At 40.9% G+C, this 131,435-nt stretch overlaps 5 protein-coding genes across 10 annotated transcripts; 4 read left to right on the top strand and 1 right to left on the bottom strand.

Annotated features, from left to right (window-relative positions):
* The first annotated feature begins 5,674 nt into the window (after positions 1 to 5,674).
* Positions 5,675 to 7,664, top strand: sf3b5 (splicing factor 3b, subunit 5). The gene is made up of 2 exons (XM_070841181.1): positions 5,675 to 5,770; positions 7,030 to 7,664. Exon 2 carries the CDS (start codon positions 7,056 to 7,058, stop codon positions 7,314 to 7,316), a length of 261 nt encoding a protein of 86 aa, XP_070697282.1. The 5' UTR covers positions 5,675 to 5,770; positions 7,030 to 7,055; the 3' UTR covers positions 7,317 to 7,664.
* Positions 7,665 to 18,711: 11,047 nt separating this feature from the next.
* On the bottom strand, positions 18,712 to 56,991 carry phactr2 (phosphatase and actin regulator 2). Of its 3 annotated transcripts, none has more exons than XM_070841074.1 (12): positions 56,841 to 56,991; positions 31,727 to 31,912; positions 30,336 to 30,410; positions 30,105 to 30,245; positions 25,959 to 26,484; positions 25,483 to 25,661; positions 24,754 to 24,910; positions 24,417 to 24,472; positions 22,886 to 22,947; positions 22,290 to 22,427; positions 21,303 to 21,379; positions 18,712 to 20,399 (listed from the first exon to the last, which is right to left on the bottom strand). In XM_070841074.1, the coding sequence occupies exons 1-12, from the start codon at positions 56,974 to 56,976 to the stop codon at positions 20,384 to 20,386; spliced, it is 1,749 nt and encodes a 582-aa protein (XP_070697175.1). In that variant the 5' UTR covers positions 56,977 to 56,991; the 3' UTR covers positions 18,712 to 20,383. The 3 variants fall into 3 exon arrangements, with proteins under 3 accessions (XP_070697175.1, XP_070697174.1, XP_070697172.1); XM_070841073.1 differs by lacking the exon at positions 56,841 to 56,991 and adding an exon at positions 50,170 to 50,259; XM_070841071.1 differs by lacking the exon at positions 56,841 to 56,991 and adding an exon at positions 39,698 to 39,890.
* A 2,515-nt stretch (positions 56,992 to 59,506) lies between these two features.
* On the top strand, positions 59,507 to 75,664 carry LOC139210566 (pleckstrin homology domain-containing family A member 1-like). 4 transcript variants are annotated; one of them, XM_070840615.1, is made up of 13 exons: positions 59,507 to 59,641; positions 63,690 to 63,909; positions 64,875 to 64,931; positions 65,068 to 65,113; positions 68,011 to 68,108; positions 68,527 to 68,658; positions 68,884 to 69,024; positions 69,485 to 69,553; positions 70,230 to 70,294; positions 70,374 to 70,437; positions 70,636 to 70,725; positions 71,382 to 71,455; positions 73,537 to 73,987. In XM_070840615.1, exons 2-13 carry the CDS (start codon positions 63,769 to 63,771, stop codon positions 73,766 to 73,768), a joined length of 1,209 nt encoding a protein of 402 aa, XP_070696716.1. In that variant the 5' UTR covers positions 59,507 to 59,641; positions 63,690 to 63,768; the 3' UTR covers positions 73,769 to 73,987. The 4 variants fall into 4 exon arrangements, with proteins under 4 accessions (XP_070696716.1, XP_070696717.1, XP_070696715.1 ...); XM_070840616.1 differs by lacking the exon at positions 73,537 to 73,987 and adding an exon at positions 73,073 to 73,507; XM_070840614.1 differs by lacking the exon at positions 71,382 to 71,455 and having other exon boundaries at positions 73,537 to 75,664.
* Positions 75,665 to 78,614: 2,950 nt separating this feature from the next.
* Positions 78,615 to 101,960, top strand: LOC139210774 (serine protease HTRA1A-like). Its single transcript, XM_070840924.1, has 9 exons — positions 78,615 to 79,199; positions 85,302 to 85,401; positions 86,107 to 86,311; positions 98,243 to 98,437; positions 98,522 to 98,554; positions 98,677 to 98,791; positions 99,378 to 99,435; positions 99,618 to 99,713; positions 101,322 to 101,960. The coding sequence occupies exons 1-9, from the start codon at positions 78,737 to 78,739 to the stop codon at positions 101,488 to 101,490; spliced, it is 1,434 nt and encodes a 477-aa protein (XP_070697025.1). The 5' UTR covers positions 78,615 to 78,736; the 3' UTR covers positions 101,491 to 101,960.
* A 2,660-nt stretch (positions 101,961 to 104,620) lies between these two features.
* Positions 104,621 to 121,425, top strand: wapla (WAPL cohesin release factor a). The gene is made up of 20 exons (XM_070840904.1): positions 104,621 to 104,885; positions 105,505 to 105,906; positions 106,101 to 106,806; positions 108,092 to 108,399; positions 108,659 to 108,789; positions 109,779 to 109,874; positions 110,698 to 110,859; positions 111,559 to 111,695; positions 112,586 to 112,697; positions 113,398 to 113,628; positions 114,020 to 114,131; positions 114,307 to 114,404; positions 114,685 to 114,761; positions 115,284 to 115,459; positions 115,791 to 115,906; positions 116,033 to 116,269; positions 116,984 to 117,200; positions 118,355 to 118,443; positions 118,537 to 118,632; positions 119,401 to 121,425. Exons 2-20 carry the CDS (start codon positions 105,531 to 105,533, stop codon positions 119,464 to 119,466), a joined length of 3,543 nt encoding a protein of 1,180 aa, XP_070697005.1. The 5' UTR covers positions 104,621 to 104,885; positions 105,505 to 105,530; the 3' UTR covers positions 119,467 to 121,425.
* Positions 121,426 to 131,435: the final 10,010 nt, after the last annotated feature.

The following is a 131,435-nucleotide window of genomic DNA, read 5'->3' as shown; positions in this document are numbered from 1 at the left end:
GGTTTTCTCCCAAAGTCATCAAGGTCTGTTATTGTGTGCACAAGATGCTCACGGTGTCTAAAAAGGGTTAGCTACTAGCTAACACAAATAACTGACCGTTTCCTGACCACCTCGAAAAAGAATAGTTGTCCGATCACAGCTTAGGAAATGTAACCGATTGGTAATTCCAAGGGCAAGAAATAGATTTGATTGAATTTGGGAAGGTTCCTACCTACCTTTTCCTGCAAACAGCTAATTAGCCCTGTAACAATACTTTTTCTTTATTTCTATGTCCTCCGTGCATTATTAACAAGTGAAGATGCTGAATTTCTGCCTTGGAGACCAGCAGCATTAGCCTAAGGCTTTTAGCACAGTATCATGTATTGCCTGGAAGACCCCATTTACAGTTTACAATTCTCCTTTTAAAAGGAGTTAGCTAGATGTTTTCCACCATCTCATTGAGCTATTTTATTTAGCTGGCTAGCTACGGCAGCTAAAAATCTACCAGCCACTGTGTCATTACAGCTCACAATATCAACGGTTGCTGCTAAGACGCTGCTTTTGTCTCCGTCTTATTAAATGAAGGGGCTGTTGTTTGGAAAATAAACAGAAATTTGTGACACAAAACAAGTTTGAGCTTGACAGGTGTAGTGGTTGAGGTGGGGGTGGGACTTCGCAAACCGACAGTCAAGGTAATGATATTTATTCATCATGGGATGAAGAAAATACACATAACATAACCTAAAATGTCTGGGGCAATAATGTGATATTTGGCATTAGTGTAATATGTACCATTAAGACACATTTTGCAGCAGGCAGCACTTGATGCAGCAGACACAATATAGCTGTGAATAATGTCAGTGACCTATTCACATGGCGCCGTCAGACTTGTCTCTTTTTTTCCGCTTGTTTACATGACTTATGACTCTCATGACTTAACTTGTATTCTTGTCTTGAAATAGCATTTATTGTAATCTAATGTAGAGATGATAATTTCTACTTTATGGACACAATATATATAATTTTACTGTTAATCAGTGCATTGTCAGTGGAATAAAATGTAACTCGAAATCTCACTGAATGCCTTTTTTTTTCTTGCATCTGAATAAAATTTGATCTGCATTGTGGTTTGGTCTTTTTTCCAATTATTCAATGTCCTCCAGTCTCACCCTGAAACCCGGCACAGCTTTTCTTCTCTGTACAGGACAAATAACAAACAATAAAAATGAATTATTATTATCGTTCCACAATGGCTGGGGAAGACATAAATCAAATCCAGCATCCGTCAGTATGAGGCAGGAGCTTTTTGCCCACCAATTACTTGTCACCTCCTAAAAGTACAATTCATTACTAAATGAAAACTGTAATGTAAAAACAACACATGATTCTACATTGCATTGAAAGCACAGGTATAGCTAATAACATTAATGATGGCTCTGTTCCAATTTAAAATTTACAGTCTAAATATGCCATATGCCATGTGTTGTTTTTTTCATCAGTGCTTTTCCTGAAATGGAAATCTCTTGAAAACTATTGAAAACTCGAATGGACTTGGAGATTGGCAAGTGGAGGGCTGAGGGAGTGTGGGAGCAATCATGTCAACTCAGAAAGTACATGTGTCTTGGAATATGAAGTATTATATTAAATCATTTTAAGCAATTCTGAATTTCATCCTGTGTTTAATGTTTAAGGAGTTTTATATGAAAATCTGCCATCCTTCAGTCTGTCCTACTCTGAGTATTTTAAATCAAGTATTATTCTCAATTATTAGACCTTATTAAGAAGTAGGTGTGTTTCATTTTCAGTCCTCTGCTCCTCTGTGACCCTGCCCCCTCACTCAGCAAGTGGCCACTCACTTGACATATGGTGCTATGTATTTACAGTGTCGAGTGGAAGTGAAAGAGGAACGGACTGAAACCTGTTCTTGATTTACAAAGGTTATTTCCAAACACTGAGGAATTTCTTTCACCTAAAATACAAACGTCACGTGTGAATATTATCAGCCCAGACGATCTGTGGGGTCACAAAATGTGCATGCATGGGTAACGACACTGGTGTCTGTATGAGAAACCATCATCAACATGGTCTCAGAAATGCGAGGGTGCATACGTACATACCTTCATTTCTATCTTGTTGTGAGGCAATCAAGGAACCAGGCATTAAGTTATTGGAGCTGGCAGCATGATTAACCTTGTCATACCGATTATTATCAAGTGGTGCTGAATGTCCCCTCTCCTTACAGACACGCCAGTCTCATTCAGACATGATATCGTCGAGCTGCCCTCGTCTGTCTGGAAAGCTAATCAACCAAACCAGAGTTTAATGACCTTTTGTCTTCTTGAGTAGAAAAAGTAGGGTCTGCATGTGATTACTGAAGAACATTTTGGTCCTACAGAAATGTCATACTGCGGCCCATTTCTTCCCATTCCAGAGCCGTAACAGTGGCCATTATTAACAGGCCTTTTTTTTAAGTGTCAGTGGACAGTGGCTCATTAATGCAAAACAGGTAATGTGGAATGTTTGTTCATGGATGACATCACAGCTACTTTTACGCAAAGTACTCAAGTGTGTAACTGTTCCAAGATCTGTGAAAGATACTGTGATTGAAAAGGATATACATTTATGAAGTGCATTGAAGCGTCACTCAACCAGATGTGTGTTTGTGTGTGTGTGTGTGTGGGTGGGTGGGTGTATACACTCAAATAAATTAAAAGAACTGACTCAAAAGAACAGATATAGTGTACATTCCTTTCCTCTAGATTTTTTTTTGCACTCTGCCAACAACCAGATAGATGTAGCTTTATCTCACTTTTGCAGAACATACACCTATGGTAAAATAATAGTCGCAGGGGCATGGTAATTAAACTTTGATTGTCAATATTTTAGTGAGTAGACTGGGGAACTGCAAAGCAAAGCACTAGCAGGAGGATACTGTAATGAAATCAGGTGGATGGATGGGTATATTGCCTGACTCTATGGCTCCTGTGCCTCACAGTCCTGCTGAGTGATAGAAGAAAAAATTGAGTCAGCGGTATTTCCAGTGATTTAAACCAGCTGCTTAAAATGTCCATTCCCAACCACGAGGCATCAGAGGAGGATAGAGAGAAGTAGTAAAAACACACTTCACCCTGTAGGGTTGTAACGGCAATGGCTGGCTGGTCAAAGGACAAACTTAGCCAGCTCATTGGTCAGCTGTCAAGCTGATGGCTTTGGCTGGATGGCTGGTTTATTGGCGGAAGAAAAGGCAGTAAGGTGGATGGCAGCTTTACAGGACTCAGTAGTCTTTCTCTAATCATTTATGTACTGATACATTAGCTTGACCAACTGGCTGGTTTGTTTTTCTGGCTTACTTCCCATCCGTTTTCTCAGCACTTGACTGACCATGACTTTAATTTTCAGACCTCACCTGGGATTCTCTCTCTGGCTTTTTCCTCTCACCCTCCTGATGTGCTTTGAACCACACCAGCAAAATGCAATGTTCCTCTCAGGTCAGATGATGAGAGACGGTAAGCCATTCATCAAGGTGTGAAATAGCCTGAGGAAACCACCTCTCTATGACAGTGCTGAGCTGCTGGAGTAGCAAAGCCAGGAGGAATTAAATTGGATTTAGAACGACTCTGAACCTACAATTTCACTCCTTCTTGCACCTGCTGTTTGAGGTTTATGTTTATTTGCTCCTAAAAACTCATTATTTTCTCCATTGATCATCTGCTATGGTCAGTCATGAGCCAATTTACTCAAGGCTTTGGTTATGACCTGAGCAAGGCCGCTTGTCGCAGTGGCAAAAATAAAACAAGACTTTGGCCTCTGGCTTTTTCTCTGGAGCCTTCAGAGCAGAACAGCAATGTGAGACAATACAAAACAGATAACCACAAGATCAGAAGCACTGCATGTTATCTCAAATCACATTCCCTGTAAGTACAGATACAGCGCTGAATCTCATTATTTAGGCCATGCCTGTTGCAGATATTCTACAGACTATATGACAGTCAAACCCTTTAAAAACATGATTCCAGGATGTACAACACATGCAAGTTTAATCAATCATCCTAATCAAATGAGTTCAATTTAGAGAAAACATTAACAGAATGTGAACATTTGCAAAAGTAATTGATCTTAAAACAACAAATTAAATGCATACATGGAGATACTATAATAGAAAGTAGTTGCATGATGTAACAGGCTGTTTTAACTGCATCCCCTTTTCTATCGTATTTCTAGTCCTTCAAGCGGATGTCAGAAAGCTAATGACATGCATATAATTGTATCTTTACTCTCATTCTGATGCAAATCCCACATCTTTTCAACTGTCTGCTGCCCCCATTGTGCATTCAGCTTCTGTCGTGACAACGGGCTGGAGATAAACAGATTTTATCCCTCAAACTACAAAGAACCCCTTATTTTTCCTATTTTACCTTGAAAAACTGGATTTGTTGCACAATAATAAAAGCATAAAAGCATGGAAACTACTTAAGGCTCTAATTGTTCCCCTTTATATAAGGACAATATCCCATCTTAACCACTCAACCACCATTTCTCACTGTTTTGACCTCACTTCAAGTAGTTTCTACAAGGACGCCTAATCAGAAATTAAATCTCTATCCCTGTACATCTCCATGGTGCAGAGTGATAAATGGACCTTCCTCTCTTATCTCTGTTATCCTTCATACCATATTAATCTCATCAGGTATGTGATTTAGTGATCTTGAAGTAGTCTGAGTAACGTCACATTACCCTCCCAATAATCTTGGACAAGCTCCAAAAGTGCACGAAGAGAGCACAAATTGAGTCAAATGATCACAGCTTTCAAAATCAAATGACATCCAACCAGTACTAAATGTAAGCTGTGAGCAGCAAGCTAATGTTAGTTAGCAGTGATAGCAGTGCCGAGCTATTTTGCAAAAGCACCTGACGTTACCACCATGGCTAATGCAGCCAACTACAACAGTGACTGTAATTCAAGATGAGTAGTCTGACTGTTGGTCAAAGGATCAAATTATTTAAAAAAGTATTTAAATGCTGAATTCTTTCTATTGGCCAACAAGGGGTGACTGCAATGGTTGCAAAAGAAATCAGATTGTATGGAAGTCTATGAGAAAATGACCCTCCTTCTCATTTGATTTATTACCTCAGATATTATTTACTTAATGACTTTATGGTCTCAATCACTAGTTCGAGTGTGCCCAACAGCCCAAAAAATCAGTAAGCATCCATTTAAAAGTCTGGCAAAACAGTTGATGTAAAACCATCAGTTTAGCTGCAACATGATGTTCAACTGAATACAATTGCTGGTGGCAAAATGAGTGGGTCAGTGTGCAGCGTCAGCACAGCACTCACACAACCGAGACTGGTGGGCACAGACAAACCTGTTAACCCACAGAGAATGGACTGTTGGAAAATAAGTGAATAAACACAAAAAAAACAGCATTCGTGGTGTGTCAGCGCCTGAGGGAAAACCAGCCGAAAAACTATGACTGAAACTACTGTGTTCCTTTGAAATCTGATTCCTTTTTTTATTTTGACAAAACCTTTCCCCTCTATTTTTATATATTTGTTCTCACCATTACCAGTACTCTGCCTCTCCTTATTATATACATCTCGATATCATATTATTCATTATTCAAGCGTGTAAAACCAGGTTAGGCCACAACGATAAAACCTTTGTTTCTGCACGGTTCATTTTTTGGGGGGAACCTACCGGAAGTCGTCCGCGTTGCTTTTCAACGAAGTGTCTACTTTTACACCATTAGCATCTTCTGCTTCGGCTCTTGAACTCTTTGCATTTCACCGAGTAAGTATCTTTTGCATTTGAACGGTATATAACCACCAAGAAGCCGGTATTTAGGCCGAAAGAGCAGCTTAAGCTACACTTTAAGACGGCTTTTGTTGGGCTAACATTAGTTTGCTAACGTTAACATGCTAACAGCTTCTTTGTAAAAGCGCTAGAAAGCCATTCGAAGCGAATGAGCTTATTACTTTTATTTTACTGTTATAATGAGCAGTGAACTCAAGCAAAGATCATCTATCGTCTTATAATCTGTAATTCGTTTATTTATTCATTATTCCACCGTGTATTAGGAAGAGGGTCTGCAATTCGTTATTTCGCTTGAAACAAAACGGTGAAACAAAGTCATGTGGTCTTTTTGTTTCTAAAGGAACAAGGAGAAAATCAATTGAACAGTTCCTTTTAGTTTGGGTCCGTAGAACAGTGGACAGGCAGAAGTGAAGTGAAAAAGAATCCTAGAGGATAGAAAGACCATTCTACAAAAGTGTAAAGTTTTATGGTAACACGGGGTCTGTTCTCTAGATAGACAGGTAGATGCATACATATAAATAAAGATCTTTCTTGCTTTGTGACATATGTTACATGTGTATCATACAGTATATATACATTGTGCTGGTTCTGTACATACATACTATACCTTGCTTAAACAGTTAAATCAAAAATTGAATGACAACCTTTATAAAGGGAGGAAGTATTACAGGGCTGTAGTATTAGATTAGCTACTTGTAGTGTGTAAGTACAAATAAGATCTTTATTTATGAAGCCTAGGTTTGCATTTATTTAGGCTTTTTTACACTTCAGCCCCCTGTCTGTCCACTGTTCTACTGTCCGAAATGAGAGATGACAAAAGGAGTTTTTCGATTGGAAACTAATAATGAATAGACCGCTTTATTTTGTTTTTCTATTTTTGGTTTTAAATTAAAAGACAAACAAACTGAAAGGAAAATGTGCAACTTTTGTTTTCAAGTGAGTACACAGGTTATAATGATAAAAGGAACTACCAAAAACAGGTTTTGAGTGTTTTTTTTGTTTTGTTTTTTGATTCTGACACCGCAAATGTTTTGGTTTTGAATCAAATAACAGACTTATGTGTTCATCTTTGAAATTACAAATGCATCACAGACTATCCAGTGAGACCCAGTCCAGCGAGAAAGCTGTAATTTTGCATTGACTAAGCCAGTCATCTGTCTGCCTTTTCTGAATTCTGCACAAACTTATATATTTATATAGCATTCTGACTTTCCCCCCCCCCCTTCTCTGAGCAGAGCCTCTGACACTCATCTCAGCAAGAATGACAGACAGATACAACATCCACAGCCAACTGGAGCATCTTCAGTCCAAGTACATCGGCACAGGACACGCTGACACCAGCAAGTGGGAATGGTTGGTCAACCAGCACCGAGACTCTTACTGCTCCTACATGGGACATTTTGACCTTCTCAACTACTTCTCCATCGCTGAGAACGAGAGCAAGGCGCGAGTCCGCTTCAACCTGATGGAGAAGATGCTTCAGCCATGTGGACCACCGGCAGACAAACCCGATGACGCCTAGACTGCACTGGACTTAACAGAACATTTTTTTGTAGGATTTTTTTTTTTTCTTTTTTTCTGGACATTCAGCCTGATTTTCGGCCAAACATATTGAGTTTTCCTCTGAAATCTAAATGAGAACTGCTGCTCCAGTCTTGTATGACCTTGCCAACACTGCAAAGGTTGCTACAAAGGTGAAAGATGAGAGAGCAGGAAGGGCCTCAAGATCGAAACATTAACCAGAGACGATAATAAGAAGTTTGTAGAAAGTGGTGTTCCACCATCTGTCATGTATTTTTATCAACTAATGGAGCTGTGTGAGCTTGATTGAAATTTTTGTTTTGATTTGATTAAAATTTCTCTTCGTCAATGTTTGTATGTTCATAAGACTGATCCTTGTTTCAGATTCTCCAAGTCTCAGTAATGTTAAAGATGATCATCAGTCTTCCAAACGATATCCCTTGTGGTGTTTTTATGATGGTATGTAGATCGCTGTCCATGCCGGTCCTTAAACTGCCGCAGGTGTGCAAAGGCCATAACATGATGATTCACATTTTCATACTCAATTAGTTATTCAGTGACCTTCCATGTCTTTTGATGTGGAAGCATTTGCATATTGTGTAAATCTGGCATCTGTCTGAAGATTTCATCAGTGCTGATAAGAAAACAACTGAGGTAAATCCGGTTGTATGCAGACACAGTATAGGAAATAAAATCAATATATATATTACAAACCCAATGTACAGAGTCATCAAAATAAACTCAATAAGGCATAAAAGTGTCAGGCTCGGACTGTATGTAACAGTTTCTCAACCTAAGTGGGTCCTCAGTACTTTTATTGAAGCTCAAGAGCAATGCCAATTTGCATTTATAAAACAAATGTGCTTTTAAATGAAGTTAATTTTTTTACACATTGCAATAAACCTCAAAACATGCAAGTCTTTGAAGCACACTGTAAGTACACAGCCACATGTATATGCTGCACAGTGACATGTTTCAGCAGTAAATGCGATTTGTTTGGCCTTGCACAATTCAACAAACCGTTGTCCACCCACACAGTCTCACACATGCACCATATTCAGACGTGCACACTCATCCACCCACACATAGAAGTGCACACATATCAGCTTTGCATTACTTTAACACAAAGCCTGACAAGCTGTCTCATTTTGGCTGAATGTTGAGTTAATTATTATTACTGCGCGTTTAAGATGTATTGTCTGACAACAGCACGTCACTCAAGTTATGGAAAAAAATGAAAGAACATCATTTGAACCGGTGACTATTTCTCATATATGATGTTCATGCAGCGATGGAGCTAAAAATGGCTCCTCAGATACATATAAGCTCAGGGTGGACACGAAGATAATTATTCCAGTGCCGAATGTGAAGCAGTGCTTTTGATCAGGACTGTCAGTGTAATATGTTACTAGAGATGAGAAAATGCTTTTATAATGCAAATTGCCTCAGGGAGGTGAAAGCTGAACCGACATTAGAAGCTACAGTCAGTTCCAGGTTCTTGTTTGGCTTGAAGTGGGCAGCAGAGCTCAGTGAGACGCATCACTAGAAAAGAGCAGCGGGCGCTGTGGTGTGACTTGCTGACTTCAGGTGATTTATCAAAGCATGCTCCCAGCCAAATTCATTGGTGGGAGAGCATTGCTATGAGTGACTCATTGTTGGATTGAGAGACAAATCAGTGGGTGCCAAGGAAGTTCTTGCGTTGCGCATCACGACTGGGTGTTTGTGTGTGTGTGTGTTGGAGGGCTACTTAGTGGGGTAAGTCCTTGCCATCTGTCCTCACTGTGAGAGTCATGGAGATGGCGCTGCCAAGTCAGACGTGAGAGCAGCATGAGGTCTGTCACACACACACACACACACACACACACATATTAAACATTCACATAAACTGCTTGACTTGTTTTCTCTGAGACACGAGCACATAAATAGACGTCTGCTCTCTTTTAACCGCAATAAGACCTGCAGGTGGGCGCGCTTTGATCAGAGACTATGGCACCCACTTCACAAGCGAAGGACTCTTGAGAGAATTCTCTTATAATGAAAGAAAATGGAAATGTTTATTGTTTATATTATAATATTATTGATAGATCAGCAATTAGGAGAAACCTGCAATTTCTATCTTGAGGAAGATCTGATCATCCCAAGGTTGTTCTTCTACTGTGGTGAGAATCTTGTTCCTACAATACAAGTGAGATGATTTTCAGAGAGTAAAGGGAAAAGCAGTGTAACTGAAACAGCTTGTTGTTATGCTATGTTGTTGAATCCCTCTAGAGTCCTTTACAGTGACTATAAATTCTGTGTCCTGTCTGCAAATACACACATAAAGATCACAATACACATCCCTTAGAAGTAGTAAAAACGTGTTTCAGTAAGTTGTGGAAATTAACGATCATGTACAAAATGAGGCGAATAAAGATATTAAATACCCACGAGGGCCCGTAGCTGACAGACGGACCCTAACATTTCTGGAATACAATGCCTTTAGTTTTCTCCACTGTATATTTATTTTATACTTCAATTTCACACCTTTAGGGGTTTTAAGGCGTTTATCCATATCTCTGAAAACAAAAAAGTATTGCACAGCAGCTGTTGTGTGTTTCTGAGACTGGAACAAGTAGAGACACAATTTGGCTCAACACACATAAAATAAGTTATTTATTGTATATTTTGACCAGATGGTCCAACTTAGTGTTTTTAGGATAGTGACAACAACAACAACTACAGAATAAGGTTTGATAATCTATCCCATTCTGCATAATACAACCCATTACCCTTCTGTGCCACCATCAGGTTTATATCTCTATATAAACTCTCTGTTCACGGTGATGCTGCATCACTGTGATACTCAGGTCAGTCAGAACAGGCCTGCCCAACACCCACTACATCTCACATCGCAGCTCATCATCACTTTGCCTCTGTGACCATATAGGACCCTTCTGTGATCTGTTAGCAGAGACAATTCATTCCATTCCCTCATGTGATCCAACTGCATCTGCGTCGGTGTGTGTTTGTATACTTAAACGGTGCCTGACACAGTAATTGGCATCTTTTAATCTCACCACGGTCTCTTCCTGTGTCCATGCTGATGCAAGAGACTCATTTGGTCGATAGCACACATCTGTTCTCTCCTGTGATTACGCAGGAGCTCAGCCAAATGGTGAAAAGGTCCAGGAAGTACATTCACCCTCGTCAAACAGGAACACTCCCACAGTCAACTCATCTTTGCCCTGCCGCCCATTGTTCTCCTCCACTAAGCCCTTCACTCTCATCTTCTTTAGTGCCTGCACCCCCTCCTACAAACCTCATAGCTTTTTTTCTCCCACTTTCTGTCCTTTGTTCTCTTCTCTGTCTCTACTGCTCAGATAGGCTTGCCGGTGGAGTGGAAACATCCAAGATAAAGCACACAAGTAATGTCTCTTCAGCAGGGACAAACACATAGATATTTTCTTGGTCTTCTGGCATCATTTTACTCTACACAAATGTGGACAGAAATCCTGGGGAATAAGGTGCTCAGAGGAGGAAAATGAATTAATCCTGTACCTTTATGACAAAATACTTAGTAAGTGTTTGGTGTGAAAGCTTAACTTAAAACCACCTTTGCTTAACAAGTCTGCTGCAGTCTTTCTCAAATAAAGGTCATCACCTGTACCTCTTACACAGCAATTACCTTTTCATAAAAGTTCTAAGTACAGAAAATGAACAGCCAACTAATCCTGGCTATTGAGTTTTTGTTCTTTCCTACATTTTTAATATTTCATAACCTTTCACTCATTTTTGCAAAGAGTGCAAGTAACTGGAGAAGGGGAATGACTGTAATATGGACAGTATGAAGGGATGGAATAAACCCTCTCATTATGAGACTTTTTGTGACCCTGCGGGAGATTAGACCAATGATTAATATCCACCCTTTTCCAATTGAGTAGTAGACCTGCATTACAGCTGAAACCTCCAGGCAGTGTGCCAGGAACAAAACTGCCTTCCCATCCTGCCTGGGAAACTTCATTAGCGTGCAGTGTGTGTGTGTGTGTGTGTGTGTGTGTTTGTGTGTGTGTGTGTGTGTGTGTGTGTGTGTGTGCTTTACAACTGGTATGACTTTTGGGGCTAAAAAGTGGAAACTTTTTGGGGAAGATGGGTTGTTAAACACTTGAAGGTTTACAGTTCAGGTTGGAAAATTATGGTCATGGTCAATTTTGGAGTAAAGTTTAAGATAAAGGTAAAGATTTAGGGGGTGAGTGAGGCCCTCACTGGTGAAAGAGGTGTGTGTGTGTGTGTGTGTGTGTGTGTGAGAGAGAGAGAGAGAGAGAGCAGGAGGTTTATGATCACTGCGATCCAGAGGGGCCAGATATAAGCACCAGTTGTTATGTTCCTGTCAGAATTAAATATATACACATTGAACAAGGGAGCAGCAAAGCAGCACCCAACATGTGGGTGTAAATCAGGAGCTAATCAAAAGCTTCAATTTACAACTTTCCTGTCATCAATCCCAAAGTCAGCAGATATCAAAGACAGACTTTAAAGCTGGATATCAGCTTCTACATGATTTACATCTTGGACCAACTCATTTCCTACCATCCCCCGTCTTTGCAATCTCACCGTGCCTCATTCATTCTCTAGTTCTCATTTCATTGTCCTCCTCTCACGAACCAGCTCCAATTCTCCAATCCTGACCTTATTATACGGGAATATTATTGCCACTCAGTCCATGCCCAGCAATATGAGCACAGATGTTATTTCCCTGTTACCAAAATCAGGCAAAGCTGTTAATAATGATTAGACCGTGTTGATTCGTGCAATGCGTCTTCATTTATTCATTTACATCACATGAGTTTCATTGCTTGACGCCATGCTGCTCATAATATGAAAAGACTTTGTCTTCGATTGAAGCAGGATATAGTGATCTCATCTATTTCACATCCTGCCAAAGTTTGCTTTTTACTATAACCACTGCATGTGTCAAAACTAATGGTTTAATATCTCCCCTTTTCCAGCTTGTCAGATCCACCAGACAGGGCTGCCTCACCAGTTGTCTTTACATTAGCACTTGAGCCCCTTGCCTGTGCTAGAACATAACCGGTATCACACATTTCAGTCACAGCTTTAAAGCTAACCTTTAAGCTGATGGTATCTTACTGACAAGGTCAGTAAGATTTGAAAAGAAGGAAAAATTCACTGTTATCACTGTAGGAGAGCGCATACGTTTTTAAAATGAATGTACTAGAAAACTATTTTCGGTGCTCCGATTTAAAGATTAAAAGCTTACAATCAGCATATAAATGAGATGTTCCATGGACCAAAACTGAGTTAGGGATGCCAGATGTGAATTTATATTACTTACAATGGTGTTTCCAATATCTGGTGCTTACAAGACCAATCATGTGGGTGCAGGTAACTGAAGAAGCTTGAACATAAGATTGTTTGTCCAGCTTCCTTCTGGTAGCACCCAGAGTATGACAAGCTCATCAAAAACTCATGAATTATTTCATATTGTCATATTATCAGTGGTTTATCCTTGCCTTCTTGTCCCATATGAAAGAAGTGATCATTTACAGCATCTCTAACGTCATACGATGACACACCAACACTAAAGAATGGAGATGTAATACATTTACATGAACTTGAGATACATGTTGATTTCCAGTATTTGCAGGGAAAATCTGCTCAGCACAACCACATACTTAAAAACATCACTCTTGGTAATAATGAAAGTATTGATATTCGATTAGCCACAGAGGAGCCGTCTAGGAACTGTATAGTTTATCAGGCCATACCTTTTTTGACTGTAATGTCCATTAAAGTACAATGGGAGAAAGATCTGGGTGAACTTGTTACAACAGATCAGTGGGAGGCTATACTGAGATCAAACTATCGTTCGTGCCCACAGGTTTGAAGATTTTGGGTAAACGTGAAAGATTTATCAGGTATAAATTCCCAATGATGTCCATCAGTGACAGTAGAAGACAGTAGACGAAGTAACCTCAAAAGAAATACAACTCTTGGTTGGATTAGCCTTTCTCTCAATTGTTTAATAGGTTCATGATGTCACACAGGCACACAGATGTCACTCTGGAGAGGTAATCATTGAGACGCAAGGATCTTGATGGTTTCCTTCCCAGCCAGCAAGATAGGATTTTTATTTTTAATGTAAATATGCTTTTAAATGCTTGTAATATGGGTGCTTAGAGCCTGCATCACTAAAGCAGGCCATTACTTTTGTATATTTGGGCTGTCAGTGTTTCTGTATAGTGTTTTTGTTGTATTCTAAATCTGAAACATAAAGTATTCTGAAAAAAAGAGCCAAGTCCATTACGCCCACACCCTCTTTAAAAGCTGGCTGGCTCGTACTGTGGATGAGGCTGGATAGATGGGCCTGGAATTTGATACTTTAATGGTCATTTGCAAAGAAATCTTCTGTATAAAGCAAAATACACGCTCACTTAAAGATTCAGAGATGTTTGCACAGACCATAAATTTCCTATATGCACACAAGCATGAGATGAAAACAGTACAAATAAACAATATTGACAGATCCTGCATTCATCTGGAATATTTATCAGAAAACTATTTGGTAAAATTCAGTTTTAATGGCCCGGCAGATTAATGTGCTTCATCTCTCAGTCCAGTGTTTGTCACATTGCGTTTGGATGTTACAGACTGAAAACACATTTGAATATCGACTCCCCACTAGGGAAGCAGCTAGAATTACTGGAATCGTCTTATTTTGCATGTGTCTGAGTTAACTGATGTATTACGACATGCAAAGGTTTGATTAGACACAGTTGCTTGCTCTCAGTTTTATTTGTCGGCTACTGAGCCACAAGAGAGCAAAGACAGGGGAGGAGAAACATTGGCGGATTACCAAATTAGTCCATGTTGATTTTCCTATTTAACGTTGGTATATATTATACTTTACTTTTGTCACGCCAGTTTGGACTCAAAATAACAGACATGATTTAACAGAATGACAGCTCCTCCGTGCGACTGCACTTGAGTGCTTTGAGCTACGTACATACAATGAACAGCTGTACTAAATTTCACTGCAATCTATCTAATAATTAATATATTAGTCTGTCGTCTCACTTTTTTTTTGCAGAATCGTTTATCAGTTTGTAACCCAAACAGAAACTCAACGAGAGCCACAAGCCACAGCAAGGTTCAATGCAGATTTCACAGGGTAATTATGCTGTCACCCTCGACAATGTGTCAAACTCAGGGCACATGGAGGGTGATGAGTTAAATGCTTTCTTCACTTTTTTCTAATATCCCAGAAAGGCTTAATTTGCACTAATTGCTACACTTTTCGGGTTTTCAGCCGTAAATTTCTCTCACAGCCGTCCTTGTAACCTCAGTGGAAATAAAAAATTGGCACAGTTTTTAATTACTTAAGGAAATCTGCGAGGAATGATGTCAAATAAAATCCTACTGAGACTAAACCTCTTTCCATTTCATGTCTCAGAATAGTGAATTAAGAAATGTAGCCTTCAACGACCCTGAGATTTCCCTCCTTAAACCGAGTGCAGCAGGCAACAAAACAATGACAGAAAAGAGAGGCAGGATCGATGAAATTTCACTTTTTCTTACATGCTAGTTGGGCATCTGCTGTAGTCTTATCAGGATCTATACCAGAGGAAGCTGTGAAGCCTCCACACACATCTAACTGTTAGTGTGCCAGCACCTTTTTTCCATGTTATAATATTCCTGTATTGAAGAAGACTTACGTTTTATAATTTTCTGCATTTTAAGCAGTACGTATCACATGACAAGAAAAAACATTATGACAAAATAGATGTTTTCCATGATTCTTTATATACAAAAACAATATACACAATTTGGACATAATAGTAGCTGTTTTGTAGATATATGACATTATCCTATGAGATCAATCTTATCTTATCTTATAAGTAAAGGTGTTTAGAGTCCATGTGAAACATCCAGTCCTGTGTCTTTAATGCTTTGACTATCTTGCTGTCATTGTGTGACAAAAGCCTAACCTCACTGTGAATTTCACAAGAAAAGTCTATTTTGATCAATAACAGCAGCAGTGTGATTATGGCTCTTGTCCAAAATTGGAGATTTGATTTGGGGAAGTGGTAAAGGAGGTCGCAAGCACCATTACAACAGCAGACATCCTCAACTGTAAACATTTTCATGAACTGGTGAAAGACTCCGCTACTGCAAATTGACAGTAAGAGCTGGGAAAGCGTGTGGCCGTGAATATTTTAAAACCAACTCAACTGGAATTTGAAGAAATACTTTTCATTTGATTTTAATGGCAGGGATTTTATGTTTGATATTTTCGTTTGACGTGTTTTGCATTTTAACATTTAAAGCCAATTTGGATTGCACCATCGACAGGGTTTATTATGTTTATTTTACAGGTCTGTACAAGGTGAGATGAAACAGACTGCAGCCATAAAGGTTTTTACAGGACTTGCTGCTAGTGATTAATACTGGCTGGTTATGACTAAACACCATATGTCTCTTCCTCACTCTTAGCTGCTTAGTCTAGATGCTATACATATAAGTAAATCTGGACTAAAATATGGAATTACGCATCAGTGTTGCAAAAGAAAAAAAACAAACTTGAGTGTAGATGTGGTGACAGTCCAGACCAGGAGTCCCCTGTAAGTAGTTTCAGTATTAGAAAGTCACCCATGTTTTAAAAGAGGTGACACCAAACTCTTGCCTAAATTTACGCAAGTAAGATTTCTAAACCTTTTAATCAGGCAACATTTCATTCTAACCTCTATATTGAGCATTTATAAGCAATATATAAGCACTAATAACTGGATTATAACATGTCACCAATTATAACTGCTGAATAAGCTGCATGAAACTGGTGTATAAACAGCTGAAGAATGATTGACAGCACAGTATAAAGACAACTGTTATCACAACTAATCCTTAATGTTACAAAGTATGTTGTTAGCTACTCATACACATAAACAAATCATTCTCAGACCGTCGTTCACGAATATGTTATTAAAAATGTAAAACTGCAATAACTGATTTTTTTGGCCACGTGGGGGCAGCAAAAACATGTTGTGACATGTTATCACCCTATAAATTGATAAAGCAGAGTGTAGCATTTACACATGCAGCAGTAACAGTTAAATAATCATTCTTCTAGACTTGTGTCTTTAGACAAATGACTAATTGTGGAAATATCTGGCTTACTCTGTCTGTCTCCTCTTGGATGCTGAGCTGGTGGGTTTTTAAAGCTTTTTCAGTGAAAACAGCTGCCTGCTGCAGCCAAAAGCGGCGCTTGGAGAGCCATGAGAGTGAACCCAAACAATGAGCTGAAACCTCGGGGGAGCTGCAGATTCTGGTGACAATTCTCTGTAGTCTGTCTTAATCACGACAAGTGACACAATCATCTCCACATTGTTTCCACATTGTCACTTGATGTATTACTATTATGAAAACTTCAGATATAGCCACTTTAAGTGTCTTTATACGTGCTTTCAAATACATAACCATTTACTCATTGATTATATACTGCTTATAAATGCTAAATAGGCTGGGTTGAAACAAATATTGCCAGGTACAGTGTACTTCATCTGGATTAGAGATCCAGACAGCATATTCATGTTTACTTAACAGGATCAAAGTTGTACCACAAGGTAAGACCTTTAATTTGTGTATGTGTTTGTTGTTGGTGTGCACCATGTTCACCTTTAAAAAAGCTAATTTCACACCACATGCATCTGATTAGATATTTACTTTTAAAATGCAGATAGATTATATACTGTGCGTCAACCAATGTAGTTCAAATGTGAATGTTTAGACCCATTTCATGATTATGTAAGTTTCAAGATGCGCCCTGTTTGGTAGTTGCTAGTTTGTTAGTTTGGGTAAACTCTGGTCATCTGAAGAAATGAATCAAAAGTGAGGTTCAGAAAGGATTATAAATTGCTTTTTCACTGAGTTGCCACAAATGAAATGCCTGCTGCGTTGCACCTGCTGACTTCAGTTTAAGTGAAAATGGAACAGAAAATGAAATAACCAGAGAAAGATTTATCACTACCTGTATAATGTCTTAACCATGGTCCGCTTAACAAAGGTAGGTAACACATAAACTGCATGTGTGCTGAACTGTTCACTTCAATATCATTGTCTAGGGGTGATAAAAAGACAAGACAACTAAAATCAGAGCTTAAAACATTCACATCATTGCTCTATTGTATCATATTGGTAGTAAAATTGATTTCAATGTATGCACATGCTCGATATACATTCTGTACAAAAGAAACAATATATAACAACATAGACAATGACATCATGGAATACTGTTGGGTCTTTTCCATCACTGTACATCATTTCATGTGACAACCTCCGCACATCCAGAAGCAAAAAGAATAAGTCTGTCCTTTTCAGTTACTATTTGTAAGAATGACGAGCTTTGTGGAGGTTCAACACAAGCCTTTAGATGTCAGCAAGCTCAACCTGTCAATCACTTCTTATCCACCGTCTCCTTCATTGTCCAAGTATGCTGGGAGGAAAAAAATATTGAGGTTTATGTTTGAACTTCTACAGAAATGAGTAAGGGGCGAGGTTTTGTTTTTTTTCCCGCTCCAGCCTCTTATATTTTTCCAAGAATATTTTGAGAGCAAGTTAAAGGCTCAGGCTTTCTTTCCTTCTACGTTTCACTTTTCTGATGTTTCTTTTCCTGACAGAGCAGCCAAACATTCTGGCATTCACAGAAAAACAGATCAATACTAATTGATCCCCTTTACATTTTGCATGAACATAAATCTTTAGTATTTGGATTTAATCTCAAGTGGATAGTCACAACAAACCATACATGTACACATACCCTACATTTCTGTGTACCTGCACATTTAAACAAAGGCAAATCCTCTCGAGTGTAGTTAAGTTGTTATGAAGTCAGCTGTCTAAAGTACTTGTATTTAAATCAATTCAGACTTGTGTCCAATTGCGCACAGAATACAAATCTAATTCCAAAGAGCAGTGGGATATAAAATGGAATGATAAATACCACATGCTGCTTCATCATCTCCCCTTGTGCCTGTTCAGATTATGATAAAACATCAGTCCTTTAGCTTTACCTTAAATGTGATTTTAGAGGAATAGTTTGACATTTAGCATACCAATCATGTCTGTGCGCTAAATATGAAGCTACAACTAGCAGTCAAAAAGCCTAGCTTAGCATTAAGGTGGGAAAAAGGGGGAGACAATAAACATCTAATTTCTGTATGTGTACAAACAATGAAATTTAAAGAGCCAGGCTAGTCCCCCCGCTGCCCCCTGTGTTTATGCTAAGCTAAGCTAATCGCCTGCTGAGATTGGTACTGATCTATTTATCTGACACTCAGCAAGAAAGTGAATTTTAGAGCTGAAACTGCCATTTATTTTGGGTGTTTTGAGTATTTTGGGTCCAGTAATCTGTTATTTATTTTCTCAATTAATTGATAATCGTTTCATCTAGAAAAAGCCAGAAAAAAGTGGGAAATGCCCTTTATAATTTCCTACGTCTTCAAATTCAATTCAAATGGCTTGTTCTATCTGATCAGCAGTCAAAAAACGCAACTGCATTTAGTTTAACATTAATTATGCCATAAATAGCATCAAATCACCACCTGTGCAGTGAATTCTGGGCGTTTTGGCTTAAAGATTATTGAAATGATTGATCAGTTATGACAATGGTTTCAGATGAACTTTCTGTTGACAGACTAGTTGTTTCAGCTCTAGTGTATTTCCTAAAAAGTTGAACATTCCTTTAAAATCTGAGATTCAAGGTAAATTCTACTATTTGGGAGCCAAAAGAGAAACCAAACCCTGTATTGGTAAAAACAGATCTTACCGCTAGATTCAAGGTGCATGTTAGAGCGAGGCATAAAAGAGCCGTAAAAGAATCACTCCTGAAGTATCTGTAACAGGCTGACAGATGTAACTGCAAAAGCATGTTTGAGGAAATGGGAAATAAAGTATTTCTCCACTTCTTCAAGATGACAGCTGATTGCTTCAGCAGTGAGGCTCTCAGTGCTTGTACTCTGTTCATAAGACCTTTATATGAAATCTGCCCAACAAAATCAGACTTCAAATAAGACCAGCGCACACTCGCTTTTTCTTTGGCACCAAGTCACTCACACCAGGTAGGAGCCAAAAGCCTAAAATGAAAATCTGAAGTTAAAGCCTGAAAAGTAGATCCTCTAAAACTGCACAGTTGAGCACTTTGTGATCGGAGGTTTGCGCTAAATAACTCTAAACTGGATATATGATGATACAGGATCATCGTGTGTGATCAGGAAGAGTGCTGAGGGCAAGAATTGGAGTGATTTTCATTGCACTTCACTATTAGAGCCTCAGGTGTCCACTGAACCCTCAGCCTCAGCAGTTATAATTATAACACTTGGTTATACCTCATGTTCATACTCGTCTTCGTCCTTACAGTCTGTAACTCCTGTGATATAATGCCCTCTAGTGGCAATATACTTTAAATATGTCTAAAAATTAACTGCAGTATTTCAGTTTCAACTCCAAGAGGCACATCGGAGCAGAACAAACTGCCACTCCTCCCCTCTGATCTATGACATAGGCACTGACATCAGCACACAACCATCCAATCGCTCCCATATCCTGTTCTAGGAGGATGCCCAAATATGGCCATTTGGCAGTTTATGACAAGGCATACCGTGGCAAGTTCACAAACCGTTAAGTACAATTGCACCACATTCACCACTACAAAGGCAATTCTGCCTATTTTTCCTCCCTCGATCTTCTCACTGGAAGGCCTGAAGTACAAATAAACAGCGTATACCAGCAGGTTCTGGCCATCTACAATAAATAAAAGGTTTTCTATCAGAGTGCTATACACACCACTGTTCTGGCTATAGATATGTGCAAATGTTTCACCGGTGTCCATGAATGGCCAAGGCCTTTAGACACACCTGTAGCTGTCACTACAGGCAGAAATACATGTCATCAGGTGCGAGAGGACCCCAAAGCGAAGTGGGCTGAGCTGTGTACAGAGGGTCTGGAGGGCTGGGAGACTGCTGGGAGCTGTGGACCGCAGATCTTGTGGCGCTGACGTCCAGCTGGCAGTGAGAGCGCTTAGGGCCGGTGGAATCTGAAAAACACAAACACGCAGGCTTCACAGTTCAAGAAAACATAATACACACGCTCTCAATATAACGGGAAATCTACAAATCAATTAATACAATTTACCTCTTTCAGATCTTAAGAAAACTTTTTATTTTTTAAAGCCGCGGTCACAGTAGTTCTATATCAACAAGACCACTGTAGGACAATAAAGTAATGTGAAGAAGTATTTTAGACTTGACAGCATCGATTCCAAAATTGCGGCAGGGTTGTTTGCTGACTTTTTTAAATGATATTGCAGAAATATAATGCTTTCACTCGAGAGAGGCAGAGAAAAAAAAAGAATTTATGGTTATTATGAGCTGCAGCCAGTGCCTTTAGAGAACGAAAACGGTGTTGGTGTAATGATACTTGTGTAGTGATTTTGCTGAAGATTTATGACCGATTTAAATGCTGCAGCGATAGATAAAGGTGCCATGAGATTTGTAAGTTATTATGGGATACAGATCAAATTCCACTTTTATGCATAAATGCTTTAACTGTTTAACAGATATTAGATATTTAACAGATATTAGTTGTCTCAGAGACATTCTGGATTACAAGGTATATTAGTGTTTACTTATTTGATTTATTGATTTAATCTCTCTGTGCTCTGTACAGAGAAACAATCTAAAAATATGTCACACAGATCTGGGAGAATGAACTTGAACTGTACTGGTAATCAATGCCTGAGGCTAATGAACTGGAGTTAACCCAGCTGTATATCATGACTTCCTGTGGTTAGAGGAAATGGCTTTGTTGGACCAGAATATTAGAAGTATTGATCAACGCGAGCTAATAAAGAGCAGGATTTACAGTGATAAATTATTAATGAAGCGTAAGTTATAGTCACAGCTGGCTAAATGGTGGAGGTCATCGACCGCTGGAGTACCTGGTGAACTGTTTGCTGTCTTCATGAACCTCCATCTCTCGGCTCTTAAACTCATTCAGCTCCTTACGGATAGCAGCCTGGGAGGGGGGCAGAGACACATATATAACATAGTAAAAATGCGCCTGACAGGACAAGGCTGTCTGTTTCCACCCTACAATGGACATAAGGACTATAGTCTGTGGTTACTGTGTGCTGTGTAGTTCTAAATAACAACAGCAGAGGGCAGGCTGGATGCATGCACTTCCATTCTTTCTGTGTTAACACATGTCATCTGATTACATGTAAGCTACATGAATTTCATGTACAAAACATCAAGTGCAACTTACACTTAATGGTCAAAAGTATACAGTGTGTGCTTTTGGATGGGGGCCGTTTTTCATGGTCTACTTTAGGTTAAAGCACCGCTCTAATGAAGAGAAACCCTAATGCTAGAGCATACAATGACAACTTTGTGGCACCAGTCTGCTCCTGGAACCAAAATGAGGTCCATAAAAATAGGGTTTTCCGATGTGGAGGAACTGGACCAGCCTGCACAGAGCCCCAACATCAACTTCATCCAGCACCTTTGTGTTGAACTGGAGCACCCACTGCGAGCCAGACCTTATTGCCCAACATCAGCGCCAGACCTCGCTAATGCTCTTGTGACTGAATGAGAACAAATTCCTGTAGCCAATAGTTTGTGGCAAGTCTCCACAGAAGAGTGGAGGCTGTTATAGCATTAGATTTATGTCCAAGGTTTGGGAATGATCACATATGGGTGTAAAGCTTTGGCATGTTACTTTTGGCCATGTAGTGTACTTTGACATCCTTTAACGACCCGTAGTTCACTTGAATTTTCAGGCTGATATAAAGCATAATGTTACAAATGTATAAGAGTGTGAAACACTGAGCTGGAACAGGTTGATATGGTCATAGTGATACGATGGAGAAAAAGTAGTCAACTGATCAAACATTCATACTAAAAATCAAGTGTATTGACTGCAGCACCTTGTCAGCGGGAGTAAGCCTTGTCCAGGGTTTGTCTGCCCGCCGGTCATAATCCTTGGCGTCGGTTACCTCCACATACTCGTTAAAACGCAGGATCCTGCGAGCAACAAGCTCTGCCACTGTAGGCCTCACACTCAACTACAGACACACACACAGAAAGAGGGAGATGAAGTGGACTATAAACATCAAAATTCAGAATGGCGTTTTTCCCTTTTAGTTTTATGAAAGTCTAACACTGTTTATAAGTCTATGTGCTAATGTTTTTATTTCATCATCGTACCCTGTATTGATTAGTTTTTAAAAAATCCAGACAGCCAATGTTATTGTTATTCACAAGAGCTACTGCAGAGACAGGAAAAGCCCAACTTCTCAGCTGAAAGACAAGTTTCAGTTCCATCTGCGTCCACTAGATGACACAGAATCTCTCCACACAAAGCATCTTTTCTGCCCCCTAACATGACTCATAAGGTGGAGCAAAACATATTAGTGGCTAAATATAGACTCACTGTGGCCTTTCTCTTCTCTTTTGAGTGAGTGTGTGTGTGTGTGTGTGTGTGTTTGTGTGTGTGTGTGTGTGAGGTTGGTGTTTACTGTACCTTTCTGGAGAGTCGTCTTTTAATCTCTTGCTTGGCTTCTTGTTCCTCTGCTTCATTCTTTTCTGCATGCAGAGAACCAAGAGAGTCATTTCACACCTTATGTCTCTGCAACAAGCTTCTGCTTTTATTTATAACAGCAAGATCGTCATATTAAACGGTGTCCATGCTGCCATGTGAGAGCTTTAAAATAAATACGAGACAGATTGAGTAATTTGAGATGACTCTGTAATGTATGGACAACTGTGTACTACATGTCAGGCGTCTTGAGGTTGCCGTTATTTGACCTGCATTATGACCAAACTGTGACTGTGCGACAAGACGCAGTTCTTCTTGTCAGTAGGTCACCAGTAAGTTGGGACAGTCGAGGTTCATTCTAGTTTAGTTTAACAGCTGTTGTATATTTAATGTGTTTAGTTACAGCCTCCAGGATGTACCCCACCTCTCACCCAATGTCAGCTGGGATTGGCTCTAGCCCCCCCATGACCCTTAAGGATAAGCGGTATAGACCATGGATGGATGGATGGATGGATAGTTACAGCCTCAAAGTGTCCACTCTTGGAGTAACTGTAGTCACAAAGGGTTGAACTGGACCAGAAACAATGTTCAGATAAGTACTAAGATGAGTTATGTAGTTGTCATGTTATATGTCATACCGCTGTTGTAATAGGGTTCTGTAACAATTCATCTTGACCTGTGCCAGAGTTATTGTGTATATACCACCTGTGTATTGGATGATACCTGAGTTTAATTTCAGTTTCCTGTGTTGTATGTGTTTAGCATAAAGCAACATATATTTCATAACTGCTCGGTCTTTAATTGGAGAAAAAGCTTTAAATTGGTTCAGCTTGGTCAAGAGCAAAACAACTTTTAAATTATAATATTCAAAACTTAAGTGCTTCTGTTAAGACTCTGAAATGCAAAGTTGGCACAACTAGCAAACCCCTAGTGGAATGATTTAAGTCTTGCTTGGTAGAATTACATATAAAATGCATTATCATTATATAATTACTCTTTGACAGAGTCTACGTAATATCTATCAGGGCTAGTGTATAATGTGAGTATTGTGCACAATGCAGCCCAACTAATTGACCTGAACTAACTTAATTTAATTTTTATTAATGTGGTGACCGAAGTGCGTAGAAATAAAAATCGGCATGTGTCTTTCAAGCCAATTTTGAGTCTGTATGATAATACAGACCTTTGTGTGACTAACCACAGCCATTAAATCAGACCTCGTCGATCTGATTAATGAGATAATATGACAACGTCATATCTAGCAATCTTTTACTGCCGCTAACTGAATTTGAACAGCTGGAGTGAACAATGCTACCAGTTTTATTTACTATAAAACTTCCTTCTTAAAAACATGTAGTAGAAACTGCAACAACAAAAGCACTTTTTGGAGCATATCCTATCAGGTTGTTACTCACTAATTTCAAACCACGGCTGAATATTGAAGTGTTTACATTTTTTAAGCATCCTTTACATTTAAAGTCACCCCTCAGTTTAATAGTGTATTTCAGAAACTTACGCTTGAGGATGTTTCTTTGCTCCAGCTCCTCCGTGGTGGGTCTTTGACTGAGGCGCCTGAGCAGATGAGAAATGATCTGAAGATTACACTGACTTCCATCACAGTTCTATCACAGTAACATTTGTGAAAAACGTTTCTTTTTAACGTCCACCTTTTTCGTTGTTAATGCAAAGGCTGTTTGTCACTTTGTGTATCATTTGTACCAGCACATCGCCCACAACTACACAAAATACAATCTCTGTTATTAGCCCACAGCTCAGCCAAATCTATGATGGAAATTCACACCTTGTTACATTTTCACAGCATGCTGAGTGAGTGTGTGTGTGTGAGTGTGTACCTGACTAGTTTGCAGCCTATCTGCTGGCGTAGCTCATTTCTCTCTGTCACCGAGCTCCGTGGCAGAATGTTTTTCTCCTCCAGCTCTTTCTTGCTGGGTCGGTTCCGCAGCTTGATGTTCAGGGTGTCTCGTCTGCGAATCTTACTGGCCAGAGAGCCTGGAACGGACACGCAACAGGGAGGTTAAACTACCTGAGCGAGATGGATATCAGCTGCAGATAATAACGAGGCATCAACTGCTGCATCCATTCAGTGATGATACACGTCTTGTGGCATGATGCATTTGTACGCTGGAAGATGAAGATAAATGTAGAGATGATGGTCAGATATGAGTTTATTTAATAAATGCAATTTGCCTCTTTTGCTTAATTCTTGCCATTTTCCTTTGAACTCTTTGTTGACAAAACTTGTGGATCAGAGTTGGCTGTCACTGGTGTTACTTCACAGAATTTCATGTACACATTTTTAGACATCTAGATGACAAAACGTGGTGTTTCAGCAGCATTTCGATGATGTAACAGTCTCTCCTGTACACACTTACCGTCTAGGCAAAGTGAAATCCATTGTCACTGCACATTGTTTATGTTCAGTGATAATCTGGGGGGTCCTAGAGTTAAAGATGTCAGCGGTTTGGGGGACTCTAGAGGTCCTGAATAATGTTTACATATTGATTGTTTCCCCTCCATGGATCTCCAGTATTATGTGGTGCGTTACAAAACTAATGTCATACTGTTTGTGTATTCGTCGTCCTCTTCCTCTTCTTCCTCCTCATCGCGGTACAGGATGGGTCCATCGGAGTCAGAATCACTAGTTTGGCTGTCTCTCGGCCTGTCGGGGATTATCGTCACCTCGGCCTGCTCCGTGTTCACGCTGAGGGCCTGTGGCTTTTCAGCTTGGTGCTCTGCTGATCTGCAGGAAACAACGACGAGACTGTAAGAGCACATACGTTTGTTGAAATAGAACAAATCCTGAGATCTGTAAAGGTGTATCCACCAAATGTTAATATTTTACATTATTGCACATAGTTAATCAAAGTGAAAGATTAAATGTCAATCAATTCACAGCTTAAATGAATCATTTTACTAGTCTGATTCTAGTAAGACTGATGCGTACATATGTAATGCAGTCTATACTCAATAAGCCTCATATGCACAGAACACGAACATAAGAGATGTTTCACCAACTTGCATATCCTAACATTTTTACCGTGGGCTGTTCTCTGCAGCAGATTCCCCTTTCTTCTTTTCTTCTTCTCCCTCCCCTTCAGTTCTCCCCTTTTTTACTCCCTGTGGGCTGCTGTCAGTCTCTCCCTCTATGAAGGAAGTTTCCTCTGTAGCAGCATTGATATGGGGGGACTGGACTGTGGGTTCAGGAGCCATACCTTTGTGGGTCACCTCACCATCAGTGGAGACACTGGGAACAGATTTAGCCTCGAGAGCCGGTTGAGAAGCAGCCTGATTTCCCTCTGTCTCATTGCCTGGGGCTTTAAATGAGGTGTCTGAGGAAAGGGGCGAGGGTTTTAACTCCTTGGGCTGTTTGGGAGTCTCTGCAGGCGTTTTTTGAGGTACAGTGGACGAGGTGGGAGTGTCTGATTTCCGGTTGGTCCTTGAATCTGTCCCACCAGTCTGTGCTGCGGCGCCCGCATCCTTAGACGCACGAGAACGAGCAGTGGAGGTGGATGCTGGGGTGGTTTTTGTTGTGCATCCTGTCTTCCTTGGATGGGAGGATTTGGCTGAGGGGCAGCAGGAGCAAAAAAAAGAAAAAAAGAGAAAAGCAAAAGCAATATCTTTAGACTTTTTCTTTCCTCCAGTTGCTCCTGAAGGTTACATAAAGAAAAACTCTCATTGTCTGTAGATGTGAATGCAGTTAGATCTATACAAAGTAGTCTTACAAAACTATATACTACAAGTCCAACTAGAATCACATTCAGTTACCTCTTCTTGCAGTCAAAAATACTGTCTATATGTTTTTCACATATTTACTGAGAATGCATGACAAGTGATTTACAGAGCAAATGTGTAAGGCTGTAGCAGAAAAAAAAGCACATGATTTTCATTCAACTGGACTGGAAGAGAATGTACAGAGGGGCTGCAACTAATGAATTAATTTGGAATGACTTAATCTATTAATCCATCTATTCCATTTGAGCCCCATATTATTGTCACTGACAATATTTAATTGACTAGATTAATAGCCATAGTCTACAGTATATGTGCATTCAACAGTTTATGTGGTTTGAAGCAGTAAGAAACTGCTCTATGAGAACATGCTGGCCATAACATTCTAGTATTAGCAGAGCTATTTCTGATCACATCTTTAAAACTGCAACAAATATTGAATGCCTAAGGTAACACTAACTGAAATGGTCCTTTAAATGTCTGTGAAGTGTCTTTGTGTGCTGGTAAAAGCAGCCCGAGGTAAGCGATGAACTTAAAACGTTATTAAAACAACGTTTGTCCCACCTCCTCAATTACTCAACATAAAATAATAAAACGCCCTCAGAAAAGACTGCATGAACATCACATGCAATATTGTGGCATCTGTGCTGCTTAGTTTCTCCATGCTCAGAGACACACACACACACACACACACACACACACACACACACACACACACACACACACACACACACACACACACACACACACACACACACACACACACACACACACACACACACACACACACACACACACACACTCACACACACACAATGAAGGGTTATCATGTCCTTGCATCATGCCATCAATAAAACCACATGAGCTTGTCAGAGCTCATTTTATGAGCCCCCCCCCCCAATAAACACTTCTCATAAACATCTAGTGAGGAAAGGACACTATGAAGAGGGAGAAACAGGGAAATACTAATCAATACAGGAGGGAGTGTACATGAGGCCACGGTAAATAGATGCAGACGACCTTGGTGTGAGTCTTCTTTCCTCCAAACAGTGATACAAATACATTTTCCATGCAGGGAGGCAAGCAGGCAAGAGCATCAACAAGCAAACTGGCTTCAGTCCAAACAAGCTGAACTTACCAATCCCACGACTAGTGGTGTTAGTGCTCCGCGGGTTTGTTTTAGCTTGAGTGGATGAGCTTGTCTTGCCTGTGGTTTTAGCTGTCTTTTTAGTCCCAGAGGCACCTTCTCTGTGCCTGGCAGTGGCTGCAGCGCCACCCACGGGTTTAGAAGAGGCGGGCAGAGTGGCACTTTGCTGTTTTTTAGCTTGAACATCTCGAGGTCGCACCTGGTTTGCCCGGGCAAGGGGCTTAGTATCAGACCTCTCTGAGCAGACCAGGGGAAGCCGTGAGGGAAAGTATGGTATTTAGAGGTTAAGATAGAGATTGAAAGCAAGATAAAAGATGCACATCTGGGCAAACAGATGCACAAATGGACATGCAGACAAGCAAAGAGAGCTATCATGAAAGGTAAGAGCGAGTTGGATATGAGAATGGTGAGAGGTGATGTTTGATCCGTTAGGTTTTTTTTGGTTGCATCGATGTATAAGGCTTGGGATATGTTGTACCCATTAACCTCCTCCATCCACAACTGTAAAGGCATGTGTGCTCTGTTACTATATTTGCAGTGTTTGTTGCCTGGGCTGTACTGACTATTGACAAATGAACAAACAAATGGCTCAGAGTTCAATGCTAACAGGGTTGAGATGAGAAGAGCATAACACTTAAGCAGCATCAGACAGAAGAACAGTGGCCTGTCTCCCAAGGGAGAGGGAGGCATTAGGAGATAGCTACTGCTGTGTTCAGACTGCGAACGCCTGCTCCAGGCTGATATAATGGGAATATCTATTCAAATGCATTAGATCTGGTCAGAGAGCCCACTGAGGATTCAATGCCAGAAAACTGCTGCCGATACTAATGCACTCCACGACTGAGAGGAAAAAGACTTCAAAGCAACCAAGATCTAAAAAAAGCTACAAAATTTTGTTCTGGTATATAAAAATTGAGTTGCTAAAGGGCTGTAAAAGTCACACATTCCCTAGGTGACACAACATGTTCCAACACCCTCTGTTTGGAAGACTGACGCCATAATAACCACCAATAACATTTACTTTTGTTCAACCAAATTGATTTAGTCATTATCTTTGTTGCCAGTACTGCTGCAGATTCAGCATCTCTCCATGTTCCAGAACAATCAATCTATAAAGTTGGAGCACAAACATTTATATGCTTGAAGCGTGAAATATTATAAGAGACAAAGGCCTTTTCATAACAAAGTAATTTCTGTGGACAAAGACGTATCTTATCTTATTTTTTGCTTCTCTGTGTAGATATGACAGTTTCTTCATTCCACAAACATTGTGCCAATATCTCTGTGGTTCTTTAACTTGCCTACAGGATTCCTGCACTGTATGAAAAAGTATGGAATTTCATTTTAGTAATTTCCAGGTCTGGCTATACATGGAAACATTGGTCCAGTAGATCACCTCAGCCAACAGCCACTAAACGGGCTGCAATGTAAGCCTTTAGGGATAACTGTGCCACGCTCACTAAAAGTACCTGTTTTTGCCACTGACAGGCTCCGATTCTTATTTTCGGTGCCTGACAACATCATAGAAAGGATCCTTGCAGAAATAGACCTGGAAGATCCTTTTTGTGTAACCAGAACCAGTAGCACAAGTTTGGATCCAACACAAATATTGTGTTGGATCCAAACTAACCCAAAGTCACACAATTAAATTATTTGATTTTTTATTTATTTATTTATTTCTTATTTATGAAAGAGCCTTAAAGAATATGGGGGGAACAATAATATCACATTATGTATTTAACATGTTAAAGGAAAATAATAATATAATATTAATAATTATAGAGTATTGGTAGCACTACTTAGCTTAGCACTTCCTCTTTGAAAACGTGCATTTACCGGCATTGTCTGATGTCAAGTTGGGCGTCTCTGCCCAAAGTGTGACTTGACATTTCCCAATACGACAGTTTATAAAGGCCTGGCTAAAGATACCAAATGGGAAAAGATGCAAACTTTGTGTACAATTGCTCAACATCTCCAACATCGGGGAGGTGACAATTGTAAGCCATATGCGATGGAAAAAGCACAGAATCCTCTGCACCCAGAGTCACAACTTTTTAGGCCCAACTTAACATGTAATAATTGTGCCAGTATTCAAATAGACACAACAATGAAAGTTTATTGCATTCAAGAGCAACACAAACCCCTAAATAAAGTTAATTCTTGCTGAAATATACTGTAAGATCATCCCAAGTCTAAAGCCTCAACTAGTACAGAGACACAAAAGTAAAGGTCTCTGATTAATCCTAGATCACAGGTCCCAGTATGACAAACGCTCATATTAGACACAGTAACTGATCCAGAAGATACCTGTTTTGTCCTCAGTGCTAACTGGCCCAGTGGCCTGATCCTCCAGTGACGTTTCTGGAGACTCGATGTCAACTTTGACCTCCTCTGATGTCACACTGGATGTGGCATGGCCATTCAGATTTTCACTGTTGATTGTTTCATCTAGAGGTGAAAAAACAGTAAATCTGTAGCTGAAATTCTGGAAATAAATAAATGAATGAACAAGTATGCGCATGAATGATCCAAACAAACCTTGGTCAAGGATGAGAACTCCTTTCTTGATGAGCTCCTCCCTCGTTTGTCTGGTGGAGATTTTTCTTTCTAGAACTGAAAGTAATAAATAAAGGTCAGTGGATGATTCAACTGGGGGCTTTCTTTATCTAGTGTTTTAGCTAGTACAAATAACAGAAATTTACAAACCATTGCACAATATCCTTCTCTTATTGCAAAAAACTCCCCACCCTGCACTGCATGAGACAGCACCACATAGAGTCAGCAATGAGGAACCAAGCTAATTCTGTCAGCCTGTTGCAACCTAAATGGTTTTTCTCTGAAACCTCTTCAGAATGGGATCATGAGGAATCAAGCTGTCTCATTCACAATGAGACCTGCACACAGCTGGGTCACCAGATGAACATGCTCAGAGGTGATTAGAGCTGAAAAGGGATTTGTTGATTTTCTTGGTCATATTTGATAGCAAACTGTGATATGTTCATATTTTGGATAGATGGTCGGATAAAACAAGGAATTTGAAGGCACTGCTTTTTCACCATTTTCTTACATTTGCTAGATTGTCAGAAAATAACAATTACACGCAGCTTGGCATGCTATGGTACAGTCCATAATAAGAACAGACAGAACAATAACTGGGTTCAAAATGAAGATGACATTTTTTTTGTAAAATTGCACTATGAGGTTATGCCACCAACCATGGTCACCATTAGGCAAAGTAACAAGTAGTTGTAAATAGTTGCCCCAGGCGTCTGACATCCAACAACAGAACTTGTGGTTGCAGCTATGGAGGTCATTGGTTGGTGCCACCCTTTGATGGACACAGTTTCTGCCCTTGGAGGCTGATATTGCCATGGAAGTCAAGTGTGTGGAAGAAAGTGTGACAATGGGAATGGTCTTCAACAAAAAAGTGCATACGTTCTAAACAGACTCACATAACGTGGCCTAACTTTGTAGAAAGATGCACGCAAGTGCACACAGTTATCCTGAAACCAACTAGAAAGACGTGGAGAGATAAAATCTACATACAGATATGCAGTATGTTGGAAAAAGGATCAGATATCAACTGGCAGCTGTAAAGAGTCTCTGCTTTTTGTATTTACTTTTGTCTCTTCTGTTCTAACACCTCAAGAATAAATCAGTGAGAGCTACAAACAAAATGTTCACTCTCTTCCTTTTAAAGCTCTCCCGGGAGCGACGCTGATCCTGTTCACACTTAATGTTCAGCACAAATCCAAAGATGCAAGCCATGATGTTGCATGTGTATATATAATCAAAAACCACTCATCCCTTGTTCATACAACGGCATTAAAATACACGCACAAATGCAAACACACACGCACGTACGCACACATACACACACACGCACACACACACATAAACACACACACAAACACACACACAAGTCCTACCTTTGGAAAGATCCTGGAACTTGTCGCTGGTCTTCTTCTTCCTCCACTTCCAGGGTTTGAACAGTTTTCCTAGTGATGACAGCTTGCCTCGCTGCTGCCGTGATGCAGGGGCATTCTGGGTATTGGCAGCGCTGTCCACCACCACGTCACAGCTGGCCAGTGATGATGATTTCTCCAACCCATCAACTAGAGGACGCAAACACAGGAGTATGAAAATATAAAATCAAAAATCAGACCAGATGATAATAAACAAACACAAGCATGCACTATAGTTTACTGTACGTACCAGTGAAGGTTTATGTTTTGTCACACACAGAGACAATAACCTGTTACTTTATTGATAGATCATATTATAAATAGATAACATAATGTATTCTGGTAACTGCTACTGCAGGATTTTAATGTGTTCGGAAATACTAGGTCCAGATATTAAAGCCATCTTTTCACTCATGCATACTGAAAACACTGACAAATTGTATTATTATCCCCGTCATTACAGGAAACACTGGATATGAATGCATACCCACTGGGTAACTCCAGTATCTGGATATCTATAAACATGTCACATGACCACATTACAATTTAGGTCTTAATGTGTCTCTAAACGTATTGTACACCAGTTACACCCGAGATTATCCCCACAGGATTCAAGATATTTAACAAGACAGGATGCATTAAGAAAGAAAAACACAAAATATAATCCTGTTACTTCTGCTGTAATAATTGACGCTTTCTCCTTGTAAAATATGGGAGAGACTGATCTCTTTATTTAGCTAAAAATTACTAAGCACCACTTGGTTGAACTGCTCAACGCTCACCAGCACATGTACACAATATAAGTGTTGTTTTAAATGATTAAGTGAAGCAAAAGATACAAAAAGCTGGGGAAGTATTGTCATGGACTATATCGCTGTATATTGCTGCATTAGTCACTTGTTTCACTCAGCAGGCAAGCAGGAATATTATTTTTAACTCTGTCTCTGTACAGTATTGGCAGTGTGTGTGCTTGTGTGTGCTTGTGTGTGTGTGTGTGTGTGTGTGTGTGTGTGTGTGTGTCTTGGCTAGATCGCTGTCCTTCCACAACTCCTCCTCTTCCTGTTGAAAGATTAGAAGTGCTGTGAACTCTCTGGAATACTGGAGACAGTGTGTAGATGGTGTGTGTGTGTGTGTGTGTGTGTGTGTGTGTGTGTGTGATGCCAGAACCTTTAGGAGGAAAGAGAGGTGGTGTGTGACTCCTCAGACTCAAGCAGAGGATGGTTTTTGTTTTTTTTAGCTACACACCAGCTACTGCTGAATCACTCAAGCCTCCTGACTGAAGGGAGCCCAACAGGGATCAAAAGTTTAATGTTGTTCCTGAACTATTTGTGCCATTTAGTAACTAAATTCTTTCCCTAAAAGTAATGTCAAGTCATTGTAGCAGCTAGGACCTAAAGTTAGTTGATGTGGTCAGTCTGGACAGTTAGGGAGAAGCACCCGGAGTATCAACAGCAGGTGAGCAGCTGGGTTTTAGTGTACATGACAGAATTTCTTCCCTTAAATGAATACTGTTAAAAGCACGCTCCACCTATTCGGAATTCCACTCGTATATCATTGTTGAACTCTTGATGGACAGCATTCCTGGTTTACTCTTTACAGATATGTTGTCATGTAATGAAGTGCTCGTAATGAACTGCCATCAGGTGAAGTAATGGACAATCTATTAAGGGAACTTGAGTTTAATACCTCTTTATTTTTATCATGCATCAACCTTGTGTGTGTTTTATGGTGTTTCTTGTAACTACTGATATACACGCATAAAATGATTTCCTTCTACCAAATATTTTACTCCTGATACCTGCAGGGGCCCCTACAGTGCTGGTGACAGAGACTAAGATTTTCAAACTCTACTATGTGTTTATTTTCATGCGTGAAAAGTTATTTCACCGTATCAGCAATCAGCAAGCCTACAAATGTAGGATTTGAAAACAGGATGTCCCATCTTGAACCATTTTTAATGGCATTTTTTGATGTTTCAATCATGTGATTACATTTATGAAAATGTCTGCAGTGACTGGCTTTTAATGGATTATTATAGTATGTGTTAATGTTCAACATTTCATTTGGCAGTTTTAACAAGTACAGTACATTCAATAAGCGTACATTTAGTTCTACACCTGTTAGAATAATAACTCCCTCACTATCATGAGGATGTGGTGTGTGCGTAATTATCTTTGTGTATGTAGACATGCTGACCTGCCCTAATCTTTTATACACACACACACACACATTTTAGTCCTCCAGGAAAACGTTAAAAGGGAGATGAATAGCGGGACTTAATTCATTCTTCCTTTACAAAAAAAAAGATGTGAGCCCATACACACAAACAGTTATGACTGAATCAGAGGTTTGCTGTGGCTGCTGATGGGTAAAGATGTGATGACAAATATCAATAAAACATCAAACAGACCAACTGTTCTCAGCTCACGTCCTTCTCAATAACTACTGACAGAAACATAATAAAAGCTGGTTGACAAGCAAACAGTGCAGTGTTTTCTTCATTCTTTTTAAGACGAAAACACACTCTGCAACGTTGGCTGGAAGACGTTCAGCACATTTGACAGGCATTGTTATTTAGATAGCCCAATAGCACCAAAACTATTGAAAAGAATAGGCATATCTAATGGAGCAAATCCATATCCTGACCTTCTGTTCAATTGAAACCAATCAATACCCAGTTGATTGGTTGGCTCTCAACAGCGCTAACAGATGGTTGATGCCAATACTAGATGTTGGTGGCATCTGGTGCTCAATACACTGATGGAGATGAGCTGAAACTGATGAGCATTAACTGCCTCTGACCTACTGATGATGGCAGATGAATGTTTTGTTTCAGTGAGAGCATACTGTGTTATATCAAATGTAAAGATAAGGTTTAAAACATCGGGTGGTCCACGGCAGAACTAAACCAACAAAAAGATGTCTCATCAGCCTAAATTATAAAGTGGAGCTCCAATAATGACAAACAATAGAATAAGTGGATTCAGTTACTGTAGCATTTTCCTTTTTCTCACCTCATAAGGCAGACTGTTAAAGTATTTAGTGAAAAAAACATCTACATACACAGCATAGCAATTAAGACAACACAAAAACCAAGAATGAAGACATGGAAAAGTGCAGTGCTGAGCCCAGTACATGCTCTCCCCAGACACCAATTTAGTTCACGCTCTCACACACACACACATACTGTACATCTACACACACACACACACACACACACACACACACACACACACACACACACACACTCATTTCCTGTTCCTGTGTTGATATCAAATCACAACAATAGGTGCATTTCAGCAGCTGCTTTGTGCTGCTAATGATGGGAAAAATCAGTAACAACAATTATCATCAACATTAGCCCAACTATTAAACCTCTAGTGGGAACCAAATAGGGACAATGGGACTTATTACTCACAGAGCAAATGGGCACAGAAAGAGACAAAAAAGAACTGAAAGAGAAACTGAAATAAAAGATTATTGTTAACTGTAGAGAACAGAGAAAAGAAAACAGGAATAGAGAGAGAGAGAGAGAGAGAGAGTGAACAGACAAGATCATAACATCAGAATCACCATACATGTACACTAATGTTACTTTTGAAGAAAATGGAGGAAACTCATAAATCAAGTAATTAATCAATTGTTCAAAAGCTTGATATCTATTTGTGAATCTGCACTGCAGCAGAGCCTTAATCAGCTGATTCTCTTTTTCCAACAACTGAGACTGTATTGATTCCCTTAATTTTGATGTAATGGAGGGATGTTGTGGAAAAATCTTTAGGAGACAACCCTTCAAAAATGAGACTTTTGACCCACAGAGGACGGACAGCATCAGTCGTTTCGGAAAGAGCCCCAGAATGACGTGTTTATGTTCAAGTGACAGAGTGATCATGACAGGAGGAAAGGGAGGAAGTCAGGTGACAATGTTATGGAACGACAAAGTGCATGTAAGGGTGAGGGGGTCAGGCAGGATGGATGGGTCAATGGGAGGTCTTTTTTTTTTTTTTTAAAGTATGACCACAATCATTCCCTAACCTTAACCACATTAATTATTACAAAAATGATGACAAAGCTCTTTTATGTATGATATGCATGACATGATGAAGTAAACCAGGACTTTTCCTAACCACAGTGTTGTCACATTATTTTTCATATACTCAGATAAATTAAATATAGTGTAAACTGTGAGCCCTCATCAGTGGGGCTACAAGAAAAGCTGATGAATACAACAGGAAGTATAATGAACTGCAATAATTTGCAGTTTTACAGCAATCTTGTATTCAAGCCAAGATAGATCTGTCCAAGAAAAGCAATGGATTCCTACCAAAACAATACTGACTTCAGCTTTTTAATTACAACAATGTGGCTCCAATCCACCACAGGTTAACTCAGGGATGTTGTTCCACTTTACAAACGCTGACTCGGCTCCTCGATTCCACACTGGATTTCACACTGAGGCGTTTTATTTTGAAATAGATGACTTGCAGTGTTATGCTAGAGGAGTGAGTCAGGTTTTGGAGATACAGCAGCTGTGGACATGAGTGGGATAATCAGAAACACAACTTGAGACTCAACAGGCATCTCGATGAAGTAATCACACATAGAATTTATTCAGTGGACTGTAATAACTCTTCCGAGGCACACGGGGCAACTACACTAAACTTATATTAAGTTAAACTGGTTTAACTGCTGTTTTTCTGCACACGCTCTCGGGTTCGGTATGGAACATATTGCAGGATTAATGTGGCGATGTATTGTGACCAAGCCAGCATGGTTTTTTTCAGACGTTACAGCAGGAACATGTGTTGAGGAGAAGGGGAAAGGGAGAGGCTTCCTTCCTTCACTGCAAGTCACCGGGGAGGGAAGAACCAGACATCACGAACAGAGGAAGATGAAGGGGGATGAAGGGGCAAAGAGAGACAAAAGAGACGAAAAGACTGAGAAAGAACGGGAGAGGTGGAAACTGAGGTGGGGCAAGTGGGAAAGAGGAGGGCAGAAACGGGGGGAGGAAAGAAGAAGAAAACAAGGCAACATGAGGTGTTGGATGAGAGCGGAGGGAGGGGCGACACCGGGCATTAGCTGCAGTTTCAACACTTTGGTCATTTCTTCCAAGTCTTTCTCCAATGTGGGCCAGAGAGGCACAGCACTTCTTAACTCATGACACTCACAGGACCTAGCAGCGTGAATTAAGTCAGGAGTAACAGCCCAAAAGGAAATCCCACAGGAAAGTGCTTCCTTACTGTGTTTTAATGCACAGTCATAACTCATTGAGCCTCGGAGAATATCAGCTTTACGTTAATGATCTTTCAATAAGACCCTGACAGAGTCACGTCCCTCTCCTGCTCTTAGTACTGTAGATTCAGCACACAGCATCATTATGAAATCCATAATGCAGCCTTGCAGAGCACACAGATCATTATTATAGCCTCAGGTTCCTATGCGTCTTGGCTGAAGTGTGTTGTAAAACAATTTGGTTTTACATAAAATGCTGACAGCATCATAAAAACTATCTAGTTTTGTTTTCATTGTGAGTCCTTCGTCACTGCCTTAAAACGGCCCCATAAAAAATGCGAACAAATGTGGACCATAGACGGCAAGGAAACACTGAACTGTGGAGGTGCAGCTCACTCTCACACACTCCTAGAACTTCGTGTATTTTAGCCTCATATATTTTTTAAGTTGCTCTGTGTTGCTTCACTGAGTGAAAAAAGATTATAGATTTGTTATTTTAGTCGCTAGTACCTTCTGTTACAGGCTGTACTACTGTGATCCAAACAGGTTGTGTTAAAATGTGCCTGAACCTCTGCTGTCTTTGACTATACACACCTGAACAGAATCTGTCTGTACGATGAGTCTAAGTGATGAAATTAAAGGAGAAGTGTAAGTAAATTTTTCTTCACTACTTGTGTTAGTAAGATAAACGAGTTTCACACAAACAACTCATCAGTATTTCATTTTGTCCTGACTAACAGAGCAGCGGTCCAACAACTTTACGTAAATGAAACAGAAATCAAAAGGTCAATCTTAATCTCAGAAACATCAGCTGACAAGTAAACGCTCACCACAAGGTCCACTCAGTAGATGCTCAAGAGCTTCTGATTGAATCATATGATCTCATATCATATCATATGAAGATTGCGTGGTACTATTCATAGACTATATAAAAGATGTGGACACGGCTTCCGGGGGATGTGAAGCCAGTGTCAGCTGGGCAAAAATTATGATTTAAAATAGGCAGATATCTGATCAAAGAAGAAGTAGACTTAAACAAGAATAAGCATTCAGTGCAACGTCTTTTTTGGAGAACTGCCTCTGGGTGCAGCAGGCACATTTACTGCAGGATGCAACAGGTGTTAGCACTGAGGTTCAATATCAAACACAGGACACGAGGAGTCACTGAATGGTTTCTCAATCTATCTAAACCCATTTGGGAGATTTTGGACGGACATGTTAAGACAGCAGACGTGGAGGATCTATGCCAAGGAGTACTGAGGCTGACACTTCATGTTGGTTTTTTGTTTTATTTTGTCACCAAGGTTATTTTTTTGGAGTGCACAAAATACCCAAATAGGAATTCACACAACTGTGACAACTTGACCTGAAATGACGATTCAAGAGCTGGAAAACGATCAGGAGCTCGGCCTTCTTTGATAATCAGATAATGATGTCGATCATTTTTCAAGCAAAACTGACAAAAATGTGATGGCTCAAGTGGTGATTTGCCGCTTTTCTTTCTCTCATGTGACAACCAATTGAATATCTTTAAGTTTGGGCCTTTTTGTCGGACATTTCATTTCAAACAAATAAGTGATTAATTGAAAAAAAATAATCTGCAGAATATTCGGAACCCCAGATTAGTCGATCAACACAAACATAATCTGAAACTATTTTGATAATCTTTTAAGAACTTTTCTGGGCAAAAACACCACACACAAATCTCCAGTTTTAGCCCTTTGATTTGGAGCATTTCCTGCTTTTCTTTATTTCACATCATCGTCAACTGATTATTTCTTGGTTTTGTAGGACATAATAGAGTATTTTCAGCAACACCATCTTGAGCTCTGGGAAATGTGTCAGGCCAAACAGTCAATCGATCAGTCGCTGCAGACTTTGGGGAAACTCCAGCTCTGACAAAACCAACATCTTGAGCTTTGTAACTCTCAGAGCTCAAGACAAAGATAAAAAAAACAGCCCCACATGCTGAATTTGACACAATGCTGTCTTGGTTATCAGGTTCCTGACTGCAAAATTGAATGTAAATCCACTTTGATCGCAAATGAGCTAGACGGGCTTCAGATAGTCCTCTGCTCAATCTCTGGTCTCTTTTAGGAAAACAAACTAAGCTGCTCTCCTTCCGTTCATCTGGACCCATGTCAAACCGGCTGCTAAATACATAAACTCACATCAAACAGTGCACTTCATTAGCCAGCAGCAACAATGCAGCCTTATAAACAACTCTTTTGGTTACACAACACATCCTCTCTCTCTCTCTCTCTCTCTCTCTCTCTCTCTCTCTCTCTCTCTCTCTCTCTCACACACACACACACACACACACACACACACACTGCAGCCTGCTCAGACTCTCGGCTCTGTCACTCCAACCCTCACACGAGCAGAAAGACATTTAGAAAGACGGACAGTGACTTAATGATGCAACAGCGTTTGAATCACTTTAACACACATCTAGTGAGCTCACTTCCTATTAGCGTGGAGCCACTGGGCGCTTTGTTTGAGCTCAACTGTGCGCAAGTTTCCACAAATTAGACGACAAAAAGCGAAAAAAGGAGCAGACATCCTCAGTAAAGATAGCGGAATGTGTGTGTGTGTGTGTGTGAGAGAGAGAGAGAGAGAGAGAGAGAGAGAGAGAGAGAGAGAGAGAGAGGGAGGGAGCGCGCGCGGGCACACACACACACACACACACACACACACACTCACCGCTCGCAGTCTGGGACACGGCAGACACGGCAGTCTGACCCATATTCAGCTTCTCCGGAGCACCGGGCCGGACCGAGCCGCCCTCCCCCCCAAAAACAAACCCCACTATCACGGCCTCGTATCTCGCCCGCAGCCGCCGAGTGAGTTCATTTCAAAATGCAAACACGGTGTCAGTCCGTGATGGCTGAGTCGCTGGAAACTTGGTTCACTGACTGACTGAGTCGCTGCTACGTCGTAACTTCCCCTCCCACCGCTTCCTCCTCCTGTGAGCAGCTGAAGAATGTCTCTCATTCCTCCGGACAGATTAGAGGCGCTGCTGGGGTCAAAGGGTGGCGGGGTCCGACACCTCCACACACCGATTTACTCAGGAAATCATCAGAAAAAACACACCACTGTGCGCAAAACAGCACTTTTAAGGGACTTGTACTTTGCATGAGTGGTTCATTCTATGCAGCTCTAAGCTTCTCTACCAGGACTGTATTTTGAGGCTGGAATTGTACTTTAAACTCCCACATTTACTTCACAACATGACTTTTCTGATTGTTAATGCAAAATACAGATAGTCTAAACTATGATGTATTATTTTGGAGTAAGCTCACCTATAAAGTGGTTGCTGCTCTCATAGTTTGCTAGTGATGCTGCTCAGTCCTTCACATTAAGACATTAATAAGCCATATTATTTTGAAATGAGCCACTCTGCCTAAAGGGTAGTTTTAGTATGCATGCCTTAAGGACATTTTCATGGTAATACTTGTGTACTTTTACTTGTGTAAGGTTTTGAATGCAGCACAGAGCACTATTTCTACACTGTGGTGTCCCAATATTTCCTCCACCACTGCAATGATGTTGGGTTTGATAGCTGAATTAACAGTGGCGTAAAGTAATGAAGTGACACTTTGAGGTACTTATATTCATTTTGTTGCTTTATACTTATAGGAAATATTGGACTTTTTTATTAATTACTTTTTAGATTAAGATTTCAAATGAACTCGTGATGAGTTTATAAAATAAAGCAAATATGATTAAACCACTGATCTCACCTATTTAGGTCATGACCTCTTGGGGAAAAAAGCACTTTATCACAAACAAACTTCTCAGATGGTTTCATTTAATTCAAAGTTTGAGGCCAAAAGACGTCAAATTATCCATTGTTTTAAAAAGTAGTAGTAGTAGTAGTAGTTTTTTCTTCTTTTCTCTCACATGAATCATCCCACAACCCCTCAGGTTTATTTTATGACCTCCAGGAGGAGCCCAACTCACACTGGACAAAACTACCAAACTGTGCATATACAGTAAAGTAGCTCCACATCAGCCAACTGTGACAGTAAAATACTGCTTTATATATATATATATATATAGGGTAATGATATATAAGTTGTATAAGTGCAGATCAAGTACTTTTACTTTTGCTCCTTTAGTACATTTTGCTGATAATACTTATGTGCTTTTACTTCATTAGGATTTAAATGCAGGACCTCTAATGGAGTGTTTTTATATTGCATTTCATTTTTTATTTACGTAAAGAACTTCAGTACTCCTTCCATGTCTTTAAAGTAGGGTCTAATAGCTTTTAAAGATGTGCAAACCCTGGACTATAGGCATTCTGTGGTGCACATGTTAGATATCAGAGATCCACAAATAGACTTCCTTATCCCCTGAAGCAGGGAGAGATAAGGAGGGATGGCGACATGATGGCTGTTAGGGTAAAAGGTATGGCATGATGTATTTCAAGTCAATAAGACCTGCAACTAAAAGGTATTTCCATTATCTGCAGGTAATTTTCTTGATTTGTTGAAAAGTGTGCATCAAAATGTAAAGCCTCAGATGTCCAAAAACCAAAGGTATTTAGTTATTATCATATAAGACCAATAAAAAACGCTAATCCTCCACGTTGAGGCTTAAATTAACTGTAATTAAAAATGTTTGACATTTTAACTTGATACAGACAGCGATCGCTTGCTTCATTTTCAGCCAGTCAACTAATCATTTCAGCTTTTAGTCAATTAATTAGTCTCCTGATTCATCTCCTTAATTCACTTTTTTGATATTTTTTGTTTTATTTCTCTTTTAAAGCCCTAAATGTGACTTTTAATATTTCCTTTATATCTTGTCCTAAATCCTTTCCATGCCTTATTAAAAGCATTTAGAGTTATTTGTTATTGAGAGGTGGTATAGTACAAGTTTTAATGAATGACTTGTGTCAGGCTTGTACAGCTGCTTAAATGTGAGGGTTCCCTTCTTTTCTCTGTTTTATATCATTACAATTAGTGTATTTTGGAGTTTTGGCACATTTAGCTGGACAGTGGAGTCACCTTTGGCTCTGAGAACTTGTGATTGGCATTTTTTACTATTTTTTATTCTGGTTAAATGCAGCACTAATATGATTGATATTGATGGTATGATATCATATTGTATGGTATAGCACAAGGTTTAATAGATACTATCTATTTATACTAATATACTAATACTAATCTCTACCATGGCACATACTTAAAGCTCCTTCCCGACCACATTGTCACTCTGTAAAAACACATATTTTTGAAATGTAAGCCTTAATTTATGTTTTTGTGAATAAATCTTGATTTCTATTTCTAAAGTCTAACTTTAGCTTAGTTTCCTGTAATAACGAATAGGCAGGAGAATCAACTGCCGTAAAGAACTAAAAATAAAGAAATAAATAAAGAGGAACTGTATTAGTTTTGGTTTCATTGTCACTGTGTCTAACTGTTGGTTTAAAGATATTCCACAGAGACAATCTTACAGCAACAAATAAAAAAAAAATTAAGCATGTAAAGATATCTGTGGGCTCAGGAATTGACAAACCCCAGCGTGGCAAGATATATGAAGCTTACAGTCCACGGTGAATAAATGAGCCTATGGTCTGGACAACGTCTGGGGAGAGTCAGTGCAGTAATTTTTTATTCCAGAGGCGATTTATTCGAAAAAAGGAGATGACAGTGAACCCTGAATCCAGCTTTGAGTGGGTCAAAAGGGAGCAAAGGCAGAAATCTGTCAAGGTCTGTCACAGCAAGGCCTTTAAATCCTTTGATAGGAGGACAGAAACATAATATCTGTTTAATATTAGACATGCGAGCTCAGGCCACCTCTCACTGATGGCTGTGGAAAACCAAGCCAGACACTTCTCCCCCTTAATGAGGGGGGGGGGTCAACTAGAGTGTAATGTCCCGTATTCTGTGTGTGTGTGTGTGTGTGTGTGTGTGTGTGAGAGAGAGAGAGATAGAGAGAGATTTGTCTGTCATCACTGTCAACAAAAAATTGAGCGGTCAGACAGCAATCAGTGCACAAACTCACACAACCTTGTACTTCTATGCTTGCGAGGACCTTCATTCACATAATGCATTCCCCAGCCCCTTACCCTCAACTTAACCATCTGAACTCAATCTTTAACCCTAACCCTTACATTAACCTTAAACTAAATCTAATTTTAACCCTCAAAATTTGTGAGGACTGGCCAAATTGCCCTCACTTCCCAAAAATGTCCTCACTCACAAGGTCTAACTCAAATTAGTCCTCACAATGATAGCTGTACAAGTAAACACACACACACACACTCATACACACATATAGGGTGATATTTCTAAATCAAACTTGCCTGATCAGTAGGTGAAATGAATCTCCATTAAGGCCAAGACTGCCATCTAGTGTTACCTATTTAACTTAAATAAGTGATGATTTGTCATTAAGTTCTTCTTGTTCAATTTGATTGTAAAACTTTTATTTCTGCTTTTCCACGTCACCATTGTACACTCTTTTGTTTTCCCCCCTGAGTCACTGGAGCGTAAAAAATAGTTTCGGCATGTATGCGTAGTCACATAAGAGAACACACTTCTGCTATGAATCGCTGCGACAGGAAAAAATAAAGCCAGCAGCAAACAGCAATACAAATTTTGCACTTTCACACAGGAAAATTTCCACCATTGAATACAGTCAAGTGACTCATGTGCAATCAGTCAATAATATGACATGATTGGCTGCATTTTCTTTACATGTGCACTTTGACTGATTTGTATTTTCTCTCACGATCATAAAAAAATGAATGAATATGTTGAGTGTGCTGAATTTGAATTGAAGCACTATATTTAACAGTTTGAGAGCCTTAGAATATATTCCAAATCCAGGTGTTTGTACTGCAAACAATAATGCGAGGGACTGTCGTTAGTGAATAAGATGGAAGTGGATAATTGAGACAGGATGGGAGGTGGGAGGATAAAGACAGGGCAGGAGGATGGAACTACTTAGTAAAGTTAACAGAAGAGAGTGACTGTGTTAGCAGTGACAGGGAGGTAATAACATTAACTTGTTGTAAAGTGCACTGAATTTGACCCAGGAGTACGACCCAAATGCACCCAGACAGAAAAAAATTGAGGGCTTGAGATCCAGCTCACCAAAGGTCAGCTCTGACACTGTGAGGATTTTGTCTTCACTGACATCAAATTGTTCAAATGATGATCAGTTGTGTATAAAATACCGGTGAGTGATGATGGTGATGTTGCTTTTCACATTGATGATTGAGATGGATGTATTCAGCATGTCTTCAACTATTAATGTTTATAGTTTTATTACAGCTTGTGTGGTGGGTTTAAGAACATATTTTACAGATCTTTCTTATATTATTTGTATTCTCTTGTCATTTCTGTTCAAGTCTGTATGTGTTTATAATTAAATTGTCCCTTGCTCATTACAGTTGACACTCCATCTGCTGAAAAGGAAACTATAATTATGCCTCGCGGTTATATGCCTACGCCAACCAGTCAAGCTGCAGTCAACAGATCCATCTCTATCCAGACCCAAGATTAGCGTCACCTATTCAGTTATTCAATTGAATAACCTGAGTAATGTTGTTGAATGATGGCCAGAAAAGTTTTTCCTGTATCAATGTTATGATTTCATAATGAAGTTGACCTTTGACCTTCTGGGTATAAAGTGTCATCATGTTATCACCCTATTAGCATATGAATTCTTGAGCCAGGTCACAGTGACCTTTGACCTTTGATTCATCCTTGAGTCCAAATGGATGTTTGTTCCAGGTGTTCCTGAGATATCACGTTCACCAGGATGGGATGTACGGATGGATATAAAATGTCATCACCTCATCATTTTGTCCTATTATTAGACATTTCTGTGAAATTCTGTCACAATTATCATATGGATTTGTGAGATATGGCAAACAAAAACACACCACAATCTAATTAGGAGTCATTTTTTTAAGCTCTGACAAAAAGCAGCGGACTTTCAACATGCTCATCATGTTTATCTGCATTAATTCCAATATGATATTACTTTTTTCATTTTGTTTCTTTAATTGATGTGAAACATGTATTGTCCCCAGTTTTACTGTATACACTTTAAGACATTGGCCTTATGACAAAAGGTCAATGTGTGTGGGCATGAGGCAGGCAGAAAGGGAGAGGCCATGTTTGATCATCTATTCTTTGGAAGCTTCTGGTCAAAAACTCATTATTGACCCTTTTGGCCACTGCTGCTTCAAACTCCTCATTCTTCTGTGGAAATGGGGGGAAACTCCCTCTGGATTTAGCTTAAATCAATCTGATGCTTTTACTGTAAATGTACAAGAATACAGCAACCAAAATGGGGATCTTTGGGAATATAAACAAAGTCAAAAGGACATTCTGTTGATTATGGGAATTTGTATGTCAAGGAACTGGGTCCAGTTTGTCCTGACACTAAATAACAGAGATCAGCTGAGGGAGCCTGACCTTTACGTTGACCGGAACAGCAAAAGGAAAGACAGGAGAGGAGGAGGAGGAGGAGGAGGAGAGGGGCCAGACAAAAGGAAAGGAGTCATCAAATATTAAGTAGTAGCCTCAGCGGAACAAGGGTAATAATTGTTTAAGTGCTACCTTTCAGAGCCTCTCTGCCGGCTCCTTGATTTATTCATTAAACTCTTTCTGACAGGGTACGGTCTCATAATATTGTCATAGCCAAATGACAGGGAACCTACGTGCATGTGTGTGTCATTCAGGGTAATTTGCAAAAAATGATTTTGTTCATTCATGACTGTTCAGTAAAAAGCATGGGGCACTTTCTTACAGTTATACATAGTTGCAAACAGCCCCTTCATGCATAATTACAAAGTGGTTTAAGTGTGTGAAGTTCCAACCATGGCTTTTCCCACTTCTGGAGCAGCTAACCCGTTCTACAGTCAGAGACTGGTCATCTCTGTACCACAACAGTCTGCACCAAACTGTCATAACAGTCAAGTGTGACTCAGAAAGGAACAGGCTCAGTTATACAAGCAAGCCAAGCTGAGTGGAGAGAAACTGTTCTTAAATGGTCACACTACACAACCACAGAAATCTCATCATTCATTGTGCAATTGTTCAAATCTGTCTGTCAAATACACACGATTAGCAAAATTTGTCAAAATGCCATCGTTGGGATTGTTAATGACCAGAAAATTCTGGGTTAGCTGGTGTCGAAGCGTATGCGTGAGGGTACCCTGTCATTACTAAAAACTTATATTCTCAACCAGCTACTTACTGCTGTCAAGTTCCCATCCAAATTCACCTCAAGATTTTCACTGAATTTCTAGAAAATCTGCAAATCAAATGCTAACGAGTGCACATTTTCATTTATTACTGTTGTGCGAATATAAGGAGGTGGAGCTGGCGGTGCTAATTCTCCTTTAAACCATTGCAGAGGAAGATGGCGCAACAAGGGAATGTAATTAAAAGAATACATCCATCACAAAAAAAATGGTAATGTGGAATTTTGGTCTGTTTCATGTAGCTCTATTAATTTGAGGAAGATTACAATCTCCTCATCACTTCACACAGATCTGCTGTTTTCATCAGGCTTCATCTGCCATTTGTCGTCTCTTGTGTGGAATGAAAGCTTCACTAGACGTCTAAGTCACATACTTCATGTACGTCCTGATTTATTTTTGCTTTTATCAATACACCAACTTTTCCACTCATATTGAGGCCGTTGGAAGAGAGACCAATGAGTTGAGCACATGCAACACATATGAAAATATAGTGTTAGCTGCAGTAGCGTCCGTAGGATCCGAGTTGTACGTGATAAAAACTGCAATTTCTGACAATATAAGTCAAAGCATTGCAGGCGATGAGGGCTGAAATTCATGCCGTCCTCCTGAGCTCCATCAGAGATGTCTAAAACATTTATTTCAGGAGCTAAAACTTTAATTCTGTCTCCTCTGCAAAGTCCTGCCAAGCTTACAACTACAGTTTATTGTTGTACTGCTTAAAAGTCCCACATCTTTTACTGCAGTGGCATAACTGCGCGCAAGGAGACACTTTAAGGGTGAAAGCAGCTTCTTTAAGTAAACTGTTACAGTATATATATATATATATATATATATATATATATATATATATATATATATATAGCCAACCTGACTGTCGTGGGCAATCAAATGTTCTGTGTACCTCTCCAAATTGGATGGACCGCAAATCTTCTTCCAGTCTCGGTGTGCGCAGTTGTCACGGGAAAAATTTGCATGTGGGTTTTTCAATTTTCCATGCAGCATTTTCACATCACACTTGAGAGAAAAGGCTTATGACTTATGCTTATATTTACAGGTGGGTTGAGATAACATCAGAGCTGATCCGTGTATCACTACTGCACATACACGTACGCACATACGTCATATATGCTCCATATATTAGCTGCATGGTCTTTTATTGCAACAGTACAGTAGTGTTTACTGTCATTTCACTTCCTCTTCTCATATGCCAGCCAGAGAGTCTGAAACCTGATCTCCTGTTTGTTGTATTCTGTTTGGCACAACCCATAAGACGCCATCATTGCTAAAATGCAGCCTGTATAAATCAATAGTTGACATCCTGCCAGACAGACAGCCAGAGAGCTTGAGAGAAAGCGAGCTCGAAAGAGAGTGAGAGAGGCAGACAGAGAAAGAGACGGGCACAGAAAGAGATGGAGGACAGATTGATGCTGTAGAGTGGGGTCTTTCATAAGAACCACATGATGAAGGCATCAGATTAGAGACATGATGTTTCATAAAGAAAATATAAACCATGACTGTGCTTTAGATGCCGATATGAGGCCATAAGACGACAGTGACTGGGGAGAAACAAACAACACACAGCTTTATTTCTACAGCTTCATGTTCTAACTATATATGGCCATATCTGTACAGATTTACTTGGAGAGCTGCTGGAAATTGCAAAAACAGCTGTCCTATGCACGTCAGTCATGTTTGCTCAGTTGTGTCGTGAGGCTGTTGGTCAGGGCATTATTACTCCTATGGAGCCTCAACATGGTTTGTTTTAAAGTAGACCTCCACGGGCTGATGATGGCTGCTTTGGCCAACGTCCAGCTAGCTTTTACTGACACACTGAGCTCTGTTACCAGAGTGTGACTCAAGAGGTCTGTGGCAGCACCGCGTACTAACCTTTCTCAGCTTTGACACATTTATCCCATGTTTACAGCAAATGTAAATAAGTAAAGATTCCTGAAGCTATCAACCAATGAAAGAGATGGTTACTAAGGTAGATACATTTACAGATTTAGCAGCCAGGATAGGCAAAGGCAACATTTTCATGACTAAGATGAAAATTTCTTATCATTAGGTAATTCATTGAATCATTACAGTGACATGAGGATATTTCTCTTTAAAAAAACAGATGTACCTGCCAAACAAGTAGATCCATCTGCCAAGCTGGAAGTATGTTGCCAGGGCAAGTATGATATCCATTTAAATGGGTGTGTGACAGAGACAAATAGACATATCTTACAGAGACAGTTGCAAACTGCAGAAGCTGATAATGCATTTGTCACTTCAGAATAAATGAAGTTAGCAACCTTCGTAGTTTCAGTCGTCCTGGCTGCAGAGGTGGGTGTGCAGCAAACAGGATGTAAACACAGAGCTTCAACTGTACTCATGACAAATTTGTCCATATTGTAAAGACCATAGTGGTAAAGTACTTTAGTCAAATGGACAGATGCAAATATACACATTCAGTCTCACCTTACAGTATCTACTGTACACAGTCACAGAATATGACACGTATAAAGTCAACAATGAGCAGAGAAAATAGAGAGAAGAGTGTTATCACCCATTCGTACTCACTGCAGACACACACGCATCACATAACATGCATATGCAGGTGTGCACACACCACACAGATGCTGCTTTGCCTTGCAAAATGCTGTTTCACAAATCTACAACAGTGATCATTTGTTGTGCACCCATTCAATACTCAGCCTACATCTCCATTAGCACAGGCAAACACGCAAACACACACACACACACACAAAGAATTAAAGTGGATTTATTGGATTGGATTTATTAAACTTACCTAAAACAACAACAAAGAAGAAAACAACTGGAGTCTTGACATCATCTCTGCCATAAATTTATGGCTTTCTTTATAAACACTTGACAGCAGGGGCTTTTTGCCTATTAAACACTCTGATATGTTATGACAGCCACTGCAAACAGTAATTAAACTATATTAGATAACGTGGGCCCAATATAGCCTGCCTGCCTCCTCTAGCTGAGTGTGACACCAACCATTGCACCGTTGTATTTGTGATTTAGTCTAATACACTAAAGATGGCTGCCAGCCAAGCCCACCTGTAATTATTAGTAAGTTTTCTTTCCTCTATAGAAATACTGACAATAAAGTTACATTAGAGGTGGTTTCATCTGAGTCATATGAGAAACTCTAATGCCACAATGCAACTGTGGGAAGACTTATTAAACTATAAATGCTTTTAAAGTTAAGACCAGAGTCATCACTTCTCCATAGGCACTGCCTAAATGGGCCAGCGAACCAGAAGCCTGGTTAAGTGAAGATACAGCCAACCTTAATGTTATTAAGTGTTCTACTTGCAGCATTAGCATCCTATCAATATTGCATACAGTGTAGTTGTTTGCGTCTTTAAAGAAATGTTCCTCTCCTTTAATGCATGACTGTGTGTTGATGTCATTGCTCTATGCCGCATATTTACTTCAGATTATGAAATGAGGCAAAGGAGAAGGAGAGAGCACCCGCTCCAGCGTGTCAGCCACCCAGCCAAATGATCTCTGACAGCAGTGGTCAGATGCTCATACAAATTGACTCATGTCACCAGTCAAAGCCGCCAATACTGACTCGTGCATGCTCAAATGCACTATGACTCACCTTTTAATTTCTTTAACAAAGCTACCTTCAAATTAAACTGAAACGCTGCCAGCAGGCTGGTTCATAAATAAAAGAATATAGGCTGAGAATTTACAGCCTGTGTCTCCGTCGCTGGCTAACAGGTGACAAACTAAGCCTCATGTGAGGACAGAATGGGAGGAAAAGAAGAACAAGTGGTGGAACGGATCTGTGTGTGTGTATCTAACCTGCCCTCTGTTACATTAACACAGACACAGAAGGTCACTGAGACACTGGACAGCACATGCACAGAGACAGAGATACAGAAGGAAGCTCAGCTTATTATATCAGAAGAAAGCTTACCGTCATTTTCCATGACTTGACCCAGGGAATATTATCAGCAGTGTGAGTTGATCCTTGGCTCTTCCCGACACGCCACCTCTCTGCCTCCCTCCCTCCCCCCACTGACTCCCCCTCCACCCTTTCTCACAGTCTTCCCTCTTCTCCTGTTCTCTCTCCCCTCCCTCTCTCTCTCTCTCTCTCGCTGTCTACTTCCCTCCTTCATTGCTGTGCCCTCCCTCCCTTGGTCTCTCTCCACTGTCTGCAACTCACTCGCCCCTCCCCTCCGCTACAACGAAGAGCATTAAAACTTAATGTTTGTTTCCATCTCAGTTCCTCATTCTCCCTCCCAATCTGTGTCTCCCCCTGCATTTATCTCCATCTCCCTGCCTGTCAAGTTTTTCCTCAATCCACCAGCTACAGAGTCTGGCTTCAGTCTCGCAATTTATTTTTTCTTACTCTCCATCCTGTGTTGAGGTCCCACAGTGACGTAGGATGTAAGAGGAGAGGAGAGGAGAGGAGAGGAGAGGAGAGGGGACGCATCAAAAAGCAGGAGGTGAGCTGTATATTTAGCTCGTTTACTTTTCCTTGTCACAATCTCCTTTATCTACATTTTTATTGCAGCCATCTTCGGCAAATATGAACAGGCCCCACTGTCACATTATCAGCATGACAGTAAAAGTGGACAGCAGATGTGTTGGGTATATGAAAGTCTAAAGTGCAGATCCAGTAGCAGTGATGTGTCACTTACCGTGATTACTGCCTCACTGCCAAGGTGATAAGCAACATCATCACCATATGGATATACTATGAAAGCTATGTTTGCATCACCAGTTTTTTGGGTTGTTTGAACCGGATTTTATGCAGTCAATGTATATTTTATGTGTTGATGTATATTTTTGTTTGTTTATTCGATATAAATGTCACACAGAATGCCCATCACAGCCTCACAGAATCCAAGATGAATTCTTTGTGTTGCATTTTCATCCACTCAAAGGTCCAATGATGTAAAACCACAAAAAAGCAACAACCTAACCTATCTGAGATGCTGGAACCGGGAGATGTTTGGCATTTTGCTATAAAAAAATGATTAATAAAAATGTTTGCCGATGTTTCTGACTAATTGATTCAGCCTTAATTCTAATTTATTCTTTGCTTATTGAAATATAAATATGGGGGTTTTACAAATATTTTGAAATCAGAAATGAAAACTTGCATCTCAGTCTTTAGAGAGTGAGAGAGGCAGACAGAGAAAGAGACGGGCACAGAAAGAGATGGAGGACAGATTGATGCTGTAGAGTGAGGTCTTTCATAAGAACCACATGATGAAGGCATCAGATTAGAGACATGATGTTTCATAAAGAAAATATAAACCATGACTGTGCTTTAGATGCCGATATGAGGCCATAAGATGACAGTGACTGGGGAGAAACAAACAGCACACAGCTTTATTTCTACAGCTTCATGTTCTAACTATATATGGCCATATCTGTACAGATTTACTTGGAGAGCTGCTGGAAATTGCAAAAACAGCTGTCCTATGCACGTCAGTCATGTTTGCTCAGTTGTGTCGTGAGGCTGTTGGTCAGGGCATTATTACTCCTATGGAGCCTCAACATGGTTTGTTTTAAAGTAGACCTCCACGGGCTGATGATGGCTGCTTTGGCCAACGTCCAGCTAGCTTTTACTGACACACTGAGCTCTGTTACCAGAGTGTGACTCAAGAGGTCTGTGGCAGCACCGCGTACTAACCTTTCTCAGCTTTGACACATTTATCCCATGTTTACAGCAAATGTAAATAAGTAAAGATTCCTGAAGCTATCAACCAATGAAAGAGATGGTTACTAAGGTAGATACATTTACAGATTTAGGATAGAAAAAGGCAACATTTTCATGATTTTCAAGAAAAGAAAACGTGCATCTCAGTCTTTATATTAATACATATTAATACATTAAAACAGTCTTTCACTACTTTCATTAAAGGCCCTGAAAACAATCTAAAAATGTTTGCTTTTTCTGACTTTAATTGACGAAATCTTACAAACAAACAAAATGATCAATTTTCTGCCAAAGTTTGAAATAAATGGTCGTTTCACATCAGAGATTTCTGCATTTCTTTTTCCTTCCTCTGCAGCAAGAAGGATTAAGAGGCAGATACGTGGTCTTTCTGTTTTTTCTGTCCTGCACACACACACTTGAGATCCCTCAGGTGTTGTGAAAAGCCATTTAACACTGTAAATCTGTCACACATGTGCCGGTGACAGTTTGATGGTGGATGTTGCAGCTTGCTGTAAAGCACCTGACAAAAGATTATTTGTGTTGCAAGCCCCTTTTAAACACACACACACACACACACACACACACACACACAAACACACAGACACACACACACACACACAAACACACACACACACAAACACAAACACACACAGACTGCTATATTTCTATATTTGTGCCTGTGTGTTCATCAAGCACAGTTGATCTTTAATTTCCTGATCTTTATACATCTCTTTTGCTATTAACTTCCACCTGTGAAAAAGATAAGTGGAAATGCAGTGATGGACTGAGAGTGAGAGACAAGTATCTGTGTGTGTGTGTGTGTGTGTATGTATGTGTGTGTGTTTAAGCCAGTGCAAACACAAGTAAATGTCCACACAACCATTATTGACTACATAAGAGCAGCTACTATAATACCATATGGGATAGTGTTCCTTTCCTCTCTTGTCAGTCTATTTTATTGTCCTGCGGTGCAGTTTTCCTGTTTTATTCCTTTTCCTCCTATTTTGTATTGAGTGTATGTAATTTTAGAATCATATATGTGTTGTTTTTGTCACTTATCTTTCTCTTCTACTTGCTTTTCTTAATTAACCTAATAATTCAAAATACTGATTACATTTCCATTACTCACACACATACAGTTGCTGTATGTACACAGCTTTATTAGAGGCTGTGCAGTGCAGTGTTAACATCCTGTTCATTTGCCGTTCAGCCGTTTTGACCAGTATTAATAGAGTTAAAGGCTTAGTAAGTAACCGCACAGAGTTACTGATAGACAGATGGAAGTGGAGAGAAGGAGAAAGTGAGACTTTGACTTTTGATGCAGTCCAATGAAACGACTCACAACAAGTGCGAAGAAAAACAACTGGCTCATCAACTCCAGCAACACCCACCCACACACACATGATCGCACACAAAAGAAAAGAAGTAGATGAAAAACATGAAAGTACCAGTACCTCATGAGGTCAATCTAATCCTGTTTTCTCACCATTAAATGTGAGAACGACACACACAATCCACCCAAGAATCACATTCGACACAGAGAGTACGATTGTAAGAGAAAAGAAAGAAGAGAAAGTCAGTTTTCAAAAGCATTGAAATGCATCTCTGTTCAGGAAGACTGAAGGTAATCAATCAACATTTTATTTTGGGTTAAATTTACTGTGTGGTTAAGGTTGGGGGACGTTTGATGACAATAATAACCATGTAGTTAAGGTCAGGGAACAACTTAAATGAAACCAACATTAACTGCCAGTTGGAAACAGGAAACTAACACTGTTGTTTTGCTGACCTATTGATCCACCCCCAGAAGTACTGTTGTTTTTAGCCACAGTGGCTCCAACACTTTGGTTCAGACTGAATTATCTCAAAAGCCACTAGATGGATTGGCACAAACATTTGTACAGACATTCAAGGACAATGAAAGTCTACTCGCTTTGGTGAGTTCCTGATGTTTCCTGTAGGTCTCACATGACGTACGCACGTAAGAACCTAAACCTTTTGGGTATGTCAGTGGCGGCTACAGCTGCTACAACAGTGGCTGAGGACAAACGGTGTGTGGGCAGTGAAGGGGGAAGGGCTGCTCTCTGCATTACAGCACATTTTAACAAGTAGTTATTGCTGACTTAAAGGGTCTGTAATCAATGTTATTTAGAGGAGAGTACCCACAAGGAGCAGAATGTACCAGCATGCTGGCGCTCCTCTGTTTTCTTCAGCCTTTCCATCTGTTCTCTCCTCCTCCCTAATCATCCTGCCCTTCTCCTCTCTTTGCTGTTTTTATCATTTTCCCTCACCCTCTATACTTTCCACTCTCTTCGGCTCCTATTGTTCCCTCTTGTCTCAATATGGGTCTTGTTGGCCTTCCTTTCCATTGTTCTCCTCTGTTTCTCACCCTCTTCTGCCATTTTGTCTCATCTTCCCTTTCATCCACCTCTTCTCCTCTTTCTTCTTTCCTCTGTCTGTGTAATTACAAAGCAATGTAGTGCGTATTCGGAGGACAGCATGCTATTTGCCATGGAGTCCATCTCAGCCTGCACATTATTCCAAACTTTAAAAAAAAAAATGCACCATATGCAGACAGATATGCAGAAAATATGGCATTTTCTTGTTGACATTAGAATAGTGATAGAAAATTGCATTACAAATGATATTTCTATCTTTACTTACTTTTTTTTGGTTTGGGTGCTTAAGAACTTTTAAATGATTTGATTTGAAGGAAAATGCCATTTGTTATGAAATATGATGTAATATTTACTATCAATCATCCAGTAAAATGGCTGGACTAAGTTTGAACATTTTAGATAAGTAAAAACTGCTTTTAAAACCAATCAAAGAACTAATAATTCCCCATACAGCTACAGGCGGAGAGATGATTGCTTCTACAAGTCGGCTTATTAGCTTTAGCAAATGCAACATTTTTAAAAATTTCAAAGTTTGATCTGTGAAAGTCCTTCATAAGCTTGAATAGAATAAGGTAAAAATGGCCTACTTTATATTTTGTTCATGTTTGTCATGTTTGAGTTTGTTAAAGAAAATAAACACACACACACACACACACACACACACACACACACACAGACACACATGCAATAGAAAAGACATCCCTCCCTTCTGCTATTATTCCTGGTAATATTTCCCACAGGAGCATTTTGCCTTGGGTGACAGATATTTCTCATCAGCAGGGTCAACGTCACCCCTCTAAGTTTAAGAGAGAGTGCTGTAATTCATATGATATCTGTGATTTGCAGTCTAGATCTTCGTGTCAGATCTCATCTATATTTCAGACAGGGAGCAAAACGAACGCTCTACATGCTCTCCCTCAGTGCAAACGCTTGGCTACGATTGAAGCTTTTTCCTGTGGGATGGATGTGAAAAGTGTCATTTCATATGCGAGGTGCCATTTTACTGCACTCAGTTTTCAGGATCTCTGTAAAAAGGTGGATTAGCTCCCCCTGTTGCTTGATTTAAAAACACTGAACATCACTTCTTTACTGTGATGTGGAAGTGATTTTGTTTGTATTTAGTTTTATTGTGAAATCTAAAATCGTGGTCTCAATCCATTAAAAACTATTATAAAACAAAAAATCTGAAAAAAAAATGCACATGCGAGGAATGCATTTGAACATTGATATGAAGTATCGATAACTAACAATTCTGGTGCTTGATTCTGATGTCAGGCTAAGCTCCTGTCCAACGGTTCATCCCATGAAGCTCAAAGTTCAAACCAGCAAGAGACATAAACAACTTTAGACATCTAATTTCCTAACTGCTCCCCTCAATGATGGTTTCCTGTAATTACAACTGAACCACAAACACAGAACACTTCCTGAAGACAAGCAAAATAACCACGAATTATGTTAGATTGAATTAATTAGACTGCAAAACAAGACAGCCTTCATGCAAAAGCAGTGTATTACTTCATGCTTGCAGTGTCAGAGTAGGTGTAGGCATGTGAATCGAGCATCTGAGCGAGAAGACGACTGATAGGAAGTGGTTCCAACCACCGAAACAACATACGAGCCTGCCAGGGCTCAACAGCCAAAGGCTTCAGGCAGCAAAACTGTGTGCGTGACATTTAAGTGAGGTGCTGAGGACACACAGTTGGTTGACATTGTAATGGAGGTCTCAGAATGCCGGTGAAAAGGTTTCGTCCTCCAACTTCCTGATGTTTAATCGACACAAAAAAAACCCTAAAACTAACTTAGAAACATTGATGTGAACTGGGTACAAATGTAACACACTGAATTATTGATCACATGCCAGTTATTGATACAAGTTAGTGTTATTAGAAGCAACCTTTTCCTTTTGTTTTCACATTTTGCCAGGATATTCACAACCCAGTAGCTGGATATTTCATTTACTTTCATCTAAACCAAAATCACTCGTCATACCTTAATTACCTTTCAATCTATTATGAGATTTTTAAAAATAGCTGGATGCTCCAGTGATGATTCAGATAGGTGTGTCATAGTAAATGGGATTATTTTTTATTATCAATCTTTCCTTGTGATTCAGTGTATCAAAAGAGTTGATACTTTACAGGCACTGTAGATACGACAGCTTGTGAGTTTTCTTATCAGAGGTATCCAGAGCAAAAAGTAAGAGGAAGAGAGGGGGAAAGTTCTGCTGAATAGAAGAGGCAGGAAGTCATATGGAGATGCTGTCTAGCCAGGCTCAACTAGAACAACCTGCAAAACCAAAAGAAAAGGCATTGGAAGACAGAGGCACCTTCTTATTGATGTCTCTGGATTTTAAAAAACACTAGACTAAGTTCTGTAGGAATTTAAATGAATAAAACGGCATCATTGTTACATTTTGTTTGATTTTTTAACACAACCTCAAGATCATATGGCTGGATCCTCATTACCAGTTCAATAATTTAGTGTAGTTGTACCGTTTTTCTGTAAAATGGATCCTACCTGAGCGGGCTCCCCGGAGCCTGTACAGCACCCTGGAGCGAAATCCAGACGTGTCACTCTTCGAGCGGAGCCTGGGAAGAGCCCAGAGCAAAGGAAAATGCTTCATCTCCGGGTAAGTGTCCCCCTCCTCTTCCATGGTGGCCTCTTCTGACAGGAGAGGGATCTCAGATTCACAGTGAAATGAAGACAAGAAGCCTCAACATCAGGAGCAGCAGCAGCAACAGCAACAACAGCAGCAACAGCAGCCCAGCCACCACTCTCAGACTCAAACTTTTCCTCTTGCAGCAGACAGTCTGTGCGTGTATGTGTGTGTGTGTGTGTGTGTGTGTGTGTGTGGGAGTTCCACTGTTTAACGCCCATTGCCACTGAAAGACAGGTTAGAGTGACTGTTTGTAATCTGATCTGACTACTAAGTGAGTACAGGTAATAGTAGCTACTTCCCCATTACTTACTGCTGAACCTGTTCTATTAACAGTCTAAGTTTGAGTGGAGGCTAAATGTCACATTGTTTAATGCACCGTTGGACACTTGCATGCAAATAGGCTGCATATGGCCAATTTATTAAAAGCCTAGTGCTGTATGTATAAGTATATATGGCTTTTCACCACATTGCCTTTATTTGAGTTCTGCTTGCATGAAAACTGATCGCCTTATTCAATGCAATTCAATTCAATTTTTTTTTCAATTCAATTTATTTGTATAGCCCAATATCACAACAGAGTGTCTCACAGTGCTTTACAAAGTTCACTGAAATAAACAAGTGTAAGCGAACAAACAATCTAATAAAGAGTCCAGCTGTCGATGAGGCCAATGGATCATATTCCTTTGGTGGGGGTGTTTTAATGAATGTCAAGGCATTATCTTCATGAAATTCATCAATTGTTCACCAACAAAAACAGAACATTTATTGAAACATTTATTGATGGTCTTTATTTTCTGTTGGAATCAAAGTCCTTGAAACGAAAAAGTGCATAGGTTACTTGTTATGTTGATGGAAAAAGAAGGTGTGTTTGGTGGGTTTGGTTGAAGGAAGAGTTCCTTTGGCAAGTGGATTACAAAATAAATGTTACACAATGACAAATTGTCACTGACATCATGACGTTAGATGTCGCCAAATCTCCACTCTGATGGTGAGACTGCTCTGCTTATAGAGAGGAGATGAAAATACAGAGCTCTCACTCTGATCTGCTTTTCCTGGAGTCAAAACTTGAAATTATTTGGCATACAACTTTATTTAAAAAAAAAAAAAAGTTTCATGTTTAAATGGAGCAGATTACAATCAATATGAGGCAGATGTTATTTCATTTTATTATTATTATTATTATATAGAGAAACATGCAAGTAAAAAGGGGGAAAGAATCTAAGACATAAAGCAGTGTAGTAGTTAAAATACAGGAATGAAATATAAAAAATAGAATAAAATAATATACTATGGCAGGAATATAATAAATACTTTGCTGTTCTCTGAGCTGTCACTTTACATAATAATATGGCTCAGCCTGTAGCTCAGTTGCTGCTTGATTGAATTGATCTGCAGTATTGACTGAGCTGGATGGTAGTTTTAGCTGCTGGTTGCTGCTGAACTATGTGGTCATTTTCATGTGAAAATAGCATCAAAGGCCAGAAACACTTCAGCAGCATCCAATATGTTCCACACAGTCATGTTCTCAGCTGCATGAAATATTGTGCTTTTTTTTTTTTTTGTAATTTAGTGTACTTTATTGTACAAATATTCAGCCTGCACATACATGTGTGCATCGCACTGATTCAAGCTGCAGATTTTGTTTTGTTTACACTAAGCCTATTACAAATGAATGATATACTGAGTGGTGTTCCTGCATATTATCTGTGATAAAGTCATCAGTGTAGCTTTGTCCTTTTATGTATCTGCCACTCACAGTGTGAACTTTGTATCCATATGTTTTCATATGATGGTGGACTGTGCTACATAAGTGGGTGGATGAGTTTCCTTTTCTGTTTGAATACCTTTATTTATATATTTACTTTTTTTTTCTGAACAACTTGGAATATATTCTACCTGAATTCAAGTTGGTGTTCTCTGCGAGGGGGTATAAACTATTTCTAACTACCAAGATTACTATGAACTAAACTAAAAACTATAACTAGGTGTGAAAAACATTGTAGCTAACTGGAATAAATATAAAAACTAGATTTTAGAAAAAATATACCAAACTAAAACAACATTGCACATTTCAAATACTAACTACAATTAAAAAAAAACACACATGCAACAAATGTCTGTCATTTCAGCTTACCTAATTTGGTCAAATTTGTCAACACAACAAGCTTAAGCTTATATGTTTAATGAGACTGGGACAGTGGCCCTCACAAATTTCTGTATTTCTATTGTAATAAAATTCAGAATTTCTCAAATCTGCCCTAACATAATCAGAATAATAAGAATAAACTAAAACCAATACTGGAACTAATATTAACTAAACTGAAACGACAAAAACCCAGTATGGATACTAACAGAAGTTAAAACAAAAATTAAAAACTAATTCAAAGAAATTGCAAAAACTCAAACCTACAAATACAGCCACTAGCAGCCACCTTTTTGTTTTGTTTTGTTTTTGTACTACAGAGTGATCATCTTTATTATAAACTATCTGTGCTCTCCACCAACACCTCCTCCAGCAGCAGCAGCAGCAGCAGCAGCAGCGGTGTCGGGGCTTCAGTCCTGGGCCAGTGGAGATGGGCTGAGACGGAGACCACCGACCCAACGAAACAGAGACCCACTGCCGCTGAGTGTTACAGCGTTTATACACGGAAAGACTCGGGTAAGCTGTCCCGGGACACTGAATGAACGTATTCAACACTATTTTATGCAGCTTTGTTGTTTGGCACAGCTAAAGTTGCTAGTTTTGGGAGACTGGCTAAGTCGCTAATGCTAGCTAGGCTATATCCAGTGTGAGGAAACTTATTTGAGCGGCAGATAAAATTAGCTAGTAAAGCGCTCTTGTTTGTAGCAGGTCCAACAATTCAGGAGTTTATATGTGGTGAATCGATATATTGTTAAATGCGTTGTTTATTCGTAAGTTTGTGGAGTGAAGTAGTTGCTAATAGCAGGCTAACCTGAGCCGTGTCTCCCAGTGAACTTCAGGCCGGTGAGCCAGAGTCGCTGATGCTGCTAACACAAATGTTGTCACTGTGTTATGTGTTAACCTGAGCTGCCTAATGTTAGCTTACTTTATCTGTTTGTGGTTGTAACATTTAAAGTGTTTTTTTACGTGGAATTCGGAAGCTCGTCGGCTAGTTAAGGTGTCAGTAACTCAAAACATAGTCAGTGTTAGTAGTTAAAGCAAACACCACCTAGTGAGTATTCTCATTTTGTTTTGCTGTGGAAATACAAACCCCTGTGTAGCACATTGCTGTGGTTAACAGGACCCTGTCTGGCAGAGTAATTGTGAAGGCCAAAGCCTGTCAAACCTGCTGGGCTTGTGTTGTGCTCCCAGAGCCAGACTCTGACCAGAAATGAACCGCAATAACTTGTCCCACCTTTGGTCTGCAGTGAGCCAAAAGCTCCCAGCCCTTTTCCTAGATTGCCTCTGGTCCATCAGTATTTGTACCTTTTTTTTTTTTTTTTTTTTGGCATTGGTGTTTCTGAAACAATAGATAAACAATAAAATGACAGTGATTTGCTGCGTAGTTCATATGTGGTCAGCGAGGGTAGGTGTGCATTAAAGTCAGGGGCTGCATCTTATTTAAGAAGCAATTTTTGTTAGATTGGTTGAAATTCTCCTAACAGCCCGACAGCAATCAATAAATGAATTAGTTTGGCTGAAAAGGAACAAAAATGGGTGTCTGTGGCTGTCACAGGACTGTAATAAACTTGTCCAATCATTTAATTCAGACTGAATTAAATGTCTGAACAGTTGACCTGCCTGTCTAGCTACATCCCTGCTTACCCACGCACACGCTGTAAGTGCATCCATTGCGCATGATTACAGTTTTCCACAAGACTAAAGTTGGCGAGCTAATCACACATGAATGATAGAAAGTGAGTCTGAAACTTAAATCACGGCTGAGCGCCAGACTGTTGTGAGTTGCCAGCAGGAAGCTCACACCCACTGAGCAGAAGAACGAGACAGAGCCACCGCTAAACACCACAAACTGTCCTTTAGTGAGCTACACAGCACAAGCAGAGCGAGCGAAGAGGTAATGTTGTTTGTGACGGCTCTTTATATGATTGTGCCATTTAACAGGGTTTGTTATTAGGTAGACTGAAAAACTAAGAGGCTGTCAGTCAGTGGTTGGTTACAGAATGAATTGAATGAGGGATCCAGTGGCAGTGGCTGCTCTTCTCATCACTGTCGTGGACTCGTTCTCCAGCAGCAACGTTAGTCAGGCAGTGCGTTCATGTGTTGTGGAGGAAAGGCTGAAGAGAGGGTGTGGGATATTTGTGGTTGGATACTTTAAAAATCTAGCTACTCTTGCTAGTTTCTCCAGCGTTGCAGACTCTACCTTTAAGACTACCCAAGCTTTCTGCTCCGCAGATACTATTTCCAGCTGTTGTGTGACTTTCAGTGGTACTGCAGATCATGAAAGGAAAATATTGACCCTCTACTGGGATATCCAGCTGGTCCTTACTGTTGTTTTACGACTTGTCCTGTGTGACCAGTTGGCTGTCATGTGATGAGGACAAAACCTTCCCGCAAATATAAAGAGTGAGTCCACCAGGGAAATGCTTGACCTGGAAAAAAGTCAACTAATGTCACGCAGCCTCATCTGAAATTCTTTAAGACCATTAAACTAACTCGTCCATGCTGTCCTCTAGTTCTGTCTTTGTATATTTCCATTAATTTTGTTAGTGTATCCCTTTTACTTTCTCACATCCTGGCTTCAGAAACCCACATATGGCGCCTGGAGTACTCAAATAGAAGCTGTGATCGTCCTCACACGGAGACATTAATACCCGGTTTGTTGTTATCCACATTTGCATCATATCATAAAAACTGGGATGCTGCTGTGCATGTCAACATACTCTTATGTTGCTGCATCCAGCAATTACATTCATTGAGAATCATATTCACATACTGGCCACCTGTTGAATGTAAGCCCAACATTCACTGTCTTTTTGCTTTGTTTTTGGTTTTCCAAGGGAAACAGTTGGCTCTTTAGCTGCTAAATGCTACACAATGTTCAGCAGCTTGCTGCCAACTGTCTGTCTGCTGTTTGGTGCTGAACAGTTTGTGTACAGAGAGTTTTTAAAGCTTAATTGCCGAAAACAGCTGCCTGCTGCAGCCAAAAACAACGGTATGAGAGCAGTGAGAGTGAACCAAAACAGTTGGTGGTGGGACAGTGAGCTGAAACTCACTATAAAACTCTTCACTTCCAGTGACCCTTTTCAAATTGTCATATTGTTTTGGTATTTGCATTGTTACTATAAAAACATAATTATAGCCACTTAATTTGACTCACTCAGTATATAGTTTGGTCACAGTTATTAAAAGAAAATAGTGTTGATGTAAAAAAAAAATGAATAGTAGCCTATAGGTTGCCATCAGATTCTTAAAACTCTCACACCTCAATATTGCCTCGTCTTAGCATCGTATTTTCCCACAAGAACTTTAAAGACTAGTCCACCAATTTACCTTTACCTCACTGAATAAAATTCAATTTGTTGTGTACATGATGGCCTGTTCAACCACGTTAGGATTTTGCCTTGAACTATCTCAAACATCTGTTGTGCATCACTGAAATGCATGAGCGTGCATGCAGATGAACTTGTGCACAGCACCTCATTTACAGGATCACTTTAACTCTACAGAGACGTCTCTCACTCTCACATGACAGTCACTGTTTGTGTAGTGCTGGGATAGTCGCCTCTGACAGAATTGCTCCTTTCGCAGGCCTGTATGTCTAATGGGATGACTCGGGTAGATGCTGGGGCTAACTGAGATGCTCTCAGCTCAGAGTCCATGCACAACAACTGGGCCTTTTGTCCCTGCTTTGCCCCCATCCACCCACACAGTGCTCATGATGTCTTGGAGAAAGAGAGTCTTTATCTCTGCTTTCCAACGACTCATCTCAATCACATATTTTAGGCTCTGTCCTAAAAGACAGCAGCTTAAACAGGCTGGTACGACAATATGGCTACAGTAATGCTGCGCCCACCCACACAGGGTTTGACATTGACTTGCGAGCAATCCTTACTCTATGTACTCTAATCGTTTACTTTGTACACTTCCAGTGAGCTGTAGGTTTCAGGGATGTGTCAGACCTCAGCAGGTTAAATATTGCACATTCTCTCCTGCGTAGCTCCTGAGGGCGTTTGTGTTGCTTCTTTGTGTCAAACATGGCTGAGCTCAGGGGTGTTTTTTTTTTTTTTTTGACCACACTCAAGTGGGTGCTCAGCTGTGGAGAGAGAGAGAGGGAGGGAGGAAGGGAGGGCATAGAAGGGGCTGGCCAGAGGCTTGCCAAATCGGATGAGAGAGCATTTGGGAGGAGGTAGAACAGAAAGTGAGAGAGGAGAGGACGGCGAGAGAAGAGGGAGAAGGAAAGGGAAAGCGAGCCTGGGTGGGTGGAGGAGGTAGAAGAGAGAGTGACAGTGTGTTACAGGAGGGAAAAAAAGAGGGAGAGAGAGTGGGTGAGGCTGATATAAAAGGATAAAGGCGGGGTTGTGGTTTGTGTCACATGATCCCCTGGCAGGCTGTAGCCTAGTGAGCTCCAGGTGGCAGAGACCAGAGATACTGTAGATACAGAGAGAAAGAAAAAGAGGGAGCGGGACACGCTAGCGAGGCTCACCACAAAGACAAACCAAATTCCACATTTACCCCCTCCCTCCTCACACATCTTTCTTTCCACTGTTTTCTCTCTGTCGTTCAGGAATTTGTCCCGGTCCTGCTTGCCCCCCGCTCCTCTCCAGTCCCGGCCTCAGCAGGCCAGGGAATGTCCCGGCAGCGCGATGCCTTACGTGGACCGACAGAACCGCATCTGTGGCTTCCTGGACATCGAGGAGAACGAGAGCAGTGGCAAGTTCCTGCGTCGTTACTTCATACTGGACACACAGCAGGGAAGCCTGGTGTGGTTCATGGACAACCCACAGGTAACCGCACAGGGCTATGTTAGCTTAGCTCTTAGCTTTCTCTCCGGGAACGAATCCTCCAGGTTACTGCACAGGCTCATGTTTAATTTGTTGCTGCAAGCCAGCTAATGTTAGATAGTTAAGATGCATGTATGGTGGATGATCAGCTCTCATGCAGCTGCAGGCTAACAGCAGGCCACATCTAGCTAAACTGTCTTCATTCATTATGAACGCAAAGCTAAATTCAGGCTAAATGTTTCCATCGCCAGGCAGCCGTAGAGGGATGGGAGAACTTGTTTTATGTAATTCTAGTTGACAGCAATAAGGAAGGACATATTACAGGCAAAGCAGAAGGTCAGGGCTAATGGTGTGTCTGTGTTTTAGCTATTGGCAGACATTCATGTAAATCAGCTAGTGTGAGAATATAATGAACTCATAGTGTAACTCTAAACCTGGGTTAAGTTTTTGTCTTGTAGTTGTCTGGGTGAGTGCATATACAGTGTAGAGCGCTGATATTTGCATGGAGCTCAGTGATCATTATTTGCTGCTCTGTGACCTTCGGCATCACATTTATTATGGGTATGTACATCATGCTGGTTTAGAGATGTTGTATTTGTAAGTGCACTGTTACATCAAGTATTCATAAATCATGTAGTGCAGGAGAAATTTTTAATAATTCAGCAAGTCTCTTTCTTTTTATAGAATGAAAAAGCTTAAATTTTAATGATGTTAAATTTGGATCCCCTAGATTCAGGAGCAGAAAGAAACTGAATTTAACTATCATGTGCATTTAGAGTATACTGTGCTGTAATACTGACTACTCTCCTACCACGATTATTTTTATATATATTTATTTATTTATTTTATATATATATATCTATATAGTCGTTAATCCACAGCTAAGGGTCCTGCCTTAATAAAATGGTGAATGGTTTCCTTTAGTTATCATTTTTGCACATATTGTTCTTTTTATCATTTTGCCACAGAACCTACCCATCGGTGCAGACTGTGTTGGCTCCCTCAAGCTCACCTACATCTCTAAGGTAAGAATTACCACTTACACAATTACCACTGAGACCAATCAGACACTAGCATGAAAACAGTATGTATAAATAGAATCCATTTACAGTATGTGGTTGAACTGAGAAGCTAACAGTTGTGAGCTTTGTTCTCCTCTAGGTCAGCGATGCCACTAAGCTGAGGCCAAAGGCAGAATTCTGCTTTGGTAAGAAAACACTGATCATCACAATCTTGCTATTTGTTATTGATTTCTCAGCATTAGAAATACTACTTTTAGAGTTTGCTGGGGTAAGGCCATAGAAGAATATAGACCTACAAAGACAGAATTCACTGATTTCTCTAACCTTTTATACTGGCATGCTGTAGTGAACGGGTCCCAACTCGTCAGAGGAACTTACATTTTGTGAAAATGTGGAACTTAAACAATCCCTGCAGTGCTTTGCAACCATCAGCAGTGATGTTGTGATTAATCACATGTTGACTAAGCTGGGTACGCTTAATGTAACCTAAGGGAGGAACGTTTGCTGTCCTTCTCTGCCCTCTAAACCTGGTCAAGCACTGCTCTCCACATACTTTCTTCACCATTAACCAGGCAGTCTTGTTCAACATTGTCTGTTTAGCCAACACGCAAAGATGCAGGAGGCCACAGCAGTATGTGTTGGTCAGATTGAACTCTTCTACGGTTGTTTGATTACATAACCATGATCAATGAGATGGTTGTGTACTGATAAGTTCTCTGGGATCATATTTTTATTTTAAGTTTTCTAAATTCAGAAGACTGAGCAATTTCACATTTCTCCTAATAGTCCTGTTTTTTATAGTTATCTTCCATATTATACTGCAGAGAAGCAGTGGTTCTCACCTCATTTGTCTTTCTTATTAATTAATCTTGTTTCTATGTAATTAATCTTTTTATTATTTCTTATTAATTAAGTTTGTAGACTTCTTCAGTTATGTTGTTGCATTAATAGCTTTAAAGGCACATCTCTGCCAACTAACGTTGATGTACATACGGTCTGCAGGCAGGAGAAATGTGTGTCACCTCACTTCTTTGCTCATTCTGGTAAACCGCGATGTAGACATAACGAAGGGAGTTGCTCATCAACACATCACTACACAGCCTAACAGTGGTCACACAACCTATTAGAAGGGAGAGGACTTTAAGGCCTTCTGAATGTTAGAAATGTCTTATTAATTGTTCGTTGATTGAGTGTCCAGTTTGCAGTCCACCCTTTAGTAAATGCAGGAACACAGACTATGCTGAGGAAGAGACAACAAATGAAACATCCCAAATTATTTGAAAGAGATCAGTGGTTAACGTGCAGTAATTTCTCATTGAAATTGGACTGTCCTTCAACACAACTTGTTTATGGGTTCAAAATACTGACCCTAGTGAACAGATTATGCTAGAAAATATACAAGACCTGAACGAACGACATCTGGCCCTTTGCAAAAGTTATGTTTTGCTAGAGGGGAAACACATAAAAAAAGCACATACAGTGGTTAAAACAAAGTTGCATTTGTTTGATACTATTGCTAATGCTTGATATTTGCCCTTGTCCTCTCACCTTGTGAAGTCAGGGGGGGGGAATGAAAAATGTTGCATAAATATGAACCATCATCAGTTTATTTAGGAGTAAACGTCCATTCCCTGTTGTTTACTAGCCACTCTCCTACTCTTCCATCCGCTTCAATAGCAGGAAATACTAGTGTGTTGACTACCGTATCTGTACGTGTGTGTCTGGCTGTGTGTGTGTACACCAGTTGCCTTGTTGAGGTTTCAACTGGATGCCCACAACCTAATCAGAACCAGATTCAGAGATGTATGAAGATATTTTTAAACTACTGTTGGTGTGCCACATTTTGCTGATATCTACGAATCCTGCTGCAGCCCCCCTTCCAGCATCTACCCACTTAAGACGCAACATAGGATGAAATATTTAGAAAAGTTCAGTAATGGCTGTCACACAGATGTTTTTCCTGGAAGAATAGACTTGATTGCAGTCTGTGATTGATGATGGATATGTGTCTCTGCCTTGTGTGTGGTGGTGAATTCAAAAATAGTAAAAGTGTGTGAACTCTACTGCTTGGCTCTGTTTCTCAGCAGCACACATTGTTTTATGATGTGTAACTATGAGTCAGATCTGACACCCCTCCTCCCAGATTTGTTTTGCCAGTGTCCAAGAGACCACTACACTTCCAATGCTGCGAAGTGGTTTACCTCTCCCAAATACAGTTTGGAGGTTAATACTGTTAACTCATGCTGTTCATCTGAATGAGACCAAACTGAACGATTTATTTACAGGGAAGTTGAAAAAAAGGGAGAACGAGGTCTTGCATGTGTCTAAGAGCTGGACCATACACACAGACAAGGGAAGAATGGTCCTCATTGTGCCACCGAGTTTGAGCTCTCAGTGCCTTTTACAGCTCATCCCCACCAGATTTGCCAGTCCTGCTTTAAAGTAATTTATTCTCATGGTGGCGAAAGGAAATGGAGGAGACACAGGGACGGTTTGAGAAGCAGAATTGAAGGATTTATGGTAGAGAGAGGGGGAGAATGAGAGACTTGAGTTCTTTTAGCTCTTAAATCCTGATCCATAGCTAATCAGCATTTGACCCAAAAATTTCTTTGTGATTGAAAATAGGGTTTTCTCATGTTCGCATGGGTGTGAAAATGTATGAGAATATTTGTTGGTTGGAAGCTATGGGCTTTTTTTTTTTCTCTGTCATGGTTGAAGTGGGTAGGTGGTGGCAGACTGAGACAGCTGACTCTAGCTGGGTCATCATCCACATGGAGAGAGTGCCACTGGTAGTGTGTGGGAGAGTCCCTTGGCACAGTTGTTTCTCACTCCCAGAGAAATCTGAGGCAGTAAATCTGCTCTCCTGACACTCCATCATATTTTCTGTTGAAGAAAGGCCAAAAGTCACCACCCACTTCATAGTATGTCTTCGTGCTTGTTGTGCTTATTTGCATGTGATTCATACGAAACTATAGAGTGATTCAGATGATGTAGAGTAGATAATGTAGTCTGACTGTGACTGAAGAGGTCTTAATATATGTTCACTCTTTCTTTTGTTCCCACTTTTTTTGTGATCTCTTAGTCATCAATGCCGGGATGAGAAAATTCTTCCTGCAGGCCAATGACCAGCAAGACCTTGTGGACTGGGTCAACGCTCTCAATAAAGCCACCAAGATCACTGTGAGACAAACACACACACTCAGTGTACACAGACAAACACAAGACTTACAGTTCATTCCTGATTCAGCCAATTTCTTCTTTCTGGCTCATGTTTTACCACTTGGAGAAACTTTTATTTCTTCCTGTTCTGTAGAAAAGAATGAGTGGACTGTCAAGAAACTAGATAGGAGTGAGTCAGAGCATGACTAACAGGATGCTCTATTGTTGTATTGAGTGCTGGGATAAAAGACTTTTTTCCATTGTTCTCTGTGAAGCCTTAACCAACTTCTGCATGCATAGAAGTTACATATTCTATTTTTCATCCTACGGCTGTGTTCCACAAAATGATTATTTCTGTTAAGTATTTCTCCTTTTTTTTTTCCAAAAATGTTTTGTCCCTAAACGTTTCTAGTCTGATGTGTGTGTCTGTTTTCCTCAGGTGCCAAAGTTGTCTGACGGGCAGCAGAATGCAGAGAACCAGAAGACTTTGCCTGATGTCGTAGGGCCCAAGAAACAAGTCTCCTATAAGACTGAGATCATTGGAGGAGTCCCCATCGTCACCCAGACACAGGTAAACTGCACTGCACCATATACTGTATTTACATAGCACACTGCACACTGTTATCTTTTTGAGTTACATATCAGATTCACAGATTTTGTTCCCAGATTGTCAAATATGGGAATTTACTGCTTTTCTCTATTTTTATTTAAATTGCATATCATTGGGTTATGGACTGTTGGTCAGACAAATCAAGCAATTTGAATACCAATATTTCTGGTGCCTTTCACCTTCAAGCATGACGGAGGCGATGGTGCAGACAGAGCGGAGCGTGAGGCCATGCATCGTTCGCACAGCCAGCTGCCGTACTTCCTGGGCAGGCCGACTCAGGAGCACACCGTCATCAAGTCAGGCTACTGCGTCAAGCAGGGAGCTGTGGTAGGTACCTGCTGTTCTCTTGGTCCTCTGTCGGGTTGGGTTGGTTTCACTTGACCTGCTGATGCCATTCACAGAAGTTCTTCAACACAATCTAAATTGGAACAACTTTCAAATGAGATATGTGGTGGTGACAGCCGTCACATAAAGAACACCTTCATGTGGCAGTGAAGTCTCATGACTTGTTCAATGGGAAATGATGAGATTTCAGCTTGATTAATGACAAGAATTTGGTGGCCTAAGGAAATGCAACTTTGCTAGTGTGCACAATTCTGTTCTTCATAAATGTTCAAGGATAACGGACTTCCCCATCTTTATATAGACATTGTAAAATGTGTAGGAACTCGTTTTTATCTTGAATTTAAAGTGTGCTTCCATTATTGTTGCACTTCGGTAAATGTGACGGATCTTTTTCCTGGAAACTATACAAAAGGTCTTAACATCTTTTCCCCTTTTTCCCCAGATGAGGAATTGGAAACGACGATATTTCCTCCTGGAAGAAAACTCAATGAGTTACTTCAAGTCAGATTTGGTAATTAACTTTTGATGAAGTTAAGTGAAGCCTTAAGGAATGTTTTTAGTGATGATGCGTGTGGATTGGACCCACAGTCTGAAGCAGAAAAACAGCAAACACAGTCTCGAGTTCTAACATGTTTTATCCGCAGTCTCTGGAATTCACTTCACTTCACATGTCCTATCATGCCCTGTTCCTTCCCAGGTCTTTCTTATACACACATACACACATACACACACACACACACACACACACACACACACACACACACACACACACACACACACACACACACACACACACACACACACACACACACACACACACACACACACACAGTCTCATCTCAGGATAATACTGCATGTCCCATACCCTGTCCTTGTCCGGGTCTGCCCTTATTTGACAGCTTTATCTCTCTATTTGACTATCAACAGGCCTCAAGGACACAGACTCTGTGTCTGCTGTATCAAATGGCCGGGTCAAGAAAGTTACAACCATCAGGGTTTTTAGTTTGCAGCATGCTACTTCTAGGAAGTTTACCATCTTTTGTTCCTTTGAAAAAGAAATACTCAGCCTCTTTTTGTAACCAACATTTTAGAAATATACATGCAAATAGTAATCTTTATCCTGTGTGTCTTATTTGTTAGGTTTTGGCGTCTTTTAGTGTTATGAACAGTTATTCTCTCGCTTTCAGGAGAAAGAGCCTCTGAGAATGATCCCACTGAAGGAAGTTCACAAAGTGCAGGAGTGCAAACAGAGGTATTGTGTCCCAGCATTTTTTAGATTAAGATAAAGATGAGATAAATACGATCTTACTTGTTTTCCACTTTTCTTGCAGTGACATAATGATGAGAGATAATCTGTTTGAGGTCGTCACCACATCGAGGACGTTTTACATACAGGTAGGTTTGTTTTCTGTGGTAACAGGAATGTACAGTCAATTGTCATCCACACGCTCAGACCTTACCTTTCCATCATGTTCATTAACACTGATTGCTTGCTTGTCTCCATGTTTGTTTGCATTCCCATCATCTTGCCACATAATGATTCTGAATCCATACTGTCTCACTCACTGTCGTTCTCTGTTGTGTTTCCACTAGGCGGACAGCCCAGAGGAGATGCACAGCTGGATCAAGGCTGTCTCAGGGGCCATTGTGGCCCAGCGGGGGCCTGGAAGGTCTGCTGCCACAGTACGTATATTGCACTACAGCACAGTGTCACCCTAGTGTGGATTCAAGTAGACTAAGATCTGACTGGAGTGGCAGCTGTAAAGACCAACGTACCTGTGGAAAAGGGAAATTACGTCAGACTTGACTTATTCTTGCATGTGCAGAACTTGACTTACTTACTGAGTGACATCTGGTGGACTATTCACAAGACTTATTTCTCTTGTTTCACTCATGTCATTTATTGGTTGTTGTTTTCAGTTCCTTGTTCTCACAAGTGCTTATTCAAACGCAAGCTACTGAGATGCAGTGACAATCCTTTTTGGCTTCATCTCAGACGCAGAGTGACAGAAACAGTAGTTTGGCTGTATGTTTTACATGAAACCGAGAGAAGTAAGCCAGTTCCATAGTCCTGACTGCAGAGGAGAGAGTGTCCTCTGTCACAGTTGGTCCCTCCCGGTTAGACTGGAATCAGTCTGAACACCTCTGCGTCTGTTCCTCTACAGTTCCCTCTTTCGTGCCTCCTGTGTCTTTCTTTCTCTCCTGCTTGTTTTTTTTTTCTCACCACCTTTTCTATCCTCTTTTTCCCTTTCTGTCTTTCTTGTCACATTCTCTCCCTCCTCTCCCAACGGGCAGAAAGCCCATCTGCTCTAATACTGCTTTGCACTGTGTTGTTGCAGATGCGGCAGGCCAGACGGCTGTCGAACCCCTGTATACAGAGGTATACGTCTCGAATCGGGGAGTGCAGCAGCACGTATGTCAGCTCGTCTAAATCCCCCCTTTAAACTATTAAGTTCATCTTTTTAATGCTGTTTTCCACTCACTGGCTGGCCCTTTGTGGTTGTAGACATTATGAGAGCAGATCAGATCTGACGGCACATCTGATGCTCCTGTTTTTTTTTTTTCCAAGTAGCAAACCACATCCTAAGTATGGCTGTGATAACCCAACAAGCGCTCCTCCCTTCACGCCCTCGTCCTCGCTGCTTCTCTCATCCACTTCTCCTTTTCTTTTGCTCTTCTTTTGCCACGCTGTCACTTTAAGCTCAGCTCAAAGTTTGAGCCCACTTCACTCAGTGCGCTTCGGTTCTTCTAAGATCTTCAAGATCTCATTTTGGGAATTTGGAGACTTGAGGAGTGCTTGATTTAGCTGGTCTTGCATTAGTGACTGTCGCCACAAGCATGGTAACTGAAATCAAGCACACCTCAAGTTGCTCAAATGCTAGGAAGTGATATTTTTGCCCCGGTACAGAATGACTTTAAACAGCTGGAATATGACCATCTAACCATTGGAGAAACCTGCAGTCACTCCCTCCCTCCCTCATAGCTTCACCTGCACAGCTTTCACCTGCCCTCACCATTATGATGAAGCTTCACTGTAAAAAAGAAAATAATAAAAAAAATACACATTATTATTGCATAAACATACACTCACTGCATGACCTACCTGACCAGCCTAGCCATGAATACCTTAAGCCTGTTTCTATCTCTGTCTTTATTACTGGGTACATGTATCTTTCACACCTTCTGTTTCTCTTCCCCTCATGCTCTGTTATCTCTGCAGTCTGCTGCAGCTGTGTACCTGTCTTAGATGTGTGACATCCTGCTTGTCTCTCCTCCTCCCTCCTGTGCGCTGCCTGTATGTTTTTTTCCTCTTTTCTCATGCACACTATAATAAGATACTTGTTTCCATGTTGACTTAATGTACCTTTGTGTGCGAAATGTAGAACCGTTTTAACAGCTTTGAAATGGGGACTCGCCGATGCTGAATCCAAATGTCCAGTCACAAACTATTCGTTTTCATACTGGTATGTTCATCTACATACAAATATTTGGATTTGTAAGAGCTATTAAGCTGTAGAAGCGGCTAATGGGACATGTCTGTGTTATGTGATAATATCAGTTAATCAGTAGTGCAGTGAACTGTGGCAGTTTTCCATGTCTTCACTGTGGTGGATTATCTGACCATCTGTCTAACGCCCCCTACAATTCTGCATGAGCTTGATTTGGGAACTTTGGATTCAGCATAAAAGCATCTTTTAATACATGTGTGGCTCTCCCTAGGATTTTTAGACACGCCAGGGAACTGTCTCTGAATTTCTTGTGATGCTTAAGTGGATTAACTCATCAGAAGTTTCACAAGTCTGCAAAATGGCACTGTGCTGCTGTAGCACCGTGTGGGAGAAACTGTGTGTCAAAAGACAGGATCAGAGTTGACACTGATATTGTTCCGAGTCTTTTGATGCTTTATAGCTGGGATGTTTCTCTAACCAGCATTTCACCAACTGCTCAGTGGTCACTTTTTTTTTTTTTTTACTTTTACTACCACTGCTGTGTTTTTTCCTTATTCCCATTCTTCTGTTTTGTGTTTCAGAGATTGAAATCTGACAATGAAAAGCTGTGAAATAACAAGCAACAACCAACCACTGCTTCCTAAGGCGCTCTGCTCCTCTACTGCAACCTGTTGAGACTATCAAAACTAAAACCTGCTGACACTACTACCACTACTCCTGTTACTGCTACCACAACTACTCCTGCTACTACCACTACCACTACTACTACTACTACTCCTGCTGCTGATACTTCTGCTACTACTACTACCACCACCATCTCCACTCTTTAGCAATGCTACACTCTACAGCACCTTCAACCTTCAGTACCAACTCTGCTAAAGCTTCATCAGGCCCACATACTGGTGCTGACTCCGAGTCTGTAACTCACTTTGGCGCTTCTCAAATAAACTACAGATATCAGTATTTCACTTTGCTTGCCAACAGCCACTTGTCTCGTTTCCCTCATTCTTGCTTTCTCTGTGTCCTCTTGCTGTTTCTGCTGCAGGAACACGGCAGCCGTTCCACTTTCTACCGCAGCCCCACGGGTCCCCCCGTCCCTCGCTCGCCCATATCTGCCATGCCACCATGCTACCCAGAGTGGGGGGCTGCTGTCACGTGCGGCACACGTTCACAGCCTGGCGTGGGACAGCGAGCACTTCATGAGCCTGCTGCCACGGCCCAGTCACAGCCACATGCCAGCACGCCTGTCCCTGCAGGAGACACGCCTGGCAAAGTGACCTGCAAACCACCTGCGACCACCATCAACGACTCTGAAGAGTCACCATGGCGACGGCGGAGCAGCTTTGAGCCCCACATGCCTGAACCACCCCTGGACCTGGATGACGCCGACCTGCCAGTGAGCGAGGTCTGAGCCATTAAACTGGACACTGAAACTTGCTTATTTGGATGGATATTGACAGAGATTCCTTTCATAAAGAGGAAACTGTGCGACAGGTGTTTAAAAAGGGCAGCGGCTGGTTTTCAATCCAGAGCTGTTGAGAAAACGATGTCTAACATCACAAACTCCTCTTTTGAGCTCCTTTCATCAGTGCCATCAGTGTGCTAGAGAAACAAGCTGGGTCGCCACTGAACTGCCCTCGTGTGCCAAAGACGACCCAGTCTTCACCCACACCCGTCGGCTTGCCTGCTGTTGCAGTTACAATCGTGTATTTATTTACTAAGAGTTGATGTTGTGGAACAAAACTACCAATTTTAGTTTACTTGTGCTGATTAGAATTCAATGACAGAGCTTTAGTTCAACCTGTACAGGCACAATGATGTGTTCGGTGGTATTTGTGGGTTGAGGATGTTTGTAAACCACTTTGTGCCAAGAAAATAAGGGAGCTTTCTAGTGGAAGCGGTTTCCTCTCATCTGAAAAGAGTGTTCAAACTGAGGCCTGGCGTTTAGTCACCTCTCTAATCTACTAATTTTTAACTGTGTGGTACATTCACACACTCACTATTGTAACCCTGGATTTGTCTACTGTTGGCCAGTGTTGGGGATATGGGTCAAATCCTCACTCTAATGCAAATTGTAATTCAAAGACTCTGGGTCGGTCTAGGACTAGATGCAGAAAGATGAAAATATTTCTCTGTGACCCAGTGTGGATAAAAGCGCAAGACCAAATGTACTGCAGCCACATTTAGCCTGTTTTTTTTTTTTTTTTTTGCCAAGTTGCCAAGCCTTTCACCTTCCTTTTTATTTTTAAGTATATCAGAGTGACGTTGCTTGATCATATAATGTTGTCCTCACTTTTATTGATCACAAGCTCAAGTATCTTACATGTAAATCTGAATTGTTTTAGCCGTTAATCCATGTCTGATAGTGAAGTGAGTACTGTGCAGAAGCACAAAAGAAAAATGAAACTTTTCAAAGCTATCGCAGTACTTTCATCGCTCCATATACTAAATCTGCCTCTTTGCAAAAGGACATTTCTGCTCTCCAGACTTTGTGGACTTTATAAACGTTTGTGATACTAGATGGCGTGGGAAAGGAACAACAGCATTGACGGTACACAAGAAGTACAAGTAGTACGCTTGTATACATTTTGTAATTCATAGTTATAAAAACTTCAACAATAGGGCTCAGTATATTCTAGATAAGCTTCATGTCCTGACTGAATATTAACAGACTCACATGAGTTAACCTGTAGCTGATTGTTTGAACATGATTAAATCTATGAACACCATGCAAACATTTTGGATCATGGTTTAACAAAAAAAGAAAAAAAAACATACAAGCTCAGACACATAAGTTGCATGATAATATTTTAATGATTCTTCAGATCGTCTTTCTGTTTTTAGCTTTTTGTCCATCTACGTCTGTTCTGTGTGTTGTGTGTTTGCAGAATAGGGCTGTGTGCAGCAAATTTATTTTTTTATATGCTTTTAGATGTCCTGATCAGATTCCTTGTATCTGTGTTGCCAACCCAGCAGTAGGCAGCTGCCTCATGGTCTTATTTAAAAATTTCTCACTGTAGTCCAGCTAAATAATGCACACTAATTTTTTTTTAATAGTGCCTGCTTCATTTCAGGCCAACAAAGTTCAAGCTATTTCACCCCTTTTCAGTCTGGTTTGATTTGTCTCTATTTATTATGTGGATGACTTGAAAGAAATAAACACTGAAAATGTTCACAGGTTCCTGCAGTATATTCCATAATGTGCGCATTAGTCTGTGATGGAGAGCTTTAGTAAGTGAGAAGAAAGAAACTCAGTTGTTTGAATTAATAGCCTGAATATTTGGTCCAACTGCTCACCAAGACTCCTTCTGCCCTCTTGTGGTAAGAGAAAAAAACTTCACTCTGGTTCGGTCCCATTGACGTGCTCTGGACTGAATGAAATCATTCCTATACAAGTCATCAGTGATGGGATGATTTAGTCTTTGGATTGGAAATCAAGTGAATACAAGAAAGCAATAGCACACAGTATGTTGTAGATATTTTATGGCAAATGTAAAACAGAATCACATCAATGTTTAATGCACTGAACTGTTTCAGGTTTGACACTTCAAATTAGTTTGATTTTCATTGCAATTTGGTTGAAATTATTTTTTTAAACTAAGAAATATAATATGCTGCTAATAATAATAAATCCAAGACATTTTTAGATCGTTTTACTTAAGTAAAAGCAGCAATAACACACTGGAAAAATGTCCTGCACTGAAAATATTACTTCAAGTACAATTTTGGGGACAAAAAGTAACCTGTGTGATATTATTGGATTATTATTACAAGTACCTACTAACCCCATTTTATTGTTAGAATTTAGTAGTTTCAGAGTCAAAAGTTCAATATTTCCTTCTGAATTGTGGAATGAAAATAGAAAGTAAATGTTCTTAGTTATATCTCATCACTGCAACTCCTCTTCAGCACTGATGATTTATTTATCTATGTTCGAGTATCCTTCATCATCGCTCTTAACATATACAGCCTCCGGCTTTATAAGGCTAGTGCAGATAGATTTACAGAGTGAAGTCACTGAATATGTAAAGCCTCTAATCAGTCATATAACAACACATATGGCATATTCTGGGCTCCAGACGCCGAATGTACATAATATTCCAGCACCGGGGAGTTGATAAGCATGGTGTCGAGTGGTTCACAGACTCAGGAAGCAATGAGTACAGCCTGCTGGTGTCTGGAGGAGGGAGCTTGGACGTACAGCTCTTATATATCCTGCATACTGTAAGGTCTCTTTGCTCCATCGTCACATTGTCCATCGCAGCTCCATTCTGGAGGATGCAAGGCTTTGATGTGGCTTCAGGCGAGTCCCATTTGGACTCGGAAGGGCCTCACTCACTCACGGCCCAGACATCATTGCACGCTGCTGTGGAGAGATCACACAGACCTCAGTGGCGTCCATCCTGGGTTACGCTCATTGGCCTCGGTTGAACAGTGGGTGTTCCTCATAGATGAGGTTGTTTTCATCTGCGCATTTTCCCACCATTTCTCGCCTACGTCCTCGTGCTCCATGGGTTTTGCCGCATAATGTGTCTGGTGAGGCTGGATGGTCTGGTCTTACTACTGCTGTGTGAGTTTTCAATCATTTTTAGATCAGTCAGCAGTGTGATGTCAGTCAAATGACATGGAGCTCAGGTTTCTAAACCCAGAAACAAACTTACTCTCTAATTTAACTCAAAATGATTAACCTACCTTGAATTCTACATCACTCACTCTTATTGTTTCCCGTGGTGTACAGGGCAGTCCAGTCTTTGGGAGCATGTGACCGCCCTCCTTCCCTTTGTGCCCCTCTAATTGCCTTTTGGATACAGAGGCTTGTGTTACCCCGACCTCCGGCACACCACAGGGGGGGTCGTCCCTCAAGTTCCTCCTTTCCCAAGCAGCAGCTCTGAGAAGGGTTCCCCAGCGTCCAGCCACGCCATTTAAACCAGGAGCTGTGAACGCTAATAATATATCATATTGTATTGGGGTGTTTTATGTTACTGATTCATTGCTTCAGTGTTTATAGGATTGTTTTACAGCTCACCACAGACATCTAAACCTAATAGACATTTTCTATTCGCCAAGACTAAAAGTTGGTCCCTTAATACTGGAAATATGTGTCATTTCAACTATCACTTTATTTTATGGTATTTCCAGAGAGAGAATGTTTTCCACTAAGTCTGTGGCACAAATGGTTACCGAAAGAAATGTTTAGATTACTCTTTGAATGATTTACACTTTAACTTTTGAGGCGATGATCCTTGTTGTTTGGATGTCCCCATTAGATGTTGTTTATTTCCCCGCTAGCTGCATGATTATAACCCATAGAGACGGGAAAAGATCATTATAAATGGATAAATGATGCTCTCAATGCTGTAATTGTCCAATTAAAACAAATTTGGCTGTTTATAAGCGCTATGTGAAAGCGCTGCATTAACTACACAAATCCACCCAGATTTTTTCCACCACTGATTTTCCTAAATAGCCATAAGGCCTAGTGGCTGCCAGGAGTGACTAATTTATAAAGGGAGTAGTTAAAAACAACAGGCAGGAAGTAGGCCTGCAGGATGTGTGGAGGGCTGTGCAGCATATAAAACATCTGGGGCTGCACGGCTCCTTCCACTGCCAGGTATTAATTTTCTATTTTTATTTGTTTGTAAATCATTCAGGGTCCATGCCAACATCAGCAAACACCGGCACGGCTGACATGTCTTTGAGCTTTTCTACTGAGTGTCTACAAGCCCCAGGGGTGCTGTTAGTGACCTTGAACTTCTCCAACCCTTTGGAGGGAAGCACCAGAAAGGAGAGTTTTCACACACCTTGGTTACTTTTGCAATGGTTGTTGAAAATGTTAAATTTTGTGTCACAGTAGATTTTGTGTCAATCCCCATTTTCCCATTTTTTCTGCTCTTTCCTCTGTTGCTTATCTTAAATTCAGCTTTTAGATTAACATCCATAACGCAGCTCTTCCGTTCAGTGGCCTGCGTCACATAAACGCACCAATCACCAGGCTTGTTGTGATTATCCAGAGAGTGAATCGCTCCAAGGATGCGGTGCCAGCAAAATAAAAAAAAAACTTTAAGTCGCGTAATTGGCTGCGCACTGGAGTTTCTGTTAAATGCCTCTCTAGCTGAAGTGACCTCCCCCCTTCAGCACTACTGAGCTCTCTCATCCCATAACACTGCAAGCAGAGAGCGCACTTTTGGAGCCCTTTTAAACTTTCTATTTAACTTTTTACAGACGTTTTTTGTGTAGTTTGAATCATGTTTTGGTCGCTCTTGTCGTGCGTAATCGTAGCCTTTGCGTCCGTGCCGGCAGATGCGCAAGTCTCCAGCCGGTTTGTTATCGGATGTCCTGCTCGCTGTGACAAGTCGATGTGTCCCCGGCTGCCAGCGGACTGCCAGGCGGGACAGACCCTCGACGCTTGCCACTGCTGCCCGGTGTGCGCGTCCGGCGAGGGCGAAGCCTGCGGCGGCACCGGGAAGCTCGGGGACCCGATGTGCGGAGAGGGGCTGGAGTGCTCTGTCTCTGGCGGGGTGGCATACACTGTCACGGTGAGGAGGAGAAGCAAGACCGGGACTTGCGTGTGCAAAGCCACCGATCCGGTGTGTGGAAGCGACGGGGTGTCCTACCGGAATATCTGCGAGCTGAAGAGGGTGAGCCGCCGGGCGCAGAAGCTGCAGCAGCCACCTGTTCTTTTCATTCAGCGGGGAGCCTGCGGGAAAGGTAACGTTTTAACCAGGACCCCAGGGTCAGCTAGATCCCCAAAACTAACCGAGATGCTGATGAGATTTGGTAGAAAGTTTGATGATCCTGATTGTCTTGTTATGAACAGTGTTTATTCTGGAGCTACAATACTTTCTGCTGCAGTGTTTTCTACTATCTACAATACTTTTCATACTTGTGAAACAAAGATTTCACTTCAACATCCCCTGGGCTGCAACTGTCCTTTTAAAACAGAAATCTTTGTTGTGTATCATTTCACCTTCACTTTTCCTCCTCTTGAACATGAGCCCTTAAATCCTCCCTGTACGTCTGCGGTTTGAACCTCACACAGATGTTATAGCTTAAAGCTGCATTCAGTGGCACACAATCCCCATGTGTCTAGGATAACAAGAGCCACCATTCAATTGTGTTTCCTTCTAGTCCCTGCATCACAATTAGACTGATCTCAGAGCTGTTTTTACTTTTGTCCGGTCGAATGAAGTCATGAGCTCTCCCCTGATGTAAAGCTTGATGCGAGCCTTTGGACTTTCTCTGGCACATCACCAGCAGTCACATGGCTTTAATCCGCTGGATTGTTTTATACAATGCAGTACACAGGGCCGTCTGCATTAGCTGAACACAAAGGAATTTTCAAAGCTTGTTAAGTATGATAATATGACGAGTATGATATAGACTGTTATTTAACAGTACACGTATAATACTTATATATATAGTATATGTGAGTGCCACAGTGTGGATCCATCCTGCTGCACAGAGTTTCATTCAGTTCACCCCAATCAGTGGAGCTCAATAATAAACAGACATCGCTCTTCACCTCTGCTTTTCTATGAAACAGCGCAGCCCAAACGAGAGTGCACGTTCTGGACAAATGAATCAGTGAGTCTTTTGTCATCGTTAGTGCAAGGAGTGTGTGACATGTCTTGAAACAGCATGCAAACTATCCAGGGATGAAAAATTGTGGGATTCAAGCACTTGCACATGTGAGGCTACAGGTGGTTAAAGCATTTTATCATTCTCCAGTTGTTGGTTCATGCGCTTAACATATGTCCATCTGAAGTGTGCACCACGTGTGCAAGTGAAAACTCCTGAATGGAGAACTTCAACACCTGTTGCCACAAAGACCTATAACTTGCCTCAAAGCTTGGAAACTCACTGCATCCCTCCCTCTCAACTCCCTTTCCTCTCTCTTCCCCTTTCTCCCTCGGCGTCTCTCTCTCTCTCCCTCTCAGTGTTTCTGTTGTCACTCATAAATCACACTTAACAGTCACATGAAGGAATGCCTGGCACTGATTCAAAGCCATAATTCCTCGTCTGTTGAAGACAGTTTTAAACAGGCAGGAGACACAGAGGAAAACGCAAAATTAGCAACCCATATTTTTGGGAAAGATTCACATGTACATCAAAAACCTTGTAGGGGGGCGCGGTGGTAGGGCAGACTGTATCGCCACATTTGTTTGTCAGTCATGTAAGCAACTAAAATGGTTAAGTCATTCCCAGGCAGGCAGCTAACCATGTCTGAAACACAGCAAGACTGTGGCGAGTGCTATTGATTTTCCAAGGCACAGAGTGAAAATTTCCACAGCTGCAATAAAACGGGTCGCATTTCATTAGTTAAATCACATGTGCCTCCGTCCAAGCCGTCGGTGAATGGTGCTGTCTGTGGTGGCGTCCGTCCATTTGTTAGATTAACTCCAGCTTAAGATGTGACCAAGGCTGTGGACGTACAACTGCAGGAGTTGAAGCTGAAAAGAAACTCAACCCCCCCCTCCTCCTCTGAGCGCCTTCGCCTACTGCCCCACAACTTGGCCCCATGTTAAGAAAACATATGCACGTACGCTTTGCATGATGTCATTTCGTGTCTCAACGGTAAAGATGTTGATTATGCAAGTTGTTCGTTTTGGCAGCGAAAATTAGGTCAAATATTGCTGTGACCTCGGGGTCGTATTTGTTTAAAATGACCTACTTTTTTTTTTTTAAACACTGTGTTTTTGGCATGGGCATGCCTTTACTGGTAGTGATGATGGAGAGACTGACAGGAAAAAGGTCCATGGATGGAGAGGGGTGACTTGCACAGGGCATGCATCAGCTGGATGCCAGGACGTTCCAAATTACTAATTTTTGACATAAAACTGTATATTGGGGATGCTGGCAAAAACTAATATGATTTGTCAAGAGGCAGATCAGGGTAAATAAAGGTGCATCTAGATGATGTTTTCAGTCTCAACATTCTGTGTAGTGTTTGACCCAACTGAAAACCTAATGCAATTTGTTGCTGCTGAGTGGTTGCACTGATCTTCATGGCGTTGCTAGCTGATGTTGCAGAATGCACCCAGTGACTCCGACCAGTGACACGTGCTGAATGCGCACATTCTTCCCCGACTTGTCTCAGCCACTCATAATATTAAAAGATCATCTCTGCGCATGTGTCTTTTTGCTTCTTCACGCTGTTTAGTCAGTCCGTCTCTTCTCCCGTTTCTCCCGTGTCTGTCTGTCTGTTTTCCTCATCTGTTTTGCTTCCTGTTCACGATGCCTGCTATTCTCTGGCTCGTTATTTCTTTATTTCTTCTTTCTCAAGCTCTTGTGTATCTAATCTAATTATGGAATACCTTACCATACCTCTTGTCTGCTCTCCGGGCTCGTTTCTGCCAGCATAGCCATAAATCTTATTAAATGTTGCATTGAGTGTTGTGGAATGGCACCAAAATCCTCAAGCTTCAGAATCTTTATACTGAAATATAAACAATTATTAAGTTATCGAATGAATATCGTCCTCTAAACTTCAAGGCTTGGAATGCAGTCTGGGCACTTATAGTTTGTTTTCTAACAACAAAATAGTTTGGACTTTGCTGTTATATGCTGCTAAAGCTGTGTGTGTGCTTAGATGTGTGTGTGCGTGTGTGTCTGGTTGGACTGTGTGCTGCTGTCCTTCAGTGTCCTCGATGGAAAAATAAAGTTCTTTGAGTTGAATCGATTTAAATTGGGACAAATTAAAACATGATTTGAAATGGAAAACTCAGGTTAGTTGGAGTTACTCACACAGTATCACACAATGTATCGCTGTAATATCATAAACAGAGGCAAAGCTCGACTGTATATCTTCTCGGCTGATGAAAAGCAGAGCCCCATCAAAAGCGAATGAGTCATGATCTTACACTTTAGCGCCCTAACATTCACATCTGTTGAGTCATTAAATATGTGTATTGAGCCAAAATCAATGTATTACTGGAAACGGTTTCATAATAGCACACACATTCAGCTACGTGATCCTCAAAGCTTCGTTTCCACTGTAAAGCCAGTTAAGACCAAAGAAGAGACAAAGGAAACACATTTTACCCACATTAAAATGACAATGACCCTTGAAAATAAACCTGGCTGTGGCAGGCCTCAGCTTGAGAACCAGTGTGTGTGAGTGAGAGCGTCAGTGGCTGAAGCAGAGGAGCCAACCTTACTGTATTCACATCTAGTTTGTCTAGTCTAGGGGATAAGAAAAATCTGCTTCAGCCTGCAAGCGCCAGTAAAACAGCGGGTACGATGTATGGGAAAATTGAGAGAGAAAAGCTGAGATCTTGAACGGAGACCCTTGTGGTGAAGGTCAATGTTTAGATAGGGGAGCGGGAAATGAGTATGTGGGGTGATGAAGATAGGGGGGCTTTGTGTGTGTGTGTGTGTGTGTGAGTGAGAGGCTAAGATGGCGATCAAAAGAGCATGACCTTCCTTTTTCAAAATGTTTCTCCGCATTGAATGCTTTGACACTGCAAATATTTTTTTGACATCTGCTTATAATTAAATGATGCTTAACTTTATGGGGATCTTTTATTAGGGGTCATTTTCCCATGAGGCATATAAACGTGTGTGTGTGTGTGTGTGTGTGCGGGTGAATGAGAGAGAAGCTGTGAAGCCTTTTGAATAAAAGTGCCATATAAATGCAACCGTTTACCATTTTCTCTGTTGGTGTTCTGACTCTGATTGGCCAAACAAAAGCAACACATCATTAAAGACAAGTCAAAGCAAGAGGACAAAAGACGCTGGCAGACAATAAAAGAACTAAAAGACAATAAAAACAATAAGAAACAAAAAAATTAAAAAAGAAAAAGAATACAATCTAATAATTAGACAACATCACATAAAAACAAGTCTGTAAAAATGGTTTTAAGAGGTGATTTAAAAGAAGCCACTAATTCACCCTTAGATTTAACCTTGACTTAGAGGGGTGCCACCTGAGGATCTGAGGCTGCAAACCGGCTCATATGGAATTAACATTTCTGCTATATAACTCGGGGGCCAGACCCTTTAAAAGTGATCAGTAAAACCTTAAAATCAATTCAAAATGGACTAAGGAGCCAATGGAGAGAAGCCAGGATTGGGATGATGTGATGTCATCTGCTAAAACCAGTGAGAAGTCTATGATGGTGCCTCAAGGAGTTGCCCCTGGCGACAATTCAATTGAGGCTGAGAAGTTACAAAAGCAGCAATATGCGGATTAAACACTAATCAGAAAGCTTTACGTCCCGACTTTCTCTCCACACTTCAGTGACATTCAGGACTTCAAAGATAAGGATGAATTAGTCATTTTTTGGCATTTAAGGAGACAGCTCCTTTTCAGTTTGGCTCGCATGTCAACTTAATTCTGCAACAGTAAATCCTCTCTAAGCTCAGTTCAGCAGTGAAATAATCTGTCACAGTATATAAATCAGGCAACAATAGCTTGGCTGGGCTCTCTAATGTAACTGAGCTGTGCACGTCTGATTCACTATTTCCCATTTGTAACAAATCGTCACCGCTGGGCCTATAAGCCTACTATCATCACATAGCATTGCAATGCATCCCTGGATGTAAATGTCTGCATGTGTGTGAGGAGGAAGCACGCATCATAACATCGTGAAGTGGAAGAGATGGAGAGCCAGTATGGACGCTCCAGGAACAACACAGGTTCTGGACACTGGGCCGAGTCCAATCAGAGCAGACCACTAACCCCCCCCGAGTGTGAAGCTAGCACGGGGAGAATGACTTCAACCTTTCCATTACCTCTCTGTCTGGCTGTGGTGAGAAACGTGTATGACATTTATCAGATTTAATGTTTGATTTGTGGCGTTAAAGGTCAACAAGGAAAATGGATGTGGAGGTCTGGAGAAAACTGGCTCCATTTGTTAAAGACCAACTTCTCTTCAGATAGATGGATGGATGGATGGACACATAGGGATCCAGACAATTTTCCCCCAGCAGGTTTACAAATGTTTTCACACTGTATAATTTAATGGCGTACAGTACGGCATGATGGAGCTCATTCCATTGCTTGTGTTAGTTTAACTGCACTTAAAGCGGAAAGACTCTTTTTCTTTCCTAAACCCTTCACTGCAATCGGTGATATCCGAGGGCTTACGGGCGCCTTTGACTTTCTGTCCTTAAGGAGAATGTAATGACTGAAAATTGTCTGTGTGAGACAAAGTAGCTCAACGTACGTGGCAAAATAAGGGTTTACGTATGGAAGGATGAAAAGCTCAGAGGGAAAGGTCTGGGGAGTTTTGATTCATAGTTTTGGTTAAAATGTCTTCTGGGTAGGACTTAATTACCAGGTAAATCAGTCAACATTTCCTGACTTGCCCAGCACTGCATAGATGGCGGGATGGATGATTCAGTGAATCTGGCAGTCCTCATACATACAGTGTCAGACAGTGTGTATGTGAGAGGGTGGTATTATGGTTTTGAGGACCAGTTTGGTCTTGACAAAAGGCTGGTCGATGGTTAAGAATTTACAGTGTATACAGTGGAGTAAGAAGAGGGTAAAGGTGAAGAATAAGTATTTATTTGTCAGATTTATGACCACAACTAAATGTTTGTAAATTAGTCTGTGTGTGTGTGTGTGTGTGTGTCAGACCTGACCCAGACAGTCTCAGCCGCAGATGAACTGTCATCTTTTCTTTTCCTCGCTGTGTTATGACAAAGGCAAGTTTTATGTGTCGGTTTTCTATTCTCGCACAGTTCTTGCGTCAGACAGTTTTTCTGTGCATCTTTTGCTTGTTTTTACTCATCTAAAATCCTGTTTGTGTGTGTGTGCGTGTGTGTGTGTGTGTGTGTGTGTGTGTGTGTGTGTTGTATTTCCAGCTCAGGACAACCCCGACAGCCCAAGACACAAATACAACTTCATCGCTGACGTGGTGGAGAGAATTGCTCCGTCTGTGGTTCATATTGAACTTTACCGCAAGTAAGAGCCGCACACCTGTGCATGCGCGCGTGTGTGTGTGTGTGTATGTGTGTGTAAGAGACACACTCGAATTTACAGCCCACCTGTGTACTTAACCAGACCACACCAGTTGGTACAGCACATTACTCTCCACTTCAGTCTTTCAGCGTCTTCTCTTTGCAACGTCTCACCAGCTTTTATGCTCTTTTATCTCTGCTTCTCATCCCCCTTCGACGCCTCAATTCTTCGTCTGTGTCGTCTCCCGGCGACTTGTAAAGTGGTTCTTTGAATGCCTGCAGCTCTCTGATATCCACGTCTCTGTCTCACCCCCTTCCATCTTTCCCTCCCTCACCTGTCTTCTCTTTTCACTCTTGCTGCCTCACATTGACTTAAAAGCAGCATCTCAAAGAGGCTGTGCTGTATATCAATGCTGCAGTGTCTGTTTGTTTCCCCTTCTTGCTGTTTTGATGTATACCTAATCTCTCTGGCTCACCATTGAATATTTACCTGCCTGCTGTTATTAACCTCCTGTTCTAAAAAACCCATGCTGACTATCACAGCTTTTAAACTTTGTTTGCATTCGACTGTCAAGTCTTACATTGCTGTTGCATCATGTCTTCTCAGCTTGTTTTTATAGAGGAACACACCTTTAAAGATTGAAGTGAATAGCAATACTCTAAATCTCTCCTCCTCCCTTCCACTGTCCATTCCTCCCCCTCCCCGCAGGATGACCTATTCCAAGAGGGAGGTGGCAGTAGCCAGCGGTTCTGGCTTTGTTGTGTCAGAGGACGGCCAGATTGTGACCAATGCCCACGTTGTGGCCAATAAACACCGGGTGAAAGTGGAGCTAAAGAGCGGCGGTTCCTATGATGCCAAAATCAAAGACGTGGATGAGAAATCGGACATTGCCCTCATCAAGATCGATGCACCGGTCAGTACAAGTGGTAGACGGTCAAGGGGACAGCGAAGTGATAAAACTAATACAGTAGGAGTTAGACGTCTCCTGACATCTAGAAAGTCAAATGTTGATGAAACAAAGTGCTCAATAAACAACATGTTTCACTTAATAAAGTAGTAGTTTGGCATTTAAAGTAATAGTTTGACATTTCATTTTTTTGAGAAATGATTCTTCTCTGTCTTACTGAGAGTGAGACGAATAGATCAAAAACATTCGCATGTCTGTTTGCTAAATGTTTAGTTTAGCTTAGCGTACAGACTTGCCAGCAGGGAGTCCAGGAAGTCACTGCCACTCGGCCATTGGTTGCCAAGAAATAGTTGGAGCATGTAACTCCTCTTAAAAACACAACTTGTCATTTTGGACAAACGAGGCAGAGCCCGCTGCTAAGCTAAGCTTATTGCCTCCTGGCTCTAGCGCCATAGTTAACATTCAGACATGAGAATGGCATCAATGCTTTCACCCAACTCTTGTCACATAAGGATATTTCCCAAAATGTCAAACTATTCCTTTAAAAACAATATACTTCATCCTGTGGACATGTGATTGTTTTATTAAAGGTCAGAGGTCATTTTCTCCTCTTTCCCACTAAATGTTTTCTTTTTTCCCCATTTCTCCCTCTGTTGGCTTCCATTTCTTCTTATCAAAGATTGACATTTACATGTGTCTAGTCACAACCACCATTATAGGTTAACACAGAATTATACCATTAGTTAGTTTTTCATGAAAAAGCAGCAATAATTTCTCACATATCAGTATTGAAGAAATAACATTGTCAAGTTCCAAAAGCTAACAACCCTCCAAATGTGCTTTATTGACTGAACTGCCCGGCCTCCAGGATGAGAGCAATAGATGTGGACCAATATTGGTTTCATAAAGCTTTAATGTGTGGTTTTATGAGCAAATTTATGAGTTAATTGAATTGGGAAAACTTGCAAAGGTACTCTTAATAATGTTCCCTGCACTCCTAGCCAGTGCAACAAGATCAAGACATTAACTCACTGTCCTCTAATTCTCCAATTAAACTGAAATTTGATAGCTGGGGGACTGAAATCTGGCATGAAAGTGTTCTAAATCTAGGAGATTATTCAGAGTGCAAGTGAAATAAAGTGAGAATGCAGGTGCAGCCAAATGGATCTTTAAAAGACAGCTGGCTGGCAGTCAGTCCAGGTCCTGTTGGTGTTCAGACACCATCAGACTGCAAAAACAAGTGACATATTTCACAATACTTCTCTTGCAGAGACAATTGCTTATGTCACGTTCAAAGTCAGTGTTGATATTTGAAGGAAAAGTGGTAAATATCTGTCTACACTTTGCTGCACAGGACATATGCTTGCTATATTTTCTCTCTTGTTCTCTCCGCACCCCTGTCTGTCTGTGTTTATTTCTCTGTCTACCGGACTAGAGGGATCCACATTACATGTTAATCACAGCCAGCAGTCATGTGAAGGAATGTGTGGCAGACGTCCAGGGCCTATTGACTGGGAGTCACAGCAGAGCAGAGTGCATTATGGAGCTCACTCTCATGGCTGGGTGACACAGCTGAATAGATGTTCATGACAGCAACACAAGGTGTATTACAAAGACCTCCAATTCTGAAAGGAGGTTGAAACATTCAGGTTTTGTTCGTTCGACAATGTGAGCGAAGAGTGTGGAAAAGAGCAGTGGCAGACGCTTTGTTTTTGTTCATCCTATAATAAAAGCTTTTCCGTCTCTTGATGACAGGCTGATGTTCATTCGGGGGGCTTTCCCGTGTTTGTTGGCATAACATACTCAGTTTGCACAGCTTTGCACAGCCGTGTACAGTTCCTTGTTGCCGATTCAAGAATGACTGTTGTAGGACCATGAAAACTATTTTATTGTCCTGGTCAACAGTGGTGTTTGCTTCATCACTGCAGAAATCTGTCTTATTGTATAAATGGTATTGTAGCATTCCTCTGCATGACTTAGCTGCTTGCAAAACAACAGGTGATTGTAATAAAGCAGGCTAATTGTAATCAAATGACAGCCAGATGTATCCAGGGTGTCAGACTGATAGAAAACATATTTAACATCATGAGTATACATGAGTGTATGTCATTGTGTGAAATCAGAGCAGGTCATCCAGGCCATGAGTCGCCCCCAGATGACCTTGTGGTCATTTTGGAAAGGCCACATGATTTAGATGGAACTGGTATTTCTGCTAATGAGGGAAAGTTGATGTGTGTGTGTGTGTGTGTGTGTGTGTGTGTGTGTGTGTGTGTGTGTGTGTGTGTGTGAGTGCCCTTGTGTTACACACTTAATGGGGCCAGAGAACTAGAAGAACACCCACAGAATGGGGTGATGAACAGTGTTTTCTGGTGCCAATTGGATGGATCCCACTGGGAGAACGTTTTTCTGAACTATGTTGTTGTTATTGACAAAACTAAAAGTATCAAAATATTAGTTTGGTGATGGTTAAGGTGAGGTCAGGGATAGGTTAGTGTTGTTTAGTTACAGTATACATTTTGTCTATGGGAAGTCCCCACAAAGATGTAGCGAAACCTACTTGTGTGGTGTGTGTGTGTGTGTGTGTGTGTGTGTGTGTATTACAGATGTTGTGAGGACATAAATCTGTTTACTTAGTCACATTGTGGGGACTTTCACTTTGTCCTCTAAAGGACGTCGAGTCCCCACAATGTCCAAGTCCTCATAACGTAAATCATCACATTTTAGGGTGAAGCCTTGGTTTATGGTTGGGGTTAGCTTAAGTTTAGGATTAGAGTTGGGTTTAGGCAAGTTGTGGTTATGGTTAGGGTTAGGGTAAGTCTCCAGGAAATGAATGTAAGTCAGTGTAATGTCCTCTGAAATGATGCAAACATGAGTTTGTGTGTGTGGTTGTGTGTGTGTGAGTGATGTTTGGAACTAGTGAGAGTTAATACAGGGGGAAATTAGAGGATGCGTAAATTGTAATGAGAGGAGAGGAGGACAAGCAAAGTTGTCATTTTGGATTACATTCAAAAGGGAAAATACAGTTATCTAAACCTATAGCTACGTGGCATTTCATTTCAGTACCTAAGGAGTCATAAGTATACGTTTCAGCCCTGAAATATTCTTCCTTTATTCAAGGGCAGTTCACTGAAGGTATAATTAATGGAGTGCTGTCATAACAAGTTTCAAATGAAATCTTCTTGACGCATTCTTGACCTCAGACACAGCAGATGACAAAGCAACCATCACTTAAGGTCCATTTACTTAGACTGAAAGCAGACAGTACTATCAGCTCTTTACACTCGTACACATTTCCAACTTCAGAGGCAGTGAAATCCGTGGAATGGGCGGATTGGAAGGTCTGGACCCAGCAAGCAACTTACTTACTCGATCTTGAGCTTAAGCCATTGAACGAGAAGTCCTAACAGTGCTCAAAATTATTAGAAGGTGAAAAGAATATCTACAGTTATATCTATAGTTAATGACAACTGAGCATCTGCTAGTGAAGACTGTGTGATCTGGTGAAAACCTAAAGAATATGCTAGTAAATTGGACTTTGAAGCTGTACATAGCTGAGCTTAGAGCTGCAATGATTAGTCCATTACGTGAATATTTGTTTGACAGAGAATTCATTGTAAACCATTCTGAGAACTGATCAGTCCATTTTTTAAAGTAAGAAATCCAGAGGCTCTCTTCTCTAAGATTCTCAGAAGCTAAATTTGCTGTTTTTCCTCATTTTAATACTTTAGTACTTTGAGTATTTTTGGAATCTGGATTGGTGGTCTGACAAAACAGGACATTTGGTGACATTTCCTTTTAATGCCTATGTATTATATGTACAGTAATTACATAAGCTGGGTCCTCAATAAGCCAAGTAAGTCCAAGTCAAAACTCAGGTCTTTATTTTTGTGGCTTAAATCTGACTTAAGTCCCTGTGTCAAGTCTCGATTCTACACCACCAATAACTGCTAAACCTACAGTAACTGAATGCAACAGAGTGAAAAAATGAGAAAGGTGCTTTTTACATCAGAGAAAAGTTTGTGATAGTAAATGTACAGTACCTGTAAAGTGCCTTTCCAGTCATTTCAGACACTGAGAGTGCTTTTACTCTACATTCCCCCATGCTGACTCTAAGTAGGAGGAGACCATTTTTTCACATACATACGCCATGCTTTGAGCAAATAGGGGTTCAGTGTCTTGCCCAAGCACACTTTGATATGCAGACTGTATGAGCCGAGGATCGAATCACCGATCTTCCGATTGATGGATGACCTACTCTACCTCTTAGCCATAGCCACCCTTTCACTGAAGTCTTGATGTCCATGTCCCATATGGAATTGGGTTATCTAAATATATGTAGCAGATTCAATTGTTCATTCGCTCATTCATTGCTGTCTTTACTCTTCATAGTATTCTCACTATTAAATAAAAGCTGATTGCTGTCAGCGTCAGCGCTCCGGAGGCAGTCGCAGATAATCATTAAACAATTGTACCAGTTTATGGGTGAGAAAGTTTAAAGTTAAGTTTTCCCTGAGTGAAATGGCTTGCCTCTCTCCTCTTTGTCTCCCATTTTCTATGTGAAATTGGAGTTTATTGGTAGCAAGGCCCAGTCTGTTCCTGGGGCTGTGGTCTACCCCTCTGCTCTGGGGAATACATTAGTCTGTCTGCAGCAGCTGGAACTTCAGAGGGGAAGGGAAGGGGGAAAAAGTGCTGTGCTCACTTGTTCCTGTGTAGAGAGTATGGGGGGAAAAGAGAATGCAAGAGGGACAGAGAAAGAGGGAGCGATGTGGTCAAGGCCTGGAAAATGGATCCGTGTGTCTGGAGTCCTGTGTGAGCTAATAGGCTAATGAGTGCACTGTGTGATGTGGCAACAGCACAATAAAGATCGAACTCATCATAAGTCAGGTTTTGAAAGTCTTCTCATTAACCTCATTCTCTCACTCAGAACTTGGACAAGGTCACAATAAATTGGAAGCATTCAGATATACCTGGAAAGACTTACTCTGACTTGAAAGCTTGGAAGGATATTTATTTAATCATATTGACTTATTCTGACCCCCACAGACTTGGAAGCAACCATAATGTCTTGGAATGGCTTCAAAATACTCAAATGTACTGTGTTGGGAATTCTCCACATCATTCCAGATCATTTTACTACATACCCTGTGCAGTCATTAACCTTGGGTTTGAGGGCCTTATGCTGCACATGCAGAATGCAGTGAACACATGGATCCTTGGCTTTGTTCACACTGCAGCCAAAAACATATCAGCATAGGAGTTTAAGGTATATATTAATATATATCTATCCTCTCAGCTGTAAGCTGCAAAATTCTATTCTTCCTCTGTGTTTCTCGTCCAAGTATGTTTTTCTCTAGTAACAATACAGAGTTATGTTAGAACAATATAACAGTGCGTTGCTCATTTATAATGTACATAATACTTATAATACTTTGCCAGTAACAGAGTTAACTTCATGCCTCAATGCCAGAACAAGCTGCTCTTTTGTTTCCATGCTGACTTTTTCCCTGGGACATGTCGAATAGCCTCAGTCTTTCACATGTATGTATGTGTGAGGACAGTTGGATAAAATTATTTCATCATGCAGCTCCTATAGACTTTCCACATACTATTGGACCAAATGGATCAAAGTCTATGGAGAAAAAAGTATTTTTTGGGACAAAGGGCATCACGTTGCAGATGTCATTGTTGTAATTACACATTTTGGCCATTGTGGCAAATTTGCTTCAAAGACTTGAAAAAATAATTATTTACTATTATTAGTTTTCATTTCAACTAAAAATGAGAATTTACTTTTTTCTACTTCTGTCTGATATCAGGGACTCATTGTTTCAAGAATTATTGCAAATGTTGAGTCGTTAATCTGCCACTGCTAAAATCAGCTTTACAAGTGTTTCAGGGAGGCAGAGAAAACTGGCCTCTGGTTTCCCATATGGTTCTTTAAAACAATTGCACTGTTTATATGTCGCATCACCTAGTATTAAGAGTCTCAAACCATTTTCTCTGGGAAATTTGCCTGGTGCTGGTTTGGACTGGGCTATTATTGGAATGTGTGTGTGTGTGTGTGTGTGTGTGTGTGTGTGTGTGTGTGTGTGTGTGTGTGTGTGTGTGTGTCTCTGTGTTTATGTGCAGAAAAGAAAGAGAAGGGAGGGATGTGCCTCCATGTAGCCATGTGTTCCTGCACTTATCTGTCTGTTTATCAGAAACATTCGGTAAATGTTTCCCCAGGAAGTGAGAGATGTCTCCATTTCCCTAGATGAACTATACTGACAGACAAAAACAAATTTCCAATCAATTATTCAAATTGGTATTTATGTGTGTGTGTGCACATGGACAGGTTTGAGATGGCTCACTGCAGGGACGTGGAGGACACACTCCATTGCCAGTGGAAAGACACTGCATGTCATCCTTCAGAGACAGGCAGAGGGGAAATGAATCACATCCTCCTCTCTTCCTGACCCAACCTCTCTCCTTCATCTCTTGTCCCTCTAACCAAAATGGTTCCCATGCTAAAGGATCCAGTTGGGTGGGGAAAGAGCCAAGACAAATACACACACACACACACACACACACACACACACTTTTGCCCTGTTGGGTCTTGATGCACTTTGTCTTGGCCTACTTTTTGGCTGTGTCATTGTTTTCCAAGCCCGCTGGACAGGCCGTAGCCTTGCCCAAAACTGTTTTGGTTTAACGGTCAGTGACGTCACTTCAGATGCGTATGAGGCATGATAGACAAGTTAACCATTTCTGGAGTCTGTTGTTTGATCATCGGCAGTGTTTTTGAGACATCCACTGACTATCTGTTTTATTGGCTACAATGCATCTTTGACTATGCAATTCTGCAACATTTTCAAACTTCCCTTTAGTGGCTTATGGCCATACAGATAGATTTTGCTCTATTGGCCCAGGTTTTGTGATCTTCTCCAACTCCATTCACATTCGAATGGTGAATGGAGTTTTGTTTGTGGCCCAGTTTATTCTGCATAATTCACACATCTTAATTAGAATAATTTTCAGTAGAATTACTTGATCCTGAAAAAATAATCTCTATGAAAACTGTTGACAGTGTGTTATTGTGTCTCCTGATTATCCATAGTAAACCTAACAATGTTTGTGTTTGTGTTATCAGAGACAAATATTTCTAAACCTTAACAAATTGAACCCAAACTTTCTGCTTAGCTTAATACCACTAAAGGTAAGCGAGAGAATGTGTTTTTTTTTGTCATTTTGGAAATGTTCACTGGCATTTACTATTTAGCCAGTTGTGCATTTATTATCTACCAACTTATTTATTACAACTGTCACACACCACAATTTGGGTGTAGGCTTCAGGAAAGTGCAACACATACAGGAAGGGCTATAACCTGTTCTTAAACTGGGATCCAGGGACCCTCTGAGTTTCTTCAGGAGATTCCATTGTGCTCTTCCAGCCATATAAAGAGTAGTCTAGACTACAATATAACCACCCTAGACATATAAAACCTATAGGAATTAGTATTACCTCCATAGGTTTCACTTTTACCACTATCATCTCTGCATGCATAGTGTCAGCAGTGAAATATTCATACATTTTCTATTCCACTCAAGTCCGTGTCCCAGCATGCACTGGGCAAGATGTGGGGTAGATCCTGTAAAGGTTTCCAGCTATCACAGAGCACGGTGAAACGATTCAGTAGTATGACCTCATACTTGAGGTAAAAGAAGGGTTTAGTTCATATACTTCTAAATACTATGAGCAGTCTTCCTCTAGCAAATGAACACATAAGATCTCATCTCCTCCAATCATTGTGACTGGAGCAGTTCAAAGTTTTGTGGTGTCCAGCCAAAGCCGAGACGCCCTCAAGTCCTGTGAGCTCTCATGCAAAACTACACAGAGTGGAGCATAGACACGGAACTCACGGACATATGTTTGCTCTTACACAGACTAAAAACCTTCCCAACAACATATGGAAACCATAGTGGTTTCCGTAGTGGTGTCAGCAAGGATATGGTTTAGACTGTGTGATTTGAACATGATGATGCTACCAACAGTGTGAAGAATTGTTCTGTGGAGCAAAAACAACTGTGTGCGGATGTGTTGATTGTGTTTATCTTTGTGTGTCTGTCATAGTTACAACATTATCCTACATATCTATTTTGTTTTCAGTCTAGCAAACATGCTCAAACAGGCATTAGGGCACACACAAATGAGTCACTTACACACTATACAAGCACCCAGACTGGCAGACACACACACACACACACACACACACACACACACAGTGGGTGCCCTCTCTCTCCAACCCCTCAGCCTGATCGTCTGATCCTCTGACTTGATGTTATGTATGAACATGCTGAATCCTGCCCCTTTTTATCTACATTTGCAAAACCCTGAGGGCACAAGTTCAGGCGTCAGCGGGAAATCCCTATACATATATTGTACTTACGGATTTTGCAAGGTAGAACTTACGAAAGTATGTCCCTGACTTTGAAGTCACCTGTATGAGAGAAACAGGAGAGGTTAACTGACTGCAGTTGAGCTTATATACAGTTGGGGTCATGCACTGACCCAACCAAAACAGCTTCTGTGTCTGAATGTGTGTATTTGGAAGTGGTCTGGCTGTATATCTGAGCAGTGCCAGGTGGGTGGGTTTTAATTTACAGACTTACAGAGTCTGTGAAGGTTCGTGCCCAGGCAACCTCCTCCTGCTCTCTGTGTGTTCGAATGCATGTCTGTTAGTGTGTATATAGGTACACATGTGTCTCAGAAACTATTAAGTCCATCCCAGCTTGACTGGGAGTTAAAGTTTGCACTTGGCCCTCTGGTCATAAAATGGTAGTTAGTGTAATGGCTTTTAAATGAGCCTCCAAACGACCAAAGCTGTAACATTAAAACAATGACACATCTCCATAGCAACTGTGCTGCTATTTTCAAAGTGTTATATTTGCTTATCTGCCAGCTTATCCGCTATGGTGTCCTCTATGACCTAACTGTGACAAAATCTCTCTGTGTGCAGGAGGCTGGATCAAAACTCAGCTGAGTGATAAAATAATGTGAAAAAAAGTCAGGAATTTTTCACATCACGTGCCTCCTGCAAATACCTCCTCGGTCAAAGCAAACAAAGCTGTTTAGTCCTCCCTCCTTTAATCTGATGCCCCACTTCTCTTTCTTATCTAAAACACCCAAAAACACCCAAGAACACCCCTGGGGCACTTCGCAGGGAGAAATCTGTGGCATCATACTGAAGTATAACATGAGGGAATGAGGCGGCCTCGTCTTACCGAACAAAATGAGAAGCTTTCATTTTCAGAAAGTGGAGCCTATCCTTGTAGAACAATTTATGGTTTATTTATCCTCAAACTGATGCTCTTTTGGGTCTTTAACAAAAATAGTTTTTGGTCATGAACTGGCTTCAGCCAACGCGTGCTCCATGAATCGACGTAATATCACACACTACTGGGTTTGACTCATTCGTCCCACATTCTCAGACTGTCTTCCTGTGGTTTGTGGTGTTGTTCCCCTCTTTCACCTTGCTTCCTTATTCCTTTAAGTGCGTCTATACCATCTTTGGGTCAAGCGCCAGTGGATCGTAACCTTCATCTGAAATAGCAGGGTGAGTCACTTGGGTGGTCAGGAGAGGCAGACTCACATGGCAGGATGATTTTCCACAAGTCATTCCAGGTTGCTGACTAGTCACGATCAGTGGGTGATATGTAAGCTACGCGTCTTTCAAAAAGTCGGGCGGCCTGCATGTTCAGTGTTTGTTCTGCCTTCTCACCCAGGCGCTGTTTGGCTGTCAGCAGACTGATGCTTTTTGCGCTCTTTGTACCCGATTTTTCTGAATGCATTGTGATTTTGTGTGGGTGTGTGAGCCCGTGATGGGTAGCGACTAACTCTGCACTTCTTGCATTTAAGCAAGAAGTGGAAGACAAGGCTGTTACACATAGTTGACATTTTGGAGGTACAAGGTTTTCACCTGATAGCAACAGTCGCCATGACACCACCAGTATCACTAACTGTTATCATAATCACGGTGACTGGCAGTGGCAGAGTCCTGAATGTCTTGGCAGTGACTCACATCCACCTGACGTCCTCTCTCTCTCTCTCAGCTGTGTGGGTTTCTCTTGCTTCCTCTCTCCATCTGGTTATACTCTTATCTCATATGGAGTGTGAAGGGAGAAGGGGCGCGGGGGTGATTATACAGACTGCTACTACTGTTTCAGGTGTCTGTTTGTGTGTGTTTGCACATGCCAAATGCATGTTTCCTGGTTTATGGAAACACCTCTGAAGCCTGTGTGTGCGTGTCTGAATATGCGTGTGCCCACCATATTCAATTTAAACATCCCCGCAATGTTCAAAAAGGCCCGTGTCTCTGGACATTTGTGTTATTTGTCAATGTGTTTGTATATGTGTGTCCGTGTGCGTGTGGGTATGTGCAGTAAGGTGGAAAGTAGGGTTGAAAGGTTCTGTTCCTCAGTTGCTGGCTATCACTATCTTTGTCATCTTCTAATAATAACTTCACCGCAAAGTTCAAGATCGCTTACAGCAAACACGCCTGACGACTGACTCAAAAGTTTGACTTAAATGTTTTCCCACAATTCAATTTTCCAATTTACAAAACTAGTTTACGAATCAGGTGTCTGTTGTTATTTTGTCTCTATAGGCAGACATTCGTAAACACAGAGCAAAATGCATGCATGCACTGGCAGCGGGGTGTCATGCTTTCCGCCTAAGAATGATATGATTTGTGATTTGCCTGCTGGGTTTGAGTGGTCGACTGTGTACGCATATTTCTCATAGATCCCTTTGTCTCAGTGTACCAGCTTGTGTTGCTGTCTCAGTTACCTTGCAGCCTCCTCTGGCCCCTATTTATAACCCCGGGTAAACAAAACGGATACACAGGAGGAGCACTCAGGACAGCAGGTCCTTTTTTTTCCCTTAAGGTAGTGCTCTCTCTCTGTTAGGGCGTTGGGTACTGTTTCTGCACAGACTCAACGTGATGTGGCGGTGCGTGGGCTTTGGCTGTGGGCAGCCCAGCAAAGATGATTTCATTCAGAGAAGGAAACTGTCAGTGCGGATGGATAAATATATCCTTTCTGTGTCTGTCTGCTGAGGCAAGCTTTCAGCAGCCTGGTTTCCACTGCCCAGTGTAACAGGGCTAACCAGAGTTTAAGGCAGTCATTATTTACCGTATATCAGTCAGTTTTCCAGCATCTGTGGTCAGTTGGCACACACTCGCCATTAGGAATAATTTGTAAGCTGGGCTTCACTTTCAGTCCAACAAATAAGCTTCTGATCTTTTTGATTATTAGCATCTTGCATTGAGTTGTTTGGCATAAATGTCACTTCTTCCTGCGGTGACGAGGGAATAATTGTTTTTGTGTGGGAGCATTGCCATGCGGCAGTGAGTGGGTTATGTTTAGAAGACTTGTGGTTTTGCTGTGATTATTTTCCTACTATCCACTCATAAAACACATGATTATGAGAAGTCCTTACAGCTCAGATGAGTAATTGCAGTTAAGGCAAGTTTGTGATTTTGTACTCGGCAGAAAAGTTGAAAATACATTGTCTGTTGTCACCAAATTAATACTCTATGAATTTCCTGTGAAAAAGATGAACAATGTCACAGAACCCTTTTTTTTATATGCAGAATACAGCCAAATACAGTCAACTTGTTCCCCATCTGATTCTGTATATGTGATTCTGTATATATGTGTGTGTGTGTGTATGTGTGTGTGTGCGTGTGTGTGCGTGCGCACCCCATTTCTCTGAAACAGCCTCCCAGTATTGATCAAGGACTCAGAGAAAGCCTTTGAAAGCCAACCAATATATGCCAGTTTTATTTCCTTTTCATTAGTTTTATATTGCAAAAGCCTCATGCGTCATGTTTTTTTCTCAGTAATTTACTACCTCCAGTAGTATCAACATGCTTGTCTCTCTCTGTTTCTCGCTGGCAGACTAAGCTTCCTGTACTGTTGCTGGGCCGTTCATCAGACTTGAGACCAGGGGAGTTTGTGGTTGCCATCGGCAGCCCATTTTCCCTCCAGAATACGGTTACTACAGGAATCGTCAGCACCACTCAGCGAGGGGGCAGAGAGCTGGGCCTTCGAAACTCTGACATGGACTACATTCAGACTGACGCTATCATCAATGTAAATGAATAATGATATGTTATCATTAAGCAAACACTTTGCTTTTCTCCCAAATAATGAGTGATGTATCTTTTTGGTTCACAGTACGGCAACTCTGGGGGGCCTCTGATAAATCTGGTGAGCCATTTCTTATTTAAGTAGCAGACAGAGAGCACTTCTGCATCCCCATGACATGTTAAAGTCCATAGTAATTTGCAGTTGTTTGTTACCAGACACTAACTTTTGGTTTGCTGTTTCAGGATGGCGAGGTGATTGGGATTAACACACTGAAAGTGACGGCTGGCATATCCTTTGCCATACCCTCAGACAAAATCCGACAGTTCCTGGCAGAGTCCTACGACAGGCAGTCCAGAGGTATGAGCTCTCACTGACACAGCTTATTTTTTCATTTTATTGCTTCTCTTGAATCATCAAGACAAACTGGAGGAGGCAAATTTTGAACGCTGGCTGCTAGAGTTGGACCGAGATCCCTTGTGCACATACAACAAAGGAACATATAATTCAGCACACCATTTCTGTGGCTGTTATTTATATTTCTCATCTCTGTGCGCTCTCCTGAGATATACTGACTACGTTTCAAGCTTTATATATCCTTTACCAGCATTACCTAACACGATTATGACATTGCAAATAAACTACACAGAAGGATATCCCAGTATATGTCAGTTGGTTCTTTTATTTGTACTGCTTTTCAGCCTTTACCTTGCACAGCATTTAATCAAATTTATGATGATACACAGAAGATGGAGTATGTTGACGGGCATATGTGCACACTGGCCAGCAAGACTCGTGAGACAATCTGTGATCCAATAGAAGAAATATCTCTATCAGTCAAAAAAAACCTCCTTGGAGGACTTTTAACAAACACCCTCATAAAACTAAGAACCCAGACTGTCGAGAAGATGAATGATTGTATTTGTACTGTGTTGTCCATCTCCAGGGACCACGGCTGCTAAGAAGAAGTACATTGGTGTGAGGATGATGACTCTCACTCCAGCGTAAGTTGCACACTTTTATATTCATTGCTGATGGGATAGCATTAGTACACCTCAAGAAGTGTTTTAAAGGATTCCCTTCATTATACTTAAACAACAGAATTGAAACATTTGCATTTTGTGTTTTGTGCTAGGTAAATATGGTGATTGACAACTAAATTCTCTGCTCCCTTTTCTACCTCTAGGCTGGCCAAAGAGCTGAAGACTCGACACCGTGACTTCCCTGACATCACCTCTGGAGCTTACGTTATGGAGGTCATCGCAAAGACACCAGCTGCAATGTGAGGATGATATTTTGCCCCTCATTTCAAACTAACTTAGTTGCAACATCATGGTTTTCAGTGAAGTGCAAATGCAAATGTCTCGGAACCTTTCTCGGCTGTAGCATATCGTCTATGGCACTCAGCGCTAAACATGTGCCTTTGATTCCCGCAAATGAACTCTCCACGCAGCTCCTGCTCCCATCTCGCAATGCAAATAGACGGCATATTTCATTTCCTTCCTTTATTTCTCTCCTCTAGCTGTCAAGTGTGCACGTAGACACTCAAACTGCTACACCCATAAAGCCTCCTACACAACTGCCTTGGTAGAACGTAAATTCATGGCTCACTTCAGCGTGCCTGGCATGCCTGGCCCTCTAAAATATCCCCCTCCTCCCACAATCACAGCCCACTCCAATCAGCCACCACCACAGCTCCAGCAGAGTGGGGCTCGGGAGACGCTGAGGTCAGCTATTTCCTTCAAACCTCATGCAGGGAAGTTACTAGCTGCACTGTGGTTTTCCTGCTCCTGCTCACACGGCCCACTCCAGTGTGGTGTCCCGTACAAGGCCTCGTCAGAGTTTACTCATTGCTGAAATCACTCTTTTTTTTTTTGCATAATAACATCTCTGTGGTTCCTTTTATTTTCTGTGTTATTTTCAAGGCTACACTCTTATGCTTTTGATGTCACTCTGTTTTGTGTTGGTTGTAACCTTTTGAAATCTTGATCCTGCTGTCGAGAACCTTCCATTTGCTCTGTTGGAGGTGTCAGAGCAGCTGCGTGTAATAGCAAGCTGCCGTTGCTTTAATGGAGAAGAGTGAAGGTGTGGTGGTCTGTGTTTACATGTGGCTGTCATTAAGCAGCTGTGCTCAGAGTTAGCTTTTGATATCACTGCTGGTTACTGCCTCAGTCTGTGTGTGATTTCAGGTTTACTACTTTCTTTTTTTATTATGGGTGTATGTTTCGCCAGCAAGCTTTTATTTCCTTTGAGCTCGAACGTCCCTAACCCATCCCATTATGATCGTTCCAACATTAAAATTTTTACAGCACATGTTACCTTGATTGAGATTGTGCTCACAGACCTATAAATAAACTTGACAAGTTGAATATGTTTGTTTAAAGACTTAGAAAAACTCAAGACTGACTTGATTTTCACTTGTTTTATTGTATGAGTGATGAGCCAATACATCTGTACACTACACATAATGTAAAGTGAGGGGGAAAAATGTCATAAAACCAACAGTTTTTATCATTAAAGGATAAGGCTGGTGATGTTATATAGTATACAGCCTGTCTCTCAGTTAGTTCCCTCTGAAAATGCAAATCTTTAAAAATGGATCCTAAACAATAAATAATAAGCTAAGTAATGTCCTAAAACAGCTGGGCACTGTAGTTTTTAGCATTTAGCGTAACATTACACAGTGAGGAGTAAATGCTGCATTTGATGGGGACTATTTTTAGTGGTGAATCACATGATCCCAGCATCATGAACCTCAAACTCAACAGGATGCCCTCACCACTGGCCAGTGTTACATTCCAGTCCCATACTGGAAAACAAAAATGCCATAACATGAGCTTACCATTTACGAAGCCCTCGATCAGTCATCTCTTTTCCTTCTCTCCTCCAGCGGTGGACTCAAAGAGCACGACGTCATCATCTCGATCAACGGCCAGAGAATCTCATCAGCCACTGACGTCAGCGGCGCCATCAAGAAGGCCGACACCTTGAGAGTAGTTGTGCGCCGTGGAAATGAGGACGCTATCCTCACGGTTGTTCCCATGGAGATCGACCCTTGACCCTCCACAAGTCACACCGCATGTGCTGGAGCTAGGTTATACTCATCACCAGTGGACTTCATATTGGAGGGGGCCTTCTACTGACACACCCTCCCCCTGAGGCCAAAGGCCAGTGGCGCCCCACCTCCAGGAATAATTCTGGCTTTGCCTTGAAAGGAACGACTGTACAGATGCTCTAACAGCAGTGCTGTACTTTGTTTTCCATGTGTACTTTCACTTTTAGTCTTTAATGCTTTAATCGATGCTACTGTTTGGTCACAAACATAAGAAGTTGGTTATCGGCATATTGTTTCTATCTGCTTTCTCTTGTATTGTGTCTTTTTTAATATGGACTTTTGCTCAGTCAGGCCTTCCACTGCAATTCTAAACAATTTAGAGACTCGCTGGGCAAATCAGATGTGTACAATTGTTGTTTTCTAAATTCCTTTTTTAAAGTACTGTAGAGTGTTTGTGTTGATTATGTGATGTATACTGAGAAGAAAATAAAGAGTTTACCTACTTTTGTTTTGACACTCGTTGCGTTGGCTTTTTCATTATCTTTCTCTGTCACTCAGTTTCATACTCACATAAACACACACATTACATACACATTAGAGAGGCTACACCCAGGCTGACATTACAATATTTTCTTTGTGTGTGTGCAGAGTTTGCTTAACCAATGCTCGTCCACATGCACTCACACAAAGGGGACATAAACCGATAGGGATCTGGTTTAAATTTGATTTTATTGCCTTCATATGGGCTTGATAGAGGTCTGGTGTGATTGTTGGGCCAGGGGCTCTGCAGGCTGACCTCAGAGACAGGAGTGCGAGCCAACCAGAGATCCGACCCACGATGCAGCGGCCGCAGATGTGAAACTCACATGAATACACTTAATGCTTTGGTAAAGATTTTTGTTTACCACACACATTTTGGATGAAGATGATTACAAACAGTTTTACAAGATTTACAAGAAGATCTCTGACTGAAAGCTCTTTTACTAAATGTGAAATCTGCTGTAGAAAAGGAACATAGTTTGTCATACAATAGTAAAGCTAACCGGTTTTTACATTTGAATTTCAGACCATGCCTGTGGATGTTTATCCTTTACGCCCCTTTTTTCCATTCCCATACACCACACAGAGGCTACATTACAGAAAAATGCTTTCCCGTGCTGCCAAGCAGCCCACAGGCATTTATCATTATTACACATTATTTTAAGGATCTACTGGACATAAAAAAAATATTTTGACATGTGTTGGCGAAATATTACCATATACTGCGCATCCAAATGATAGATGTATACATTCAGGTCAAAGCTGCAATTTAAAAAAAAGAAGAAAAAACAAAACCGTGAGACAGAAGTGTGACAGGAAGTGTTGCTGCCATCTCATGGTTCTGTATCAGTGCTGCAGTCTCTCATCTTAATTAACCCATCTGACTCCAGGTCCAAATATTCCAGGCAGGAGTGGCACACAAAGTTGAAATTTTATGTTTTTACTTCACTTGGCAGTGGTGCAGAATTCTGACTCATTTATTCCACGACTGCGAAACATTCAGAGAGATTACAGAGTATGTAGTATAGGACTGTAGGACTGTAAAGTTTGCCTTTTGATGAGGTAATTACTGCCAGACTGCCAAGACCTGAGCTCCAAACCATCAGTCATCCAGGACATGTCCATATTGCCTCACCGCGTCTGAGCCTAATTGTGGAGCGACAAATACATGCACATACCAGAGATTTGTATGTTTAGCACTGACTGTATATGGTCTGTGCTTTTCATACTCTTATCTTTGTCCAAATGTTGCACAGTGATGATAGAAATGGAATGACTGAGAGGACAACAGTGGGTTAATAGTGATCTAAGCCAGGCTTCTAAGAAATGTGTTAGTGGATTTGACGCTTTGGTGTTGATGTAATGGCATTACAGTTGTGTAAAGAACAGCTGTGTGTAACCTGTTTCAACTGTGACCCCATGACATGATATAAAAATAGAAGGCAATTCAGAGGGAGTCATTTTATTTTCTGGTAGAAAGATTCTGAAAAGTAATAATTAAAAAAACCCTTAAAAAACAGATTCACATGGGGAGTAGCATCCGTATCCTTTGTTAGGTTTTCCATGCGTTGAAGGAGATGTTGTGATGTTTGTCCAAGCTAGAGTAATGGTCAGTTAAGTGTCGATACAGTTGGGACCACTTTGGCCTGCAGACCCGGGCTGTTTATAACACACTACTCATTCATTTGACACCATCTGTGCCCCAGACCAGTGCCAGCGTTGGTGATCTATATTTCTATCTATTTCTGTTTCCAGCAGTGTTTGAACATTCAGTCCAGTGATCACACAACAATCAAACTTGGCTGTATAGAAGTATATTTCTATTGACTGAATAAAATATACTTCAGGCTGACACCACAAATAAGGATTATATTAAAGTGCTACACTTTAATTAAAAATAATAATTCTAATAATGTTCTATTGTGTTTTTGAAAGGGCAGTGAAGATAGTAATAGTGTGATAATAATTAATAATATAATTAAAGTGACTTATGAATGATGTAGCCGAAGCCTCATTTTGGCAAGTTCTGATTTTATTTGCCCATGGTTTAATAAATGAATAAATAAATAATTTACTGTAGCCCCAATGAACACTGTTGACAGCATCTTTGTCATTTGAGTGAGCAGGCCCCTTTAAAACTGACTGTGTTATCAAAAAAAAAAAAAAAGAGTAGATACTAAAGAAACACGATAAATTATTCATTTTTGATCCGTATATAGTCTTGCAGTAAATTAGAGACTTCTACATTTGTTTTAGCTTAAAGGGATAGTTGATATGTTGTGTGGAAGTTTCTAAACTGAAGTATTTCATTGTTAAAGTTGCCTTAGAGCCAATAGAATAGAGTGAGAAAATGTGCGATGGCCGGTAACTGCAGATGACACCGTCACTTTCTGTTAGGCACGTCTTCAAGTTTATATCAGCTAATGTGGTCCTCCAGCGCCGCCTATCGTTTATTATGGTCTCAGTTCTTAACCAATCAGAGTCACGTTTACTGACTGACAGGAAAACCTCCCTGCCGCTGATTGGCTACTTTCCTTCTTGCAACGCACTACATGGGGGTCTTTCCAGGGAGCGAGGAGGGAGGGGATGTTTTAATGGCCGTCAGTAGCACTACTGAATGCAAAAAGTCCGGATTATCCTCTATATTTAGACTGTACTAGCTACGGGTGCGTTTTGGTCGCTTTTCCTTGATAACGAGCGATGCTCTGGGGATATATTAGGGTTGGAGATGTATTTCTAGCGTTGTTTCTGCTGAACTAAAGCTACTTTACCCGCTTGATTTGTGCGCGAGTGGGACATCAGGCCTAGCCGGCTGGCTAAAAAACAAGCGGACGTTTAGCTAGTCGCTGGAGTTCAAAGGTAATATGTTGCTCTCTTGTAGTTTTTAAACCTTAATGTCTAAATTCAAACTTATATGTTAAATTACTTCATCATATTTAAAACGTAAAAGATCCCACAGTTGATGCACTCGGGCGTGAAATGTGAGGAGGGGACTAACGTTAGCATAGTTTAGCAATGTTGAAGCTAACGGCTAATGGCTAACTTTACAGTAACTTTACAAGGCCTAGCTTGGGTTAACAAACGCAAGGAAGTTAACAGTCCTGTCAGTGTTGCATTTGTGATATAATTAAGTCCAACTTTGACTAAAGTTCGTCTAAATTGCACTCACTTTCCATCGTAGTGCTTATGTTCCGACCGATAATGTTATTTGAAACATTTGCTGCCTGAGCTAGCGAGTTAGCCGTGCTAACTTGGTTTGCTATCAACCAATAGTTGATACATGACTTATGAGCTAACGCCAAGGTAATTAACCCAGCCTTGCTTAAGTGATTTTTTTTGTTGCTTGATCTTAAACGTGGAACAATGCTGCGTTATATTTTAACGTTAGCCTCAGAGGTACATTGTCTGACGTTTGTACAGTTTACTTTAAGCTAAAGCGGTTTGTTAAATATTGAATATCCTCTTTCTATATTCACAGGGAATATGTAACATAAAGCAGCCATCATGACATCCAGATTTGGTAAAACCTACAACCGCAAGGGAGGGGAGGCTAATTCAAAATTTGAAGAGGTCTTCTCCAATAAAAAGCCCACACTGACCACCAAATGGGGGGAGACCACCTACAAGGCTCAGCTGGGGGCCAAAAGGCCTCTGTTAAAACCTGATGTTTCTGAGCTTCCCAAGAGGCCCAGGCTAGAGGACAGTGACAGTGAAGAGGACCCATTCGGGTTTGATAGTGATGATGAGTCCAAGACTGTAACCTCTCACAGCCTGTCCCAGTCGAAAGATGTGGCAAAGACGACCGCAGTGCAGGCCGACGCGACAGCCACTGTTGTGACTTCTGCGCAGGGCTCTGCAAGCTCAACGGCCACGCTCACAAGTAAGTAATCAATACGTAATTTAGACTAACCTATCAGTGCCTTTATTTATGTCCATACATTTACTAACTGTAGCCTTCCTGTCATTTCATTATCCATCCCTAGCTGTTTATTTAATTGGCAGTGTCTGCTTGCCCTTTTGTCGCAATGTCAGCTATGTTGTGTGACCATTTGTATTTTTTTCCTCTATTTACAGGCAAGCGGACATCTGAACTGAACGTTGTTCAAAATAACCAGCCCTGGTTCAAAAGTGCATCAGATAGCAACCAAAAACCTTCATGCGTGGCCTCTGTGTCAAACAAATTCACCTCTAATGCTCAGAAGTTCTCAGCACCCCAGGCGCCCATCTCTTCTTCTTCTTCTGATAGAGACACCTCTGTTAAACCATCCACTGATGCACCAGGTGGTAGCAGAGACCTCCAAACTTCTTCCTCTTATGATGGGCTGCAATCAGAAGAGATGAAAAGTACAGAGCTGGAGCCTCCACCAGAAGTAGTGGACAACATTCCCCCATCCCCATTTACCTTAAGGGCCTCAAATTGCAAGAAATATCAGCGGCCAAACAGGCTCGATAAAATGTCCTCTGAGCCTGCTGAGAACAACAGCAACAAGTCCACTGAAGCAGCGAGTGCCCAAGATAAACCCAACAGTGTCCTTTCTGCTAGTGCAAGTAGTACTGCTGCCAGTGCTAAAACAGCAGCCAAGCCTGCAGGCAGGGGCGGTGGGAGGGTACGGGACTACACCATTTTGCACCCTTCCTGTCTGTCGGTGTGCAACGTCACCATCCAGGATTCAATAGAGCGAAGCATTGATGAACTGATTACCCCAGCTGCACCTGCTGACCTTGGAGAGGCTGGCCAGATGAAGAAGAAGTCAGATGCCCCCCAAACCAAACCTACCAGGTAAAACGATTTCTCTAGCCCTTTTAACACAGAAATCATGCAATATCACCTCAAAGAAGACTCGCTCTCCCACTATGTGATTTTTAGATTAACGTGCTGGCTTTCTGGGAGCTAAAAAAGGCAGGGCGTGTAACACAACAGTGCTGGTGTCTAGAAGCGTCCTGTCGGCTCACACTTTTTAGTTAGTCTCGATGTGTCTCTCTTACTACCTCCGCTGCTGCTCACAGGCAGAACAAAGACAACCCCCCGTTCTGTAAGTATGTTTTACACTGACAGCGAGGCAGAATAATAATGTAATATTCCCACACTGAAAAAGCTGTGTAAAGGGGCTTATTTGTCTTAAAAGCATGTGTTGAGAACATCACTAAAAAGCTATGACAAAATAATCTAAAAAGATTGACAAATATTATCCCAACATTTTCTTAGTTTCATGAAATTGACATCAGTGATATTAAGGAGCTTTAACAACTTTTGTGTTTTGTGTGAGTCATTCAGGAGTTTTCATGTGTGGGTTATTCAAATTTCCATGTATACACAATAAAATGAGCCAGCCACAAATAATGAACATCACTTTTGTATTGTACTTCATTGTGTGCTTATTCATACACTTATATAATTCTGGCTATGAAATCTCTGTCTTCCATCACTGAACCGTATTAAATAAAAGTTATTCAGTTGCTTAAAAGTACACTGTTACTGTCAAACTGGAAGTGGTCTTCAAGTAATGTAATTACTTGAGGTGCTGCAAGGGTTTTAATATTCAGGCATTTACTGTATGCACTATGTAAGTTTGAGATCGGTGCAGTTCTATTTATTGTGTTTTGTCAGGTGAATGAGTTTGAAATGAAACAGGAAAGACATAGGCTTATTTACAGATTGGATAAGGCAAAGGATAACACCAAGGCACGCTCTACATCTAAATGGGTATGTTAATATCAATTTCACTGTCTAGAACAGCCCTTTGGAGACACAGCCATTGGTGTATATAGTATTTGTGGTCCATTAAAGGTCTCTTATGTTTCGTATTAATGTTTTCTAAACAGTGACATCCCTGCTGGGGCTCAGTAGAGGTTTTATGTTGTCTTCTCTGGTAATAGTTTTCTGGTCATTGACTTGTTTGAACATTGGTACACCTACTTCAGAATCCTGTTTTCTTTTATTTGTTTTGCTCAAATGGATGGTTTTTGCTTTGCTTGTCCAGCTCCAGTTTCTCCCTCTTCCACACCACTTGTGTAAAAAAACAATACAAACAAACAAAACAAATCCCCTCTCTGTATGTTCCCAGGTTCAGACCAACCCAGACAAAGACCAAGAAGACCAAGACTGAGACTAAGTTAGAGTTTTTTGGCTTTGAGGACAAAGAGGACCCCATGAGTGAGGAGGGTCCAGAAGGAGGCATGACGGGCATGAGTAGCTACAAGATTAAGTACTTTGGCTTCGACGACCTGAGCGAGAGTGACAGTGATGACGAGAGCTCTCAGGCCAAAGAGAAGAAGGCCAAGAAGGCGGCAGCATCCTTAGCTTCTCTGAGCTCCAGTGTGGACAGCCCTCATACCAGTGACTCTCAGGACAGCCAGGCCAGCAGCAATACAGGTGAGCTGATCCTTAACTTATAGGCACATGGACTCTTGAATAAGAGTTAACCGCTGTGCTGATTGGTGATATTGACAGCAAGACTTGTAGCCTGATTCCAGTTTACCCCAGAAGCTTCTAAAACATTCACATTATTCAGAGCTTGGGAGAGGTCGGATTTACTTATGTACAGTGACTGAATGAAGACGAGACCATATCAGTTCAGTCTATTCACATATTGATGCTCGTTTCTCACAATCAGCAATGGTTTCTCCATCAGATGCTTTTGACTTCTCTGATGACTCCAGTCCTGGAGGCACTGACGGACAGAAAGGACGCTCAGGGAAGCCAAGTGACAAATCCAAGGACCTTGGCACTGGATTCAAAAAGATCTTCAGTGGACCGAAAAAGGTAACTGAGCATACTACAAACTGTTTTCCTCTCTCCGCTTTCACTCAAAAGTAATTTTGCCTTTATGACCTTCTTCCCATCCAATGCTGACTTTGGGTCGGACACTGCTTGGCTTTGAACATGCATTTCTTCTAATGTTCTTGATGTGTAAATGACATTTTTATAATTGAATATCATGCGTGTCTAAAAATTGACTGAAATAATGGGAGAGAGGCAGCATCAGAGATAAAAGGGGAGGGAAAGAACCTAAACTAACCCTAGATTTATTCAATGTTAATTCTATTGTGTTTGTATTGTGTTATTTGTAGACTCTGAATGGCGATCCTCAGGGATTAACTTGTGACAGCAGTCTCACACGAATGGGCTAAATTTGTGATAAAGAGCACGCACTTTGCATGGTCTCCCAGTGTGAAGAGGGTTTGAATATTGCCTCTTGGTCAGGCTCATATTTATTTGAATAACTCTGCTTTTATTAGTGGTATTTTGTGTAATGCCCACATTTGTTCTGCTTTTCTGGATCATGTTTTGCTGTGGCTTTAGGTTATTTGTGGTGTGTCTTTTCAGTTCTGTGTGTTTACTGTTCCTCCATCATCGACACAACTCTGCAGTGTCTTTGCAATATATAATTGAGTCGCACAATGTGTAATTTTCAGGAAATGTTTTGCGCTGCTTGGGGACTGTTATGTTCCACACTGCGGCCGTGGTTGTCTTACTGTATCATCATGACTTGCAGCATAAAGTATTTACGTGTTCAGTCACTAATTCACAACAATAACTTAAGCTTTGTGCTAAAATGGTTTATGGAGATTAACATGCAAGTGTTTCTGTACAGTCTTCGTTCATGCAGCAGTGACAAAGCTTTTGGTGCTTTGAGCTTTGTGTGTGGTTTTTGCAATGCTGGCAGTTATCAGTAAATGAATGGATTTACATGAAACACTAATGTCACATCAGTTGTTATGCTGCTAATTAACATATTCCTATTCTTCCAGTCCCCTGCTAAAGCTGTGTACAACGCTCGCCACTGGAACCAACCTGAGCCCGAAGAGATTCCTGTGCCTCCACTTTCTCGATCTCAGACTGCGCCGGTAAGTTATTGACGCCTTAGTTGTTATTACTATTGTTTTGCCTTTTATTAAACCTTGTATGGTGTTCGGGTCTGTGGGACCCTTTTTCATTTTTTTATCAAGAGCAAAATGATGAAGATTAATTATTTTTTCAAACTCAAAGTCATTGGCCTTGGCTCATATTGATGAGTCTGAGTTTGAATAAAAAGATTAATCGTATAATTTTTCTTTTGATAAAGAACATAAAAACGGATGAAATCGGGTCCACAAACCCGAACACCATACAAGGGTTAAAATTAAAATAAAAGGGAGATTGGGTAAAAAAAATTGTTTTGTAATGTTGAATGTTCTCCTTTGAAAGTATTGCATTTGTTCTGCACACAAAACGACCAAACAATATTACACGGTATTATGTAAAGTGAATGGTGATAACTAGTATAATTTGTTTGCTGAATTCCCCCTTTCCATGCTGTCCACAACCCAGGATATTGTTTACTGGTCTTTTAGTAGTCAACAGTTTTGTTTAATTGCCCTAATTAGTCTCTTTCTGTGCACATGTATTTAATTTTCCCAGACAAGTGAACCTGGGTTTACTTGTGTATTGTTGAATTCCCCCCATGGATGTGAATGTTCGTTCAGAGAGATCCTAATCAGAATCTGGCAACTTGGATCTAGAAGTTGTTTTTAACTTTGCAGTATCTCAGCTGACTTCTGTTAACAACATGTATTAAAGACTTGTGTGCTTAACAGACTATTAAGCTGTGATAAATCTTGCAGACATGTCATTAAACAGATTTTGTTACTTTGGTATGAGCTGCATTTCTCCGCCTTTTTCCATCTTCAGGCCATTTTATCGAGCAGCAGCAAGGACAGCAACTCCCATAAAGATGATGGCTTGTTCAAAGCCCCTCCACCGCCGCCCAAAGTCATAAAGTCTGAGACCATCCCCACGCGACTCAACCAGGATATTGTCACAGCACTCAAATGCAGGAAGGAGCACAAGGAGGTGAGTCTGGAGCATGCCGAGATGTTTTTAGACGGCTGAGGAACAGGGGAAATGAGGAACTGTCTTTTGCAGCTAAATGCTTATTTGTTTTTCTTTTTATCAATGTATTTATTTTCATACTACTATGAAGTAATCTCTCTTTTTAATACCCAGCCTAGCTGCGTTTACCCATTTTATGCAGATTATATAGTAAAGGGATAGCATTCACTTGATGCCTGCCAAGCTCACTATTGTTTTTTTAAACACCAGTGTGGGTTGGAGGCAGCAATGAGGAATATTGCTGTTAATTTAAACTCCCCTACAGCTTGTGCCATTTACAGATGGGGTTTCTGGCCCCAGATCAGCCTGTTAGCCACAGATCCCCCGAGGTAAAATGGCTTTAGCTAAGCTGTCACTACACACTGGTGTTATCTTAAACCCAGGTCCTCCCTCCTGTGTCATACTGAGTGTACACACAGCATGACTGTTGATACTGGTAAACATACAGAGTCTACTGCTGATCAGGCCCCAACTCCACATGCTGAGCTTTTATTGATGAGGGGTATTAGCACAGTCAGCTAATGCCGGTAATGGAACCAATATAGAGGAATTTAGAAATGAGAGCAATTCTCTCACTGTGTTTGTTTGAGCTGATTGTGTCTCTGGACAGATGCACCGCTTCCCAATTAGCTCTCATTAACCCCATTCCCCTTCCACCAGCTGTACACAGTGGTGCAGCATGTGAAGCACTTCAATGACGTGGTGGAGTTCGGCGAGAATCAAGAGTTCACAGATGATTTTGAGTACCTGGAGACAGGGCTAAAGAGCAGCCAGCCACTCAACACAAGATGCCTTAGGTAAGTGGAGTAAAACACTTAGTGCTTCCCTTTTTGTGGCATTCTATGGAGAAGCACTTGGATGCTTTAAATGTGCTCTGACATAGATTTCTATTGGCATGTTGATGGTACTGGTTTATATGAGTATCAAGTACCTCACTAAATTGATTGAGTGGTACAGGCACCTGTCACCTGACATCTGTTCATGTCATAATGTTAGCTGCTCCTCCATTGGCCTTACAAGTAGGCTGTTTTTGATTTGAAATCATTGCACTAATTCTGAATTAAACATAACAAATCAATAATTATTATTCCAGCAGCAGAAAGTAGACCACAGAATCCCAAATGTCTTCACATGCAATAATCCAACACTAACACTAACAGGTTTTGCACTGGTATTCTTGTGGATTTCATTTGTTAAAAACAAATTTGTTTTTTTTTTTTTTTTTGAATTGACACAGAAATAATTAGCCCTATAGAGGCAGTTCATGCACTGATATTTTGCTCTGCTCTCTGTCCTTTACCGGTTACGCGTCTCACTTTTGTTTCCACCGTCTGCTGGCTTAATATGACGAGATAAAGCCAGTTTTTCTGTAGTCCAATAAAGCATATAACCACTGTTGTGAAAATGGAATCCACCCAGGAGAGACAACCTTGGCTTCAGAAAAAGCTGCAGGGGAGTCCAGCCTCCTTTTTTAGAATGCTTTTCAGTCCTTACACGTGCAGAGAGAAGAGAGTGAAAAGGCAGAGTAGAAATACAAAACAGAACATGTTGTAGGTGGAAGTCGCATATGGTGATGCTGGAAGTAGGCTGTGTCACATTCTGTCTCAGTCATCTTAGTATTAGACTGATAAATATTCAACCCAATATTTCTCTAATCTGTCTTTCTCTTGCTCTCCCACTTGTCCAGTATAATCAGCCTGGCCACACGGTGTGCCATGCCCAGTTTCAGGATGCACCTGCGGGCCAGAGGGAAAGTTGCGCAGGTCTTCAAACTGCTCAGTGATGTTTCACAGCACCCGGTCAGTAAAATGCTTCTCTGTCAATTTCATGTTGTCATCACCCTAAAAAAAAAAAGAAATTGATTGATTCGACAAGTACCAATACAGTTCTATACAATTTCACTCATACATCGTTTCAAATATACACTTTAATTCACGTTAATACACTAAGACCTGATTTTGTTTACACACCTGCATTAGTCTGCAGTGCCAATTTTGTTGCTTAATTGTCACTATTTCTAACTGACTTTAAGTCACCAGCAATTGCAGTGTTATCTGCAGGCCACAGAATGCTGCATTTAATCTGAAGAGGGGGATTGTTTTAATGTCTTGAGCAGCACGTCCGCAATATTTGTGAATGAAAAGGGTGCTTAATTTCTACATGCTTGCAGTCATTTAAAAGTCATCTTTTGTTTTATTATTGCATTCGTGTCAGTGCCCTTAGGTGTTAAACACAGCATCAGTCTTACTTTGAAGTGTAACCTTTCCGTAGTGTGCAGTATTGCTAGTGAGTGTTTTCCTTGGTTGCACAGACACTTAACTGTTTGTTACCCTCCTAGCTAAATGTCCTAGCTTAGAAAATGTTATGATCATGGACAGGTATTCAGTTTGAGTTTCCCCACTGGCAGGGAGTTCAACCAGTTGACCACCTTGTCTCACCTCTGTATGCTCAGCACCACCTCCACCACTTTGTAAAAGCCATTCTCTATCGTTCTATCAGAACCTTGCTCTGTGCACGGCTGCACTGATGTACATTCTGAGTCGGGATCGTCTTAACATGGATCTGGACAGGGCCTGCCTGGAGCTTATGATCAAGCTGCTAGAGCTGGACCAGGACTACTCTGCACACCAGGATCAGCTCACCGCAAAGGAAGTGGAAAAAGTCAAGGAGAAGATAAGGAAGCTGTGTGAGACTGTGCACAACAAGCACCTTGACTTGGAGAACATCACGGTGGGTTGGTTTTATAGTTTTCTTTTGAAGTGATTCTTTCTTAAACGGGTAAAACTTCATAAATACTTAAGTAGCTTAATTGGAAATGTTTTAGTAATTGCCTAAGCTGTCAAACTGAGCACAAAATGTCAGTCTAATTTAGTTTTAATGCGCCTCTCTCTCTTTGACTCTTCTCTTGTTCCAAAGCCAAACATGTATTGTTATCTTTTAAAGTATGATTGCATGTAGATGTGTTTATGCTAGTGATTGGGATCCTTGAAAATCAGTTTTTTTATGTGGAAGTTGATGTAAATAAGGTTCCCATTAAGATTATTCTGTTGAACTGTACTGATGTTTTAGGAGGATACTGGAGAGCTATTGCAGATTTTACTTGGTCTTTTTCCTGTTGTAGACGGGGCACCTTGCCATGGAGACATTGCTCTCTCTAACCTCCAAGAGAGCCGGAGATTGGTTCAAAGAAGAACTACGGCTACTGGGAGGTTTGGACCATATTGTAGACAAAGGTACGTATGTGGGATTCAAAGTACACAGGTGGTCATAGGTGGGCGGTTTGCAAGTTTGTATTTGTGTGTATGTGCAAAGATCTGATCTCAGAGGTTAAGTGTCAAAGCTTTCATGTAGCTCTCAGGATTTGTAACAGTCATGCGCTGTGTGTGTGTGTGTGTTGTTTTTCTGCAGTCAAAGAGTGTGTGCAAAACCTGAGCCAAGAAGATGACAAGGAGAGCCTCGTAGCGTCTTTATGGGGGGCTGAGAGGTGTCTGAGAGTGCTTGAAAGTGTAAGTAATGTTCAATCAAGTTGGGTCATACAAGAGTGACACTCAAGGACAAGAGCAGTTCAGTACTGAGAGCTGTGGATGGGATGGTATCTGTTATTGTTACCTGATGACAGGCTTTGTTTAAAGCACTGAATGCCTCTTATCAACGATCTCACTTAAAATGTCACTAATCAAAAGTCTCAAGTGTCTACCCTTGTTTTCTGTTCCTTGAGTACTTTTTGAGCCTTTCAGTGTGCTTTCCCCTATACTGATGTTATTTCTTGTTCATGTCTGACTACAGGTGACAGTGCAGAACCCAGAAAACCAGGGTTACTTGATTGCCTACAAGGACTCCCAACTCATTGTCTCCTCTGCCAGGTGAGCATCAGATACAGCTGGAAGCTATTATTGAGTGGACATGGACACATACTGAGGCACAGACTATAATAGTTCATTCAATTTACCTTTGCACTTTTTGTAACATTCTTGTACCCATCATATTAAAGAGAGACCTCAGGGGTATTGTGGGTTGCTTGTCAAGTAAAACATACACCTTAAAGTAATAGACGACAACATAACTAGCTTCTTGGTTTCCTCAGTTTTTAGCACCAGAGCTTGTAAAGATTTGTAAAATGTGTTACTTAGAATTGTCACCAGATTTGGATCGGATTAAGCTTGGATTAATATTTCTGTATTGGTGGACACACAATTGCAGTCTAGGCTATATCATATAAAGTTTTTGAATCTTCCGCTGCTCCTCTCTGTTTGTTTAATCTGTTTCCTCTCTCTCTCTCTCCCACCCGTATGCATGTTTCCTTGATAATGTCTCTCATTTCTGCCATCTGACTTTGCTCTTTACATTCTCTCATCTTTCATATGTGTTTCTTTTCCTCTCACCAGAGCTTTGCGCTACTGTGAGGATATGATCCAGCGGTACAGCAGAGCTTTAAATAACAGCTCCCTGTCATCGTCGGGTGCAGCACTGCCCCATTGCAGCTTTAGTAATGTGGGCAAGGCAGTGGAGGACTGCATGAGGGCTGTCATAGGAGTGCTGCTCAACCTTACCCATGACAATGGTATTCTCATATTTTTTCGCATGTGCATTTGTTTTGCCTTTGTTCTGTCTTCATTGCTTTTATCTGGCATTTCTGGATATTAAGAGCTGATGTAAAGCTCTACGATGAACCACATTTCATTGCATTGAATATAAGCTGCATACTTTAGCAATATTGTAATTTATAGTATCACTGCTGGAATATATTCTCATTAATGTGGTTGTATAGACTTCAACATATCAATCATATTTTTTAGTACACTTAACGATTTCGTCATAAAATGTAATATTCAGGTGCTCAGTTACATAATTAACATTTTGGTTAATAATGTTTTCTTCAATGTTGTCTGCAGAGTGGGGAAGCACTAAAACAGGGGAGCAGGAACAGCTAACAATAACTGCTCTGAATTGCGTCCTTCGAGTTCCGCGCTACATACCCCAGGAGCAGCGCTTTGACGTGCGAGTACTGGTGAGGCGCTCATGAACAAAACACCACCACATAACTGTTAGAAAGATATTCTTCCAACCCATGGTTGCCATGTGTATGTCTATGCCCGTACTCAGTCTTATTCATGTATTCTGTTGTGTATACCAGGGTCTGGGTCTACTAATTAACCTTGTGGAGTACAGCTCCAGAAACCGCCATTGTCTGGTGGACATGGAGTACAGTGTCGATGACACCATTCTGGAAGACAGCCTGATGCAGCCTGCTGACCCAGCACAGTCAGACACAGCGGCAACGTCAGCGTCAGCACTGCCAAGCACAGCTGAGACTCAGGGAGACGGCCCTGACAAACCCAAGCCCTCCGGTGCTTTGGCTGCCCTGGTGAAGGTAGGAATCGTGCCAGGACTCATTAATAAATATTATAGCAGTTACTGTGTTTTTTACTGTGGAGTTTTTCATGTTTTCTTTTTGAAGTACGGTTGTGTGTCAGTGACTAGCTGTCATGAGGAAAAATCAATTTTCGTTTTACTGTTCAAAGAAGGCTTTATATTGTGTGAGACCGTTGAAACATCACTTTGGCGCATTGATCAATGTGGATGATGCTGTTATTTCCCCCTCATACAAGATACCCCATCACACAACCATAAGCTGTACCCTTCAGTGCATTTTAAGTAAATGCACAAGTCTGAAGTTGCATACATTTGATAGCTTGAGCACTAAATAATACACAAATATAAATCGATGCACATGCATTTGTTAAATTGACTTTCAAGATAAAAATGCAATTTTATTAATATTTTCTTTTATTATTGATATTAGTCTGACCCAACTCCTTGCCCAACTGACTCATTAGTGCGATGTTTTCTGACAGCCTGATTGGAACCTTTTAGCATAAACAAGTGATTAACTTTGAAATAAACTTTCACGTTAAAGACTTAAAAGCTTGTTTCACATATTTCAGCATACCCAGTTGCCTTCTGACCTCGCCATAAAGCAAAACCTTGGCTACCGTGCTTAATCGCAATGCCTTAATTCCCTTTGAATTATTAAATATCTGTTGTGTTTGGAGTTGTCAACTGTTTATTTTTCACTAAATCCTAGCTCTTCCTGGAGAGGGAGCGCGCTGCCATCCTGGCTGAGGCTAAGACTGACGACCTCATCAGCGAGGCTCCCAAGCCGGCACTGGACCAAAGCGGAGAGTGGAAGGAGACGTCGGGAGAGATCCAGTGGGTGGCAGCTGAAACCAACGACAGCCAAACTGAGAAGAAAGACAGTGAGAAAAAAGAGGAGGAGGATGAAGAGTTGGACCTAAATAAAGGTTTGTGTGTTCTATGAAGTTGTTTTTTTGTGCATGTAAGAGGAGCTGTTTTTAGCTTTGGCTAAAATCGGAGTCTAGATAAATGCGTTTAATGTTCCAGTAATCATTACTGCGTGACAGCTTCATTACCTCTTTTGCTTCTCTGCTAATTAAGGTTGGAACAAGAAAAACCTGTGCATTTGGAGTCAGGGAGGGGGGGGCTCTTGTCCATGTTTTGGATTCATAAAACTGCAGCAATGTCGCAGGATAACAAAGCCTTTAAGCCGTGTACAGTATCTGCTACAGCTGAAGTGATTTGTCGATTAATAAAGCTAATAAGTGCAAATGTAGGTATTGTAAAGGTAATGTAAAGTACTGGATAGGAAATGAATAGTCTATAAATTGTCTTTGACCCTTTTTCATTCAAGATTTACCCAACATTACATTAAGTTTCTATATTTCAGCATTTTCTGATCTAGACCAAACGATGAATGGAGAATGCAGTGGGCAGATTAATCTATGTTCAAAATTGTCATTACTCACAGTCTGTCTTTGGCTTTGCCATAATATTGCAGTTGAGCTGTGTTAATGTTGTGTAGGAGGTTGTGCAGGCACAGGAACATTGCAACCACTGACTGTGATCCAACTGTGCTAATGAACACCTATGTTTGATTGTTTAAATCAGCCGTAAAAGTCACTTGGCCACACATTCAGCCTATTGTTGACAACTTATGTGTCTGTGTTGAGCCCACAATTAATAAATTGTCATATTTATGCGTCAGTGATAAAATGATGACTTCACCGTAAAACGCCTCATGCACTGCATTAATATGTTGTGCAGATGGTCACATGTTCACATATGCAAACCTCTGTACTTGCTTTATGGTTTTTAACTGTTCCTTTGAATGCAGCCACCAATAAGCATAGTGATACCATGAGGACTTATTGGCGCTATTAGCGACTTTCACTGAATGTTTTAGCCACAGTGTAGCCTGTCGGGTAATTAAGCAGTGAATCACAGCTACAGAGTCCAGCTCACAGGGATGTTTGGAGCCAGATTTTTATTTCCATCTCTTTAGCGGTTTCAGCCATGAGAGCTTGAATCTTTCCCCTCCACACTAGAAAATGTATGCATTTGTAATTCTGAATTTTTTACTTTCTCCCTTGTGTTGTAGCTCTGCAGCATGCAGGCAAGCATATGGAGGACAGTATTGTTGCCTCCTACACCGCTCTGCTGCTGGGCTGCCTCTGCCAGGGCAGCCAGGTGAGAATATCTGACACACTTACGCAATATGATTGAAGGATATATTTCCTACCCAGAAATATTCATGTCGTTGCTCTTTATCATCCCCCCCAGACAAATGTGACTACTGTGAGAGAACATCTACCTAAAGGGGATTTCTCCATCATGACAGAAATGCTGAAGAAGTTCTTGAGTTTCATGAACCTCACTGTGAGTACGGCTGTCAACACAGACCTTTTGTAATCAGCCTTGTATTATGATGTTGTCAAGGGACATGTACATTGGAATGGAACTATAGTGTTATTCTATAGTGACACATTAATTTTCTTCCTACAAGATAATCATTTTTATGTGATAAAATACAGAGTACTGATATCAGATTTATATTATAAAAATGTTGATCGCTGCAGGCAAATTGTACTGAAATTACAAAAAGCCCTTTAATTGGACCCACTGATCAAAAGAACATTTTAGTGCAGCTTTTCTTTCTGCTTTTCATTAACGTAGACACTGAGGAATTTTTAACATCTGAAATGGCTGTAAAGACCAGTATACGAAAAGGCTCCATGTTCAAAATATCTTTCAATAGGTTCTTACCCAGCACAGCGTCTGTCAGCACTTAGCTTTTATAAAATACTGTACTATGATCAATCACGTATCAAATATGATTCATGTGTATCTAAGCAGCAAAACTGAAGTGGTGGTATGATGTTGTAATTTAAGAATAATTCGGGCAATAATATTAAACTGAACAGTTACAGTCACAGATGTGCATTTTGCAGCAGCTTTGAATGTGACGCGTCCTGTCAGAATTTAAGACAGGAACCATCTGTTTCATAAATATTGCTGTTTTACTTGATCAGCAGCTCAGACGTCTTTTTAAAATTTTCACTCTCCGCCTCAAGACCTCCCAAATACAGTTGTACTAGTTAGCACCCTCACACTTTTTTGTTTTTCTTATTCTGTCTCCACACACAGTGTGCAATGGGCACCACAGGGCAGAAGTCCATCTCGCGGGTCATCGACTACCTGGAGCACTGTTAACAGACGGCCAGACAGCGAACTCGTACATTAAAGGGATCCCAGGCTATTCTGGTGCCCCCTACCTGACCGAAGCCGCAAGGGGTCAATGGAGACTCAGCAGCATTCCCTTGACTTCACAAGATCACCCAGCGCTGTGATCACTTTCAATTCTCACTGATAAAGGCGTATGTTGCAAACACACAAATACAAAAGTTTCACTTTCTTCCTGGAGCACAGCCTGAACCAAAGCCCTGCTCGCTGACGGACAAGCAGATACCCACAGCTCCACTTAACTAACGCCACATTCAGACTCACATTTAGATTCATCCTCAGGTAACTGTGAATCAAGCAGAGGCTAGGCTAAAGTTTCAAAATGCTCGGTGGAGTGTCAAATATGCAGATGGACTCCGTGCAGACCTCTTCATGAAACCTCCCAAGAGGTTCGACACAAACGGGCCACTGAGGTTGAATCTCCAGTCCGCTTTCTGTTCTTGATGCCTGGTCAATTAGCTGGAGTGTGAACCTCTGAATCAAATTTTATGGATCATTGCATTTTAATCTCGACTCATCCACGTCAAACTAAGGGCGAAATCATTGATTAGCATGAAAAACAATCATTTTCATGGATGTTAGAATGACGTCTATGTGTAAACTCGTGTGGAATGATTTTTGAATGCATACATCCATGTACCTACATGTTTGCAGTTGGCTTGAATGTTTAAGGGAAAGAGAGTATTTTTAAGTTTTTTGTTTCCATTCTTATTGTGCCCGTTAATTTAGTTAACTGTGCAAGTTAGCAGGTTGAGTAGGCGTTCTGTCTTGTTTTTTTTTTTTTTCCTTGAGGGCATTTTATTTTTACCCAAATTATGAATTACTTTTAAAGAAATCAGGACTGTGTGACATGTTGTCTTTGATAGGTTGTCCTTTATTTGACTGATAATGGCACTTGGAAATTACGCGCTATTATGAATTTTGGATTTCCTTCTTGCCCATTATCAATTTGGTTAGATTTTAGTTTGTTTTGATTATTTAAAATTCAATTAATTCAATAGTATGAAATTACTGGATGCATTTTAAACTCAATATAACAGGTGATGAATTACTCAAAATTGATTGTGCTTCCTTTTTGAATTCATAATGAAGTTAATTTTTTTTCTAAAAATGTATTTAATTTAATGCTTTCTCCTCCTTTGTAAATGCAAAGTTTTTACCCTAGTGAGATGCCATTTGTGTCCTAAGTTCCACATCATGTTTCCATAGAATATATCCCATTTGACACAGCCCGGTGGCTGGACATAGTGCAAGTATGTGACAGATTCAGCTGAGTCATGGTTTTGGCTTAAACCCACAAATTGAATCAAAACCTGCTGCATATGATAAAATGGGAAAAGTTACTTTAATGCTCATGTTAATGGATGTGGGAGATTTCCTGGTGGGTGATGTGTCTATGTCCAGCCACATGGAGCTTCCTGTTTTTATTGCCATTGTATCATGCTGTATCTGACTCTGTGCATTAAGCTCCCATTTATTTATTCTTTTGTGGTGTCATTTTTACCTGTAATGATGCACATGAACCTTGGAAACGCCTCGGCCTTGTACTGCTCACATGTACTATCACTGATTTGAACGACAGCCATACCTGTATAAGCAGATTAGTTTTATCTGGTTTGTAGGGCTGCAGTCAACATGACTGCAACTGTGTTTACTGTTAATTACTTTGCAAAATTCTGGTCTGAATGGAATTTTAGATTGTAAATACTCCTGTACATAGCGGTTAATGGACATTTAAAATGCTTAGACTACTTTTTTCCCTGAAGCTGATATTTTTATTTTATACAATATTTCTGAGTTGTCATTTGGAAAAACAAATCGCAGGAAGAGGAAAAAAAAAAAATTTGTTTGTACCCGTTTCAAGGACATCATCTTTGGTTACATGTAAATAGTTGTATCTCAAAAAGAAAAAAAAAGTTGCTACTTTCAGTACACTCCCCATGTGTTTTCTTCCTTGAATGGTTTCAACACCAGGAATGCTTTCTTTCATTTCCAGGCTTGTACTTTCCAGGCGCTTTATGCATTCAGAGCTACAGGAGGTAAACACTTTACCAAACAGAAGTGATGTTTAGTTTCCTTTCAGTATTCATGCTTGTAGCAGCCCCCGAATGCTTAACTTTGTATTCTAGCTTGTTTCTCTGCCTGTAACCCTACAAGGCTATAAGTGAAAGTGTGTGTGTGTGTGGTGAGATATGTCTATCTGTGTGTGCAACCCCCATTTCTTTCTCATCCCTGACAAACTGGCTGAGATGGAGTGAGAGTCCAAACCGTGGTCGGTATACTTAACAGCACTCAGCGGTGACAGTTTGTGGACACGGCCCCTCGGCTTGACTGACTGCTGCATAATGGAAACAAAAGATTCTTGTTGCAGTTGCTAGCCGAGAGTCAAACTTACAAATAGCTCGGGGAGCCTGTGGTGTATGCGGTGAAATACTATGTGGCACCACTGATTCCATGCAGGTGACAGCTGTATCAACTGCGATACAAGTGGGGACAAATGCAGGCTTAAAATCTGAAACGTCAGGGATTGACGAGACAAGCTAACAAGTTTAAACAGTGCACAAATAACATGTAATTATGTCTTTATGTCTCGTTGCACAACATGCAAATATGTGATTAGACTGAGGTGGAAGTGCACATTTAAATTTCAAAGAGCAAGAATCTTGCATGTCGATGACAGCCACCTCTGCCTTTCATCCGCCTCGATACATTATACATGACGATTCCTCAGTCAAAGGCAGGGAGCACATTCATCCTGTGAAGATCAGTGGCAAGGAAGTGGAGGAGCGTAAACGCGAGGTGGAAAAAGGCAGCGTTTCCTATATGTTAACAAGATTGATAGGATGTCCTCCACCGAGAGAGAATGCGAGGGAGAAAAGGATGCAGAGCACAGGGGATTAACATTTCCCACCTGCCAATCAAAGCTTCTCAGTGAAGCTGCACAGCCTAAGGGAGAAAACTGCATCTGAATTTTACCGCTTCCTCTGCGTTCATTCTTTCATCTCCCTCCGTCTTTGGCCACGTTATTTTTTGTGGATTTACTCATTTGTCTCCTCAGCCCTGCCTCTCCCCCGTGCGCATGCTGTTTTACTTTCTCATAACCTGTTGTCTTCCTGTTTCTCTGATGCTGTTTATTGCCTGATTTACTCAAGCAAAAAATTATGTGTTTAACTCCATGCGACTCCATTTTGGTGTTTTATCTCATGCAGGCATTGTTGTGAATGGAAAGATTAAGTGGGCGCCTAGCCTACAGGTGTGAATATTGTTTTGTTTGTCCTTTCATCTTGCTGCCATTTCCTCCCCAGGCAGAATGATGCAAGGCCTGAATGCCACTAGGTGGTGTGAGCACTCAGCCTCTAACCTCAGTGCCTGTATGGCTGTGAACACGTGTGTTTGTGTGTACATGTTCCTGTGTGCACACACACACAAGTATCTTCTCATCAGTGGTGTTGCCTACTGATTTCCCCTCAAGCTGTAAGAACTCTGCTGCTGTCTTTGGAGAGATAAACGCCCTCATCTCGCTGATGCAGTCACACGCACGCACACACACACACACTTGTGCACGCCCCGCAGAGTGGTGGAACATTTGTAAAAGGGATTCAATAGTTAGTTTGCTGACCATCGACACCCTCATTCAGTACATTTAAATCAAGCTGTCACGCCAAAGATTTTACCGCCTGTGCACCAACACATGAAACGAAGACTGAAACGTGCAAAACCATTCATCTATTTCTCCAGAGCTCTGAGTGCTTTTGACAACAGTTATGTGCTTAAGAAAGTACTCTTCCAATGTGGCTTTTTGCTTTCAGAGAAAGTAAAATATATCACAGCATCTATAATGTGTGTTTTAAAAGATGTGATTTTTAAAGGATAAACACCCACGGTCCCCACCTCTATTATGGGCTTAGAGGAAACCAAGCTTTTAAACAGACCTGGAAGAAGTATACAGATCTGTCACCTAAATAAAAGCAGCGATACACCATGTAAAAAACATTCATTAGCAAGATGTTAATAAAGGATAGGCCTGACATTCTATATTTTTCATTTTGCCAAGAAATCCCATAAAAAGACCAGAACTAACAGTGTGTTTGTCAGTGTCTTTTTCAATATTACTTTTAAGCCTTCTCCAGTCTGCCTGTTGCTCTAATGCAGCATTCATGTTATGCCGGACGGATGGGAAAGGTTCCCATGTCGATGACTAGCGAGAAATCAATTCACAGGACCACACGGGACAGTTCAGTGACTGCAGCGTTGGTCATGGGAGAGTTAAAAGTAGTGCGCATCATCGGTATAACACCACATCTGCTGGATTTTTTTACATCCAACAAGGGCCTCGGCTGAAGCGAAGTGTCCTCGTTTGCTTCGTTTTCAGGCACTTCTACAGTGGTGAATTTAGATTTGGACAGTGAAGTTCTCAGAAAAGTCACTTTCACAGTCCTGACTACGCTTTGGAAGTTGCAGTGAATGCTGCTTACAATTATGAAACTTGTTATTACAATAATTCTGCCATGACTTGAATGTGGCATAAGCCCCAAGCCAAGTAAATATTTAAAAACTGCTCACAAATTTGTTTTTCAGAAAGGCTGCGATTTCCCAAACAACTTGAGCACCGTGGGTTCATTTATTGCAAATCTTATTCTAACAGGGTGAAATGGTGCTCTTGTTGGGGACTGTTTTATGCTGTGGAAAATAAACTGCAGTGCTCTTGTTCAATATAATGAAGAGACTTGTCACCCAGTGCAACAGCGCAGTGTTTGATGTGTTTTTAATAGTTTTGACAACAATGGACGTCTATGGCACCGAGACTGAGTGGCTTTTCTCATGAGAATTTTTTGACAAAAAGAAAAATGCAAAGTCTCAACAGACTTACCATTTAACCTTCAGAAAGTACACATTATGCAGAATGTCCCATGGTGGCGTTATACTGTTGCTTATTGGATGCCCATTACTGATGCATTAACATTTAAGCATCATTTTAATATGATAGCAGGTCAGCATGGAGCTAATTAAGCACATTTTATATTCTGGGTTCTTAAAATAGTTGTCAAATGCAGTGGAGTAAAAAAACGCAGTATTAACTTTTCAAATGTAGTGTCAAGTATGAGATAGTTGTACTCAAGTACAAGTAGCACTGATGTGTGCTTGGCAAAGTTGCTCGACTAACTGTGCACTTTCCACCACTGCCGTTAAAACTAAGAACAACTCTTTTCCCTCTAACTACGGCGCTTCAATTTGTACGTCAAGACAGATTAAGTCAGAGGGTAAACAGTGAAGCTGAACTGAGAGTATTATCTGGAAGCTGCAGGAGAACCTCGACCGAACCGTGAGCATCACACTGTCAACTGAAAGAGAAACTTTGCACTTGACCACACTGTTGAGCGGCGGAACAGCCGCCACTGCTGATTTGTGCACAAGCCTTTGATTGTTTTGCTTTCACTACAAAGGATTTTGTGCGGTTTGTCCAACAGTGCTGCCCTGTTCTGCTGTCACAGCACACTGTGCACTGCAGCCTAAATGGATGCTTTCACTGGTGTCTTGTTTATTCACACACGTACACGTTTGCAGATATGCATACACTTAGCCAGGCATGTGAAAAAATACACACAGGCCTGCAAACAACTCGCAATAAAGGCAATGAACAAAGACACAAAAGTAGGTACGTGTACACTGCACCAAATGTGTAAACACACTTGCATCCTGACAAAACAAGCCCCTTTCTGCTCAAACACGCGCAGGTAGCTCCTCTTGTTTAATCTCACCCTTTAAATCATTGAGTGGCAGGGCAGAGAGACTCACCAGCCCATCTGTATTCCTGGGTGTGCGTGACCTGCACTCCAACGGATGGGCTTTGTCCACGGGCGAGCCAGATGAGGAGCAGAGCAGAGTGGTAGTATTACTACCCTCCTCTGCCTCTGTCTTTTGCTATTCTTCACCTCCAGGCGCAGCAGCCGTCTTTCTGTCTGTGGCAGCAGAGTGCAGGCTGATGAACATTGTGTGGGGTGGGCCGGGTTGCTGTTTTGCACGTGTGTTTATATCTGCCCATCTGTGTGTTGCATTAATGTTGGAAGCAGTGTGTGTGTGTGTGTGTGTGTGTGTGTGTGTGTGCGTGTGTTTATGTAAAAGGGGGGACAAACACCATTGCAAGCTCCTGCAGTTGATCCCAAGTAGAGGATCTCGGATCACCTGCAAGGACGTCTCATTTCAATTCATAGCACAAATCACCGGTGCACACATCTGATCGTGCATAAACACATATAGGACTGCAAACATTCACAAGAAAATGTCCACAGCACAACCAAACCTCCAAATCAACAGCCAGTTGATAATCTATCTCTGATTTGATGTCTTTTGTTTTTTGTTTATTTACACAGTTGATTCTCAGGCTGGGCAGCATGGTGGTGCTGTGGTTAGCACTGTTGCCTCACAGCAAGGTCCGGGGTTCGAATCCCGGTTTGAACCCGGGGTCTTTCTGTGTGGAGTTTGCATGTTCTCCCCATGCTAGCGTGGGTTCTCTCCGGGTACTCCGGCTTCCTCCCACAATCCAAAGACATGCATATTAGGTTAATTGGTATCTCTAAATTGCCCGTAGGTGTGAGTGTGAGAGTGAGTGGTTGTCTGTCTGTATGTGGCCCTGCAACCAGTCCAGGGTGTACCCCGCCTTTCGCCCAAAGTCAGCTGGGATAGGCTCCAGCTCCCCCCGCGACCCTGACGGATAAGCGGTATAGAAAATGGATGGATGGATGGATTCTGAGGCTGGTAGCTGTGTAAGGAGGCTAAGTGTGTGGGTTGGGTTGTAAGAACGTTATTAGGAGCTCAGGGACTCTTGCTCATTCACAGCATCTGTGCGCGTGCGTTGGTCCTGAGATCACAAGATCAAGGGAGGGATAGAGAGAAATTTGTTCAACAGAAGGAATAGGATAGTAACAATTAAGGAGACATAAAGATTTCTCCTGCTGTGCACACCATAACTGTCCCATACTGCAAAATTGTGCTGAACGGTTTGTTCTTTCTTTTTATTCTAGAATTTCTTCTTTTTTTTTTTCCTTTATTTGAAGGGTGATCGTGGAGACTTACAGGCAGAGATGCAAAGATCCCTGGTTGATGCGGAGTGAATCAGGCAGTCTCATCTTATCTCAGATATCATTATCTTGGCTTGACATCTTACATCCCTGGCCCTCCATGGCGCTTGCCCGTTTTTATAATTCATCCTACGATGTTTAACCACTGAAACACATCTATTTTCAAAACGGATAGTGTATAACAGGATACAGCGCAGTTCCAGGTTGGCCTCAGTGGAAGATTATGTCTGTCTACTACGGCTATCATTATTTAAAGGTGCACTCCAGTGATATAGTATTGCACTTATATAAAGTTGAGAAACTCGCACGAGACATTTTAAAAAGGACTGTAAAAATCGATGCAGCAGAGACCTTTACTCCCTCTGCATCAAGCTCCAAAACACTGGATATTACACTTGAAATGCGACCATGATGACTTAAGGGATGCCAAAAAAGCCAGTAACATACTACGGCTAGTCTGTCTCAACAGCTCTCTGAGCTTCCTTTTAATTTCTCAGCACTGAGTGGTTCACTCTCCCCTGGCGTTTTCTTCTCTGGATTATACAGCGTTTCATTTAATTGAGATGTGTTACAGAGACGGGGAGCTCTTTAAAGCTAGTGGCAGTTAGCGAGCTTGTTAGCTTAGTTGCTAACAGTATAAATTACTTCACAAGCTCGTTTGCTTGGCCGCCAAAGGGACAGTAATTTTATGCTTTTCATTCAAAAGACCTATTTTACACTCCAAGAAGCTGCAGACTGTAACAGACTGACATGTTTTTAGTTAGCCTACTGTTATAAGTGTCAGGATGTGAGTTCAGTTAGAGAGCTAAACTGAGGATAAAGGAAATGTTAGGTGCAGCTACTGCAATTTCCAGGCTGGCAGTAAACAAGATGTCAGATTAGTTGCTGCAAAGCTTGCCTGTCATTTCAGCTACCTATGAATTTGTTGGACATCGGGTACCCGTGTTCAGCAGAGAGACAGAACGAATGTCGAAATGTGAAAGCCTGGGGCTAGTTCTTTGCCGGCAGCTGTCAACAGGTTTGTTGTTTTGGCAATCCAGCCTCAGTTAACTAATGAAATGATAATAGCCAATTTATATATAAATATATAAATATATGAATATATATATATATATACACTGTGTTCCAAATTATTATGCAAGTAGGATTTCAGTTAAATAAACTTTTGTTTTTTTGTTTTTCAGTGAAGCATTTTGCTTGTGTTGTTTCTCCTGTCTGTTTAAAACACTGACATCAATTTCAGACAGGTTTGATAATTTATTTGGCAGGTGAGCCTAATTAAAGGGAAACTACTTAAGGAGGTTGCTCCACATTATTACGCAGGTTTCATGCAATATGGGGAGAAAGAAAGATCTTTCTGCAGATGAAAAGAGTGAAATATTGCAATGCCTTGCAAAACGTATGAAAACACTGGAAATTTTCACGAAAACTTAAGAAAGATCATCGTACTGTGAGAAGATTTGTGTGTGATTCAGAGCGCAGACGGGTTCGTTCAGATAAAGGTGCATTGGGGAAGATTTTTGTCAAACTTTTTTTGCCACTGCTGAGCAGCAAACAGGTATTTGAAGCTGCTGGTGCCTCTGGAGTCCCAAGAACCTCTCGATGCAGGATCCTTCAGAAGCTTGCAGTTGTGCATAAAGCTGTATTTCGGCCACCCCTAACCAATGCTCACAAGGAGAAACGTTTGCAATGGGCTTGGAAATACATGAAGACCAATTTTCAAACAGTTTTATTCACTGATGAATGCCGTGCTACACTGGATTGTCCAGATGGATGGAGTTCTGGGTGGCTGGTGGATGGCCACCATGTCCCAACAAGGCTGTTGGGCCATGGTGGCTGGTGGTTGGTCAGCAAAGAGGTGGTGGAGTGATGTTTTGGGCTGGAATAATGGGGAGTGAGCTGGTAGGCCCCTTCAGGGTGCCCGAAGGTGTCAAAATGACCTATGCAAAATATGTGGAGTTCCTAACGGATCATTTCCTGCCTTGGTATAAAAAGAAGAACCGTGCCTTCCGGAGTAAAATCATTTTCATGCAAGACAATGCACCCTCCCATGCTGCAAAAAATACCATTGAGTCCTTGGCTGCTATGGGCATAAAGGGAGAGAAAATCATGGTGTGGCTACCATTATCCCCTGACCTCAACCCTATTGAGAACCTGTTGAGCACCCTTACAAGGAAAATCTATAAGGGTGGGCGGCAGTATACCGGCAGTATACCTCAAAACAGCAGCTCTGGGAGGCAATTCTGGCATAATTATATGAAATCCAGGTAGAAACTATACATGGACTCACAAGTTCAATGGATGGGAGAGTTGTGAAGGTGATATTCAAGAAGGGCTCCTATGTTAACATGTAACTTGACCTATAAAGATGTTTTTGATTGAAACAGCATTTATTATCTCCTAATGCAGAGAATACAACAGATTTGCATTTTCAATTCTTTATAACCTATTGAATGCTTTGAAACTCTGTTGTGCATAATAATTTGGAACACTGTATTTTGAGTTATTTAAAAAAAACACTGTTGTCATCGTCTGAAGTTTTGTTTAATAAAATCCTGATTATAATATAATTGTTGAGGATTTAAAAAATCGTAGCGACTGTCATTTGTATTGACTATTTAGGAAAAACGAACAAAAACAGCATATGCGTAATAATTTGGAACACAGTGTATATATGTAGAGAGAGAGAGAGAGAGATAACTCAGAGTAATTTGGAATAATTTGTTTGCAGTAGCCACGTTTCACACCATTGCTTTCTTTCTATTCCCTTTACCTCTTTTTCTGCACATTTTCCTCCCCTCTAGTCTCTCTCTCTCTCTCTCTCTCTCTGACTTTTATCTGTCATGTTCTTTCCACTCCCTTATATACATTTCTTTCTCACTTGGCCTGGCTGGTTTTGTTGCTGGAGATCCAAGTGATTAACTGACAGTGTGTTTGAGGGCATGCCAGCCCAACTAGCAGCTAGACCCCTGTGGCTTCAGAAAAGCAAACCAAAACATCAGCAGCACAAGCCTCCAAACTCTGTTTGGAGGCTTCCTTTTTTTTCTAATCTAATGGTCCCTGTGATTCTTCCCTGGAGGCTGGCATTCAGCAAGGCAAAACTTTCAATGCAGCACTGAGAGACGACAAGACGAAAAGGGCTTTTGATACTGACGCTATATTTGACGGCAAACTTTTGGCTGTATTATACATTAGCAGTGGCAATATCTCCCAAATGTCATTACCCTTACACTCAGATATCTCACCAACACACAGAGAAAGACGGCTCACTAAAGGAGCGTAGAAGTAGAAAAGAATAAAGAGCTGTGTCAGACAATGCTGCTCCAATTGGCAGATTTTTTTCCTGGTCTTCTCTGTGTGTGCAGGAAGTAAATCAGACCTGAATGACTCGGTATTTGCATTATCTTGCATAATTGAATCTCGAAGTAATTTGGAAGGAATTAATATTAATCCTCTCCTTTGGCAGGGTGCCCTGTAAGGCTGTAGCGCCTGGGGGAGAACACAGAGGGAAACTGTTCAGAACATGCCAAGATCCTCTTCAAGTGAAATATGCAGCATCATAGTCAAGGTGGCTAAATGGTGCTTTGCCGGGTTTGACATTTCAGGTTTTTAACAGCTCTCGGGAGCCTGGGCTCACACTTGGGACTGTTTAACAACAGCTCAGAAAACAACAGCAGCGAGTGAGAGGTGCCACATGACAGGGAAACCTGTATACAGATGCTGTGAAATGTGAGCTGCACACTCTGTTGAAGTCATCACAGAGTGTAGAGCCAATTTTGTGAACACTACACTCCTGGGACACTATCGCTCTTTGCACTATAGTCTGCAGAGGGAATAAGATTTGCTGGAGGATTTGCTGAATCCTTTCAATGTAAAATGTGTAAAGGGAATGAGGAGGAGCCTCTATCACATGCCTGGGGGCTCACACTATGAGGATGTTTCGTTTTTTGATACTTTCTATTAATATCAGTTGATAACGCTTTTCAGGAAACACTTTACTTTAACCCCACTATTTAGCATTTCTAAGCCGTCTAAGAACACGTAATACATTATTTATGACACACTATAATGTAGCTGTAAACCAAAAAGACAGTTCTATGTGGTTATTAATGTTAAATCCAGCCTTACAACATCTCCTATTTTATAAGCATTTAAGCATTTATAACTGCTGTATAAACAGTTAATGAATGATTGATAACACACTAGCTGTAATCATGTTTAATGATGTACCAATACACAGCAACAAAAGTGTGTTATGATTAATTCACTGTTTATGCATTATGCATGTACAAATAATTTGCAGGCAGGTTTAAAACAGTGTACATGCTCTACGGTGGGTTCAGCTTTTTAGTTTTTTAATCTTTTTTTCTTTGTTTTTTGCACAAAAGCATTTGGTAACAGGTTTTTTTGCCAAAAACAACTGCCTGCTGTGGACAAAATTGATGTTGATGGGCGGTGAGAGTGAACCAAACCAGAAAAAGTTGTGGGCGCTGAAAGAAGCCATAAAGCTCAGTAGATTTTAGTTTATATGCTGCCTATAAATGTTAAATCAGTTGGGTTAAAATACAGTCTTACAGGTTGGGAAAATACCTGCATGAACGGATGAATGAATACTATGAATATGTGCCGGTATGTTTATGTGTAGTTTGTTAGCATAATGGAAAATAGAGTGGAAATATAGGTGAACCTAATCCATGGAGGTTGAGGACAGCGATACTCCTGAGATGCATCTTGTCGGCTACAAAGGTAAAGGAACAAAAAAGAAGGGAAAATAGGGAAGAAAGGAGCTGTGAAACTTTTTCAGAGTTAAAAAATGAAATAAAAACAGTTTAGCCCCTGAGGGTGAGGAAAAGTTTGTGG

The sequence above is a fragment of the Pempheris klunzingeri genome, chromosome 12 (assembly GCF_042242105.1).
Source record: "Pempheris klunzingeri isolate RE-2024b chromosome 12, fPemKlu1.hap1, whole genome shotgun sequence".
NCBI lineage: Eukaryota > Metazoa > Chordata > Actinopteri > Acropomatiformes > Pempheridae > Pempheris > Pempheris klunzingeri.
Note: the sequence above shows the minus strand (reverse complement) of the source record. Positions and strands in the feature narration are given on the sequence as shown.

Excerpts from the sequence above, each read along its gene's own strand:
- LOC139210566 (XM_070840614.1), top strand. The coding sequence starts at position 63,769 with ATGCCTTACGTGGACCGACAGAACCGCATCTGTGGCTTCCTGGACATC. Across the intron at positions 69,554-70,229 it reads GTTACTTCAAGTCAGATTTG|GAGAAAGAGCCTCTGAGAAT; the intron begins GTAATTAACTTT and ends TCTCGCTTTCAG. Across the intron at positions 70,295-70,373 it reads GTGCAGGAGTGCAAACAGAG|TGACATAATGATGAGAGATA; the intron begins GTATTGTGTCCC and ends CTTTTCTTGCAG.
- wapla (XM_070840904.1), top strand. The coding sequence starts at position 105,531 with ATGACATCCAGATTTGGTAAAACCTACAACCGCAAGGGAGGGGAGGCT. Across the intron at positions 108,400-108,658 it reads CCAGGCCAGCAGCAATACAG|ATGCTTTTGACTTCTCTGAT; the intron begins GTGAGCTGATCC and ends TTTCTCCATCAG. Across the intron at positions 112,698-113,397 it reads GTGATGTTTCACAGCACCCG|AACCTTGCTCTGTGCACGGC; the intron begins GTCAGTAAAATG and ends TCGTTCTATCAG.
- LOC139210774 (XM_070840924.1), top strand. The coding sequence starts at position 78,737 with ATGTTTTGGTCGCTCTTGTCGTGCGTAATCGTAGCCTTTGCGTCCGTG. Across the intron at positions 98,438-98,521 it reads AGACTGACGCTATCATCAAT|TACGGCAACTCTGGGGGGCC; the intron begins GTAAATGAATAA and ends TTTGGTTCACAG. Across the intron at positions 98,555-98,676 it reads GGGGGCCTCTGATAAATCTG|GATGGCGAGGTGATTGGGAT; the intron begins GTGAGCCATTTC and ends TTGCTGTTTCAG.
- sf3b5 (XM_070841181.1), top strand. The coding sequence starts at position 7,056 with ATGACAGACAGATACAACATCCACAGCCAACTGGAGCATCTTCAGTCC.
- phactr2 (XM_070841074.1), bottom strand. The coding sequence starts at position 56,976 with ATGGAAGAGGAGGGGGACACTTACCCGGAGATGAAGCATTTTCCTTTG. Across the intron at positions 26,485-30,104 it reads TAGCACTGAGGACAAAACAG|CCAAATCCTCCCATCCAAGG; the intron begins GTATCTTCTGGA and ends GCTGCCCCTCAG. Across the intron at positions 25,662-25,958 it reads GCTGCAGAGAACAGCCCACG|ATCAGCAGAGCACCAAGCTG; the intron begins GTAAAAATGTTA and ends TGTTTCCTGCAG.